General features: G+C 43.9%; 7 protein-coding genes across 8 annotated transcripts; 4 read left to right on the forward strand and 3 right to left on the reverse strand.

Annotated features, from left to right (window-relative positions):
- Positions 1-2,458: 2,458 nt before the first annotated feature.
- sgsm2 (small G protein signaling modulator 2) lies at positions 2,459-75,526 on the reverse strand. The gene is made up of 26 exons (XM_070905458.1): positions 75,420-75,526; positions 63,086-63,161; positions 56,069-56,084; positions 46,647-46,654; positions 33,511-33,679; positions 25,421-25,588; positions 23,876-23,943; positions 22,453-22,601; positions 22,157-22,291; positions 18,946-19,070; positions 18,771-18,838; positions 18,155-18,318; positions 17,164-17,296; positions 16,759-16,896; positions 13,344-13,518; positions 12,911-12,975; positions 11,348-11,493; positions 8,562-8,690; positions 8,277-8,459; positions 7,352-7,735; positions 7,002-7,126; positions 6,425-6,507; positions 5,939-6,048; positions 5,706-5,802; positions 5,072-5,239; positions 2,459-3,937 (listed from the first exon to the last, which is right to left on the reverse strand). The coding sequence occupies exons 1-26, from the start codon at positions 75,477-75,479 to the stop codon at positions 3,849-3,851; spliced, it is 3,231 nt and encodes a 1,076-aa protein (XP_070761559.1). The 5' UTR covers positions 75,480-75,526; the 3' UTR covers positions 2,459-3,848.
- A 2,239-nt stretch (positions 75,527-77,765) lies between these two features.
- On the reverse strand, positions 77,766-84,595 carry tnfaip1 (tumor necrosis factor, alpha-induced protein 1 (endothelial)). The gene is made up of 8 exons (XM_070905814.1): positions 84,464-84,595; positions 83,321-83,381; positions 82,801-83,168; positions 82,404-82,573; positions 79,693-79,776; positions 79,445-79,497; positions 79,082-79,277; positions 77,766-78,515 (listed from the first exon to the last, which is right to left on the reverse strand). Exons 3-8 carry the CDS (start codon positions 83,057-83,059, stop codon positions 78,282-78,284), a joined length of 996 nt encoding a protein of 331 aa, XP_070761915.1. The 5' UTR covers positions 83,060-83,168; positions 83,321-83,381; positions 84,464-84,595; the 3' UTR covers positions 77,766-78,281.
- A 1,087-nt stretch (positions 84,596-85,682) lies between these two features.
- Positions 85,683-88,640, forward strand: ift20 (intraflagellar transport 20 homolog (Chlamydomonas)). Of its 2 annotated transcripts, none has more exons than XM_070905569.1 (4): positions 85,683-85,753; positions 86,619-86,756; positions 86,874-86,959; positions 87,156-87,263. In XM_070905569.1, the coding sequence occupies exons 2-4, from the start codon at positions 86,630-86,632 to the stop codon at positions 87,261-87,263; spliced, it is 321 nt and encodes a 106-aa protein (XP_070761670.1). In that variant the 5' UTR covers positions 85,683-85,753; positions 86,619-86,629. The 2 variants fall into 2 exon arrangements, with proteins under 2 accessions (XP_070761670.1, XP_070761668.1); XM_070905567.1 differs by lacking the exon at positions 85,683-85,753 and adding an exon at positions 87,848-88,640 and having other exon boundaries at positions 87,156-87,259.
- lyrm9 (LYR motif containing 9) lies at positions 88,464-92,206 on the reverse strand. Its single transcript, XM_070905570.1, has 4 exons — positions 92,118-92,206; positions 90,808-90,957; positions 89,535-89,627; positions 88,464-89,445 (listed from the first exon to the last, which is right to left on the reverse strand). Exons 2-4 carry the CDS (start codon positions 90,931-90,933, stop codon positions 89,428-89,430), a joined length of 237 nt encoding a protein of 78 aa, XP_070761671.1. The 5' UTR covers positions 90,934-90,957; positions 92,118-92,206; the 3' UTR covers positions 88,464-89,427.
- A 3,635-nt stretch (positions 92,207-95,841) lies between these two features.
- LOC139285370 (serine/threonine-protein kinase pim-2-like) lies at positions 95,842-98,684 on the forward strand. The gene is made up of 8 exons (XM_070905934.1): positions 95,842-95,896; positions 96,307-96,630; positions 97,104-97,198; positions 97,290-97,337; positions 97,472-97,684; positions 97,968-98,145; positions 98,269-98,457; positions 98,593-98,684. Exons 1-8 carry the CDS (start codon positions 95,842-95,844, stop codon positions 98,682-98,684), a joined length of 1,194 nt encoding a protein of 397 aa, XP_070762035.1.
- A 15,846-nt stretch (positions 98,685-114,530) lies between these two features.
- Positions 114,531-117,368, forward strand: LOC139285372 (serine/threonine-protein kinase pim-2-like). Its single transcript, XM_070905936.1, has 8 exons — positions 114,531-114,585; positions 115,000-115,323; positions 115,788-115,882; positions 115,974-116,021; positions 116,156-116,368; positions 116,652-116,829; positions 116,953-117,141; positions 117,277-117,368. Exons 1-8 carry the CDS (start codon positions 114,531-114,533, stop codon positions 117,366-117,368), a joined length of 1,194 nt encoding a protein of 397 aa, XP_070762037.1.
- A 15,947-nt stretch (positions 117,369-133,315) lies between these two features.
- Positions 133,316-136,159, forward strand: LOC139285375 (serine/threonine-protein kinase pim-2-like). The gene is made up of 8 exons (XM_070905938.1): positions 133,316-133,370; positions 133,782-134,105; positions 134,579-134,673; positions 134,765-134,812; positions 134,947-135,159; positions 135,443-135,620; positions 135,744-135,932; positions 136,068-136,159. The coding sequence occupies exons 1-8, from the start codon at positions 133,316-133,318 to the stop codon at positions 136,157-136,159; spliced, it is 1,194 nt and encodes a 397-aa protein (XP_070762039.1).
- Positions 136,160-144,179: the final 8,020 nt, after the last annotated feature.

The following is a 144,179-nucleotide window of genomic DNA, read 5'->3' on the forward strand; positions in this document are numbered from 1 at the left end:
TGATTTTTTTTTTTCTCCCCTGCCCCTAAATTCATGAAATAGCCTTCATAAAAAACTTTGAAAGCTTTTTGAGCACGGAAATGTTATTTACTTGACACCGAAATCTATTTATCGTTCCAGCAGGGGGCGACTCCACTGGTTCTAAAAATAAGTCAGATTGTATAGAAGTCTATGAGAAAATGACCCTACTTTTCACTTGATTTATTACCTCAGTAAACATTTTCCTGATGAGTTTATGGTATTAATCACTAGTTTCAACTCTTCTTCAATACAGCATGATGTTCATTTTGGAAATGACGGTGCCATTTAGAGTAAAATAGACGGTAAAGCAGGGTATGCTTTAGGGCGTGGCTACCTTGTGGGATAGCGGCGTTTAGTTGTACTAAAAGATACTCCAGGAGTCGGCTGTTCATTTTTTCCAGCTAACTTTGTTAGCAGTTACTTGGCACGGCGTAGCTAGGAGCCAGGTGCAGTCAGGTCTTCAGATTCTCAGATCCCCAGCTCCACCCTTTTGTCCTTATATGGTCACTTCTGGTTCCAAGATAGCAACGGCCAAAACGGCAAACTCAAGGCTTCAAAACAGCAGCGGAACTTCTTCTCTGTTGCATCAAAAGTTAAAAAGGAAAGAGAGCAGCCCCACGAATGAACAACCTCTTATTTAATAATACATTACATTCAAGGCAAATGATACATCCTTACCAATACATGTTCAGCAATGCAATCATTGGCTCTCTAAATAAATAGAAATTTGAAATCTTGAAGTCAGTGCACAACATTGAGAAAGAACACTTAACAGTCAACGTGTAACATAGTCTGCACACATTCTGCATTTCTGCACAGTACACACCTCCAACTAGTGCTGCTAAAACCAACATAAAAAATAGATCTCAAAATAAGTTATATATATGTTCTGACTGTCTTCATAGAAATATTGGGCTTTCGGTTCGTATTTACAGCAATATAGACTTTCTCAAACGACAGAGATTGCACAGTAGTCAAAGAATCCAAGATCACCATTTTCAAAAATATTTTACACACATAGGAAACAGTCAGTCTTCAAGATGCAGTATGAAATTGCACATTGTCGTCATGCCACAGAGGGGGCTGTTTCAAGGCTTTGGTACACAATGTCCTGATTGGAAGAAAAAAGCTCTGCTATGGGCCCTGCCCTGCCCCCCGCCTCCTCCCCCCTTGCCAGCCGTCCTCCGTCACCGTAGCTAGCCAGGTGGGGGAGGCCGTAGCGAGGTGCATCCACACCACCGCCCATTCCTGGGATCAGACTAGCGAATCAGAGAGCCGGGTGACTACAGTACACTTCAGGATTGGGGAAGACTCTTGGCACTTGAATCACAGGTGCAGGTCCGTGCTGGATGACCAATCATATGCAGCCGTGTTGGACTTTATAAAGAGGCGGGGAGGGTGGAAATTAAGGGTCACAATAATTGGGGAGATTGGAGACGGTATCAAAAATGTCCCAGATTCCCCTTCAGATACAAATGTGAATGTACTCTGTGCTGTTACTGTGAAGCCAAAACCAACCAACCGAATACTGAGTCACTGAACACTAGAGAAAGTTTGGCATTAAAAGCAGCTTCTTCTCAGGTATTAAAAAAAAAAAGAAAAGAAGAAGAAAACCTGGGACCACACAGATCTGTTATATAGACCAACCCAGTATGTTTTATTTTCAGAGGCTGGACTTCAGGCAGGAGGAGAATCAGGAGCCACACGGACGATTGCAACCACTTTTCCTGACAATACTGAGAAGTCTTCATGGTGCCTTCAGATCAGCGAGCATGTTTGACTCCACTTCCAAAGGCAAATGTGGATTCATTGATAGGAGAAGACAATACTATAATAATATATCCTATGAAAAGACCAAAACCAACAAAGAATGTATCCTACTAGTATTTATTAAAACACACAAGGTGTATTTTAAGAGGAATTGCTCTATTATGACCACATTATCTTATTAACAAATATGAAAGAGTAATATCAAATTCAAATTTCAAATTCAAATTAAAAAGTCGCAGAAATCCCAGGAAAAGAGTGACATATTCTCAGGAAGGAATCATTTTAAAATCAGGGGAAAACCTTCAACCCTAGGTTTGCTGCTGTAAATACTAAGTACAGCATCAGATGTGTATTAATCCGCCTCTGAAAATAGTCCCCAACAAATCTACTCTTGTTTGCGTTACGTTTGCTACAAAATTCCAGTCCCAGACCCAGTTTTAAAGTTAAATATTACATCTTCAGCAGGAACCAATGTGCTTGTGGCACAGAGAGACAGAGTAGGGAAGTTAGTGTTGGCCTTTTCATATTATACATTGACAACAACATAGAATAATGCCTGCTTTATTCTTAAAAGGAATATCCAGCTTTAGATACTGGTAAATAGAGTCAATGTCTTTCCATTGTTTTCTTAATCATGCTTAATCTTTTATTTTCTTATACCCTCAACATGTCTACTTCTTCTAACCAGCCACAAATCTATAATACTCAACTTATTGGCAAGTTCAGTACTTGTTTCAGCTAGCTCAATGTTAGCTCTTCACAATTTAAAAATGTTGGGAGCGGGAAACAAATTGTATCTACCAATATAATGGTCTAAAAGGTGTTGGATGATATTAAATCCCTTTATTGTATTTTTTTTTTTGGCCTAAAAACAGTCACATTTTAAAACATTAATTCTAAAAAATATCAGAATCAGCCTTAAAAACCTAACGTGTGTAATATGTGTTTAATCATAGCACGTTAACGCCTCCTCAGGTCATTAAACGCCCCTAAATATTCCCAGAGACATGACCGCAGCGTCCCCAGTGGTAGTTTTATATTAAAGTAGGGACAGGGAGGACAGTCCGTGTGCTTTTGTCTTTACTATTGTGCTGCGATGTGTTTTCTGTCTTGGAACAAGGATTAAACATGCTTCAACCACTGACGAACATGCTCAGGAAAGTTGGCTGCAATTGAGTGTCTCAACAGTTTGGCCTCTTGTGGCGCCTCTGGCCCCCCCCCACCGACTCTGATGAGGCCTTCACAGGCACCAGGAAGGAAACCCTAACAAAAAGTGCAACTAAGTACCTTGGGCTGTTTCTGATAAAGGCAACATTTGTGTGATAATGAACTCTTGGACTAAAAGGAAACAAAGGGTGGGGGTGGGGGTAAAAACATACATGCTTGTTGTAGAAAACACTCAGGAAAAGGTAGTTGGCACAGTCCATTTGGTCACTAATGAAAATGTCTTCGTGGCTAAGTCTTCTGCTCCTCTGACAATGTTGTGTGTAAATCCTGCTCTCTAGTGGCCTCTGCTGGCAGTGCGCGGAGGAACACATAAGTCAAACACTGAGAACGCTTCAGCCTTCCTGACAGGCACCCAACATGTTCTGGTTCAGAGTCAGGAAAAGGTTGACACTCTAGAGAGCAGGAGTATTGATATAGCCAATGTTGTTTTGGAGTGTGTGCGTGTGTGTGTGTGTGTGTGTGTATATGTGTGCGTGTTTTCATGCACACACAAGCTCTGTAGGACTGGGGAGACTCAAGAATGCGTTCACAGTGCGATCAAACTCACAAGCATGCAGACAAATCCACATGTCTGAACGGACACCATGGGCATTCCATGTGAAGGTAAATGTAAACAGATTGAGGCTGAGCTCCAGAGCTAGGCCGGCCTCAGCAGCGCTCCTGCCCCACTCCGAGGGCCTTCGTCTGGGCAGGGAGGAGACCTGGACTCCCTGGACCTGGCCTGGAAACCCTCTCTGAGGGATGAGAGGAAGAGCTCAGTGTCCCGTGGGCTCGGACACTCTCTCCCTCTGCATCCTCCTGTTCCTCCTCCTCTTCCTCTTCCTCTATAGTCACTTGTTGTCCATCAGAGACTGGACTTTGTGCACCAGCTCACGTGCTACCTTCAAGATATGTTGGACATCATGACGCTCGGCCATCTCTGTGGATTAGACACTGTTAGAGAGGCAGCTACAGAATTATACACACACACACACACACACACACACACACAAAAAGCATCAAACAGCAATTTTAGCAGCAACATACAAGCTTAATCCTGAATGCATGTCACGTGGGCCCCCCTCTGTAAACGCAGGCTTTGAGTGTGGCTTTTGAGTAGTAGTCTGTCTGAAGCACACAGGTGCCTTTTAGAACGATGGTTATGGAGTCTGCACTCATATCTGTCTGTCAGTCATTCGTAAGTGCTCCTGCTTCTTTTTCCGGGTTATTGTACTTTTTTCGATGCATAATGTTCATTTGGGAACACGTGTGCACGGGAGCGTAAGCAACATCAGTGACTCCCGACCTTCTCTGGTGTGACGTACTGTCACAGCCCTACCAGATAAGCTCAAGTAACCCATATACGCCACCTGTCCATGCTCTTATCGTTCTACTACCACGTTTCAACCGTTTATCCATTAGCGCCGGCTTAATATTTCTTAACATTTACCCATTACTTTTAGCTCATTTTCAACCACTTATCCACTGTTTACCCATTACTTTCAGTTATCCATTTCAACTGCTAATTTTCACACACTTACAATCACAGCAGGTGGTGTTCAGGCGCTAACAGCTGACTCAGGTGGTGGGGGCATCATGTGTATTTTGCTTATCATGCAGGCAGTTCATTGGTTATTGTGACAACTAATATACTCTATCAATTGATCCTTTCAAGGGTTGGACGATGATACATCATGACGGGGTCATGAGAGATTTGTCAGCTGATAGAGATTTTGCTGTTACTGTTTCTATGGCAGGGTGTACCAGTGTATTTAATCGCAGGTATTCAGTTCATTTCACTGGATTAGACAAAACCAGACATTTCCACACCATCATTTTTATATTTACATTCGAGTAAGTTTCTTAATTGAATCTTGCATACATCAACACACTGTGATAGAAGAGTTTGTCCATGTTGCCCATCCCTAACCCTCGACTGACACAGTTTTGTTACATAATCGCGCACGTTTCACAAACTGTAACTGTCCGCTAATGGCAGCCATGAAAGGATAGCGAGAAATAAGCAATCCACAAAATGCACGTACACGCTGTAACGTACGCGACTGTATCTTACCATTGAAGAACTTGATGATGTCAGTGAAGTCCATGTTGTTGTCGATGATGATCTCGCGGTAAACTGTGACGAGGGCCAAGGCCAGAAAGAGGACAAAGTGCTGCGAGGAAATCCTGGGAGCCACCCAGATCACCTCCCACACCGCGAACACGTCCTCGTACAGGAGCTCTGCGCGCACACACACACACACACACACACACACAACATTGTCAGTCACTAAGCAGATGTATCATTGTCATGTTGCCATATGTGACACCTCACTTTTAGCCCTTTAAGCCATCTGCTTTCATTAGAAAGATTAGATACGGTGCAGCTGAGAAACGTCATTAAGAGACAAGCCACGAAGGTGCCGAGTCTGTCACATCACGAGCGCTTGGTGCAGCATGTACTGTTACCATGGGATCACCTCTGTTGACTCAGGGCTATGGAATGGTAGGCCTCATGAGGTTGCATGTCGCCATTTAATCACACCTTTTCTATTTATTCTTCTCCTTTTTGTGAATTTGTGCAGACAGTTTCAAACACTGCTAAACACCCCCCCCCCCCCAGTTGTCAAAGTGACTCAATGCAGCTTTGGAGCGGATAAATCAATGAGTTTCGAGAGGTAAGTGGGAGTAAAGGATGTGTTGTTCACCTCTCTTGAAGTCCAGCAGGAACCAGCGGTAACAGAAGTAGAAGTGAGTGTAATCCCCATTCTGCTGCATCAGTTCAAACAGCTCCGAGTCCAGGATCTGACACCAGAGAGCAGGGAGAACATCAATGGGTTTTAGTAGAAGTGACACACACACACACACACACACACACACACACACACACACACACACACACACACACTCACACACACACACACTAAGAGTTATCCATCACCTGGATCAGTGACCTCATGTTGGCAAAATGTGTGTCCATGGCTCCGCCATTAGGGAAGTTCTGACTCATCCTCTTCATTAGTTGAGTGAAACAGCTGTACGCCAGGCACTCTGACACACACACACACACACAAAAGAAGAACAAAGGGTCATGTCTCTCTCACGACCACCCACCACATTAACAAATTGAGCAACAAATAATACTTCCCTAATTTCAGACACTGATGACTTATGAACAGGCAGTTTAATGACACCTGACTGTCAGTTTTAACTGAGCAGACCTACATACACACAATGTCATGTCTGATTGTCGTACAACTAAACTCTATGTTCGTGCGTAAAACCGCACCATGCGAGTGTGACATTTACTCATTATTTCTACTATCAAATGAGGCATCTTAGCTTCAATTCTGTGACGGCTACCAGGGCTATTGGTGCTATTTACAATATGGAGATATATACAGTATTCTTGATTCTTTCCCCTCACCATCGTCCAGGATGACCATGAGCGGAGCGAGCAGGTCACACATGCCCTGAACGTAGCCCATCTCCAAATGCTCCCACACATAGCTGCAGGCAAGGAGGAAGACACGGGGGCGAGACAAGCGAGAGCTTGAGCAGAGAGCAAACAAATCACTCATACATATATTTAAGCAACTACTGTACCTGAGGAAACATTTCATATATGTGACTTTTATTTGGCCTGTGTCCATTGTCCATTGTTGACATGGTGAAGATATCGGCAAAAAAAGGACTTATTTACACACCACGAAGCTGTGGAGCAACATTAGCATTCATTTGTCTTGTTACTTGTCACCTGGTGAAGTCCAATATTCACTCTCTTTTAGCTTGGTTTTTGCTCTACACACACACACACACACACACACACACACACTGCTGAGAGAAATATGTGTGTCGGGCTGAAAGACGCTGAAAAGCTCCATGGAGCTGAGGGGAACTGCAGAGTTGGGAGATAATTCACATTACACGTAATTTGATCCACTGGTCACGTAAAACTACTGAATATGGCAATGTGGCAGGATCTCGGCGCTTCCTCCACATACCTGCACATGATGTTGCGTAGTTTTTCCAGGTTGGCTGCGGTGAAGTAATAATAGTTGCGGTCGCAGCGCTGCACGTCTTTGTCTATCCTGTGGAGGTTGAGGGCGACCGTGTCCAACAGCTCGATCTGCACCAACGACAAACATTGCTGTCAACATTAGTGAGTGACTTAAGTGTGAATCAAGGTTTTTGGTCTTTCTTTGCCATTTTATGTGTTTCGCTATGAGCAGCCTCAGTCTCTCCTTCTGGCCGTGAATCTTGGTTGAGATGTTTTTCCCCACTTGTTGCAGACCTGCTCAGTCAGATTCAATAAACAGACATGTGAAGAGTCATACCTACATACTGTGCATACCGTATATGAGGAGAGGGAAGGCGATATCCCCTCTGCAGCCACTCCATTGGTCACCAGTTTGTCCAGCTGACTGCACAGCCTGTCCTCCGTCAGAGAGTCCTGACGCCCCCCCAGCGCATCCGTCCTGCCCTCCTCCCCAACCCCCCCTTCCTCCTCCGTACTCTGACCGTCGTCTATGCTGGACAGGATCTGAGAATGAGCAGAGGTCACTGAGTAGTTTCTGGAGGAGGGGAGACCCGAGTCGGGGGAGTCAAACTCCACCAGAGGGCGCTCCTCTGGGGGGAGGGCTGCAGGGGGAACCAAGGTGGTCATGGTGGGGGTGCTGTCTTCTCCACTGGGGGTCTCCTGGCTCCCGGCGTCCGGCTCATCCACCGACATAAACACCTGAAGAAGGATGGAACTTTAGAAGTGACAGAGGAGGGACGGCGAGGGCATCAGAAATCATGTGGTTTATGATTCCTCAATTAGCGTTTCTGTCTTCTGCAACTCGCCTCCATGTTACAGAAAATAAGACAAAAACGCGTTCGACTCACAGCTAGACATCATAGCCTGAGTGAACTCCGTTACATGGCCACTGAGACAGTGAAGAGGCCACGTAGAGGTGGTGCTAGGGACAGGATCCTAGTATTGGATATACTCTCTCATGGGTTAAGTGCAGGATCCTACTCTTCCCATAATGCAACTCCACAAGATTTTTCGTTAGAGACGCACCATGCCTGGGAAATGTCCACATCGCTACACGTCATCAAAGTTATTTTCTCAGACTTAACAAATGACACGCGCACGCATTTAGAAATGCAGCCTTATACAATTAAACATCATGCGCACCCGAACCCGTGCGGTAACAAATACTCAATATTGCTGAGTCTAGACAAGGAGTCAGACGTTCGTCGGATGGACGTCACATTATGTCGAGCTCCTTCACCTCGTTGCTGAGTGTCGAGTCTCTGTGAACGAGTCGCAGGACGTGGCTGTCGATGCTGCTGCCTGAGGAGAGTTTGGCAAAGATGGCCGACTGCATCTCCTTCTCCCTCTGCTTGACGATCACCTCACAGGCCTTCCACTCACGCATCACCTGCTGGTAGCGCTCACTGATCTTTGCGTCAATCTTCACAGGGGGGGGACAAAAAAAAAGGCAATCACATATTGATTTTTCAAATTAAGACAGTGTGTGTGTGTGTGTGTGTGTGTGTGCGTGTGTGTGCTGTACCTGGCTCATGTCCTTTTTGCCCATGCCGAACTTGTAGTGTCCCAGCAGGAAAGGCCAGACCTCCTTCCTGATGTCATGCTGCACCCCTCCATAGTAAACCAGCCTTAGCAGCTCCAGCTCCTTATAGTTCTATACACACACACACACACACACACACACACACACACACACACACACACACACAGAAAGAATAACAGGAATATAAACCAAAAGAAGAAGAAAGATAACAGGAAGGGGAAGCCTGGTGTGAGTGGCGAGAGGAAGAGGAAGTGCATTAATAATGGAAAGAGAGAAAGAGTGATTGCGATCCGTACAGAGGAAGACTTAGACGAGTGCAGAAGATAAAGGACACAGATATGAATAGAGTGTAAATTAGTAATGAAGACTTTGTTGGAGTTGATGAATGATTACAGTGTCTACTTTAATAGCTACCACGGCATCATACTGCACTCTGTAATGAGACTTAATTTCACCGAAACTCATTAAATTTTCATTAGAGCGAAGGAGAGAGCGGAGTGGGGTGGAGACTGAAGGGGCAGTGCGCGATCCCCGACTTAATATTGTCATACAGCTACAGCAAAGGAGGATATGCATTTAACTAAAAAAGTTAACTCGAGCTCAATTAAGAAGTTGTAAAAACTTAGATTGAAGTCAAACGCAATTAGCAGCGTGAATTGGCCTTTAAAGAACTCGGCACTCTCATATTCATTTTCAAAGCAAACAACAGGGAAGAATAAGAGTCGGACGTATAGACGTGAGTTTTCACAGTGCCTCCTCCATCCTCTCCTCCCAGGCAGTTAGCTCCAGCAAAATGAGCTGTCTTGTGGCCTCAGAGACCAAGAGGAGGTCTGGTCTCAAAGAGGACTGGATAACCCAGTCCCGTACCGTGGAAAGCAAACCAACAGCGCAGTTCTTCGGTCTTTTCTGCGGCCGCTCTCCGTCCTTGACAAACACAAGTGTCTTGGCTGTAGCGTGGGCGTATCTGCTGTCGCTGAACCCCTTGCTGATTGTCTCAGCAATGGACTTGAGGACCTATTCATGTCTCCAGCGATAAGTGTCCCTGGCCAGTGCCTAGGAAAAGCTGCTCAGGATGTGTTTGAGGATCCCTTTCTTGGAACACAGGGGGCATGCGGGTGTTTCTACTTTGCCCCAAAGTGAACAGGTTGGATGGACTGGGAAGGACATCGTAGACCACCTGAATCAAGAATTTAATCCTCCGGGGGATCGGAATTTCCGCTCCATAGCCTGTTCCCTCTTCATCCAGACTCCCTGTTGTCGCAAGGCCACTGTCTTGCTTGCTCTTCCTACACTGAAGTGCGCACCTCCTCCTGCACCAGCTTCCACCTGTCCTTCCCGCTGGCGGTGTCGTATCAGGTCGATGTTGAGCTCCAGAGTCCTGCCCTGCCCTGCACCACACTCCCAAGAAGGACCTTGTGCTTCAGCCAAGCTGAAGCCATCCTCCACTTCCTCCACCATCCTCACGGCGATCCCTGCACCAGCCACTTTGGTGTCCCGCCACCCCGTGTACTGCAGGTGTTCTCGTGCCCGCACTACGACGAATACCTCCCCAACAGAGCTGAACAGGAGCCTGAGCTTGTTGCTGTTCCCTCACAGCCCAGCAATGCTGCTCCGGCTCCACGGTAAGAGATAGCTGCTCACCTTGCCCAAGAACTCCACTACGGTTATGGGGACTTCATCGATGAGCAGGGGCCAGAGGACTCTTAGACCCAGGGAGCCCAGACTTGCCTACAGCTCTCAACCAACCATCCAGGTAGCTTCGAGTCTGTGTCCTTCAGGCTGCAATTGAAGACCTTACCTCTTCACTGGTTCCTCTGAGATGGAAGGGATCTGGGGTCTCATTTATGAAACAGTGCATAGGATCCATAGTAGAAGTGTACGTACGCACAAAAGCTGAAAATGGCGTGCACCAAAAAAAAAAAAAGAGAAGGCAGAGTGTGTGTGGAGCCACCGCAGTGTCTCCAGTGCGCTCTGTACTCAAATCGTACTTGGTGACCTTCACCGTTTTAGACAATATTATTAGCGACTGCTGTCGCTCTGTTCTGCAATTCTTTAATGCTATATGATGTAATCTCTGTTTTCTACAACCGATGATGATAACTTCATCAGCTACAGGACAGTTCCCCTGGATGATCCACGAGGCTCCTGGTACTGATGTTGTCGTCACTGAGAGATCGTCCATGAAGGCGTTGATAGGTGGTTGCCTTACTCCCGACTTGCTGAAGGGGGCCTTGGCAGCTCTGTTTCTGCTGACTTGACCAGCATGTTCATTGCCAGCGCGAAGAGGGTCTCTGAGATGGTGCACCAGCGGAGGAAAGTAGAAAAGGCACATATCTGCTACGATAAGTTATGTTTATTTTTTAAAGTTAAGATTTTTTTCTTGTGAATTACTGCCTAATAATCTCACTTCTTCAGTGCGCTGAAAATGATTCAGACAAACAAAGAACAGAACATTCTTTTTTCATATATCTGTTTACTAATTTCTTCATATGTTTTACACTTTTACGTCATATGGTATAATGTTTCCAACATTTACAGCAGGACAGAAGTCTTTGCTCCTCGAGGAACATTCCTCACAAGTCGCGTCAGCTTGTGCACTCACAGAGCACAAAATGATTTATCTACGGGGCAATCCCAATGGTTCAGTCATGACATGACAGTATGCTGCGAGTTCTGGCTTTTAACTTCACTGGGCTGAAGAAGATTAAGACTTTTCTCTTTCAGCCTCGCCGTTCGCTGCTGTACAAACCTCTCCGCTCTGTACCCACCTTGCAGTCTTTCTGGTACTTGCTCCACACCTCTTTGCTGAGGCCCCCGGACGCCTCGCAGGGTCTGTCTGGAGGGACGATGTTGTGGTTGACCAGAGCTGACAGGTGAGTCCGCACAGTGGACAGGTGTCGACAGTAGGCCAGCCCTGATGGACGGGTGAGACAGACAGACAGACAGACACACACACACACACACACACACAGCTGAGGCCAAGCATCAGTAAAGTCAAGGCAAGTCAACCACAGCTCGTACCATCTACTAAGGTCATAAATTACTAATAATAACTGTAATCTAAATAGTTTGAAAAAGTAAAATAAGCATTTGTTGAGAGCTCCTTGTTTTGATGATTCCTGCTTAAAATACAACAATATGTTATACAGCTCACCCGTTCTTGGTTGTAACACTGTTAGCACACTGAGAAGGGGGGGGGATTTGTTCAGCACCCATCTACTCATACCAGGGTTGATTTGTGGTCAATTGGAAGGTGTAACAGACAAACAGATCATTTCAGAATACGTCGACAGGGTCTTCCTCTGTCACACGGGTTGCGTATTGAACAAGGATGGCACTCACCGGAGTGTTTGTGGTCATGTGACATACAGAATGAACAACACGCACTAATATGTCTCCAAAACTCACAAGATTTATGTAAAATTTGAGTAGAAATGAAATGATCTTTAGTCACTATTTATAGCCCCAAGAAATCCTTAGTTATGTGGCACACTAGCCTTAAAAGGTTTAAACCGCACCATGCTGTTGAGCAATTTTAGTTACGTACTAACATAACTGTACTGTATCTGGCTTCTATTTAATATCTCGTTGTATTTTTTTATGTTTTGTATTGTTTTGCTGAAGTCAATGAACTGAGTAACTAACTATTGGTAATAGAATAAGGTCTTCAGACTGATGCTGTAATTAAAAATAACTCTCCTTTGGAAAAACAATATTTGAATAACGCAATAAATCTGTAAATGCATTACGTTACCCAGCAATGTATTCTTTATGAAGTCTTTATTACATGTTTGACGTATTTGGAGGGATGTTTCATCACAGTTTGCAAACTTATTACTTTAACCAACAGCAGCAGCTGCTGCATTGAGTCATACATTATTTTTTATTATTATAATTATTATTATTTTTGTGCTCTCCAACTGGAAGCCAGCAGTGCAATGTTGCCACTGTCTTCTGCAGCCTGCAGGCGGAACATTAACCCCTGTATTACATTCAAATGCATCTGTTTTGCTTGTTACACTCTCTTCTGTTTAATTCCCACATAATTATACACTCAGCATAGAAACTCTCATGCGGACAAATTGAAAGGAAAACATAAGATATTGACTGCAAGGTCAATCCTTTTTAAATCGATGAATAATCCGTTTTTAGCATATTGTTAGGCTAACTTGCATTATATTATACGTGTCCGCATAGAGAAAATAAGAAAATGAACTGTTCCACTTGTGTGTAAGCGAGGGGTTCATGTGTGTCGTATGCCACAATGATAATATTGCGACAGAGAGAAATGAATGGATGAATACTGTGCAGAGGTCACATGATGCACTCACATCCATAAAAGGCTCTGGAGACTATCTGCCTCTTCATGTTCTGGCAGAGCATCTTAAGAGGAACACTGGTGGAAAGAAAAGAAATCAACCATTATTATTCTCATTTGTAAAGGCTTTTTTTTTAAAATTTCTTTTAATACATTTTCTTTTAATGAAGAAACCACCACCACGGCTGAAGCTGAAGCAAAAACTTAAGTGGCCTAATGCGCCTTCTCTAATGGACAGATGGACTAGATGCTGCCTCCGTGAAGTCTCTGACTCCTTAGAATTCCATTTAAGAAGTCCTAATGAGTGTCCACATCTATGGTAATTACACCCTATCAAGATACAAACTGATGCTTTGGGTTGGATCGGATTGATTGACAGGAGTCTCTTGTTTTGATCCTTCATGAAAAGATTCAGCGCATCGGAAGATTTAATTCTCAGGACATACGTGTGAATGTCTGACGGGTCGTGGATGCAGGTACAGCCGGCCGGGTAGTCGAACGACGCGTTGCTACCGGCCGTGGTGCAGGACTGGCACAGCGACTCGTGAGAGGTGACTTCGGCCTGTTGCCACGACGACGGGCTGCCTCCGAAACCCTGCATCTCCATCATCTCCCCGTGGTCTAAACCAGAGAGAATGAAAGTGAGAAGACAGAGAGGAGGCCTCAGTGCTCGGAGACAAAATGGACGCTGCTGTTTTCATGTACTACGCTGTTATTTAAAAGTCTCTTTACATCCACTTCACACTGGCTATGTTCTATGCCTTACATATTATGACGTAGGTCCCTCAGCTCAACCATAAATACATCGTTCCATGTATTGTTATTCAAGAGATGAGTAGATGGATGAAAGTTGTACACTCATGTTACATGTGAGAGCTGGAAAAAAACAAGCGCAGAGAGGAAACCAAAAGTGGAGGGGTTGGGGGGTAGCGGTTTAGGAAGCAGGAACGGTGCTGTGGGAGAGACAGGCAGAGAGGATGCAGGGAAGCCATGCTGGTTCAGTTTCCATTCAGAGGGGAGGCAGAGGAGACAGCAGAGCTCAGGGAGGCTCCGGACCAACAGGAGAGGGGAGGAAGGAGCAGAGGAAGAAGAGAGGAAAAGTGAAGGAGCTAGAGGAGGAGGAGGAGAGGGCAGGGACGAAGGCTGACGCTCAGGCCGTGCAGGATGCATAAAGCCAGAACAAGACAAGAGACACCAAAAGAAATTACCTCATAAACAACAAAAACAAATGGACACCAGGAAAAGGGCACACAAAGGGGAGGAAAAAAAAAAATCATAAGAACTTGAACATTAAATAAATGCTCTTCACCTTAATTCTTCAGGTTGGAGCTGATGACCTGTCATAAATATGAAGCTGCGCTTTGGTTGTTCAATAACCCCAAAAAAACAAATAATATTAAGAACAAAAAAAAAAAAAAAAAGCAAACAGAAAAAATGCTGGAGCGAGACCGACATTTGGCCTCCCCCCTCTTTACTTTAGGACTAGACGTGATCAACAACTGCTTTTTTTTTGGATCAGTAATGCAACCCTGCTCACACAAGGACTCCACGTCTCTACTACTGCGGAACCCCACAGGACCGTAATGAGAGGGGTGGAGGAGGGGGAAGGGGGGGGGGGGGGTGGGGGTGGGGGGGTGACGGGGTTGGTGAAGAATTACAGTGAACAGCATTGCAGCAAACGACTGCACAAACAGAGGAGAAACAACTGAGGTGGTCAGAGAAGAGTGAGAGAGAAATCAAAACGAACAGAGGAGGAGACTGTGAGAGAGGGTTTGCCATCACAAATACGGAGAAACACACAGTCGTTCTGTAAAAAAAACAACGAAACGGGTGCATATTTCCCATGCAAAAATTGTCAAGCATGTTGCAAGTGAGAAATGAAAGGACAAAAAGAGGCAAACAGAAATTAAGTTAAATTAAAGGGAGTGCAAAAAGAAAACTAAGCAAAATTATCAAAGCAATTATTGGCCACGACAGTGTAAACCCAACAGTGCTGAGACATGCTTTCCTCTCGTAACTGTAAGGCAGTCAGCACTGCAAGTCCCAGAATGCAAAGCAGCCAGAGAGGCCTTGACCTAGACGAGGAGACCTGGGGAAGTTTTGAATCTGTGTACTGGTGGTGAAACCAGGTGACAGACGTGTGCAGTCACTGTGTTTGGCAGCAAGCTCTCCATAAAACAAGTGTCCCCTTGGCAGTGTGTGTTTCCAGTGTGTGTGTGTGTGTGTGTGTGTGTGTGTGTTTCACAGGCTTGTGTGAGGTGGATTAGACTGTGTCGCTGAGCGGTGGGAAGAAAAAGCAGGAACAGACAGAGAGAGAGAGAGACTGAGATTAAGCAGGGAGGGTGTAGGGGGAGTGTGTTGGGGGCTGCTGTGACATTAACTGGATGTCTGAAGGCAGGATGCAATTGCGCCAGATTACAACGGCCAGGGACTCCTAACTTCCAGCTGTCATTTGTGTGACAGCAAAAGGGAAACACACCCAGAAAAGTCTTGCTAAAATACGAGCTGAGAGCGTGTTTTATTGTTGAGTAAACGCTACGGAATTGTTAGATTAGGCCACCAGCGGCTGGGACCGTGCTTTATTCGTCCGGCTGCATCACGGTGGCGTGCGATGGCGACCTGCTCGTTCTCTTGGACCACCCGACACTCACGGTTCGCTAGCCTCGAGGCGAGGCCTGTGTTTTAGTTTATGTCACGAGTTCCGGAGAACAGAAAACAATATGAACCTTTGATAACGGGTGCTGTGCAACTGACAGGGCTATGGTGGACGTTGAGTGAAACTGTAAAGAGGCCATATTATGCTTTTTGGGTTTTTTTTCCCCCCTTTTCCTTTAGTGTGTTACAGCTTTTTTGTAAATGTAAAGGGTCTGCCGCAAAGTAACATCGCAAGCAGGAATTCTGCATGTTGTATATATATATATATATACATGTGGCGTTTTTTAAACATCAGCCAACATTAGCAAATGAATTGCCATACATTGGCACAACACTGGATTAGTCTGGCCACTTGGGGCACAGGAGCTAGAGAGCAACATTAGCATTCTTCTCTCCTTCTGGTGAACATAAAGTCGTCTACTTTACTTGACGCTCTGTATTAGGGCCGTTGTCGGTACAAACAAATGTTTGAATAAATTAAACTTTCACCAGCTAATTGCTAACTTTGTCCGTCTGCTATTTGGTGCCGAGCAGGCAGCACACAGTGAGTTTAAGTCGTTTTTTTGATTCCAGCCGACGTGGCTGGAAACAAAAATTATAAAAAAAAAAAAACGATGATGGGGACAATAGATGACATTTATCTCAATTTTCAGGGCTAAAATCGAGACCACATTCCCAATTGAAATCCTATTGCTTCCTGTCCCGTACAAATCCTTCACTTCACTACGGCAGAGGACAAACAACCAGGGTGTAACTTTTTTTTAACTAAATCAAACCTGGTCGTACAAAGTTAGAGGCAGTCAGAGGCTGTCGGTCGTCCAGGCAATTGTTGGAGGCTTGATCGTTGTTAATGGTTGTTTTACTGCTATTGTTAGAATTTCTTCATTTTCAATACGGCAATATGGCTTTTTTTGTCATCCAAAAAAATCTTAAAGCAATTTTACTTTTCGGTTTGGTGTTGATCAACCTGAACTTCCCCTTCGTTAACGCAGCCAACCCCAGCCTACTCCACACTGTTGGGCTCCACCTCAGGCAGCACACACACACGGGCAGACGAAGCTGGGGGAGGTGGGGTCGGGGAGGGGGAAGGGAGGGAGGGCCTGAGAGGGCACGATGGGGTGGGAGGCGGGGAAGGAGACGTCTGAAGCCGGGGTGAGGTCTCAGGAGTCGGGTGGGGTCGGGTGGGTGTGTTAAGGTGATAAAAACCTTTCATGACATTAGGGTCTGTGAGGTTCCGCGAGCAGATCATTGAGATCATAGCATGGAGCCTATCTTCCTCTTCCTCGTCATCGTCCAGCGACGGAGCGCGGCTGCCCGTGGTGTGGTGGTAGTTTATAGTGACTGCTTGCACCAGTGGGACAACAGAGAACACAGTTAGAACAGTGCCACCCGACAGACCACGGGAAGAGCATCGTGGGAAAGACACCACGCTACACCCGTACTTAATCACATCATAGGAACACAATACTCAAGCAGATATACAGTACTTATTTTATCACACAGATGGGTGTTAACCATAGAAGGAAGACTACTGTTTGTTGTGTGCAGGTCTGCTACTGCCTTGGGGATGCTTTGTACCAGCGTGCACGACTATGTAAAAGTGTTACTTACTGGCGTCGTAGCGGTATCCAGGGTAGACGATGCGAAACACGTAGTCAGCGGCTGTCTGCTCCTCACTGTTCCTGTCCTGGTCGATGAGGCGGGCAGCACTGCTCCTCTTCCTCAGTTTAGGGAACACTTTTCCCTGCGGAACACACACACACACACACACACACACACACAAATGTATTCAAGTGTACACAAAAGGCCTTTTCCAATACGGGAACGTGGGTTCTGCCTTGTGCTGCCGCCGCGTTTTGCTTTGGATAGACGTTATTTTTTTTATGGTAGGCGAGTTGTTGGGACAGACAGCGATGGAAGTAGCGGTGCTAGTATTGATTTACCAAATTATATAATGTAATATTAATGGGACCAAACATTAAAGCTGTACTCCACATTTTTTTGGGTGTTGGGGGGGCTCTCAAATAGTGGTCTTCTAGGGTCCAAAAAATGGTTTCCAAACTGAAAAGGACATGTGACTTATGATTCTAGAATACAAGATGGTACCGCCCATTAAAATAAAAAAAAACTAAACGAAGCCTGTGGACTTTTAGGGACTTTCTGTCTCTAAAAATTTAATTGATGGCAAATTGGCATCTTCATTAGGTAATCAGAATCAGAATCAGAATCAGAAATACTTATATAAATAATAAATAATATAAATATTGATCCCCGGGGGGGACCGGTGCTCCCATTCAAGAGTAAAAAGTAGCATAATTTAGAACTAAAGGTATGTACAAAATATAAAAATAAGAAATAGAAAATAAAAAATATACACATTTACAGTATTTAAGTGAACAATAAAGTAAAAAATATATACAATAACAATGTATATGTATGTGTATACATATATATATATGTATGTACTGTATGTATTGCACTGTATGTAATCAACCTCCCCTTTGTAATTCAGTCTAAATAGTGTAATAAGGTCTACAAGTATCCAAGTCATACAGTATATCCGTGCCACCTGGTGCGAATTCAGCTCCTAAATGTGACGCACCTTGCCTTTCTGGGACCAGAGGGGGGGCTCTAGCTGACCCCGCGGTAAAAGGCCCGTCTCCAGACAGGAGAGGAAGGCCAGGAGGTGACCACCAGGGGGGAAGTGGAGGGGCGGCCGCTGGATCCCATCCTGACTGACCAGAACCAGTGTGCCACCACAGTCAGCTGGAATTTGGTGGGGTGGGGGGAAAAAAAAAAAATACATTACACATGGATGAGATGGGAAAATACATCCGTGTAATACATCTTTTGATTCATTTAAGCCATTTTGTTCCAGTTTTAGATTCACAAATTGTCATGAAAGTAAGAGAGTGAGACTACATGCGCACACACAGACACACACACACACACACACACACACACACACACACAAATGTGAGAGATACACGGTCACAAAGATAAATGACAGGCATCGACATGAAAACAGCGATATGGCCCGCATCGCCCATTAAGAGCAAATTGACTCTTTATCGAGGCAAGCAATCAATATATTGCTATGAAACAGCCCCTTCACGACAGAACGCTCTTAATATAAGGTGACGGGTGCAGTGCGATTTGACTGTGAGTGAGGACGACTGGCTGAGGACGTATTGTGGGGGAAGTAGCAATATACTCACGCCGTTGGTGACAGTGGATACAGACTATCTGGCGCAGGGGCACAGTCAGTGCATAGTCCCAGTAGATACTGACAGAGCGGGAAATGTGTTGGTCATTAAATGCACACAGTTAGATCATTTATATATATATATTATTATTGTTATTATAAGTATATCACGGGCGCGTTTTGGCTACCTCTTCTCCAGGTCACAGTCTCCCAGCGTGCCGTTGATGAGCTGGTTGGGCGTCCACTTCAGGGTGAGGTTATCCCCGGCCTGGTGGAGCGACAGGTAGCCCCGCAACACCTCCATGTCCTTCTTCTACCGTGGGAGAAGGAAGAGGGGGAAGGAAGGACACGACGTGAGACGCGAGGTTCGAAGGTGTCAAGTTTGGAGCAGGAAACATTTGTTTTTATCCAAACAGCTGCTGTGGAATTTGTAGTTTAACCATTTAATTTCAGTAGTTCAACATTTTTTGGGAAACTATGCTCATTCGCTTTCTTTCCAAGGACTAGACGAGAAGATCGAAACCACTCTCATGTCTGTGCACACTGATCGAGAAGCGGGAGGTGATTAGCCTAGTTTAGCATACAGATTGGAGGCAGGGGGCTAAGAGCTAGCCTGGCTCATTCCAAAGTTAAAAATAATGTGCCTTCCATTACCTCTAAAGTTTACTAATCAACACACCGTGTCTTGTTTGTTTAATCCACGCACAAACGGAAATGTAAGAATGTCAATCTGTGGTTTTAGGGTGAGTTACATGCTATAGTGAACTGCTTCCGGCCTCTATGCTACGCTAGGCTAATCGCCTCTTGACTCCAGCATCGTTCTTAACCCACAGAAATGAGATTGATTGAAATCTTCTCCTCTAACTCTCAGAACGAAAGCAAGTCCATTTTCTTACTTATTTCTCTATAACGTGAAATATTGGTGGCTAAACAAACAACACTACGTTCGAAAAATATATACTCAGCTATACATTTATGAGAGTTTATCGGGAATATTTGATCACATTCAGATGACAAGCAAATAACCCTGAGATCTGTTTTTTAGAAAATAGGTTTCCAGGGTCTCTCAGTGTAATCTACTATAATCTAATATAGGTTTATGCTATTCAAACAGGCTAAGTTCTGATCGGTTGTTGAATACTGTATGCTACAGAGCAGGACCACATGCAGTGCCATTTAGCATGCATAGCATACAGTGAGTGCTGGATTCATCTGCGTGTGCACTCAGCCTTGTGTGATCTGTCAAAGGCTGAGCATTGTGGGTAGCAAATATGTGCTCATTATACATTCCCAGGGCCAAACATGCTGGAGCTACTTGGCAGCGCAGAGCACATTACAGCTTTCATTTCAAAGATCACACATACACAAAACTGTGTGTGTGTGTGTGTGTGTGTGTGTGTGTGTGTGTGTGTGTGTGTGTGTGTGTGCGCAGCACAATAATAGATGAAAATAACAATCATTTGCAATTTATCTGCACACCAGCTGAGTGGGTGCAAAGTGCCGTCTGTGTGTGCTGCATGTATGTGGGCTTCCAAGTTACTTCCTGCCTTCATCCCAGAGCAACAGCAGCTTCAGGGCCTCCACAGCAGCACACCAAGACCTGCTACATCTGTATAAAGTTTCCAAGAATTTACATGAAGTCAAGATGGAGGGCCAGGAGCTAGAAGCACTGATATTGGGTCTCATTTAGTGCAGTGTTCGCTCCAGATGAACTATATCATTTATTATGCAGTATATAACTATATACATGAAGTCAGGAGTTCTCTCGTGCAACGTTTTCTCTTATGTATCCTCATAAACTACATTGAAAAATGACATTTAAAATGTCAAGATTTCCAGAGACAGCGTCCCTGATACTGTGGATAATCCACAGAACACACTGTTTGTTAAAAACAAATAAGAAAATAGAGAAAAATGTTAAAATGTACATCTGATTCACGAAACGTGAGCAGACTACCGATCTGTTCTTACTCACTTAATTAAAGGTCTCCATATTCTGCTCATTTCAGCTCTATATTTTTATTCTGGGATTCCACTAGAGTAGCTTTGCATGATTCACTGTTCAAAAAAGTCCTTATTTATCTTATTATGGTCCTTTCTGCAGCCCCTCAGTCCCCCCCGCCCCCCCCCCCCCCCCCCCCCCCGTCTGAAACAAGCCGTTTGAGACAAACTGAACAACCTCCAAAAACCTGAAGAGCAGTTCCTGAGCAGAGCGCTCCAATAACTCAGACAGACTGAGCGGGTGGATGAGCGTCCCTGTACTTGGTGGGTGGTGCTGTGCCAGGAGCACATGACCTGCTGGGGGGCGTGGCTGAGTGCGGTGACTGTATAGTTGTGACATCACAACCTTACAGGAGTCTTGACAGCTTGTTTAAAGGCACAGTGTCTGAATACGGGCTGTGTTTTATTTCTCAGTGGACTGAGCGTTTTGATCCTTTCACCTAGAGCTGCTTTATAATCAAACAAGACGTGGAAATCTCACTTTCTACAATATGGGGACTTTAATATAAAGAAATGGAGACAGATATCAGGAATCAAGGTCAGATATTTAGCAACTCAAATAATATTTGGGCTGAAAAGCATATTATTTAAGTGTGCCGAAGGAGTTGACCCACTGCACAACACGCGCCATCATCAAGTAAATCCCAGGACTATTTTTTGTATTAGGCAAGGACGAACTGGCTCTGAAAGATGAAAAGGGTTGCAAATAGTAACTGGAATCCTTTATACTACTTTATATCTGGTATTTATTTTATTAATATAAGTCGTTACAGTGTTTTCTACTTCATGACCTAAAACTCACACCAAACTATAGTACAACTATAGTATAGTTGTTCTCACCTATGAACATAGTGGAAACGAGAAAACATTGATGAATCTGGCAAAAGTTCTTCAATGTTTGTGTGCGAAATTGTGTGAGTTTGAACGTCTCATGAAAGAGTTTCTGGGAAGACACGTTGCCATTTTTTAATGCTGTGAGCACCACAAAAATGAGTGTGGAATACAATGGAGGAATCTCAGGACCTGGGCAAATGAAACCAAATCTAGATATGATATGTTTGTCTGGAACCAATCTGCAGAGTTGGACTTGGGGCCGATCCAGGAAGCATCTGATGGATCAGTGTCGGCTGTATAAAGCCTGATCCTTTGTTTTCTTCAAGGAGACCAACTGTCAAAAACTACGCTCAAGAACTCACATTGGGATCAGGAGCAAAAAGGAGCGTGATTGGGAAAAGCCTGTTTCTGAACCGACCTGTTAACACAAATGGCAGATGCAGCGCAGACGTTCCAGTATGTATGTGTCAGGTGCTGGTTCTGTTTGTTTGGTTCCAGTAGCTAGTCAGACAGAAACAGTAAAGGTGCTGTGCAAAAAGGGTTAGGGTGAATGTGCAGCAGTACCGGTTGCACCAGGACATTGTTTTTGCCGTAGAGAAGGTGTGTTCTGGAGTTTTGGTGAAGGGACTCCACGTACTCCCTCGCTGATGCAGCAAACCGGTCCTCCGACATGCTGCCGCTGGACTGCCTCTTTCGGATCTGGAAAAGAAAAAGATTCCTTAACAGGCAACATATACAATTAATAACAACTCCCATCCCACACATCATCAGCGATCACTCCTACTCACCACCACACACCGACACCTCCTGAGAACCCGAAGCAGCTGATCTAAAAAAAAAAAAACAGCCTCCACACTCACCCCCAGAGCAGGCCGGCGGCCGGCCGAGGTGTCTTGACCCCGGTGGGCCCCGTGGATACGATGACGCTGAACCAGTTCGTTGGCTGAGGGGTCTGTCCAGAAATGATCGGACGTCTTCAGTTTGGTGTACTCCAGAGCACAGGGCCCCACTAAGAACACAGCGCGCACACACACACACACACACACGCAGACCCATGCATGGGATTGAGTCAAAATAAACTACAGTGTGTGTGTGTGTTCATGGTCATGAAGTAACATGGCACAGGGGAAGAAGCTAGATCAGGCTTCGGATACACACACAATACAAAAATACGTAGAATATCGGCAGGCATATCCTTTAAGTTACAGTTGAAAAAACAAAAACTCACCAATAATCATATATGTAATTCAAGAAGAGTTTTTCATAACAACAGATCACTTCAGCAGGGACTGACTCCTCTCATTTCTCTGTTTCATGTGTAAATGTCGCATCATGGTATCATGGTGATCTCTGTGCCCTCTGCGCGCTACAGGACTAACCCTAATCAGGTTTTCCCAATGCGTGTACCCTAGCAGTAGAAAAAAGGACTTCAAGCATATTTTACAGGGAGTATATTTAAAAATGGCAGCACGCAGATACAAATTGCTTGATTTTTGAATGTAGTTTTGACAGACACTGCTGTGTCACGATGCAATCCACAGCAGAAATGGAGATCCTCACGTAGGCAAAAGACTTTAGAAGTGAAGTGAAATTAAAAACCAAAAAAACAGTGTGTATGTAAAAATGATCCAACCTGCTATTTGTGTTATTTGCTATTATTTTCAAATTTGAAATTGGAAGTATCGGGTTCCAAAGTCACAGACTGACTGACATCTGTTGCAGCAGTACAGAAGCGTTTGTGTCCGCCAAAGTAGGCTTTCAGAATCGGTGCACAGTCTGTATTTTATGGTATTGGTAGGGTGTTTCTGCCCCAGCTGTTCCTCTTTGGTCCACCAGGTGTCTGAGTGTGTTGTGCTGCTCTGACACTTGTTGCTAATTCCCTCATCAGCCCTCCTGAGCTGCTATTGGCCTCATCTGCACCTGGTTACCTCTTCAGTCCGTGTGAATGTAGTCGTCTTCTCTAGTTGCTGTTGCGCTTCTGTTTCTCCGCATATCAAACATTGTGTCTGGGTTGTCCGCCTAAGTCTCCTGCTGTCAAACTGCCAGTGGAGGTGGCTCTAATAATCTACAATAATATATGCTCTTATATAGTTATAGTTCTGAGAGTGGTTGGATTTGTGGCAAATTTCGTGATTATAATTCCTGCATTTGTTTACCTAATTGTTGGACTTTACATGAATATGGGAACATTTGTTCTGGGTTCTGTGGTTTTGAACTTTTTCGTTTTTGGCCTCTGGTAAATTTGGAAATGTTGGCAGTTACAGCGCAGTGTAATATACTCACCCAGCAGGGCTGCCAAGATGGGCCCGAAGACTGAGTCATGCATCAGAGCTTCCCTCTCATAGTATTTACTGCAGAGACAGACACACAGACGTAAGTGAATCAAAGGAAAACATTATGACATCTGTTCCTAGTGAGGATTCCTCCTGGGCTATATGTGGTAGGTTAAGGAAAGTGTACATACTTCATTTCCCAAAAGGCCAGAATTTGCTTCTTTCAAGCAAAGACATATACTGTATGAGGGGATATGGACGGGTATAATGGCTGTATTGCACTTGGGACCTGCATCACAAAGCGAGATTGGTAGGTTATCTAGCTATCTTTGGGCTTAACTTGGGTTTACTGGTATTACAAAGCTGGCTAACCTTTAACCGAGCGGGTCGCGCTGGTATCCCATGGTGCGCGGCTGCTCTCCGAGATAAAAATGAGATTTCAAACAAACGGATTGCATTTTTCCACGCCAACAACCTAAACAATGATAATGAAGAATTCCCGACGACTCCGGACAGTGCAGACGAACTTTGTGACTATTTTTTAATTCATAATAGTTTCTTTATCGTGTGACAAAAATGTCACTGTGGAAAAAAAAAAAAAAATGATGTATGAATAATCCATTTCTTTTCCATACTCACTCTAGACTAATAAACATGTTGAAAATGACAACCATATTATAAAAGGCCTATGTAAGAATTCTCACATGTAATTATAGTCTTAAGGCGGAAACATGCCTCTCCAGGCTGCACGTAGGCGGAGGTGGACAGGTCTATGTTTGCGTGGCTGTTTCATTTATACTTGGATGTACAACTTGTATAAAGTTTCCGTGCAAATCCAAACACCACGACCTACGGTTACCCATAACACCCTTGTCTGCGAAGATCTGCAGAGATGTTTACATGCGTCTTTGCAGAAGCATTTTCTTACATTTGGATATTATTCTGACTGTTTCTTAAGTTTCATAATTCTCTCCTTATTCTGTATACACTTCATGATGCTGTTTGTCCAGTATCACTATTGCCAGGCTTAGTTAAACTTGCTTCATAATTCAGGCCGCAGGGCTATCCAGGTTGCCGTTTGTTGAGAAATGAGTATCTGAGGTAGATTTCCTGCAGGACTCGCACAGAAACACAGACGTTTCTCATGGATGCTTCGATCCCATTAGATGAACTACTACTGCAGTTGTCTGCAACATGATTTCAAGTATTCTATATTTATCAACAGGAAAGACAAAGGTGGATTTTTCTCCATTTTAAAAAGTGTGATTCACATTGTCATATGTCTGTGAACCCCATTAGTGCACTTCACGTTTGAGGCTTTGATCAGCGATGTGGCGGTGCATCATTTCACTCTGGCCGGCGCGTGTGGACAGCTTGTCGAAGCAAACCGTTGGTTGTTAGCCAGACCAGAGACAAAAGCCAGCGGAGAGCGACCACAGGAGGAGAACGGAACACTAAACGGGTAATGCAAGGGGGCTGTTCGTCATTCAGCTACAACAAAAGCCTGGAGAGGAGTGCTGTGAATCACGGGCAGAGAAGAGTAGAAACAAATCACCTGGAGTTGTCCACGATGTACTGCACTATCTTGTCCAGTACTTTCTCAAAGAGAGCCGTTCGGACCCAGATGTGTTTGATGGCCTGGGCAGAGAGGGGCTGAGGGGGGCGGCTGGTGGTGGAGGAGCCCTGTCTCCTCAGAGGTTCATGGCCCACGCTCTGGGTCCTCCTGCAGGGCACAAAGCACAGGTCAATACTGGAAACAACCGCTAGCACAGAGAAGAGTTCACGTTCGTACCTAAAACCTTTCAGTCTGATGGGCCGCCCTCAAGACCATGTTAGGCATGGGAGGGTCTGTCAGTGCCTAGAGTCATTCTAGTGAACAAAAGAACTCAATGACAATACAGATAAAAACGTATAGGGCCCCTCCAACAATATGACATGTAAAGGACCATCTACGGGGTCATGGTTAGGAACACTCATGCACAAATAAATGGTGTCTTTGGCCATCGGGAGGCAGCGTTCAACAGCATAATGAGTTGTTACATACTGTAGTTCATTACAACTCATCATTATCTATAACAGCTGATCACTGGTTGGTTTGCCAATCAATCTGTCCCCCGTCAGATGACAGGAGCCAGACTTCTGTTGGAAATCAGCTGGCTTAAGTGTTTCATGAATATGGAGTCAGGAGCACGATGTTCGGCTGGGGAGAGGAGCGCTTTCATCGCAGACCGAGTTTGATCTCTTCTACAGAAATCAGACAAAACCGCTCACACACACACACCCACTTCAACGAGCTAAAGAGTGTGTGCTTGTGTGTCTGTGCTGAGGGGTGCTCGGCTGCCACAGTCACGATGTTAGCAATCCCCCAGCGTGGGTGTGTGTGTGTGTGTGTGTGAAAGGGGGGTTTCGGCTAAGTCACGATTTTTGCAGTCCCCAACCATTTTGAAGAAGTGTGTGTGTGTGTGTGTGTGTGTGTGCGGTGACAGTACTCCAGGGGATGGATGGATGGATGGATGGGGGGGGGGGGGGGGATGATGACAGAATGCAAAGAGACAGGGGCTTCCTCTAAATAAAACCTGCGGTGTGTTGCAGTGTTCTTTTCACATGAAACACGAGCATCTCCCCCTGTTTACTTAATGTATAACTATAGCTATATGTTGCTTTTGGTGTTACCGGTACTGTATTTAAGGGCCAAAGGATGATGCTGTCAGTCGGTTCGTTATCTTACAGACAGGCAGATTGGAACGGCATTTGCTAAACAGCAAATGAACATTCATGCTCCCATAAGAACAAATGCCTTATCTCCAGAAGACGTGTACTTAGACTCCATAAAACCTCATACTTGACAAAACAATCTCGGCTCATAGCTTGATAATACTGTGCCGCTAATGTACCAAATTGTTAAACTGATAAAAAAAAGTTTTTATCATTATCATTATTATTATTATTATTATCATTATTATTGTTGTGAGAACCCAAAGCAGAAATGTGATCTACATTTTTGAATAGATGGTACACACGTCTTTAATTTTCCTCTCAAATGATACTACTGTCAAATTAAACGACACCTCTAGGCGACAAAAGAAAATGTGCCTCTCTATAGACGGCACTGTGCCAGCCTGTGCACACAGCTGATTATCACTTATAAATATACAACGACCTTCCTCAGTGAAGTCTTTCTATAATTGACCAGAACAGAGGACACAACTCAGACAGTTAAGCAAAAAAATGACAATAAAGAGAAAAAAAAAAAAAAAAAGTCTATGGACACAAAGGAGGGTGCAACATCACAAAGCAGACAACACAGGGCTGTATCATATAACACAGACTGCACAGCGACGGCAGCCACACACACACACACACACACATATTACAGCAACAGTGCACCGTTTTTACAAACTGCGTAGCACGCACACACAATGCTACGTTGCTAGGCAACGCAGTGATGGCTGACGCTCTCATCTGAGTTACAACAATAAGTGAGTTTGTTGTTGTACCCACCTGTCTGAACGACGTTCTGTGAGTCTTACTGAAGTCCTCCACAATCTGCTCTACGTTCAGCTTCCCTGCTTTTTCATTCTCACTGCATAATATAACCAGTCCGCTCAGCCTCTCTGTCCCACTATAACCAGTCCGCTCAGCCTCTCTGTCCCACTAGAACCAGTCCACTCAGCCTCTCTGAGCTGCACCACCCTGACACTAGTCAGCTAGTGAACATACACCTTCAACACGTATGTTTTCCAGCGTGTCAGCTGAGTGCATCAACAGTTGGTGAATCAGCTCCATTTGTGACAGCCACAGTTCCTTATCACATCACTAAAACCTGAGCACTGGTCATCCTCACCTTCATCAGTGATGGGGGGGCAAATAGGCAGAATCATGATCACATACAGATCCACACAAGAAGTGATTATGTAAATCACACAAGGGGCCCTGTTCTTCCACGTGGACTTTGCTGTGATTGTAACTGGCTACATGGAGACTTCCTGTTCCCGTTGCTTCCTTTTAGCAGGACTTTGCTTCGGCAGAATGGGCATCCTGGAGAAAAGGGGCACCAGGGATCTCTACCACTACTAGAAAGTATGTGCCATAACAACCTTTAGAACAAATTAGATTATTCCCTTTTTTTATAAAAGTACACCAGTATTTCTCTTTCTAGACTTCATGGTATGTTTGCTGTATTTGTGTATTTACGTCATTGTTCTGGGTGGTTAAAAGGGACACAGTCCTGCCAATGGTCTCACACTATGCCTCTGAATGACGGGTGATGCATAAGCAATGCACCAGCAAAGGCAGGGAAGAAGAAGACAGCTAGCAAGTACATCAACCCAGGCGTTCGGGGCGCAGCGTGGGAATGAAAGAGGCACCATTCTCCCTATTACAGGTAAGTGCACCATCAAACTGATTTGAAGCTGTTATTTTAAGGTAAAACAGTTGCACAATGTTGCTTTAATTAATCTCCAAAATGGAGATAAAAAGGTTGATTTTTCCACAGAGAGATGCAACCTTCATTGTCAGCCTGGATTAATGCTGCTTCTATGGATGAGCACTTTGATGATGGATTGATCTTAACCTTCAAAATGTGAATATAACATTACACCATTGTGCATAGACCGTTCAGAAACCAGCACATTGAACGAAACGTATTGCCTCCAAACATCTGTTCACACAAGTGTGTAATCTCTATGGAGGGTTTGATCAAACGTGTAAATCTCCTCCATGGAAACATCCCTTCCTACAGTGTGCTGTCTCTCCTCCTGTCATTGGTCTTTACAAATTTCAAATGTCAACAAATGTCAACATGTAGCTAACCGAATTGATTACAATGATTACAACCAGATTGCATTTTGAGCTGACAAAATGAACGGGAAAAGGAATATGTCAGGGTGATTTATCTGTCCTCTGGATTTGCACGATGTGAATTTCAGGTCAGTACAAGGCTTGGTGGTGCGTTACGTCCATATGGAGGGACCCACTGACATATTCTATGGGGAGGGAGCACAAAGGTTTCAACAGCTATGATGGTGGATGTACAGTTTGTTAAAGAAAAGGCATTTGAGCAGAACAAAAAATACTGGAGAAATTCGGAATAGATTGTGATGTATGGGACACAGTGTGTGAGGTGTAAAGGGTTCAGGGTGCTTGAAAAGAACTAGTTCATATGAAGTGCAGTCCAAAGTAGCCGTGTTAAGGATGAAAAAAAAGAGAGTGTAGGGGAATAAATTGTGATTTAACAGCTAACAGTTAATATTGTCCTTATGTGGGGATATTATTAGAAAACACTCTATGCGGATGATACCCAGCTATATTTATCGATCAAGCCAGAAGAACCTCATCAGTTAGCCAAGCTCCAAGCATGCCTTAAGGACATAAAGTCCTGGATGACCTGTAATTATCTGATGTTGAACTCAGACAAGACGGAAGTTATTGTTCTTGGCCCTGAACACCTCAGAAACACAGTATCTAAGGATATATTTACTCTAGATGGCATTGCCCTGGCCTCCAGCGCCACCGTGAGGAATCTCGGAGTTATCTTTGATCAGGACATGTCCTTTAACTCCCACGTAAAACAAACTTCACGGACTGCCTTCTTTCACCTCCGTAACATTGCAAAAATCAGGAAGACCCTGTCTCAAACAGATGCAGAAAAATGAGTCCATGCATTTGTCACGTCTAGGCTGGATTATTGCAATTCCTTATTATCAGGCTGTCCCAATAAGTCCCTGAGGACTCTCCAGCTGATCCAGAATGCTGCGGCACGTGTACTGACAGGAACCAGGAAAAGAGATCATATTTCTCCTGTGTTAGCTTCTCTGCACTGGCTCCCTGTAAAATCTATAATCGAGTTTAAAATCCTTCTCCTGACCTACAAAGCTCTTACTGGTCAGGCACCATCATATCTTAAAGAGCTCATAGTACCCTATTACCCCACTAGAGCACTGCGCTCCCAGAATGCAGGGTTGCTTGTGGCTCCTAGAGTCTCCAAAAGCAGAACTCCAGGAGCCAGAGCCTGTGATTTGGCGCTATATGAATAAAATTGAATTGAAAAAAAAAAAAAATTGAATGTCCAAGTGAGTCCTTTCTCTGTGGCTCACGCAATAAAATACATTTACATACTGAACTAAGGTATAGCCTCACGGCCAATGGTTAATGAGTAGTATGTGTGACATCAATTATAGGTAGCAATCTACTTGCTACATAAGCACTGACCTGTTGTGTGATGAGGAAAGATACTGGTAATAACGGTTTATCCAGATTGTCTAAACCACTTTACCAGAGCACAACACGACCTTCCTTGAAACATTTGCAAAACTCTCTAGGGAAAGGTTTTCCTCTGTGATCTGAACGTAACTGCTGCAGAATCTTTCAAGTGAAAAGGACAACGGCTGTGATGACGTTAATCACATTTTTAGAACCGCAGTTAAGAAAGCCTTCATCATAAGTTACTTTCCAATTTCTGTATTACAGCTCTATTATCTCTGAGTGTGATTCTGTCGCCAGCAGAGGACTTCCAACTCTGCCTGGAGAAATATCAGATAACGAAGAGGGAATTTTTTTTAATGTCTAGGCAACTACCTAGCATTTCCATTATCGACTATTATTTTCTCGATTCATCAAATAATTGTTTTGTCGATTAAGGGTCAACTACATTTTTATTGTTATGATTTTCAACAGCACAAGGTGATGTACTCAAATTGTTTATTTTATTTGAAACAGCGATATTCAGTTAACTGCTATGTACATGTCGGGCATTTCTGTTTGAAGAATGACCAAAATAGTTTTAATCAGTAATCAAAGTAGTTGCAGATTAAGTTTTAGTCGATCCACTAACAACAAATGTCACTTTCAGTAATCAATTCCGGCTGAATTCGAACATCTTTATAAACACACAGAACTACACTGTCAGTACCCATGTACTGTGTTGGATGTTAACCACAGCTTGGGTTAGAATTTCACCATTTGCCTTTCTGGCGAACCATTTGATTATCTGGCCATTGATGTTTCTCTGCCCCCAGTGGACTTTGGTTGAAGGACGTGCAGCTCAATACAATGCTATTATAAATAGAGCCGATGGCCGAAACTAGGAAAGTAAAACCCCCCGTTGTAATAAAGTGGAATTATCCTTTAATGTATATGAGAGCTGTTTCCTCAGCAGGTCTGCTGCTAGCACTGCGGGATGGGAAATGAATGCAGGTGATATGCTAGTTTTGCTCTTTGCCCCGTGTGTCAGGGAAGGACGGAGAGGAATGGAGAGAGGAGAGGAGAGAGCGGTGTGTGAGTAATTCATCACTGTGCTCTCTCACTAAGAGACAGATGAAAGAAGGAGTTAAGAGACGGAGGCTTGCAAAAGGAATACAAGGAGCCGTGACAGGGCTGTCCACTGGCAGCCTTTGGCAAACAGAGGCTAAAATACTAAGTCTTCACCGGACCTGCCCCTGGTACACACACACACACACACACACGCACACACACACACACACACACACACACACACACAGATCCAGACAACCCAGTCCTCCTCTGCTGTAATTACCATTCCCTTCACCGCTGTAACTCTGTTGATGTCTGTTCATATTCTCTCTCTCTCTCTCTCTCTCTCTCTCTCTCTCGTCTCCCATCATGCTCTCTGCCTCTTTTGCCGCCAGTGAAGCAAGCCCCGTTGCCGTGGCGACCAGGGTAAATGAGAGATGGAGCCCTGAGGTGAGATGACAGGGAGAAGGGGGGGGGGCTGGAACATGCCGGCGTGAGCGTGCACGAATGCATTCTGGTGGAGGGGGTCTGACTCGTGCAGACCAGATCCTTACACAATAGCAGCCTTCAATGCTGTGTGCGGCCTGTCTGGGGAAATAAAGGCCAATGAGATGTGACAGATGAGCGAGAGACGGCAGCTGATATGAAGACGGAGAGCTGAGCGCCCAGCGTACCCAAACGCGTTTAACTCCGCTGATTTACATCACACAGCGCAGCCATGTTGTCTCGCTGCACATTCTGTCTGTGTTCTACTGTTTGTGCATCGTTTATGCAGACATGGAGGTGTGTTTGTATGCGCTTGTTGCTCAAAGCTTTCCCTCCCTCATTTGGAAACCCCTCTCTGCAGAGAGACATGTGGTAGCCATGTGGCTCAGACTAATGGGCAATTAATGGGCTTGCAAACAGCTCGGCTAGTACCTAAGTGCCTGCAGATAAAGCAGTTTATCATGCTCCGTGTGTACACACATACACGCAGAAATACATACGCAAACATGTACGCGAGTATACACACCAACCCCCACCTCGCGCACACACACACACACACACACACACACACACACACACACACACACACACACACACACACCTAGAAACAGGCCTCTGGCTTATCACAGTGTGTACACAGATTGCTCAGCTTTAGTAAACACTCAACTGCCGGTGATGGAGTGTGTGTGTGTAGCTGTGTGTTTTACATGGAGATAATGACCTGGTGTACAAGGAATGACAGAGGGTTGATCTATGTCGATAAATATTTCAAATTGGCAGAAAACAAATGGAACTGTGGAAGCAGCGTGCAAAGTACGGGCGATTTAAGGCCGGTTTCAGATCCATATATCGACACCCTCTGAAAATCTTTTTGCGGATCCTAAAACTTGAATGAATTCGTTATTTTCTATCTAACCATACTGAAAAGTTTATTGCGTGTTTTGAAAAGGAAAGTTGAGGAATAGCACAGAAAATGTGACTGAACAGGTGGCTAATGAAGATCTTGCAGCAGCTTAAACGTGGACAAAATGACACGGCTGACTTGTAATCATCTGTCCGAATTCAACATTTACGGTTCACACAACGCACTCTGATCTATTGCATGTCCCAAACTAAGCAACCGTTTTCCTCTTTGTTCACCCAAAATGGAGACAACCAGCGACCTGTGCTGAACAGACAGACAGTCATGACACCAAACCACCCAAGAAGTAATGTGTGGACGCATTTTGGAGTCAACACCATAAATAGAAGAAATGTGGATAAAGGTAGGACTGCCTTACACTAATGCTACCACAACAGAACACAATACAACAGCCCTTTGTGGAGGTGTTGATTTAACTCTTAACATTTACATTTTCAAAAACCCAGGTGTTGCTAATGGCATCAATAATGGCTGCACTGCATTTAGTTTCACTAGTTCCGAGGCCCCGGTTACGTGCGTTCTGACTCAGTGGCACACTTCCTGTAAAATGAATGCAGCCATCATTAATGCTAATAACTAGGCCTGTTCTTTACCTGCTATGACAAGTCAAAATGTCTGCTGCGAAAAGGGTCTCTAACTATCACCAAGATAGGCAGACATTACTGGGTTGCAGGTGTTGCTGTTATTGTGTCCACCCCGTATAAAACTGCCTCTGATAGTTCATTTATTGTAGCTGATGTTAATTAGTCGATGTTCCGGTGCATAATTAAAGCTACACTAGGAGTCTTGTTATCCTCCATCACAAAGTGGGCTGTAATAGAGAAGAGCGTCTCTTCCTCTCTAATTAAGACAGCAGATTCACTCAATTTGCCCAAATTAAATTCTGACTGTGGTGTCAGGTATGGTCCCCGGCAGGAAACACTCCGATCAGAAAATGACAAGTTCAGCAGAAAGTGACAAACAAAGGGAAGAACTCCGTGACCGACCTGGTGAGATCAGCCTGCTGCTGGAGCTGCTCTTGCACTTTGCGGCAAACCTCGCCGGCCGTGTCGTAGACTTTGCCGACTTTGGTGAAGAGGGCGGCGATCTTGTCGCTGCGGAGAAAACCAGCTGCCCGCCTCTTCAGCAGGTGGCCCAGGCAGGCCTCGATGGCAGCTGGAGAGAGAGAGAGAGAGGGGGGGGCATGACATGAGAGTGTTAATATGAATGGAGAGACAGAGTGCAGAAGAACAGGGAGTAGTAAAATGTCCAACATGACAACATGGAGGACGTGTAACTTCTAGAAAACATTCTATAACTTACAAATAAGAGGAAGTTAAAGCCCACAAGTGGGTCTTAAAGGCCGCATCACACTCCCCAATACGGAACTGCCAGAGACAACAACACCATACTGATGATTATGCCTTTCTTACGGCTAAGACCTTCATTTGTCTTCAGGGTGGCACAAGAGGAAAGGCCATGGGGTCACTAAAATCAAAAGTAGGCCTGGGCAATGAAACAATAACGACAATTGTCTTCATGTCGTTCTCCTCGATAGAAATATCACAAATGTTTGATAAATGTTCAATATGATTAAACCAGCCGCACACCGAGAGAGGGAGGCGCCGAAGCACCACCCGCCACTGAACAGAGGAAGGAGACGAACAGCCAATCGTGTCGCAAGGAATAGAAGTGTTTGTGACAAGTTGAAATGATAACTACTGTACTCACAGCCTGTTTGATAAGCTTATACGTGTAAAAGCATACAAGTTCATGGTCTGCTACGTTATAATCTGATACGTTCATGAGTGAATCAGCAGTTCACAGGGATTGACTAAAACGTAACATTGCACAATATCACATTTAAAATGGTTAAAATACTAAAACCTGTTGTTTATACGGCATTGTTTACTTCATTCTGATCGTTGAGATAAGTCGCAAAAGTGTTGATCTGCGATCTTCAAGAGGGTCTTGATCTAAGATCCTGAGATCGATTGCTTTGGTCTCCACCCACATACTGTACCTGCAGCGAAGTTCTGGCTGCGGAAACATGGTTATCACTCCTGTAATTATTTCTCCCCATTTATCAGGTATGTTGTCGGGTGTTAAACAACGCTAATATAACTGTGATAACCCGCTATGTCGAGAGTGTTTTTGAGATATTTTGAGTAAGTTAGTGTTTAGTTGTGCCGAGTGCAGCCGTGCAGTTAGTTGTATAGTTATATATTGTTGTATAATAATGTTTCGTGCACTTTAGCAACTCGTGTGAGAGTTTCTTGACCTTAGTGTATTGTAGAAAAGAAAAAAGATAATTTTAATGTCAGCAGGATACAGATTTATAGAAGAATAGAAGGCGATATTAGATTTTTGGTGACTTGCTATTAACGCTCCATATCTATAACAGCTGTTGATATTATCACATCAAACGACGCACGTATTTATAGGTCACCAAGTCGAGTCTACTCAGCTTTTTGCTGCCAAGTCTTCAGCCAAGCAGGCTGAGTCTCAAGTCTACAGCTCTGCCGTATACGAAGAAAAAAAGCACGAATGCACCATCGTACGCCAACGGGACATTGGTGTATTAGCTATAGCAGAAACGCAGAAGTTGCCTCGAGAAATACATTGACTCATATGCAGAAAATGAGGGCGAAACGGAGGTAAACAGTCTCTTTCTAGCTGCGACCCATCCATTAGCCGCCTCTCTCCCTCTGTAATTGCTGCATTAACGCTCGGCCGTAACGAGCTTTTTAGGGCTGATGGTAAAAGCAACAGTGTGACGCGATTATTCAAGCGAACACAAACAGAGAACTTGCCTCGCACTCATTTCCACGTATGCGGCTTGCAGTTTAACACGTTTTAATAATGCGCTGATTTATTGGTAAACAAAAATTAAATAATCGGAAAAAAAAAAATACTGCATTCGTACAAATGGGTCTCTATGTAAACGAACCGCAGAGAATATCCTCATTAATTCTGGAGAAAAACCTCCATCTGCAGCATGAATTCATATCAGCTCGGAGGTCTTGCCGCTGCCGTGTTTTTCCTCTGTGAGGTGAGAAGTGGATATTACGGTGGAACATAATGACCAACAACAACATGATTCTCTGTGATGCTGGGAAAAACTAGTGCTTTATGGGTGCAATAGTCTGCTTTTATTGCTGCTCTCAGAGCCTTCGAGGAAGTGCTGAGAGGGCTTGAGGTTTTTATCCCAAAAAAGCTCTCTGTACAGTATCTTCACAGCAGCTTTATTCTGGCAGATTAACACGTTAACCTATGGAGAAGTATTGTTGGCATCCAATAATACTGAGGGGATAGTGAGGATTAGCTGTTGTAAAGTTTGAGCTGAAGCGGAGGTTTTACGGGGAGCGTGTAATAGTCTTGGAGGGAACATTAATGCGCGGTTGTTTCTGTGGAAACACACACACACACACACACACACACACACAAAAAAAAAAAAAAGAAATGGAGCAGAGGATGCAAGCAGCTCTCCCATGGGAGAGGCCGCACCCCGGCTCCTCTCATTCTGCTGCCTTCCCTCACGACTGGCGAGCTGATTCATGTTTTGGGTGTCTGCGGCTCTGATGAATCATCAAATCCTCTCTATTATGTGCATAATGGCCTTCCTATTGGGATCGAGGAAAGAAATACGCAGAAATAAAATGCTTTGATTTTGATATACCTTCAGAGGGACAGTTCATCATCATCATCATCATCATCACCATCATACAGAATGTAGTCATGTTTGTGAAGCACGCATCCCTACAGTTCCTGCTCCACCTGTCATCCATCCATCTGCTGTCCATATCTTTCCATCTCTGGTCTGAAAGCAAACGGCGACTGACTCTAAACTGAGGACTTGGTCAACCAATTGAGGCAATTACAATATTAATATTTACAATTATCGCTAATTTAGTATTTCTTTTCTGACCAATAGCCGACCCTCATTAACCGACCAGATTAAAATGTCCTATTTAGATTGGATGAATGTCTGTGACCCATTCAAAAATGACCAATAGGTCTATTACGTTTTTTTTTTCCATAAGAAATTCTTTTTATATGCGCAATAGCAGCACAAACAACAACAGAACATGAGGATCAACAGCCTAGATCTCCCCGTGTAGGAGAATATTTTATAACTTATTACATTAAATAGCAAACAGGAGCCAGACTTTTGTAACAGACTAATCACTGATCAAAAGCAGCCAACAGGTCAACAAAACGGACGCTTGTAGTTGCATTTTTCAGACCTCAGAAAGTCCTCAAATAAAGGCCTACCTCAGTCCTTGCTCACGGACAGCTTGTCTACTGGTTTTTATTCAGTAATGGCAACACGGGGACGCGCTGTGGGGTTAGTCTGGTGCGCAGTCTGAGATAGCGCCTCTCAGGAGCAACATGGTGGCTATAGCTATATTTTTTTTAACTGTTGAGCTGTTGTTAAGCCGATCTAAACTGATCTGTTTAACTGAACTAAATCCAAATTCTTATTGTCAGTTAACAGTTAATTATTAGGGTCCCTAATTACAATGTTTACCGTTTCTTGAAAAGTTAAAGCTGCATTCATTGGAGTTTGGCCACTAGGGGGCAGAAGAGCATCAAACACTGATGCACCACATACAGTATCAACAGTAAACATTTTGATGTCGAACATGTTAGCAAACAATTGCCTATTTACACATCCAGCAAACATGGAGCAGCATTAGCATTAGCATTAGCACCTGATGAATCTAAGTCCAATATTTACTCCCCTTTATCTCTGCTTTGTATTCCAACATCTGGCTCTTTAGCTGCTACATGCTCCACTTTGTTCACCAGCTAGCTGGCTAATTCTCTCCGTCTCCGTCTCTCTCTGCTGGGCAGGTGGTGAACAGTGGCTTCATCTCAGCTTTTTTGCTGAACACAGCTGCCTAAGGGGGTTGATGAGATAGAACCATACAGGAAATATGCCATTAAACAAAGACAATTAGCTAAAAGAGGCTAAAAAGATGAATAGAGCTGCGGAGCTAATGAGACGCTCATTTTCTTTGTGATTTCACAAGGATCAGTGATCACAAAGACACCCATACTCTAAAGCCATCTTAGACTATTCTTTAATATTCGAGGTGTCAATGGTGCTGAGAGTCTCTCCCTCTCAAATAATATGATTTTTACAGACTGTTCAATACAAATGATCCTCTTTTTTTTTTTTTATGTTTTTCTATCATTCGAATGATTGTGATTGTGAGCTCATTAGGTGACACTTGTCTCCCTTGTCCTGTCTTCCTGTATCTGTCTGTCATCTATCTCAGATTTCCTGTGTGTCTGCTGCTGTCAGTGTCTCAGACTTGTCTCACCACTCTCAATTGGACAGCTCCCGTCTTATCCCAGCGTCTGCGACAAAGTCTCTGTTTTCTGTCTAATGCATCACCGCAGATGTAGCCCGCTTGTGCGTCGGGCTCTACAACACTCTGCTCTGACCGACGATGTCTCGCAGACAAAAGGTTAGGCCTTTGAAATCCCCAAAGAAATCTCTCCCCAAAGTACCTGTACATGCAGAGGGGAATTCTGACCAGACCAAGACTAGAGAAAGCTACAGGATTCCAGCCATTGTGAATGTGACCTCAATACAAAAGCTGGCCACCAAGACAAAGAGACTTCAAAGACTTTAACCTTAGGAAATGTTCTGTAACGTGCAGGGGCAATGGGGAAAAAAAAAATGGAAAAATGTTTTGTGCTCCATTATGTAAAGAGCTTCAAGAATGTGTTGGAATTATTGCACACAACAAACAAACTTCGATAATTTTATGGCACCAGCCAAATTGCTTCAATACTATCAAGTATCTAAAAATGCTTAAGGAGCAGGGCTGGACTGGGACCAAAAAAAATCAGCCTTGGTATTTTTTTTGCATCCACTGAAGCTTTACAGTATCTTGCTTGTAGGTAAGGCAAACATTACCTTAAGGGAAAACTTAGAAACTAGCGTAGCCCTCATCCACAGACACTTGGACACAATCCAATTCAGAAATTCTGAAGGTAAGAAAGTAGAGTGTATTAAAGTAGCTATCGGAGTTAGCGATAACCTACAGCTAAATCAGAAATATTTTATAAATATATATTTTCGTGACTTGTCGATGTTAAAAGGGAAGTATTTTATATGTATCAGTCCATTGTAGCGAACAGTTATTTGGAATATTCGATCACAGAACATTGATTTTTATGATCCATTCACTCGAAATGGGAATTGTCTCTGCTATCACTGCTCGATTGCCTGGAACAGAAACGTCTACCTGACTTTCTCTCTGCACTGATGGAACATCACTCCGAGACAATGTTTTGATTACTGTAAGTCAGAGTGGGGAGTCGAGTGTGAAAGTAACTAGTTACAACATTGCAGTTAGTGTTGCCTTTACACTCAAACTCACGATCAGCTGGTGCAACGTGCTGCCGGCCATGAAACAGATTACGGTGGCATGGACATGGCACGCTGCTTTCACTGTGTGAGCAGACAGAAAGACAAGAGGCTCGGAAACACCATTTATCAACAAAAGACATTACACATAGTCTCTCTATTCAGTGTTTCCTATCCTGCTATACGCACACACACACACACACACACACACTGAAACATTCCTGGCTGCACCCGAGACACCAAGGCATTTTGAGGACACATCGTTTGAGGTAAGTAACGTTAACCGACGTTACAGCATCCTCTGCAGCTACCCACTAGTCCAAGCACAATTGAGATCACCCACCAAGTTCGAGAGCTTGGTTGGGCCCTGAAAAATAAAGCGAAAAGCTTACATTTTACTACTACAAAGATGAACTGGGAGATGACGATATGCCCTCCTCATCCAGTATATTTTTTGTTTTAACCACTTTTGCCTCATTTCTTTGATGGGTCAAATGTATGCTCCTGACGATCTTTTAGCATTTAACTTTAAAATGTACACATTTTTTTTTCTTGCTGGGGGGGGGTGTAATGGGGTCAAAATCTATCAGGTTACAGTTCATCTTTGACTGGGAGTGCCTCCAAACTCCACAATGTATATATATATATATATATATGTATATGTGGTCCCTCCTCCTTCAGTTCTTCTTCTGTGGTCCCTGGTATAAATTCCTTTTGTCCCTTCACTTCTCCCATTTTCCTACAATTCCCCCGTGGGAGAGGTGGGTGTCATTTCTTTTTGCCCATTTACTATCCTAATCCACCCCATTATTTCCCGTATTGTTTTGTTAATTATTTTTGTTTCCCACGATGTCATAATGTCTGTCCCAGCCCAACAGATTCATTTCAACGAACTGGCACTTGAAAATACTTGTTTTAAGAGTGAATGCTGCTAGCTTAAAGTTTCTATAAGCAAAGCTAAATTCCGTCTGGTGTATCTATTTTATTTGTGTAGGAGCTGGAGCGGGCTGTAAAAAAATTACATGGAGGCTGTATTCCCCTATTTGTATCTCAGAATAAATGGTGGCACAAAGTCCACTGGTTACAGGAGAATGCCCCCAGACCCCTCTGGAGGGCCCGAGGTCCACCCACCATAGTCTCACAGAGTCCTGTGGGAAACACTGCTATTGATCATAACATCTCTGGGTATGCATACACAGCAATATGCAGCCGCATGTACGTGCGAGCTGTGATTGATGACTTTAATAATCCTGGTAACTTCCGGCCCTACAAGTTGACAGACACGCTGTGTGTCTCGACAGCATATGTGACATAATTGTGCATTACTGTTTAAATGCATACCGTGGGTTATCCATGTATGTGTGTGTGTGTGTGTGTGTGGGTGAGGGCGTGGTTTAAGAGGGTGTTTCAGCATGTGTGCACTTTCACACCAAAACATTCGTTACTGTGTTAAATGCAGCAATAACCGGTGGTGGATTGTCTCATGGCGGATTTGCAGCTCTCATGAAGTTGCAGTTCGTATACTCTGGGTCGTAAATCTTCCTTGTTGTGGTGGATAAATGGCCAAATGTAGACAGCGTGAAATCATATCGCACGTCTTTCGAGCATAGATAGGGAGAAATCCATAATCAGAGCCAGCTTTTAATAGACAATAACACAATGTGCTGTACACACCCCTACACACACGGCTGAGTGAAGACCTCCGAGCCACAGAAGCTTTGAAAAGAGGGCAATCTTTTCAAAGCCTTGAAGGAAATACTTCTGGAAGTGATTACTGCACCGCGTCTCCCCACTGAACTGCAAAATCTCTTTGAGTTGTTGTGAAACAGTTTGATTTAGGCTTAGAGCGACTAAAACTGGACAGCTTTCATTTGCAGCGAGAGTGCAGGCGGTCCCTCAGCCCCTACAGCGAGATAACCTTACACCAATACCAACACCAATCACGCCAATATACAATGTATATACACACTATATAAATATATATATATAGTGTATAGTGTGTGTATATACAGTATGTATATATATGTATATATATATATATATATAGTGTATAGTGTGTGTATATATATATATATATATATATATATATATATATATGGCGCTCCAAGAAATAGATTTTAAATAATTTTACTACGCATTATATATATACACATGTATATACATATACATATATATATACATATATACAAATATACATACATATATACATATATATACACATATACATACATACATATATACATATATATACACATATATACATATATAAATATATATACACATATATACATATATACACATATACACATATACATACACATATATATACATATATACATATATATACACACACATATATATATATATACATACATATATACACACATATATATACATATATACACACACATATATATATATACATATATATACACATACACACATATATGTATATATATATATACATATATATATATATATATAATATCTCACAGTCAGTCATGGCAATAAATCTCTGGTTAAGAAATATTCAAATATAGATCCATGACATGTGCTCTTTTCCAGCACAGTGTCGGATATAAATGTACTCTGGACTATTTTTATTCACTTGTGAGGGTCTATACCTGTCTGACTTTATGAGTCATGCTGCTGCTCCTGAGCCCGATGCAGACAGAAAAAGAAAACGAGAGCGAGATGGTGGGGGACACTGGCGGAACAACAAGAGAGTCCTGACACAGATGGAGGAGATTGCGATGGGAAAAAATAGCACGGAGAGATGAAAAGCAGCAGAGGTGATATTGATTCGAGCAGAGAAGATGGGAAAGACTCACTCTTTCCTCCCACTTTCTCCTCAAGCTGCCCGGCTCCCACAAGGAAATCACAAAGTCTGGTGCCAAACAGGTGACACAAACAGTGTTTATGCAGCAATTTCAGGCAGACGTTCCGTTGTACAAAGTGTTCGTGGCAGCAAAACTTGAGTCGGTTGTCGTTCACGGAGACTATGTAACTTTTAAAAAAAAGGGGGCCAATCTTCTTCAACAAAGTTGGATTCATAAGCAATAAAACACACCCTCGTCCAATTCAATACACTCAGGGATTTTGCTGCTACAGCTTTACTTGGTCTGATATGACCAGTAGCTTATGGTGGCTTAACGTTAGCTAATTAATGACATTACTGAGTCGGTTTGTTACACTACATTTTAACAGTAACCGCCTACCCTGTAATTGTCACTCGTGGCCACAGTGGCCGCTATTCAGCAAAAGTTACATAGGTGTGCTTTAAACTTAACGCTGCATTGATTGATTTTTTTTTTGGCCACTTGGGGGCAGCGGTGCAAGTTAACATATTATCCCATTATGACGTTCTTGTGGGCGAACGTGTTGACAAACAATTGCTTCATTGTACATCCGCTAGATACGGAGCAACATTAGCGTTCATTCGAAGTCCTGTTTCTGTCCACTCCATGAAGGTAAATCCAGTATCTATCCTCCTTTTCTGTCTGCCGTTAGGTGCTGGGCAGGTAGTGTACAGTGGGATGCCAAAAACTAATAATAAAAAACAACTGAAAATATTATGTATTGGCATAAAGTAAATAAAGGTGCTGATCTATGACTGCCTGTAAGATTACCACTTTCTAAATTCACATTCCTTAAATACTCTTTAGCTCTGATTACAGAGCCTTTCAATCTCGTATATAAGAGGACAAATGGAACCATGAGTAATATATATATATATATATAATAATATAAACAAATTGACTAGGCCTAAAATTCAAACTGCTTTCGGCAACTTGTTATATCTGTGGCTCCAAACTCCAGTGAGAGAAATGTGAGTTCCGCGAGGTGAAATCAATCAGCCGTAGAGACTCAGGCTCATATTTACCAGCCTGGCAGTGACGCCGCAAACCAAAGCAAAGGAACAATCCAGGCACAGGATCTAACTCTCTGGATAGAGCGCTTGCTCAGTGCCAGATTTTTTTATTCAATTTCTTTCTCTGGGCGCCGATTTCCCGTCAGCGATCACACCTGATGCCATAAATCCATTTAAAAACGGACAATTTCAGCATTTCCATATTGGGGGGCTGGGTTGCTCTTTGCTGTTGCAGCTCCCTCTTAGTGATTTCTTTCATAAATATTCGGAGCAGCTTTAATTAACAACCTTACCTGAGTCATAAAATGTGTCACTGGTTCTTGTTAATAGCGGCTTTAAATGGAGGACAGCTTCCAGTAGCTGGTGGCTGCTATTCATCAACAAGTGCGACAGCTGAAATCCTTCTTGTGGGAAGCTGGTGTGCCATTTATTTCCCCCCTGCATCGACACACAGCGATGCAAGACAGCAAAGGTGGAATGATGTGACATTTTGTGAAGATGAGTGTAAAAGTGTATTTAGTATAGCACCTTTCACAGAGCGAGGTCACAAAGAGCCTCACGATGATACTAAAATTGTAAAACAGTAAATGAGTAAACAGCAAAAAGAAACAAACGATAAAACATAAGCGACAACAGACCTTAAAAACAGACAAAGAGCAAGACAAAGAGATCATCAGGAGTGTTGACAGTGTCGGGCAGGCAGCACTCTCCAGTATCTGCTTTACATAGGAGTGCATGGAGAGAGTGTGTGTGTGTGTGTGTGTGTGTGTGTGTGTGTGTGTGTGTGTGTGTGTGTGTGTTGGCAAAAACCTGTGAGGAGGATCAGGATCCTCTGAATTGGCTCGGGTAGATTTAGTGTAAATTGACTCAGTCTCACAAGGTTTCTGCCTCTCACGCCTTTTTCTGCTCTCTTGCGTGGGATGGGAGGACGTTGGAAGGAAAGAGAGGGGAGGGAGGGGGGGGAGGGAGGGAGCAGAGATGGTCAAGGGGTCAGCCGGGTTGGCATGGCGACCGATCTGCATCTGCTTTCGGTTGCCATTGGAAATGAACTGTTGCGGCAGCAGCTGCGTGCAGAGCCTCTGCCGTGGCCGGACCAATTTAGCCTCGCCTTTCTGCACCTTGCTGAGTTGCAGCCTTGGCCGTTTGGGGAGAGGGAGAGATGCAGCGTCTGCTGTGACGCAGACTGCAGTCCTCGTCCTAGCGGCATGATACAGAGGATATAGGAGGGAGCGGTGGGTTCAGGGCAGGGCTTAGTAAAATGTAATTAGAACTGAGGTGAGTCAGAACGCAGGCAAAGGGGGAAAAAAAAGCAGGATCAGTCGAGCAGGATGTCAAAAAAGGATGTAAAAAGGAAGGGAGACGCGTGCAGAGATACCTGATGCCCGGGATAAAAGCAAGATTCACCAAGTTCAGGGCTGGTGCACTCGCTGGGCTCAATAACACTCATTTACGACAGTCTCTCTTACAGATGCGACCAACCCATTCAGTCTTTCACTCCGTCCATTTTCCTTTCATCCGTCAGACGCTTTCTCAAGCTCACGCGTGCTGCACATACACATATTTATCTGTTTTTAATGGATATCCTCTGTTTCCACATGAGGGATGAACACTCATCTTCAGGCCTTTAATCTCTGTGCGTGTGTGTGTGTGTGTGTGTGTTTCAACATTATCGCCTCGTGATTCACACCTTATTTTTACACCTCTTCCTCCACTCTCTCACGCTTCCTCTGTTCACCTTGTGACTTCCAACACCTCCTCTCTCTGTCCATGGCATTCTCCTTTCTTGTTTTCACACAGCGCTTTTCAATTATTTCTGTTTTGTTTAGTGAAACACAGCCAAAGTCCGGGCTGTTAAGTGATGAACAATGCGAGTGGCGTTTATGTTCTATAAGTGGTTTTGGATGAAGGATAAAGGGACCATACAGCGGGCTTTTATGCCGCACTTGGCAAGAGTTAAGGCTCCTTTTACAAGGGGATTATACATCATGACTAATGGCTTTGGTAATGGTTGATAAGCCATTTACTAATGCTGTTCTAGATCAGTTAATATGAACAACTTTTGGTTTGGTTTGTTTGGCTGTGAAAAAAAGCCCTTTTTCTTCTTAGCCATCATACATACGGAACTCTTTATTTCATCAGGAAGGCCCCAATGGACATTTGCAGACTTGATGGATTAATGTGAGAACACTTTATTAACGACTTATTAGAATTTATAATAGCAGATTACTTACCAACATTTGCTCTTGGCTCATTAGAAAATGAGAATTATGACTTTCATGCACCAGTGTGCTCTGTTTTAATAAGACCTTTTAGTTGTAATATGACTGCGTGTTTCTTTCAGGGATGTAGTCCAGAACGTGTAAAGGATTTTTTTGTTGCTGTAATCATTCCCCCCCCTGCCAAATCCCCTCCAAAGCAATTTCAATGTAAGTTACGGGGTTCAAAAATGTGCAGTCTCCATTTCATGCAGAAATTACTTTTTCCAAGTCAGATGAATTTAATATGAGGCTTTGAAAGTCTGAATAAAGTGGATATCTTCCAAAGCTGTTGGTGTGAAATATACTCCGTGCTTCCACAAACAAGGCAGAGGGATAGTGACACAAAGCAGAAAGTTGGTACAAAAAGACAACAACTTTGGAAGATATCCACTTGATTTGTCAATCTCAGACTGCTAAAGGCTCATATTATTATCCTGTTGTCTTACTGTTACTCACTCACAGCGAGAGTCAAGTGTGATACTACATACTGGACTCGAGTAGTACAGCTCTGGTTTCCATTTGTTAAAAGACAACTCCACTGGTTTAACATGGGATTCTAACTATAACGCTGTTGGACTCACGATGGTCAAGTGAAAAAGATCAAAATCAGCTGAGGCAGCAGAAACAGTGATATCATCTTTTTCCTTTCCATGAATTCTTCTTCTTCCTCGTGAAAGCCTGGCACCTACTTTACCCACAATGCAACTCAACACCTGGAAACACACTTTTCACGTGAGGAAACTGAGGAAATAGTCCTACCAGATACATATATATATATATATAATAGTCTGCATACAGAACTTATTCCATTAGAAGAAGAGAAGAAGAGTTGACCAAGGACAGAGCCCTGTGGAGTTCCCGTTATATTCACTGTTCTCCATCAAGTCTGCATTAAAGACTAATACCAAAAAGAGACATTTTTCACAACCTGGCCACCCAAAAGTTGTTCTTATGAATTGCTTATAACTGTCCTACAAAGCATTAGTAAACAAAGCCACCGACTTACTCGTCGTGCTACCTACTGTGATGATCTATGAATCGATTTCATTAAGAATGACTTAAGAGTAAACGCACAAAATGCCTCCTCTGTGGCATCCGCTGTCAGATTATTCTCCACTTCACATCCACCATGAGTAGCTTCCAGTGGTGCCTCAGCAGCAGCAGCAGCAGCAGCAGCAGCAGCAGACTGGCATTTTTCAGAGCGGTCCTTCTCTTGGCTGGCATCGTGTCACATTACAGAGAATCAATGCTTTCCCTGCCAGAAGACAGATGTGCTCATTATGAGTGGAGTGGAGCACTAATCATGGTGATTGTCAGCGAGAGTTGGGGCTGATTCAGCACTGGAGTTGACGGCAGGCTGCTGTGTGTTTGCATCCGTCTTCACACCGGGGGAGTACAAGTGTAACAAAAACACCCAACAACACGTGAATATAGGATACTTGATATTCAGCCGGAGCTGTTGCCACGCTGCATCCCGAACGGAGTCGAGTTTGCAGAGCATCTGTCAGTCTGTGCCAAGCAGCACTGCCCATGCAGTCTGTCTGTTTGACACGACGCCGTCAGGATTTCTGAAACTGTGACCGAGCCACCTATAAATTCAGACACCAGAAAAAAAAGTCACACGGTGACCGCTAGACCTCTGTCACAGCTCAAAACACTTTAATCTGACTTCACTGTAATTATTCTGCCTTTTTTCATCTTCTTTTTTTTTTTAGCCACTTCAACGTCCTAATCCTTTCTCATGTGGTGTTTCCATTACTGCGTCCACCCACTGTGGACGGTAGAGAGTCCATGTTGTTTGCGTGGGAGTGAGAGAGGTTGCAGCCGGCTGCCAGCAGCGAGGAAGAAAAGAGGAAAGAGGGATGGAGGGATTAAAACCAGCAAGGAAGAGGTGAGAGCGGGTATCGGTTCTCACAACCCCTCCCTCTCTCTAGGCCTTGGGGCCTCCTCCCTGATGCCTGCTGCATCTCATCAGGCGGTCAGGACTCCTGGTGCCAGTCTGCCTAGCACCACGGCTCTGAATAAAGCCTGAGTCTTAGCTGCTGAGAGCGAGACGCACGGGAATAAGAACGAGGAAAGCACATACGATATATATACACATATATATATATATATATATATATATAGTTTATGTACAGACTTTTTTTGGAAAGAAAGAATAGTCACATGCGCTCACGCATGCAGGGAATTGCCTTTCACCCACGGAATGAGGTGTTCTGCCTAGAATATGTCATCTGAGCTCTGTTCCAGGAAATGCCGTCTGTGCTCAACTGGTGCTTTGCTGGGCAGAGAGCGTGACCGAGCGCTGGCGAGATGAGAGAGGAGACAGAGTGAAACAGACTATTTACAGAGGACACTGAACTGAACACCTTGTCACTCCATTAAATGACATCTGACATCTGGTGTTAGTCATCGTCCCGCTAGTCTCACAGAGGCAGACCACCCTTCAGAGAGACGAGAAAGGTCTGGCTCAACCCATCGTCATTCTGGGATAGTGGGTAAAAAAACAAATTACACCAGAGTGTAATTAGTTTGTATTTGTAGTAAACCATTGGTATTGTCCTTTTAATGTTCTGTTTGTCGCCGCAAAACTAGTACGCCTCCTCGTGTATTCCACAAACTGACAATTTGGTATCATCGCAGGCTTTAGTGTGTGTGCGCGTGTGTGTGTGTGTGTTTGTTTATGCGTCTAACCCTCTGTGACAGTGAGATAAAGTTCTCCCATACACGATCCGCAGTACTCAGCCATTGATTTCCATTGGCACAGGTTGTTTCAGCCCCTGAAGTCCCATCAGCGAAAAGGAGATAAACCTCAGCATTGTTTTGTTTTGTCCCCCCCCTTAGTACTCCTCTTCTTATGTATTTGATGAGCAGTTGAAGAGGTGATGGGTGGACTGACTGAATCAATATTTAATCAACCTGTGTGTGGTGTTGACCTGAGACAAGGAGGATGAAAAACACTATTGTTTGTCTGGAATTAGCAAAGGAGTTCTTTCTGTGGGTGTGAAACTGGAAAAACTCGTGGGGAATTAGGAAAATATCTTGTTCCTGAGTCTGTCTGCCTCTAATTTGTGATTTTCAACCTCAGAGACACAAACCTAATCCTCTGGGCTCTGCAAACCCTCCGCAACCTGAGAGCGAAATCAAGGAAAAACACCCGTGACTGCTGCTTCAGTCTCTGAAACACGTGTGATTGTTTCCCGGAACAAAGGAACAGAGCCCTTAAACCATTATTACACTACAACACATAAACCTGATTAAATCTGCTTTAAAGCCCACAGATCAATAAAACGCAGGCACGCACTGGTATCGTGAGAAGTGTTCTTCATTAAGACCGTAATAAATACGAGCCTTACAAGTCACCCGTGGCACAAAGCTAATAACAAACCAGGTAAAATATAAAAGGCGTAAATGCTAATGTACTATTTCCCATTGTTAATTCAAGTCTTTTTTTTTTCAATATATCTTGAGTGGTGGGCACTGTAATCTTTTATATCACAAGTGGAGGCCAAATTCAAAAGACTATGGGAAAATCTCTGACAATAGGAAAAAATCATAAAGATAAGATTCATCATTCATCAAAATATAAAATTAAAATTCAAGGAAACGAGAAAAAAAAAAAGAAAGGAAAAAAGGGGGCCCCGCTAGCCCATCCCTGGCTGCACTGAACTCCCGCGAAACCCGAGCTATACATAGCAGCATGATTAACCGCTGTCACGGCGATTCATTGCCTCCATTGATCGATCTGCGATGAACATGGATGAACATGAATCTTAATGTTCAGGCATCAAGTCGAAGTGAAGTCACGAGTCATTGGTGTTAAAAGTCCAAGCTGAGTTGCAAGTCCAAGTCGAGTCTAAAGTCTGTCAGCCACGTGACTCGAGTCCCCACCTCTGAACCCAACTATTCTGCCATTCTTCTTATTATTATTAGTTTTTATTAATTGTATTTAGAACTTTTAAACCACAAACTCTTTAATGCTGGAATCCTAGAAGCGCTATCAGAAGCTGCCATCTCAGAGTCAAGTCTGTAGGAGCTGGCGGGGGCAGACAAGCGAATTAGAAGAAGAAGAAGAAGGAAACCAGGCGTTTTTTTTTGGCGTATACGCTGGTTAAGTAACTTTCATTTGAATGACTGGCCGCCATCTTGGAACACTGCATCCAGTTCTCATAACACATTCAAGGTTGGAACTCACCCATGCACCCACTCAAACCTAATTCAATAGTTAATATCAGTTTGTTGCTGTGAAACCAGACCGTCAGGAGAGACACGGGAACGATCGCTTGGTGTCACATCTATCGGACAAGTTTGACCTTACCGTTAAATACCGGGACATGATTCAAAATTGTTCAAATTCTACCTCAAAAAAGGACAGAGACCGAGTACACCAACTGTATTCTCACTGGCGGGAAGAAAGCATCTGTCATTTTCACACAGCGGGAACGCTGTGTGTTTGTTCTGCTTATTCACGGCTCTAAATATCAAGTTTGTTACTGCTGCCAGTAAATGGAACCGTGATTCATGACGCTTTTCTTTGCAAACGAGGGAGTTAAGTTAGAACAGATTTATCTTAAAAAAATAAAAATAAAAACAAAAAAGCAGCACCAATGTTTGGACTTCAGATCACAACGCCTCCGATTTGTGATTAAAAACAATTACAGCCCAGACATTTTACAGTTGGCCTTTACGCCCCCCCCCCCCTGCTTGATAATCTCTGTGGTATGGCTGTGTCTGACAAATACCGTGGTGTTTAGTTTCAGTGAGAACATGTAAAAAAAGGATGCACTGTGTGCAACAAAAGCAGCAGCAAGTCTCTGTGACCTTTTCCTCATGGACTCTTGACAGCAGCAGGAGAGTATGATTGACAAGCAGGTCGGTCCAACCTGCAGCGGAACACGTGGCAGCAGCTCCTGACTGCACGTGGCAAAAACATGGCTGATAATGGTGATGAGAAAATAGTAATACTGGTATCGTCCCTTAAGGCTATAAAAATCCAACGTTTACAGCTAATGTTCTGGAGTGCAGGGTGAGTTACATCACGGCCCCGTCCGCCCCGTGAGACGTCTCCCCCCCGGTGAACATCAAAAAGCCCGCAAGCAAGAGACGAGCCTCGAGCCGCGCATACGCAACTGTGAATTTGCCCATATTTCTGAAGAGTTGTATATTTTCTGTCACAAGGTACAAACATTTATCCGAGGGTGGCAGAGTTGCCATGGAGACCGGCTCTAATCAGTGGAAAACCTGACGCTTCACTACAGGTCTCTCGTGACTTCCGATTCCTGTAATTCTCAATTAACTCGGAAGACGAGAGAGACGCGCGGAGAGAAAGAGCCGAACAGATGGAAATGGTAAATGGAAAATCGTCCTCCATTTCGGCTGCCTGAAAGCTTCCATTCAGGCCTCGCAGGTTGGGGTTATTGGTGCGAGTCATTTCAGCGTCTAATCTGCATTCTTGCGGAATCATTTATTTGGACTATGTGACAGACTGGTCCTCGTGCCACAGCTGCCGTTGCATATGTGAAATACGGAAACATGAATTCTCTTGAGGACATTTCCTACTAAACATTTGCGTCACCGTTTCCTCGGGCAGGTGGTCTGAAATCCAGACCGTCTCGGGGCTGCAACGTTGGCTGCTGCCCAGTGTGACAGGACAGTTTGATCCAAGTATGCTGATTGGTATTCAGCAGTGGTTAGCACTGTGGCACGGGAGGTAGAGCGGGTTGGGGGCTCGATCCCCGGCTACCCCCCCCCCCCCCTCATGTCGAAGTGTCCTTGAGCACACCTGAAAAGTGTTGTCTTAATGACCGACTAGACCCAATGAGGAATGAGAAGCCAGAGCTGGAAAAGCCTCATATGTCTGTAGCTGCCGTACCTCACACGGGGATAAGGTTTATTTCTAGCTGTACACGTAATGTCCCAAGTACAGAATAGCTTTGTTTTCTGTCCGTTTTTTTACCCTGCGATACACGTTGTTGAAACTGTTTTGATACAACAGCGACGCCCCAAGCCTGCCGGCTCAGCATTGCGGTTCGCCACTCCATTAGTGGAACCAAACCGAGCAGGACTGGCGCGACTGACACTTCACAGGGCTGTCATTATCTCTGATGTCCATTGCAAGTAAAACATCTATAAATCCACTGGGAAATCACAGAAAAAGACGCTCCTCATGACTCCAGAACTTGCCTGAGTCTCCATCAGTCTTCTTCAGCATCAGTGTAATCCTGCGATAGCTGTCTTTACGTCCAGTGGGTACACTGCAGACAGCCAAGTCGGCATGCATTAATGATGCCAATTAGCGAGATTGTAAACAAACACTGAAAAGCTCAGGTCGTAGTTGTCCCGGTTCTGTCACGTCACCCACAGTTCCAGACTTTGAAAACCTCTTATTTAGATCTATTGTTTGGGAGGATACTGCTGTCCAAGTAAAATACTGTAACATTGGACAACGAGTGGCAGACCTGATGGAAACTGCCAGACCACTTGCCACGGTATCACCTGATAGATGTTTGTGTGGTTTACATGGCCTTTGCATCGCATTGGAATCTGCGGTATTGCGCGGTACGGTGTTTAAAATATTGCTCGCAGCGGTTCTGACCACTGGAAGCGGTAGAGGCAGGTGGTCTAATACGCCAATCCACGTGCCTGCGGGTGAGCTCAACAGGGTCACGCGCGAGGGTTGAGACGGAAGGGGTGCATTTAGTTTGGAACGCAGTGGGCAGACGGGTGGACAGCAGAGAATTGGATTACGCTGCAGGAGTGCTTTGAGAAGTTCTCATGGATGTCTTGATGCATTTGTTCTACTGTGAAAACCGAGCCTCTGCTCTCGGTGGGTAGTAGAAACCTTAACTGTAAAAACTGTTTAACAGCCACTTTTCAAGTCTACAGGGGGGGGGGGAGCGATGGATATTGGGGTGAAGTAATGCTGTGGGACTAATGCGTCTTAAGCTGGGTAATCTTCTCAGGCCACGGCTTCTGCATTTCTTTTCCCGTTTCTGTTCCCACATACGTTACGTCCGTTAATATGTTGTTCTTGTGCGAACACAAACACAAGCACACCACGTTTATAGATTTATATCCATTGGGTTTTCATTTAGATTATTCCCCACTATTAGTATTTCTTATGACGCAAACTGTGCGCTCATGATCCATTTCATTTCCTCACAGAGGAGTTTCAACGTATGTCATATCCTGTGTGCTGCTTTGGATCTGTCCATTTGTCTATTGTCATCGTCGATAACGTAAGTGCAGCCATAGCCTGGTTGGAAAATCCTGGTTCGACAGAGCAACTGTCGTGAGACCAGTCTACAGTTTTTGTGTGTGTGTGTGCGTGTGTGTGCGCGTGTGTGTGTGTACGCTGGCGAGTGCGGCTGCAGCAGTTGCATTGTGGTGTGAGTCAAGCGAAAAAAAAGGCACTGCGCAGAGTGGAGTTTCTCCAGTCACGACTCTGCTGTGGCTCTGATGTGCTGTCTGGACAGCCCTTGTGGCCTTTTGGCGCCGTGCTCTGCATCAGGCACCGGCGCTCGATGGTTCTCGCCCACCTAAAATGTTTGTTTTTCCATCGGCCATGTGTCAGCCGCTGCGCTTTTCTGTCCACACAAGTGATGGTCTGTTATTCCCTCTGTCTCAAAATCCCATCAATGAATCCTACGGGTTATTTTCGTGATTAAGCAATTAGTTGTTTGGTCTGCGACACATCAGGCAATAGTGAAAAAGATCCAATTTTACAAAATGTAAGTTCCAATTCCTCGTTTGATCTGACTGACAGTCCAAAACGAACGTCACCTTCACGGGTATATTAGATGAGAGAATATTATAGCCTGCAGTGGCTGATGTTACACTGTCAGGTGTGACAGAAGAAGGCGTTTCCTAACAGCCACTGAACTGTAGTAGTTGCTGTGCCCATAAAAAGAATCATAAACTCTTAAAACCTCCTGGTAAATTGGCAAAGCCATGACGATGGCGAACAGACTATTCATTTTGCAAGTTTATTTTAGTTACATATTTCATTTGAGTTCATCGCTGTATCACATTTAAAGATTGAGCCATTTAGGCTTTCTTAAAGAGTCCCCCCCCTGTGAAGACTCTACATGACTGGTGCGACAGGTCTGAGCTACTCCCGAATGCCTGAGAGAGAAAAGTTGGCAGAAGCACAAGAAAACCGGCAAATTCTATTCTATCACTCGTCCGTGGCACCTGAATCTGTTCACACAAGTGGTTCTTGCATGAGGCCCATTACATGATGTATTAAACCATCAGCAAACAGTCATTATCTGACAGTTTAACCATCCCAACAACGGATCACAGTTTTTATATTATCGTTTCTCAAGCCGTGTGTTGCAGTGCATATCATGCAGGCTCATTGGCGATACCATTTAGAAGACACAAACAAACTAAATGAAAAGGAGGAGAGTGTAATGGGTAAAGAAGCTAAAAGGAATTCAATGTGAACTAAAAAGGTGCACCGGCTCCATGTGGACGTCCGCTTATCTTTTAGAAAGCGGTGGGCCAATTCTAATACATATAGTGCTTTCCCGGTTGATCAACGGTTGTATGTCTGACAGGGTTTATTCTCCACTGGAGTTCAAGTGGAGTTGTTATAATAATAATAATAATAATAATAATAATCATATCCCTGATGCAACATTTTACAATCTGAAACAGCCACTATGAAGACAGCGTTTGCTGCTGTGACTGTGTCTACAACCGACTGGTCTCAAAAAGAATACGCTTGTAAAATCGGCTACTGAAATAACAGAAGAGACATTAATGAGAGGAGGACAATCACATTTGAATAAAACTGATTAGACAAGTTATTTAGGCTTAAAAGGTCCCATATGATGCTCATTTCAGCTCTACATTTTTATTCTGGGATTTCACTAGAGTAGCTTTGCATGATTCACCGTTCAAAAAAGTCCTTTTGTGTCTCCTCCCAGCCCTTTCTGCAACAATATGGGACCTTTAAGATGTAATACCCATGACTTCTGTTATTCCAAGCCAATTACTGTAATCCGATTATCATTCTGATCAACAGTATATCTTTCTCCATGTATACTTTGACATTTTTCTTTATCTTAATACATATTCAATTAAAAATATATCTGAAAACTAAAAAAGGGATCAAGCGGACACCCTAGTTCTATGCACCTTCATTATTTCCATTGGTTAAATATATCCCTCTTCTTTCTTCTTCATTGCCGCCGTCCGCCATCTCTTTCCTATATTTCCTTGTCTATTTCTGTCTGTTCTATCTGTTCGTAGCGAGTGGAGTCCCAGATGTCCATTCGGTGGCAGGTCATTACATGACCACGAGTTTCCTAATGAGCCTATTAGCTGCTTCAGGCCATCCCTTCCTCTCTTGCTCACCGATCTTTCCTTTTCGTCTGCTCTACTCCTCCGTACTTTCCCAGTTAATCAAATCATGTCCTTCTCCTAACCCCCCAATCGCTGAGATCAATTATCACCTCTTACCCCCCCCCCCCCCCATCTCCGTTTATGTCTCTCATTCCTGCTATGTAGAAATGCAGGGTTTTTAAACATACAGCTGCAGTGACTTTCATCAGTCGTGCGCGCTTTTACATTCAAAATTGTCTGCCTCCATTATCTGACACAGAGGTCGCCCGTCTCTGCAACACTCACAGAAAAATCATTCAGCGCCAAGAGAGCAAGGCCACAAGGTAAGGCCGTACTAATGCCGGTAAATCTGAAAGCATCCCTCATGTGTTGAGAGTTTTCCCATCCACTTAAGATTAGTCATATCTCTCCTAAAAAATTAGCTGTGAAGCCTCAAATCTCTTCACTTCTCTCTTCAACCCTCCACTGAGAGTCTACAAGGAGTTTGGTAAATAATTCAACTTTGCGTTATGTCGTCGTGGTTAGACTGTGTTTGAATTGGTTACACTGCCAGATGTTTCAGTACAGGCAAATACATAACACGGTGTGCTGTTGTCAGATGACTGTACAGGCAGAAAAATATAGGATTTTAAATCTAATTACCACGAGGGTCACCATTAGGTCCCTCTAATTGGCAGACATGCGCCGTCAGCATCAGCCACAGAGCATTTACGTGAACAAAAAGGAAAATGGAGAAATGGCAATGACGCGTTGCGCAATCGACTACGTGCATCGCCCGCATCTGTTAAAACTCCTGGACGAGAACCCTGACATGCAGATATCATTCTTATCGAAGCAGCGTTGTGGTCGGGGAGAAGGCGAAGCATTCAGACAGAAACTGCAGGGTCGTTTTCTGCAACATTTTCAGATTCTTAAGATGGAGGCAGGTAGAGGGTCTGATTTTATAACGCCAGCCTACTCGTATGCGATGACCTAATGAGAAATTAATAGGCTTTGGCGTCATCTATAATTACCCATTAGTCTTTTAATTACAGGCAGCACGGTTAATTGAAGACCACGTATATCTTAAGGGCAGAGTTTCTTTTCAGTGCGGGTATGAGTGGGAATGACATATTGAACAGATGGATGACTTCTCTGTTTCTACCTGAATATTTCAGTGTTTCCGTTTTCAGCTTCAGTTCGATGTGTAGGGGGGAAAAAATGGAGCCAGCGATGGTGAAGGCAGCTCTTTAATGGCAGTATTTTTGGGTGCTCTATTAATAACACGTGCGCGGTGTTCGTGGCTGCGCATCTTCTGGGATGCAGTTTTAGGCACACAGATTTTCTGCCTACTTTTCTTGAAATCACACACACACACACACACACACACAAGCGACATAATGTGCATGACACCGTAACATCTAATGCCTTACACAAAGGAGAAATCACACATTACACAACTTGACTCCCCCATCCGTGAGGCTAATGAGGGCGAGTTATGTGATCAGTTTAAATGCTGTGGAGAAGTTTTGGACTCCTACACATAGACACAGTTACACAACAGTTAACTCCAACCACGCAGAGAGACTGGCCAACAAACATCCTGTGGGCTCCTATCTATAACTGGACTAAATGCCAGGGGGGGGGGGGGGGGCACCAGTTCCCACTTAAATTCCCTTGGCCACCCTAGCTAACTGGCTCATTATTATTAATGGTGGGACGGGAAGAGTAGGTAGCCTGAAGAGAAGAGCCCTTTTGTTAAGTTTACGTGTTGCTATTATATAATCAACAGCGCGGGTCTTATGGAGGGGCAGCGGGAGCAACCAACACAAGAACCACAAGAGACCCCGTAAGGTTTTTGAACTGACTTGTGGTGCACTCTGTGACACTTGCTCTAGAAAAGGTGCTATATAAGTAAACTTGGCCATATCTAACTTTACCGTACCGACTTCAAGCTCTTTACCGTATACAATATTTCATTGCTTTTGTCACATATCCCATTTGCACATAGCTGCTTCATCTACATCTTGAGCAGATCCACTGGCTATCCAAACCCCCCCCCCCCAAAAAAATGTAAAGGCAACAAAGAAGAGAGATGGAGATTAGAGATGGGTGGAAATCCAATCGCTGAAACCAATTCAGCATTGCTGCCAGATGTTGAAAAGGTGTAAATGCATCTGTCTCTCCAAGACGCACTCTTTACTCCTCTCATGTGTAACTGCGTCAGTAAAGCGATCTAGGGAAGTAACCCCTGCAGAGTCTCTATCTGTGATAACAGCAGCTGAACGGACTAAATTACACGTGTTCCTCCTGCAACATTTACAGCCACAGGGAGAAAGTGGCTTTCAACACATGTGGTCACACAGAAGACGTGACATGCTGTAGCAGAGGTTCCCTGAGAGAGCAGTGATCTGGTCCATGCATGTGTTTGTTAGCTGTTGTTGCAGTAACGCAGCTGCGTGTTGATCTTTTTGATCACGTTGTACCAAACAGGTGCGTCGCAACTACCCTCCGGACTGGAGCAGGGCGACCCTGATTTGCATGTAGCCTGGGAAAACCAGGACACATGCGATCAGACTGCTAATCTGGCTAATGGACACGCTAATATGTAGCTAATGCTGTGTTCAGACAAAGCAACAGGCTACAAGTTATTTTCAATGGAAGCCGCTGACATGGAGCTACAAACGGATGCCCGACACCTGTCGCGCGTGGCACGCTACAAATCAAAGTAGAGCAGGCCTCAGCTTTTTGTGAGCACCCGCAATTCCTCTTCTGTAAAAAATGGAAGAAAAACGTATTCTTTGGGCGGCATGGTGGCGCAGTGGTTAGCACTGTCGCACGGGAGCTGGTTAGCGCCGGTTGGGGGCTCGATCCCCCGTCATGTCGAAGTGTCCTTGGGCAAGACACTGAACCCTAAGCTGCCCCCGACGGAGACCAGCACCTTGGCATGGCGGCCATCGGCGTGTGAATGCGCGAGTGAATGGGTGAATGAGAGTTAGCTGTGGAGCGCTTTGGGAACCGTGAAGGTTGAAAACCCTAACCCAGAAAGAAAGGGGTAGGACATGCAACAAAGGAATCGAATCGGTAACATTGTGGTTACGTGGTATGTGTATTAAACACAAGACTACGGGGATTTTACTGTGCACAAACAAAGACAGTTCTTCTGAACGTGGGAAAGTGAAATTGGTAAAGATGCATGGAACGAGCGTCTGCATCAAACCTCTCTTTTTCTCACTGCACACACAGCCAGATTCAATTCATTAATTTAATAAATCAATTTGCTTAATCCATCCTTAAGACAAAATGAGACACCACACGCCGGTGTTTTCCGCTGGCTCTTCACTAATGAAACGCTGGAATTCATTTGGCCTTCATTAGCAAGCGTAGCCCAACGAACAGGTATTAGGTGGGACACTCAGGAAGAGTGGGCCAGCAGTGACTCATCCCTGCGCTGACATCACTGGTTATCATTAGCATCTGACCTTTTACCTCGCACCTTCTCCGAGAGTCGCCGAGTTCAAGGGGCCGATGATTAGCAGTGGCGTCCTGGTGGGGTTAGCCTGCAGGCTCGGATGAGATGCGCTCTGATCACATGTAGTCAACTTGTGAAAATAGTTTGGCTCAAATGTCAAGGAAGCAAATCAAACGAACAGCACGTGTTAATGGCAGTGTTAGTAGCAAAAACCCAACTGACTATATATATATATATACATAGGGTGTTCAATTAACACCTAGACTGCTTCTGCCAGTACCAAAAACAAAGCTACACAGTAACCTTAACATCAGAAAATCAAGTACCAGTCATGGGCTTACATCTCAGCCCACTGACATTACTAAATGTGTCTTTAAGTAATCCTAACGCATTACTTAGAATGCCTTAAAGAAACAAACGCAAAACCTTCCTACAGAAAAAAAACAAAAACCCTCCGCTTGGTTTGGCCCAATGATGTCAGCCATTACATCACCAACAGCGCCGTAAAAATCAGAAAATGCCGGGCTCACCCACTTTGTCACACAACTACATACTGTATGTGGCATTTACAAGGCTACCTTGATCGAAATCCACAACACGATAAGATTAGATGGCAATGTGAGTTATGAGCTAAGAGATTAACTGATGATTGTAACACATTCACATGAAATAGCCTGACACTAGAATAAAACATGACCACAGCAGACCACACACGGCTGTATCATATAACAATACAGACTGCACAGCGACTGCAGCCACACACACACACACACACACACATATTACAGCAAAGGAAAGACTGCACAGTTTTTACAAACGGCGTAGCGCGCACACAATGCTACGTTGCTCGGCAACGCGGTGGGGGCTGACGCTCTCCCCTGGAAAGTGAGTTACAACAATAAGTGAGTTTGTTGTTGTACCCACCTGTCTGAACGACGTTCTGCGAGTCTTACTGAAGTCCTCCACAATCTGCTCTACGTTCAGCTTCTCTGCTCTTTCATTCTCACTGCATAATATAACCAGTCCGCTCAGCCTCTCTGTCCCACTATAACCAGTCCGCTCAGCCTCTCTGTCCCACTATAACCAGTCCACTCAGCCTCTCTGTCCCACCATAACCAGTCCACTCAGCCTCTCTGTCCCACTATAACCAGTTCCAATACTTCTTAAAAAGGATTTAAGTAAAATTTCAGATTTTTAAAAATACCCAAAAACCTAAAAAATAAGTACACAAAAAGAATCTGTGTTACGTTGACGAGAGTAAATGTAATTGGTTACCTCCAGCCCTGTCACTCGCAGCTGCTCATAAGATGTGTGCGTCCTCTTGGTTGATTAAAATCCTTTAGCTTTCTGAAAGAAGTAGAGTGTTCCATCCCCAGCCTCGATCTTAATGGTTGTGGTGTACGATTTACGTCTCATCTGATATCAGAAGCTTGATTTAAATCTTCCACAACCAACACCAGGTGTGTGCACATCATACTGGTTGGTTAATAAAGGCGGGATTTCACACAGTTTACAGCTTTATACACTGACAGTATTGGCGTAGAAGCACAGTCAATGACATCCTAGTTGCCTAGTTGCCAACTATTTTGATAATCGAGAAAACATTTCAGTCATTTTTCAAGCAAAAATGTAAATTGTTTGCTGGTTCCAGCCAATATTGGCAGATATATTATCAGTGGGGCTGCAACTAAAGATTCTTTTCATAATCGATTAATCTGCAGATTCTTGTCTGTCTGTCTGTCTGTCTGCCTGCCTGTCTCTCTCTATTCGCACATGTGCGCAAAGCACACAATAAGGGTTCAAGAGGGCCGCGTTGTAATTTCCTTCAGGGGGTCACGCGGGCATCCAGCAGGATTTGTGTGATGACTCACAGCTATTTGTCTCATGAAAGTAACCCAATACAAACATCAGAGAGGAAACTGAAACGTCCACTTCAATTGCTATAATTACAAAACAGCCTCAGAGTCTGGGAAGGTGGGTCCTGGCGGAGTCACTTGACAGATTTGTGATATTGATGTATTGATTTCTGATATGAAACGAAAATCTTTTTTTATCTTTAAAACTCTCCTGAACTCCCGGCCCATGGAACAACTACGAGACTAGCACCCCAGCCCCAGAGGGACCACAGGTAACGCCCATTAGAAAATATGGAATGAAATTGATCAAAACATTCGACACATGGGTGCCGTACAATACAATACAATATTTAAAATCACGTTGATCTGTACCAGGTTCACCCAGGGGCAGCTCATTCTCAGATATCATCAAACCATCCAATATCTGATTTTAAGCAATAGTGTTCTTAGTGGATTTAGAGTGAAATCCCCCCCCCGTGCCTTCTGGCTATCATTAAGGAAGCGCGAGAGAGCTTCAGAACACATCTGTGAGTCTGCAGGCTGGAAACCATTTTCCATCTACTTTTGTAGATGGAAGATTTTGGGCAATATGACTGGCTTTTCCCTCACTCGGCACTTTTCCCTGCATGCAGCACATCATACATACATGCACGTTAACAGGCTTTAACAGGTCTTTATAGGCTACAAGAGGATGAAGAGATGAACACGAGCACTAAAAATACCATAACTGGTGCGAGATTAATACGGAGCGCCTACACTCGTCCAAAGGAATGATGTCATTTTTTATGGAATATAATATTAGGTGCATTCATCTTCAGGGAAAATGAGCAGCGATGCTGCGTCGCGCAGAAAAGTCCGCGTATTACAGGTAACTAATGACGAGATGAGAGGCCTCAGGACCTGTCGGACTCAGCTGAGCAGGCGGTTGACCAATCACACGCGACATGGCCGTCAAAATCTTTCCAACTAACTAACCCTCTCTCTTTCTGTCCTCCTGTTCCTCGAGGGTGTGTGTCGGTGTGTGTGTCGGTGTGTGTGTCGCTGTGTGCGGCCTGCCCATCTCCTGCTAGCTCCGCTACGTTCCCCAATCACACACCTGCTTCCACAGGGATCAATCAAGTTTTATTTTCAGTCCTACGTGTTAACAAAACAACAAACAGTGTGGAACTGACGTCCTTCACACGAGGTTATAATGCCTCGGCTCTACAGCGGCATTGCGAGGGGGTGAGACGGCTTGCCTCGGGATGTCATATTCAACAGCTATAATGAAAACATAGACTGACAGTTTAATTTCCACGCCGCCCCGTTCCCAGGTCAGCCATTAGGATGGCACGTCTCCACTACTCGGATGGGCGCGGGCAGGACGTGGCTCTAGCTGTTCTGGAGGGGGATGTTTGATCAAGTGATGATGACAGATAATGAACTCTGCTCTCACAGCAGTCACTCTTTTATTGCATCGAACCACAGTGGCCCACAGGGGTCAATTCAATTTGCACGGTCCTGTCCGTACATAAGATGGGGAAGGACTGGCTATTATAAGCTTTGGATTTCAGCATATCTTAGGAAAATGAACTAGTTCCAGTAGTTCTCACATTTTTCCACCTGTACAGCGTGTGGTGGGATGCCTCGACCTTGAAGTGGAAGCCAGGGATCAGCCAGGATTAGTATTGTGTGGGGGCATCATGTAATGAGCTAATGACTGATTTGCCCTCCAAACTCTTCAGACTGTGAAATACTTTCAAAAAGGAAATTGAATCTGACTGATGGCCATCACACTATATAAAAAGGTCACAAATTTAGGAAAGTGAAAATTCATTCACGGCCCACAGATTCAGCTGCTTCTACGGCGGTCTTCGGACACAACCAGCCTCTATGTTTGACACAAACTTGCTTCCCATTACCCAACACTCTGATAAACAAGGCTTATCACTTAACTTGTGTGCACGAATTAATCAAAACTTGGGAACACATTTTTTTTTTTTTTTGGCCACTCTGGGGCTCCGTAGTTTTTGGCTAATCCAGTGAATTCAAAGCAAGGTGCTTCATCAACCAATCCTGTAAGTCCAGACTCTCTGACAGCTGACTCATTTATAGTGTCTCATAGTTTGTATCAGCATGTCACCCGACCCTTCCAAGGCTCTCTTCAAAACCCACTGGTCCTCCCCAGTCAACAGTAATCCTGTGCCAACAGCATTTAATGTGGACTAATAATAAGAAGAAACCAATAGTGCCAAGGTGACTGAAGGCTCAGCGACAGATATGATGCAGACACCTACGATATGTAAGCCTGGTTACAGTGACATCATACAAGGAGGAGTCCTCATTTGTTTCAGTATAGAAATGATGATACAAAAACAGAACGCTGGAGTGAACGGTGAAGCTATGAATTCTGGACGACTGCCAGGTGTATTATTTAGGTATTAACGTGGCAGCAGACTGAGCTGTGAGGGGAGTGGGGGTGTCGGTGGATTCGGGGTAATGGGGTGGGGTCTGTGTTTGGGTGTGAATGCTTTTTTTTCGAACGCATGTTCATGCAAAAAAATGGGAAGTTGTTCTTTAATTTCGCTTTTTGAATTTACGCAAAAAGGCATGCATAAGACAAAGAGTCGGTCACGCAGTACGTCTCATCTCAGTTTTTGGAATAAAACCACTGGGCTGCATGTCTTCTACAGAAATGCCATGGTTAAAATACCACAATAAAAATATCACAGAGCTATTTTTGACTCAATACTGCGCCATATTTTTGAATGCCACATAGGATGCCGCATATTTGCATACTGCAATTAGTATGTGTGAAAGCCGTTTCCTGTTCGTTATGAATACATGGATGATGCTGGCACAGTCCTGGCTTGGCCACACCTCGTAAAAAAAATAAATAAAAAAAAATAAATAAAAAACACCTCAAAATATGATCCACGTCGTTTGGAAAATGTAAAGTTGTCGCGCACGTGTGTTCAGCCCGTGTAACAGACAAGAAGGTAGGACTGTGTCATCAGTCATCGGGCTGATCCGAGGCTACAGGCAGAGTCAGCTCTCTGTCCAGCGCGGAAAGCTGTGACTCACAAACCACTGCAAGCTCAACCATCCGGTCAGGAGGGGCATCCCCTCTATCTTTGGCCAACACACACACACACACACACACACACACACACACACACACACACTAGACGTGTCCAGGGCTTAGAAAGCCTGGGTTTTGTACAGCCTGTCTCTGAAATTGGTTTCCATTAGCTCCACAGCGATTATTAACTTTCCATTGATACCGCAGCATAGTCAGAGGCACAGTGACGTCAAGCAGTGTCCTTGACGGAGAAGCAGCACCCAGTCACCTGCTGAGGAGTTCAACAAGTGTGTGTGTGTGTGTGTGTGTGTGTGTGTGTGTGCAGAGAAAAAGAGAAGAGCATACTTACTGCACAAAGCTATGATGTGGCTGCTGTCTTCGTGGACAAATTTCTTAGTCACCGCTTCCTCCATGATCTGCTTTACCTGCAAACAAACGCACCAGAGAGCCAAAGTTTGTGACTGTGCCTGGAATCATTGTCGTCGTCTTTACTTAGCTGCCATTACAGCTTCTCTGTACAGGGAAAGCAGTTGTCATCACCATTATCACAGTCAGTTGCACATCAGCCACGAGAAGATGGAAGATATCATCCGTAAAAACACAACTCACGATCACTACAGTAATAACATGCATTGTTTTCATACAAATAAATGTCCTTTTTGCTCCTCTCTTGCACCACTATGTAGAAACTCAAGACCGCACTGACAGAAAATCCAAGGAGACATCACAGTGTTGCCCACACAAAGCGATTTCTGGGAAGTGCAGCGCAGAAACACCACAACAATTAGCAGTTTGCACCAAAGACCGAGATAAAATGTTGTAAAACAAGCAATGCCGAGCCCACAACAAATGCCTTCAGCCCCTCTACTGGCCCATAGACGCTGCAGTGTGTTCACGGTGTTGGACAACATGAACATACTGATGATTTTGCCATTTGGAGAGACAGATAGGAATGAAAAAGGGTTTCGGCTTGGGAAACAGTCACGATGTCCTCAAACTCAGAGGGGTTCAAGTAAGCATGAATGCGCTCGGCAAAGTTCAAAATTTTATAAAAAAGGTGGCCAAAACATTAGGTGTCATCCTCCAGTTGTGTGCTGGACATTTATTAACATTAGGGCTATCCTATCCACTCCACGCTCCTGCCCCCCCCCCCCCCCCCCCCGCGCTCTGATATGCAATCAACAAGCTGCAGAGTTTACATTCACAGATTTTGCACTTTGTTTCAATCACACTTCGGCTACACACCTCGACTCCAAGCCGCCATCTTAGCATTAAAAAAAGGTAATTGGAAGAATTGCTGAAGCTGAAAAGCTGATTCACTTATTTCCTGTAATAATGGCTTTTCAAGGTTAGACTATAGTATATACGTAATGTAGTATAAGACACTCACAGTATGAGTGGCATGAGATAACTTGTGTTGGAAACAGTATCCCACAGCATAACGTTGTCAGACTCCAAATGGACAAACAAGTATATAAAAAATTGATGCGTCAGAACCAGAGATACATACATACAAATGCCGACGCCTACATTGCCCACAATGCCACTCGGCTGCCAGAAATGTGGATATATTCAATTCAGAATGCCTTTGTTATTACTGTTTGCACTTGGTTATCAGTATGGGAACCTTTTTGCCGTAGTGTGGCAAGTACCTGACAGCATATATATATATATACACATATAAAATAATTATTCAGTCTCCTGTTAACATTGTGACAGCTACTAATAACAGCTCCGACAGTCTTGCCCAAACATCCGCACCACTGACTTCCAATTAATATCGTGGCATCCCGGAAACATTCAAATGAGTCCTTCTGCTGCTATCTATCGCGCGTCTGGGGAGGAGAGCCTGAGTGAGTTCAACAACACTGAGTCATTCTGGTGTTCGCTTGTCTAAGTTCGCTCTCTCTGTAGAATTAATTGTCGTCAGTAATTAATCCGGGACCCGTCTGACACCTCTGCCTTGTTTGGGTCTAATTGATAAACAGGACAAATTTAATTGCTTGGTTGTGTGATAATAAAGCTGTAACTACAGCATCACTCGGTTCAAACTTTCCCCCCCCCCCCGTATCACAGAGGTGTGGGAGGATGTAGAGCTGTCACGCCTGCGACAGAGGGATGGAGCTTCATCATCCTCATCACCAAGATGAGGTTCTGCCTTGATCAAGTTTGCCAATTAAGAGTTTTTTTTTGTGAGGGGTGGGCTAAATCACCACTTTTGTACAGCCAGCGAAAGCACAGGCAAAGCCGATGAGAAATACCAACAACCAGTTTGCCAGGAAATGAACTACATAACTTTTTTTTTTCTTTTTTTTTTTTTACGTCAATTAACATTACAAAAAATGTCGCTACGCCCCAACCACAGCCTTCCCTCGCCCTTGACCTGGGAGGCGCCATGGGTCGCATGTCATTCATCCAGAGAGCGTATCCAGATACAGATCACACGTTAATTCCAGGTGGAAACGGGGCAAAAGGTTCCTGGAAAAGTTCTCGCACTGGGAAACAGGCTTTATAACTACATGGTAATGATCATTGGCATGCTGTTATTGTCGAAGGAAACTAATGCCGACTGCCACAGGAATACACAGGCTGCTAATGTTTAGTATGTTACTGACTGACTGAATTGTTGATTTCTATTCAAAAAGATGCATACTGTACAGCAGCTTTGACAACAGAAGCTCTGCCGAAGTGTCCTTGAGCAGGACTCGGAATCCCCACCACCTCAATGGGTACTGTATATCTCATCCTGACCTCTGACCTGCTTGCGGAGGAGGGAAATTCACCTCAATAGAGTGGGTTATTATGAAGGTAATTGAATTCAAGTGGCTTTCGATTTACTATTGCCTCCCTTTTTTGTGCCTGTCGGATTATTCATGTGACAACTTACACAACTGGCGACAACAGTTCTGCAGCGTGCAAGCTGAATTCCATATCAGAAATACGACAGAAACGTCACAGAAATGTGATTAAAACAACAACCCCACACTTTAAAATACACCAGCTAGAGAATGCACGATGGAAGCGGTGCTGAGGGCATTCAAATGGTCCTCTGGGGTCAGTCTGTAATTGAGAACTGGATGGAGTAGAATAACAGAACTCAATGAACCATTTCAAGTGTGTTTATGAGGTTGAATGGTCACTCTCTCTCTCTCTCAGCTGTGAATCTTTATTATTTCTCTCAATGCATATTTATATGCACAACATGACAGTATTCATGTTCACAGACCCAGGACAATGAAAAGCACAACATCAACATCTACCTACTTCATAAAACTTGTTGAACTTATTGTCCTGTTGGACGAGCGCCATTAGCCCAGAGATCTGGTCAAACTGGCTTTTCACCATTCCTGTCTTCACATACCAGATACCCACACACACACACACACACACACACCAAGAACTACCTTTGCACGGTTAAAAAACAAACATACAAGGAAATGGCAGGGCAAATTAAGAGTTAGAGCGCCTATCAAACAAATATTCTACAAAATACAGTTCTGCGATTATATATAATACACAACACAAACTGTACCCTTAGCAAACTGTCAAACTACCACACACCAACCAGTGTTAAATGCTTCACTCTTAATTGCTCCAGTATTTTCTGGCTGGACTTAAGATCAATAGCCCCCCCCCCCCCCCCTCCCCCCCCCCCCATCTACTAACCCCCAAACTACCACAAAGTTTTAACATTTGAAGCATCTGCTGGATAGGCAGACTCTCTGGGGAACCGCCGCTTTTCATTCCGTCTGTTAATGCTCTCGCACAGAGCCTCTGACTGACCACATCCTCCGCAGAAATGTGCAAATAGATCCATATATTTACCTACAGCTATAGCTCTACGCAATGAATCAGAGCAAAGTGATACACAGCGGTCGGTCAGAGGGGTCGATACCGTCACCTGGGTGCGGATGGCTGCGAGACTGAATTGATTATGTTTGGGTATGAACCAGTTTAATTAGTGCTGGCTGTCAGCGCTTACGTTGGGTGTAAAGTTTGGTACGCTCCTTAATGCATGGTTTAAACATATTCCTACTTCACTCGGATTTATGCTGTATTCATCTGAATGTGTTGTTACAAGGCATAATTAAGCAGTTTTAACGATTTAAACATTTTTAGGGAGGTAGATTCTGGAGGTGAAAATCAGCACTTGGTTAAAGTTAAAGAAATTTCATGATCTTGGTTAATTTCTAAAAAAAAAAAAAAAAAAAACGTCAAGGGTGATAAGAGACAAGGTGTCTTTTTCAATATTTAACCGAAACCACAATAATCTTTCTGGGGCTGTACCGGACTCCTACTACGAATATTCCACTATTCGTCCCTGTGTTTTTTTTCCACATAGACCGTCAAGCAGCGCTTCCATTGAACTGCCAGATTTTTGAACGGGGTTCGGCGGGACGTTCAGGGTGACAGCGACGTTCAGTATTATAGCAAACAAGCCAAGTTAGCCCTCGGAGCTAATGCGTCCTAACTACGCTAAAAAACGGATCAGAAACGTGCAACATTTCCTCAACCTCAAGTTTGTGGCCTAAAGCTAACCACATGTGGGACTCAAACCCACCATCCACCACCAAAGGCCTTCCAAATTCCACACAGCAATTCTCTTTCCTCAAAACGTATTAGGAAAAAACATTTAGTGGCATGTCAACGTCATTTTCAGGATACAAGGTTGGAGAGAGAAGATAGCCGATATAAAAAAAGACTGGCACTCTTGTTGATAAAACTTTCAATCTACGGTCTTATCTACGTTAGCTAGTTAGCCAAGATGACTTTACGTCTTCGGATCAGAATCAGAAAGACTTTATTGATCCCCGGGGGGGATATTAATGAATTAATAAAAATATGAACTCATAGTCATTTTATTTTTTTAACATATATTTTGACTAGAATTTCTTAATTGCCTCTTTGGGTGCTGCCACTGAGGTTCAAGCCAAATGGTGGGATTATTTGAGCATACGGAGGATCGCTAAAACTCCTATATGAATGAGTGCAAGCTTGTGTTAACGTGTACATTTATGGGTGCGTAGCCTACCACCTTCAGTTTATGAGCTGTGGACAAAATCGGTCATTTTTCACAGGTAATTAGTTGGATTTAGTTCTTCACACAATGAGACGATAATTCAGGCAGGGGAAAACAACATGGCGGCAGTCACACCCATACACACACACACACACTTTCATTTATTTACTTTTACTAAAAGAGGACTTTCATTAAAACATGTATCCTGCAGCAAGCCAAGTGTCTAGTTCCAGGGATGACACTAAAATAACAAGATATAGTTGGCATGTCAAACGGCTGAGTGGAGCTGGGCTAACTTCGAAACACTTCTGAGAATCCTGAAGCTAATGGTTTCTGGGAGGAAGAGCTCATTAGCCAAGTGTCAGTTACATAAGGAAACATTTACTTTTCCCTTCATCTCATGTTCGTGACTGGGGCAAACAACAGAACATCAACAGTGTGTGCCTTGTGGCCAGAAAGGAGGGCCATTTTCCTGACGCTAACAAGGCGTACGATCTCCCTGGGAAAGTAAAACACCGCAAATACAGGAAATAGAGGATAAAATGTGTCAGACCGTTTGTCGTTTTGTCCCACAATTTGGGATTATGGAAGATTTACAATCAGGGCAGAACATTGGTCTCACCCACTTCCCCGAGGTGAGCGATTTAATCTGAGCAAGCTCCAAGGGAAGAGCGTGGTTGGTTGGTTTTAATAGAGATAGAGAGCCTGCATTTTGAACTAATAAAGAACTGGTACAACATTAAAGCCTCTGACATCATGCCTGATGACGCATTGCTTGGATTCCATGTTTATTCTGTAGTTCCCCCTTTCAAGTGCTCAAAAACATACTTAACTAACAAAATCATTACCCGCCTATTTTTGCCACGTTGAAAGATGACAGCTTGTAAACGAGCAGCGTGATTTTCTACATGTCCTGGCATTTTTCTAATTCCAGCTGCACTCTTGTCTTGTTTTCTAAGTTTGTCATGACAGGCCCCGCACGGCCACATAGACTGTTTTCAGTGGGCAGTGATGTAATGGGGACTGCGTGACGTCATCAGACTCCATGTACCAGTAAGAACGCTTGCAGACCTTTTTCACAGCAGACATTTTGACTGGTCATAGTAGGAAACGCACAGGAGTTACTGATAACATTAAGGATGGCTTTAATGGAACCTGAGACTTAAGCAGCTAAATGGAATTCAGCAATAATTATCTTTTATCAATAAATGTTTTTATTCACCTCCAGTGAAATATATATATATATATATATATATATATATACATATATATACACACACACACACACACACACACACACACACACATTACATTGTTATTGTATTTATTTTTTATTTAAATATTGTAAATGTGTATATTTTTTAATGTTTATCTTTTACATCTTATATTTGTACATACTTCTCATTTCTAAATGTATGGTACTTTCCACTCGTGAATGGGAGCACCTGTAACTAGTAAGTAATTAGTACGGTAGTATATTTCTGATGCCGATTCTGATTCTGATCTCAAAATGTCTTCTGTGAAAAAGGCCGATGACAAAGACAACTTTGTTGCACTTTGTTTACTACCATTCCGGGCAACCATTGGTTTCCACTTATTTCTGTGTAGTAAGAAAACCAATTACCAAATTCATGAAACTTGAAACTGAGTTATGTAATACATCACAGTTAACATCAAGTCTGCGTTTACTGCAGTAACAATATTTATGCAGACTTGACGTTCAGTGTGGTCGATTACACAACTCCAGCCAGTTCCAACAACAGTGATTTATTGTCATATTACAAGGAAATTAATGGAAACCAATGGCTTCCTGTAAAAGGTAGAAAACGTAAATTGAAATGGTTTAATCAGCAGCAGCTTGGTTTGCAAAATGATTACCCGTGATGTTAAGCAGATGTGATCGATAGTAGGGCTACAACTAAATGCTGATTGTAAATGGGCTCAAACACACAAAACCACTGGTATGGTCCCAGTTAAAGGTGGACATATTAAATTGTCTATATATTAAAATGTCACAACACTGCTCTTTGTGTATTTTCTTTAGGATATTGTGTTCCTGTGCTGTGGTGCCTTCACTTCCCCTTAGTCTGGAGGAGCTGCATGGTTCCATCCTAATCAGCCATTGTTAGGCCACAGCAGACACACAGTCATTAATGAGGTCATTATTCATGGCCTAGTAGGGTTTGTGGATGAGGAGGAGGGCTGCGATGGTGCTGTGGCGACAGCAGATTCGGATGGTTGAATTAGTGGAATCAATCCGTCTTTACTCGTCCTGTACGCACTTGTTGACCTGCTGCCGCTTTCACACACACACACACACACACACACACACACAAAATACATTTTATTCCTAACATTTACAGATACTGCGAACCTGCAATCCTTTCCTCTCCTTAAAAGTGCCAGATCCTGTGTAGAATCAATTTCTCCACTTTTCCCGTCAAGAAAATAAGAGCGCAAATTAACATTTAACCTCAGTACAAAATATCAGGTTTAGAGAGCTGGCTCTCGGAGCGGCAGTCATAAAATAAGATTTGTGGCAGAAAGGAATGATTCTGTCCTGGAGCGGGTGCCAGTCGGAGGGAGAAGTTAACCAACACTATGCTTCATGATGATAGAATATTTCTTCAGGGAAGAGGCAGCTTAATGCTGTTTAGCTGCGAGTTGCAATATGGCAACCAAGACAGCTCACTGTAGTAAACAAAGGAAATGGCATTAGAAAAATGGAAGCCCATGGTGGCAGCTTCCAACACCCTGGTCAGACTATTGACGTTGACTGGACCAGAATAGATTTACTGATCTTCAAGTCTACTTCCTATTTCTCAGACCAGCTGTAAAATGGGAGAAAAAGATGTGCGGACATAAATTAATCTCAACTCAAAACTGCCCTAAATACAAAGTAAGGCTACACATTTTTTTGATAAAAACTCACAGCCAAAGAATATACATTGAGCAGATTAAATATGCATTATTAACACAACATACAAAAAAAAAAGAATAATAACAACAAACACCCACCAGTATGCTTCAAACCATGTGACGATAATGCACACTTTATACAGCGACTGGCCAGCAGAGCAACACCATGGAGGCCTCTGCAGAGACCACGGACAGACATGTAAAAAGCCACCCCTCCTACATAGAGGCGATTCCCCCCCCAGATTGAAAGAGACACAAAACGACTACAAACGTTTGGAGCCATTTTGCGTCTCCTTGTAGCTGCTCTCTGTCTCTTTGACGTCGCTTGACGAACTTCCCCATAAGAAAACAGCAACAGCTCGAGCCTGAGTATTACCTTGATCAATTTAAACCAACCAAAGATTATAATTTAAGACTGCTCAATTATTTACTAGTTACTAACAAAAGGCAGAGAGAACCTTTTCTTTCCAAGCTCATGGTATGGCATGATCTGGAGAAACGAAACCCTTTAATGGGCCAGGATTTCCTACAGAACACGTTTTGTGATCCTCAAGTCTTTTTTTTTTTAGCTATGCTGGTAACTTGGCTTTAGGGATGACAATATTAGTCAGTCGACTGGTCCACCACTTTGGTTCTACACTCATTCAGAATCCTCAGAGGACGACTCTTAATGAGTTTGGTGATTCCTTGATGTTTCATCTAGCACCATCATCGGGCCTTAGCCGCACTTTGTGTCCATTGGCAAATGCGAACAGGCTAAACTAAACTGGTGAACACAGCAAACATTTACCTGTTAAACATCAGCATGTATACCATTATCATTGTGAACATGTTAGCATGACAACCACAATCAATTTTTTCCTTTGCTTCACCACGACTGTTGAGGTTAAAAAAAAACAAGTTTTCTTTACAGTGAGCATTGTAGCCACTGATGGACGGATTCTTTTATCAAACGGCAGAAAACGCAACTTTCACTACGTCTTCACATCACGCTCTTCATCTTCACCGTGACTCGTTTGCTTCCACCTCCGTCTCTCTGCCGCTATTCCAAATAAATGGGACAGTGATTTTCAGGTACTATGAGGCACTATCCCTGTATCCTGTTATTTCAGTTCCATCTCGTCAGTTTCGCAAACTGTAGCTCTGACACCGGGATCACAGCGGTCCCTGCACTCTCTCTCAATCATCTGTCATTATCACCTCTGTCGCACGGCTTTGGGCACATGACACCTCATACTCCTCACGAAAGTGCACGGTACTTCTGCCGTCTTTTTTTACGCCCTCTTGCGTATGACTGACAACTCGATTGTAGTGCATTAAAAAGTCAAAATGACTGAGGCACTGGGACTTTGCTATAAAGAAAAGATAAAAGAGGCACGAGTAAAACAGAACATGCTAAAACGCGCAAAGGCCTGAGACTTACTTTCATACGTTTAAAAAAAAAATGCAGTAAGTTCTAACTCTTCCACTGGATAGAGAATGTGCTCTCTAATTTTAGAGAGAGAGAAATTTTGATGTCACTGCCTGTTGGAGAAACTCTGTGACCGGCTACCATGCTATTCTTTGGGGAAATAAATTGTTTCTGAGGATCCGCAAGACGTTGGAATGGGATGCTGTTGCAAGTTGCTCCAATAACACCTACAGTTTCAGTGTTTCTTGAGGACAGATCTTGGCATGGATCGCTGCTTCAGCCATCTCCTAAAAAAACAGCACTTCTGTACATATCACAAAAATGAAAAAGGATCCCGATGGCAGCAGGTGAACGCAGAAAGGCACGTTTGGTTTCAGTACAAGAGACCACCTGACAGGGCCGCCTCACTGCTGTGATATTAATCGCCGGCTGATGAAATTTAACTTCTCAGGGAGCTGCTAAAGCTTTCAGTTGCCAAGCAATACCGAGATAGCCGAGTGTCGCTTAAAGTGACAGGGAGCTTTAAAACCAGGAGCTAGTGAGCTTTGTTCAGACCAGTCTCTCTCTGCTATGCTCTAAAATGTCAAAAGGCATTGACTAGCATCTCATGGATGACCTGCGGCCAGTTACACCATTGATTTTTACATGGATACACACAGAGAATACAATAACTATCTGAACAAAGTGGGCAGAATGTTGCATTTGTTTGTTTTTTTGGACAACATCCTAAAAAACAACAGATCCAACAGATCAATATGGTTATGAAGAAGTTCTAAAACCCAATTAGCTACATTGGCTCTGGGCTTATCTGATGTCCAGAATATACTGATATTTCAGTGTATGCAAAAACCTCAATCTGAGCTTTTCTGAATGGAATATGGCAAGGTATCACGACATCCACTTGGATAAACACTGGCGTAACTGCTAAGTTACAAGTACACACTGTATTCTACAGGACACCGAGTAGGCTGTTCAATAGCGTGATCACGTACCTAAAGTTTTTGGAACAAGCGAAGTGGAGAAAGCGCGAAGCGAATGGGAAAATTGTATCACACATGTCAGCCAATTGTCATGCAGCTTCAGTCATTCAAAAGTCAAATACAAAGCGGTGGAGACCTTACTAAACATCCTGCCGACAGGAACAAGTGGTTCACTTCAAATGTTAACAACCCAGGAAACATTAAGAATTTATGCTACCAAGTCACGATGACCGGACGCGTCTTTGAGAGCTCGGAGCCTCAAACACACGAACGCCGAATGGCCCAGTGACCCACGAATGCAATGTTCCTCCTTATTTCCCTGATGGTCTGTGTCTAGGAAACACAGATCCCCGCCGCCTGCAGACATCCTGATAACGGCAGCTATTTTCAGCCTTGCAGATGTTGTGATGATTCAATTATTTAAAGACCCAAACCCATGGGTGACTGTGGGACGGCTGGAGGACAGAAAAAGGTATTTAGCCTAGATATTCAAAGTGAATCCTCACAGTGAAGTACGGCGCAGTTTTTGTAGATTAATATAGCTCTGGCTCCAAACACGACAGACATGAATGAAAATTCGACTTCCCGCGGACAGTCAGGTGCCTAAAAGTCTCTGTCTCAAAGCACTTTTTGATATTATGCAGACTTGTCTCCGTCTCGTGGGTGTTTCGACTCAGCCTTTTCTCTGCCTTGTTGATGTCTTGACTTGGACTTGTCTCAGTCGCATGGAGGTTTTGACTCATACAACATTTAGGCAGCTTTTGCTGCTTCCTGTGGCTTTCACGTTTCATTTAAAAATTCTAAAAAGGACAGCACTGAGTTGACTCTCACTATGAAGAACCAACAGCACGAACAATATTGAATAGGCACTGATCAGTGTTTAGGACTCGACGCTCGACTCGGTGTTGACTGCAACTTTGTCTGATAAACAATCAAAATGAAATTGCTGCCAATGAGCAGCATTTGTCAGCTATACAGGAGGAGGAAGACTCCAAAGCTCAAACTGTAGGTGCATCCGTGGCAAAACAGAAGACGCACAAGAGTCGAACAAGAGGTGTCGCTGAGGTTATGCTTTCAAAAACTCGCCTTTGTAGCAGCGATGACAGTAGCAATGCTGTCACCTTAAAGTGCACTTTTAAAAGAACAGGTGAGCCAATCAGCTGCAGCGGTAATCAAGCTATGCTACATGCATCTGATACAATTTGCCACCAAACATGAAATCCTGATGACATGAACTCCATTCTGCGGTTAAATGCTGTGAAGCAGTGACTGAGAACTAATGAGGTATCAGTTGGTAAAAGTGATGCTGTGTACCCCCCCCCACCCCCACCCCCCCCCACCTGCTTGACTGTCAGATTTTTGGCTTGATATTTATAGCTTGACCTTTCCTCTCTCCGCTATGATGACGGAAGCCACATGCTCACATCTACACTCCCTGGGACTGGAGGTACGGGCAGTGAAGCCACACCTTGCCACGTTCCGTCTCACAATCAGCTGCCTTTTGATTCATTTCAGAACCTAGTTGTGACTCTCGACTGAAGGCGGCATGAGGATTGCAATGGGGTGGGGTGGGGGGGGGGGGGGGGGGGGGGTTGAGAGGTTAAGGGATGTAATGATTTATTCCTCACTGGAGAGACACCAGGCATTCATCACCAGGAACAGAAGAGGCTGTGGCACTGGTCCCGAGCTGCTGGTAGAGACGGACAGCGATACAACCTGAGCTGCAAAGATGCCTTTGCCATAACATTCTCTCTAGCTTATTAATGGCTGCTTATGGATATAGTGTACTTTCATCATAAATGTGATTGGACAAGATGAAAGCATACATAGGAGATGATACGTTTGAGGTAAGATATGGTCAATATACACTTTTTGTATTGTGCTGTAGGAATACTATTTAAAAAAAAAAAAAAAAAAAAAGGCATTATAGCAACCCCATAGCAGATTAAAATACCTTCCACTGTATGTGTATGTACACTCACTACAGAGGCTTGAATCATACAATGATGGAGGAACACTGCTGTGGCTGTTGTCCCCCCCTCCTCTCCTCTCCTGAATCAGATTTTCAACATTTCAAGTATGGACAAAGGAAACGGACGTTGTTAAAAAAAAAAAACTGACAGCAGGTGCAGTTCGGCTCGCTCCATCCATCCATCCATTCATCCATCCATTCAGCACCAGTTTGTCTAAAACTTGCGCCGTCAAACCGAACGGGATTCGGTCCAAGGCAACGCACGGCCACGCATAGACTGCAACGCAACATGTTTACGCGACGCTTCCCAGCCTCCTGAAGTGCACACCGGCAGGAAGACAACGCGGCGGAGGATGCCAGCGTCAAACCAGCGGCGCCTACCTCTCGTTTGACGGTCCATAACAATTTCTCCTTGTGGTCTTCCTCGGCGGAGCCCTCCATGTCTGCCTGCCCGTCAAGTCCGTCCGCGGTGTGCACACGACGCGGTCGCTGTCCGTGCCGAGCCCTCTCTCTCTCTCTCTCTCTCTCTACCCCCCTTTTTATTCCTCGTTTCCTTCTTCCTTCGCTCAGCTGGACTCTGACGCAGCCGCGCGGCTCGGCGGTGACGTCAGAGGACCCGCCCCCCCCCCCTCCCAACCCAACCCAGCCCCACTCCACTCCACTGATCAATGGAGGAGAAAAGAGAAGAAACACCCAGCATCCAGCCCCGCCCCACCCTGCAGCCCGCAGCCTCCCAGCATCCAACACAGCAACCTGTGGAGCCCTCCCAAGTTATTTTTAGCATCCTCTCCTGGGCAGCAAAGGGTTACAGCAAAGGGGGGGGGGGGGGTTTGGGTTTGCCATTCAACTTCTGAATGCTACTGTACCCCCCCCCCCCCCCCTCCCCTTCCTCTCTCAACCCAAACCGGTGGAGGCAGATGAGCCTGGTTCCATCTCTTACAGACCGCGGCCTAGACCTGTGAAAAGTGGCCCGAGGTAACTTGTGTTGTATGCATTCACTCAGGTTCACATCTCAGCTCTTCAGACGCATAGATTTGGGACTTCAGTGGAGGAAACATGTCGTGCATTTAATGAGCTCATTAAAAAAAAAAATGCTGCTTATTTAATGACTTCATTCACAAGCTCGGCACAATAGCACCAACACACACACACAGAGAGAGAGATTGCAAGCTGACTGAAAAGGGTTCTGAAGCACAAGTTGACCGTTCTCAGAGCTGGTGCTGGGCTGGCCTGCTGCAAAATACATGACGTCACGGCAACGTGATGGAGAAGCAACCTCCTCCGTCGCGCTCCCTGCCGTTAAGCCTCCTGCTCGTGCCTCCATGTGGGCGGAGGGTGCACATGCAGCCGTCAGAAGCCTATTACAGGATTTGAGATTGGGTTTAGTGTTGGAAAGTGGTGGACTGAGCTTAGACTAAAGACCAAAGTCGTGGCTGCCAACCGACAAGCGAGTTCACCTCAGTCAGACTCTCTTTAAGTTCCTCACGTGATAATGGGCCGGTTAACCGTGAGCGATGATCCGTCACTTTTAGCTCATTGAGACTAAAAAGATCTCGTATTCGACACGGTGTCCCGATATACGGCCCTGAGCTGGGTTTTATCTGGACGATCCACCCTGGTTTAAGTGGATATGAGAGATCCCAGAGACAGCTGGCTGACCCCTAATCCGGCCCAGGTTATTGGTTACTGGTTAAACCGAGTCATTTCTGTTTCAGTCCGACTTTGGATAGAATTCTTTTTATTCCACAGTCGCCTGCAGTGTTCGCTGCGTGTCTGGCACTGATGGCTCTAGTCAGCCCGTACGAACGGCCTCTGTTCGGGATGTTGAACTGGTGCTGGAGGGCAGTTGGAGTTCGCTCATTTTATTCCCTTCTTCTCCCACGAGCAGAGGACTTCAGGCTGACAGCTCCAGAGCAAAGTAGAGCAAGAGACGTCGACCTCCGTGACGTTTCTTTCTTATTAAATCAAGCTTATAAAGTTCTGCTCATATTCTCAATTTGTATTCAGAGTACAAGACGTACCCATTTCAAATTCGATTCACAGTGGTGTAGAAAACGCTTGGGTAGTTTGTTTTATTTGCCTCTCAGCGTTTGTTACAAATACAGACTGCCGATTAGCTGCGTATCACGCAGGCCCAGAATGTACCTGCGTGCCGTCAGCTGGCTCTCAGCGTTGGTATTTGCTGAGTGTTAAAAGCTATAATCCTGAAGATTTTTTATGAAATCCAAAAATAGCAATGGTAACGCATGTCCAAAACAAGACGAAGGTCATTCTTCTGGTCATTTTTCGTCAGTGGATCACTTTAGTGACCCCTCAGCAAGGTAACCTCTCGCTGCCACGTGCAGAGTGAAAAGAGTGGAAAAACAACACGGATCAGTTTGGCTCCGCCGTAAAACAGATACACCGGTTGCTCTTCTGTTGTATTTCTGACAAAGTGGCTTGCTCAATGAGTGCTTACAGGGCCTCCGGAATTCTGGGACGTGTTAAATTAAACCGCGGTTGCCAGTGGTAACGGCAAGCCAACCAACCAAGACTGAAACGTTGAGGATTACAACTGCAACTTTCAGCGGAAGTGAGCCGACAATAACCAGAATATGTAACTGTATGTCAGAGCATTACTTTCTGAGTTCAAAATGTAGATTATAGAATTATGCCTTCCTACTAAAAAACATAACAAAGACAATATATAGTAGAATAACAAGAACTTTTATCTTCACAACTGGAAAAAAAAAAAAAAGGCATTATGGTAAACTGCATGAAAACATGTTAGAGGCGTACTAATTCCGGAAAAACTCTTTGGCAAACAACAGGCTGTTGTAAATGTGTATATGAAAAATACAATTTATAAATATGAAACATGCTCTCCTGCTGATTCAGAGTGTAAGTGCTATGATTGTAGTGCATATTAGTGATTTGTCCTCCACTACTAATCTACATTTAATTTAAAAAACAAAACAAAAAAACCCTACAGTTCTCTAGATATTTGAAGTAGTTACTCAGACTCCTCTGATAATAATTCATAAATTATGATGGACAGAGCAGACAACACCACAGCTATCTAGAGTAAAAAGTCAGATGCAATTACATCATCAAAGGCCACAATTTGGACTTCTTAGATAGTGGTAAAGAAAGTAAAATAATAAAACAATTCAAAAAAACACGAGCAGTCAAGAGACTTCACGTTTGAGTGTTCGTCATCGGCGCGAAAAGCTGAAATCTGTCCAGCGGTCTGTGGTTTCAGTCTCAGTGTCCCAGTGGCCGGTCGTCGTACGTGCTGTACCTCTTGACGTGGATTCGCCGGACGCGCTCGCGAGGCTCAGCTCCCCCGGGCCCCCCCTCCTCCTCCTCGCTGTGAGAGCCGCAGTTGGAGTAGCTCCGGCGCGTGGCCTCCAGCAGGGAGTTGTCGGGCAGCGGCATCGTCTCGTAAAGCAAGGTGTTCAGAGTCTCCTCGTAGATGCGAGCTTCGGGGAACTCCACCTGAGGGAGGAAGACACAGAAATCGACCGTTTCTATACTGCGAATATGTACATTGAATATACAGGACCGTTTACAGGTCAAAATTGCATGTTCCAGGCTTCGCTCATGCAGGCCGAGATAAATAACTGGCAGCACAGAGAAACAATTACTAGAGGACATAAATACACAATTGTCTGTCAGTATTGATTCAGTACAAATCTCTGCACAGCTTACAAAAGGCACCTTCAGGCCCTTTTGAGTTGAGTCATTTGTGGGCCTATACTGTGCAATTACTTTGTAAGCATCAGGTGTGAGGTTACTGAAACGTCTGAAAGACACGATTTTACAACTCTGGGAAGTTGTTGCTGCGGCAACTATTTTATCTTTCGTTGGCACGATCACGAGGTAAGACCGTAGAAATACAGCGCTCACGTAACAAAAGTAATCTACCGGGAACGTGCAGCTCCAGCCGGATGACCCTGCATTGTTTTTTACCGGAGCCCTCAGCGGCTGAGGGCTGACTGGCTCAAATGAATGAGAGGTCTGAACCCCCCCCCAGGTCTGAACACGGCCTAACTCGTCCTCACCTTGGTCTGCTTCTTCTCTGTGGCGTAGACGATGGAGGTGCAGCAGACCTCGGCCAGCTTGCGACCTTGACCGTAGAAGGACCAGCAGCAGATCTCGTCCCCGATCACGTCCTTGATGAAGAGGACGCGGCCGTTGAAGCTGAGGGACAGCCTGTCGAACAGCTCGATGTTCTTCAACAGGTTGTCGTCTGAGTTGCTGTCGGGACAAGGGCAAAGTGGATGTGGAGAAGAGGCGCTTTCATCGCGTGCTCATCACTTTATTGGCTCGAAAAAACCCGTGCTTCCCTCACAGGGTACTTTGAAGAGGAAGTAAATGAATTATCTTTGTAATGACGGCAGAGCTCTGGAGGAAGGCTTTCTTACCTGGTGTAGGAGTACTTGTTATTGCTTCTGTTGTACACCAGCTTCACCACAGGCTGACAGAGGGGGGAAATTAATTTCATTGCTTTAATATCGAAATGTACCAACTATAAACTCACTTCAAGTAGGCAGATATTCACATAGCACTGGGGCTGGATCGAACTTGAGGAGATACTGTTAAAAAAAAACAAAAAAAACAATGGCTCCAGATTCCTAATAACGATCAAATTACAGCCGTGGTCTGGGTTTACCTTGGTGGAAGACTGGATGAGCCTCTCCTCTTCCTTACTGGAGGTGACCACAGGTATAACACACAGGGGTTGCTCTTCATTTCCCTGTCAATCCCAAACCAACAAACACCGGGAGTTAGAGGTATTGTGGGTAGTTAGGGTATAACGTTTCTAATTGAGACTATACACAGATCTTATTCTTGTTTGGAACATGCGCAAATGTTGCTAACAAAATGCAAAGAGAAACGAGGTGGAGGAGGCAATTTTTTTGTCCCAGTCCAGCCCTGCGTCTACCCACGTTAGGTTGACAGGTATGTCACTGAGTTAAGAGCTTGGACACGACAGCAAATACCTATTGATCCTGGTCCCATTTTATAGTGTTTATTGCAACAGAAAATCCAGTAACCCTGTCCACTTCATTCCCAGAAATATCTGTGAAAAATCTATGGTGTGCCCCGGGGACACAAGGATATAAGAAACGCCCTTACACCCTTGCTCTGCATGCTGCCTCGTGGACCTCGGAGGAGGCAGGTTGCGTGCTGTCCATTCATAAACTACTGGACACGGTGATGAATGAATGGCAGCCAGTGACTTTCTGCCCTGCAATCTGTCCCCCTGGAAACCAAAGGATGTGTAAACCTTGGCAGCCCGGCAGACATTCCTGTGAACATCTGTCACTATGATGCATACCCACTGACGCTCGTCTCGTATAGATGGTGCAGCAAACTGTATTGCTGCCATAGCCTAGAGGTATAAATATACACTGTGGTCCGCAGCAAATCAAACTCACTGCTGCAGCAAACACGCAGGCAGGCAAAGTACTGAGAGTCAGGAACTGTAGACTGAAGGAATTCTTAGACATTGCCAAAGGAGCAAGTAAGGGATATGGATATGGTATTTTATTTTACATCCTTGTGATAAGGTGTGGTCACCATCTTACTTTCAGCACGTTAGGATGCTAACATTTCTAATTAGCACTGCAAAGTACAACTGAGGCTGATGGAAATGTCAAGTTATTCGGCTATCTGTGCCAAAAAATGGGTGCCAACCAATCAAAATGTGCTAGAGGAAAAGTCAGGGGACCACCAAGGTCTAGAGGATTCATCCTCTGGAAACAATGACCATGTACCAAACTGTATGTACTGTTATTAGCTATGCCGCTATCATGGCTAATAACCAGCTGGGAATGTCTTTTTTGGCTAATCCAGTGAATTAAAATACAAAAACCCTGTAATGTAAATCCAATGTTGCCTGAAGGCAGCCCTACTCACTGATTTTGTGATACTGCCACCGAAGGCTTCAAAGAACCAGAGGCATGGACAGCTCTGTAGAAACAGAACATAACTGCTGGTTGACAAATCTCTAACTTCTCACAGTACAATATTTCATCACATGCCACAAACCAATTTAGGAACGCCGGAACCTGAAATTCACTGCATAGTTCCTACCCAACCCAAAAGTCCCTGCTTCAAAGCTAATGTTTGATGGGATTTTGGGTGATGTCGATGTTTAAACACAAAGTTAAGTAACCAACGTCTTAACCAGCCTAAAACAGAGCAAAACAAAGAGGGACAAGAAAGTCTCCAGTCACTGTTCACATAAGTCACTCAAGCTTCTTCTTGTGCTGGGAGAGCACTGAAGCAGGAGCTTAAAAAGTCCCTCAAAACGGCGTTCCGAGAACTACGATGGTTCCCAGTTCTTGCCGTGCCGACATAATAAAAAGGGGCGGGGTCCTCCAACTGAAAAAGTTCCTCCACTCTGAAAACGCCTAATGTAATTTGGAAAAATGACCAGAGAACACTCAGCGGATCAGTGTCTCCTTTCCAACACCCTTTCAAATGTCAAACAGCTGCACAGCAGTAAAATACTAAAACTCAATGACTGTTTTGTGGTCTTATCAAGGGCAAAAAAAAGTACCTGAAACAACGGTTTGTTTGGATTGTCTCAGATGCAGTGGAAACAGTAAGAGAAAAGCGCAATAGTGACTTTTAATTATTCATGTAGGTCCTTAGTTACTTCCTGGGACTCCTTACTTTCTTGGACTATATATATATATATATATATATTTGAAAAGGGCCATGAAACATAGCGGCTGAACCTGTAGTGAAGTTTTGCTTTGTCCTTACTTCCCAATTACTTTTGAAACGCTGCCCCAATGCCCACTCTGGTTTTGGAGTATTCTTGGTCACTGACCTTTATGGACTTTAGAACAAGGCTTTTTGGGGATTCATTGCAAAGATTTCTTGCAAAACAGGTTTCATTCATGCCAATTAGTATTGCTAGCAAATGCATTTTCATGGTAGCGTTTTCTTTTGAACTTATTTTGAAGAATGTTACTAATAAATGAATACACTACTACAGTAACTTATAGCCTGAATTCCTGAATTTTATCTTTTATTAGGGTGATTCAACTAAATGTAGCTTTTCCTATCTAGTGTACAATCTGTTGCTACTTTACCCCGGCAATGATTATATAGGCCTCATAACGCAGATGTAGTGAGTTGGTGATGGTGCGCAACACCAGATGTTAAACAAGACAAGAAAAATGTTAGCATTTTTAACATTTGGAGAATGTTGCTGACAAGGGCTGGATACATTTTGTATTATGTGGAGTTAAAAGTGAACTAACCACCAGAACTCTTCTTCTGACACACAAACTGTCCAGAGAAGGCTTCATAATACATCCTCTTTTCTCCACATTTCAAATATCAGCCAGTGTGGGTCTGACTGACCTGCAGGGTGTTGTGACAAAGCTCCACTAGGCCCTGGACGAGGTAATACTTTGCCTCAGCCAGCAGTTCCTGGATAGCCTGACGACCTTTCGGCAAGGCAACTGTGCCTTCACGCAGGTAGCACAGGATGCTGCCAAAGTGTTTCCCATTGCGGTCGATCAGGATCCAACCTGAAGGGAAACAACGGACCATGCTGAGAGCACGTACATCTAAGCCACTGGTGCACGACACTGCGGCACGTACAGAGTTTGCAGACTTTCACTCTGTGATCTAATTTCGCTAAATATGCCATAAGTATGTCAGCGAAGTCATGCATTTTGTAAAAGTGTACAGATAATCAGTCACTGTTAAAGGTTGTCACGGGTTTATGGAGAACAGTCAGCTTGAGGTGGCTTACCTTCCTTATCAGTGAACACTTCCTTCTTTCCGCTGAACATGGCTTTCAGCATGGAGCTCTGCCTTGTCAGCACTTGCAGCGTGGTGTAAAACAGGGTCCCGCCGACGTTGAGCCGCACATACTTGTTGCCGAGGCCCGCCGCTCCTCGATAACTGCAGGTCTTGGCGTTGGTCTTGGTCTTGGGACAGGCCAGAGGAGGGGCTAGGGAGGTGGAGTCGGACTGGGTGTGATGCTGGGGCAGGCAGCTGTCCCCGGACATGTCCCTTTGGAGGTAAATGACCACCCTGCAGACGGAGGTCCGAAGGTCCCCCGCCGTGGTGACAGCTACTGATGAGGCCGCCACAACCTCTCACTGCTCCAGATCATTCCTGGAAAAAGACAGAGCCCTGAACCGGAGCTCACAAATTCTCTATGGAGCTACACAGGAAAGGTCAATGTTGATAAAAGACTGTTTAACTGGTAAAGCAGGACGCCCAGTGGCTGAAGACGTGTATCACAATACAGAGTGGAGGCCACCTACCCCACTGTTATCTTTTCCTCAGTTCCCCTTCCCATTAAATGGAATGTGGCTGGGCAGGAAACTAGAGGGCGAGGGAGGGGGCACATATCAATGAGTAAAAGGACAGATTATGACCAAATCTACAACGGCAGGCAGACTACTCATCTTGAATTTAACTCAAATTTGCAGCTGATCTACCAGATTTTGTTAGTGGTCCCCCTTAAAGCGGAGCGAGCTCAGTTTAACGGAATACTGTTGAGTGTGACAGCATTATGTACCACATTAAGTGCTTAATTAGTTTTATTACATGAGGTATAACGGTGCTAGCAAATAAACATTCGGGTTTAAACGTCATATAGTTGCCTGCTAGCTGGTTAAAGTTATTTGGCTAGCTTGTATTAGACTCCAAACTACACGCCGAATCTCGACGAAGTATCCACAGAAAGAGACTTGTCATGGCAAGGGAAACAGTAGCAAATCTAACATGAGAAATGAGCAAGTCAGCTTGCTGTTTCTTGGCAAATGAACAGCTATCTTGGTCAAGCTATTACTGAGTCAACAGCAAGTTCAGGCTTAGCGCGGATGTCCTGTTCGGTTGTATACAGAAATGTTAAGAGACTGAACTCGCTTTAAAAATGAGCCCGTTTCAATGTTTTCTTGTTTGTCGGCAAAGGTCCCGACACTGTATAAACGTTATCTTAGAGAGGGAAACATAATTATGGTCCTCTGGTCAATTCGTCTTGTCAATACGCCACCATTAAATGATTTATTGCAACAAAACATTACTGTAATGCAATATTAGCTTTGCGTCACTCTGTTACCGCTACTTCCTAAGTGGGTGTGTTTTGCTAATGTTAGCTTACTAATGTTAAACAGGGTGGCCAAGTTTTCAGTGTGACTGCGGGACAACCAGACAAACTAGCCTATACTAAAGGTTGAAAGAATGTTGAAATCTGGGTTAATTGAACATACATCGAATAAGTTACAACGAAAAATCACATTCGGATAATGTTTTCCAGATGTGTATGTTTTACTAAACAAAAGTCACATTAAATTGCCAGATTTTTCAATGGAGTGCGTAACGTTATCCTCCCTAGCTAACTACATCCAGCAATGAACAACACGTAACGGGGCATCAGTTTACGAACTTTGACGTTTACTTACCGACCTCTCCGTGCTGCCCTCCCGTGCTGTCAGATAACCGCACACCGTTTGGCTAATTCAACTTGTCTTTATCGCCGTGAGACAGAAATCTACAACAGGATCAAGATTTGAGTTGTAAAAAAGTATGTAAAGTTAAACTCTCTCCTCCTCCTTCTTCTTCGAATGAGTTTACAGCAGGCTGTGCGTTGCGAAGCGTAATGCTGCCCTCCACAGTCAACAACTCGCATTGCATTTACTGGAGGTATGGCGCATTCATGTGGGTTACATTCCTATTTGATTTTGGTTTATTTTATAAACGAAATGCATTTAATAAAGCACATGGGATGGTTGTTTTCAAAAATGTTCTTTAAGTATAACACAAGTGAATTTTAACCATTTTATCATTTTGCATCTTGATACAGTACAGTTGATATTTGGCCTTGTAATACTAATAATCTCATTTAGATGGGAAAATAATACTTACAGTAAATCTAAATTAGGTAATAACAAGTCAACATTTTTAATCTCATAGTTTAGATTTAGAAAGTCAAACATTTACCTAGCATCTCATAATTTTGACTACACTAAGTCATCATTTAAGTAATATTTTTTTGTCTTCCTCTCCAATACGTTTGATTCAGTATCTCATAATCCAACTCTTTCCCTGGCTAAAACTTGCTTTACCAGGCCCTGGGACACAGATGCTGACAACAAATACCTCAAGATGAAGTTATTGGTACACTTTATAAATCATATCAATTAACAAGTACAGCAGTAAAAAAAAAAAAATCACAGGGCAACACAGGCGTACACGCTTGCGAGGATTTACACAACATTATTGCATGAATTAATTTACTGGGCAAAGAGGTTATCTTTTATGGAGTCCACACTACAGACTGAACGTCATCTCTGCAGCTCTAATATTGGACAACTTTTTGATCAATGTTATACAGTCGTTATACTGCCGATATTACGGTAATGAATCTTATATCCGTTTTACTGTCAAAGTAAAAGCCTCTCAACTTAAACAGAGAGAGGACTTTTAATAGCTAACATTATAACACATTTGTAGCACATTTGCTTCAGCTCTGGGTATCGGAAATGCTCAAGGAGCATCAGACTTAGTGACTGATCACAGAGTTCAATTCTGTAAAGTCAAAAATCAAAGACCACCCGTACGCACACACATGCAGCAGCATTTGGTTTCCCTGGCAGCGGGAGGAGGAGGAGCTTTGGCCGGTGATCTACTTGCTGTGCCACATATCCACAACACAGAGCCATCTGCGTTAACGGTGATAGCTTGTTAAACAGGTAAAATATATAGTTTTCTTGCTCAAATGTAATCTAGCGTTAGCTATCCAAGGAATTTAATCAGCCTTAACGAGGACAGTGTGTGTTTTTAAGTCAATTAGCTTTTGTGAGCAGGCTAGCGAAATGTAGCTAACTAGCTTAGCTAGTTAAGTTAATTTAACTCATTTTACGTTAGGCTAGCACATAGGTAGGCATTTCCTCTATAGGGAAAAACACTCATTTTTATTATTGAGTATTTGAACGGTTTAGCTAGCTACGTGATACACGATGCCCACCTTTTTGGACTGACGTCAACCGTAACATTAACTTTGTGAAGTTAACGTTAAGTCATTAACTTAATTCACTCACGATGCACGGTAAGCTAACGTTAATGTCAACCAGAGAACTGCCGTTGCATTTGAGGCAACCCGACGTGAGCGGTTACAGTTACAGCTGTGCGTCCGACCAACGCTTACATTTTTACATAAATCTGTAGCGTTAGTACATACAGTCGAAACGCTGGCTCTCGTTGCCATATGGTCGCCTCTCACGGGAAGGTCATTAGATAAACAAAGTGCTTATTTCGCATCAACAAGCAGCGTAACGTTATGCTACTGGCAGCCAGCCGGCTGGAGATACAGGCGTGCCTTGAGCGGAATAGATACTGTGTGATAGCCGGATAGCAAACCGCTTGTCAGCATTAAGTTATCAACCTATAACGCCTGTTGATTTCAGTGTAAAGTTATCTAACGTACATTTCTAACCGTGTCTGCGAAGCATGTCGTGTGAAAGAGGCGAAGATGACAAGTCATTGTGTTAATTCATCACATGTGTTAATTGTGTTTGCTTTCTCTGCTGTCCTGTTCTTTGTCCCCCTTCGTGACAGGCCCTGTGGCCATGGCTAAAGACCCATTAGCTGAGGCAGGCTTTTATTTTGATGAACTCAACAAGCTAAGGGTACTGGAGCCTGATGTCAGCCAGAAGACATCAGAGCTCAAGGAAGAGTGCAAAGAATTTGTGGACAGTAAGCACTGAATATTTTGTTGTCTTTGTCAAGTCCATCAAGCTGTGCCTGCTCCCCCCCCCCCCTCCAACATCAACAGGTCCCACAGGATGTACAAATATGTGTTCTCCTTTGCAGAAATTGGCCAGTTTCAGAAGATAGTGGGAGGTCTAATTGAGCTGGTGGATGAATTGGCAAAAGAAGCAGAGACAGAAAAGATGAAGGTAAGCTCAGCATTTGACGCTGCTTTCCATCCTGTTGTTTGTCCTCATATGTCAAAGCTTGGAAACACCTGTATGTGGCTGAACTCTCCTCAATCCCACCTTAGTTGTCTCGGGTCATACGATACAGTAGGTGCAGTACGTTTGATCATGAGATTAACACCTTGTTAATAATCTTCCCTGTGTTCTCCTCCTTTAGGCAATTGGAGCCAGAAACCTGCTGAAGTCGGTGGCAAAGCAAAGAGAAGCCCAACAGCAGCAGCTTCAGGCTCTCATAGCCGAGAAGAAGATGCAACTCGAGAGGTAAACCGTGCAGCCCAGGTTCCAGTTGTGTCTGTGTCCACTAATCACGCGGTTGGTGTTTCGATCCTCAGCTCCTCCTGTCCACATGTGTCCGTGGGCAAGACACTGAACCCCAAATGTGCCAGGTCAGGGCAGCAAATTGTAAAGCACATTCATATATAATTTCAGCCGTTAACCATTTGTGGGGTGTGGATATGAGACAGCACTATGAGGGTTTTAACACATTTTAGCACCTGCCGTACAGTGGAGAGGTGTACATTTCTCAGGTAGCCTGTTCCATGTTTATCACAGTTGTAGGAAGCCCCTGTCCCTGTGCACGAGCTGTGCACGAGAGTTAGCATAAGATACTGCAGCCAGTGGATATAGGATAGTTCTAGAAAGTGTAACAATACATTTAAATGGGAAAGATATTATTACATTTATCAGCTGGACATGGCATGAAGAAGCCCATAGTTGACCAAACTGCTTCACGTAACGGTTTCTGGTGTATGAAATCAGTCTGGAAATTAGTACAAATTCTATGGACTGTTATTTTGCTTTATTTGCATTCATTCAGTTCCAGCTTTCTGTTGCGTTCCCTTGTTTCAGATATCGTATCGAGTATGAAGCCTTGTCCAAGGTGGAGTCCGAGCAGAACGAGTTCATTGACCAGTTCATTCTGCAGAAGTGAGGATGCGACTGAGGCAGCAGAAAATGTCCGCCTTCTGCGACCACGTTTCCAGAGTGCCTGTCCTGTTTTCTCTGGGCCATGCCCCCCCCTTCAGAGAATTACTCTGCTGCTGCTCTTTTTTTCTGAAGCAATCCCAAAGCTCCAACATGATCCTAGAACATCTACACCTCCTCTTTACACCGCATTTCTGACATGCTTGTGTGTGTGTGTGTGTGTGTGCGTGTATTTGAAGCAACAGCCAGCTGCCCACTGTGGTTGTTCCCACCATGGTACGCAGGTGTGCAGATTTACAGTGTGTATTTGGAACATTTGAAGTTCTGTTCACACCAAATGTCTCAACATCTCAGACCAACATTAAAGGAGATGGAGCTATTTATACAAAGGAATATTATTTATACTGAAGAATTGCTGTATATCTACTTTTACTACTTTTTTGTATCAATTGAAATAATGCATGTGCATGCATCTGTAAATACATCTTGGTTGTAGAAGATAGAGAAGAAAAAAAAGTTGACACCCTGATTTGATCATCTCTGTTATATCTTTGCTTTTATTCCATTATATTGATACAACCAGTCTGTGGGCACAGCACATGAGGAACACATTCTCTTCTTGTTCAAATACATTTTTTGGTTTATTTATGCGCGTCGTTGTCCGTCATGTATTAATTTAGATGACAAATGGTTATACTTGAATAAATACTGTATTATATTGCACAATAAATCGTGTCGTCATTTTTGCATGGAGGGGAGAGGTGGGTCAGCAAATTGTGCTATCGTGTATTATTTCAATAAAGGTTACTTAATATGCATATATTTTGACAAATGCCACACCGGTGCCCGTCCGGACTTCTTATTTGAAAGCCCAGACCAAAGTATTTTCTTCCTAAGCTTGCTTATTAAAATAAAACAAATAGCCTCTAGAGGTAACAAAAGAGAAGCTCTGTATGTAAGGCTGACATCTCATAGGCGTGTCATGTGATTCCAGTTACAGCTCGACAAAACAATCAGATATATCAATATACCTCTTAACAAAAAAGCTAGTGAGTGAAACGGGATTTCACTTGGGATTGTTTTGTCAAATCCTTAACTGTAACGATTCCAGCTCAGGACTTTACTCTCCTCCCTCCTACAGCTCCTGAGTGGTGTATTGACCTTTGACCTGCTGACTTCAGAACCTCAATCAATCACTGTTCCTTTGTAATAGACAGATAATTGGTCTTTAAGAGATCTGGTAGTAGACAAGTACCAGTTCATGTCTAAAATTTCACTGCAAGTTAAGCATACACTGTGAATGAGACAAGTTTTAATTTATTGAAAAAGGAAAACAGTATATGGTCAACTCAAATAGTCCCTGACGCGTCAGGTCTTCCTCTCATCAGGCGTTGCTTCATCACGGCTGTTCATATCCCCACAACCATGAGAACTAATAACATGGAAAGAGTACATCCACCGCTACAGCTACTCATGTCAGGTGCAGCACCCGAGGTTTGTGAAGCTCACTTCTTCTTGGTATACTGAAAATCAAAAAGAGAGTTAAACATTGCACATTGTGTATTTATTTGTATGTCAGTCATCATGAAATGACAAAGGCCTTCATCCTTACTTTGTCAAGAATCCAGTCAGCATCTGCAATAGCTCTGTGGATCATCATTTGTATCCTCTCTGGGTCGTCTTCATCCGAGTGACTTTTGTAACCCTGGAAACCAAAAGCAAGGGATCAGGGTTATATAGTGTTTATGTCTTTAATGCTCACGATGGGGAAGCACTTGGTTGAAAGTGCTTAATCTTTCCAGGAAACACACACACTTAACATGTTTAATGATGGTGCCTAAACTGGTGTCTGATTTATTGTTCTTGCTTGTCGTGAAGTTGATAAATATGTGAGCAAAAAAACACAACACAGTGAGAGTTTGGTATGGTGATGGAAGAAAGGTCAAAGGTCGATGCCAGTATGTCTGCTGAAACATTTCCATCATCTACCAGTCATCTCTTTGGCACTTCTGTTGTCACAGAGGAATAAACAAGTGGTACCCACCAAACTGACAAAACAGGTGCTAACATAACGATTCAATCAGGGTGCACAACTCAAAGTACAGTTTTTGGTCTAGTTTTGTCGGAAATTAGTGAAGCAAGAATGTGCATAAGGCCCAACTTCAACTGCCAGTTCCTATTTGCACACGCTTTAAATTACACTTTACAGGTTCATTATTTACAGAGTTGAATTCTCGAGGAGGCAGACCATTAAATAAAAAAAATAAAAATCCCACCAACAGACGATGGCCGATATATCATGGACTGTGAGGAGAGCACCTAGCCTAGTCCATTAATAGGCCTCTGCTTATGGACCTCCCATATCAAAAGGGCCATAGAAGTCTTCTACAAGAAGCCCAGAAGACTAAAATGCTCATTTGCAGTACTATTTTCCTTTCAAAACGGTCCTGAAAACTGAATTTAATACAGATTTTCTACACCAAACACCTACACCAGAAGACTTGGAGGTAGGCCATGAATACAGGAAACATGCAAACCTGGCACAGAAAGGCCTTGTCAGATTCAAACCAACACTCTTTTTGCTCCGAGGCGATCTCATTAACCACTCAGCCATATTGGCACTGACTGTAGGATTGACTTCACTCAGATCAGACTGCTCTACAGCTGACGATATGTGTAGCATCCCTTGGTGTTCTCATTGTCCACAAATGTGTCCTTTTTTTATGGGCAACTCAGAAGCAGTCACTTGAAAGTTTACATATGTATGATCAGCTCGGTCTCTTGTCTGAAGGTTTAGAAATGAGCCACATTCTACATAATATAATGTCCAAGATCATTTGAAAAACACTTTGCTTGTCAATAGTCGCTACGCACGGTGACCTCACCTGTCTTATGGCATGTCGATAATGCTGCTGCATTGCTGTGGTTGGTAACTGCCTGCAACATCTGAAAAGATAGCGATAGAGCTGCACTGGCGTCTGGATCAGCTCAGCTCCAGCTAAAGGCGGCATTCCTTGGTCCTTTTGGTTAAACTGCTGTTGGTGAAAAAAAAAAAACACAAATTAAGTGCACATTCAGGTTAGTGACTATACTTCATAAAGAAGTGATAGTTTTGTATTTACATCCCCATACGAAGCATATGAACTAGCAAAGACATCGCTTCATGTGTGTCACGGGCATAGCTCACAGTGCCCAGTTCAGCCAGTTTTAATAAACAAATAAGGAGGATAATGATATGAATGATATAACTGACGATGGAACAATTACAATATGGACAGGAAGCCGATAAGATCATCCATAAATGCCTACATAACCAGGCTTCCCAGGTGCTCAGCGACCTTGTGGTTCCACTCAGAGCTGATCCTGAAGGGGTCATTTTAAACTCAAACTGAAAGGGAGAGGTCATGTCGTCATGAATTACCTGGCCCCTCTTTGTTTTATGGTGCTTTATTGTATTAGCTTGAGTTTTGTGTTGTTAATGTATGTACCTATGGTTGAGTTTGTGTACTTGTTGTGGAGTTTTATGTATTTTAAAAAGGCCCATGTACGCTTAGGCTAGAAATGCTGTGGTATGTGGCATTGGTTTATGCTCCATACTCATCCCTATACAAATAAACATTAAATAAATAAATAAATAAATATACTAACATCCAGATAAACAGACAAATCAACTACAGATGACACAAATGTGAAGAACATAAATGAAAATATTAAAAAGAAAAACAAGGAGTAGTAAAAGTTCCATGATGTTGGAACACCAGCAAGCGCTCAAACACCAATCTACATACTGACTCACATTAAAATGGAGGTCTATGCAACAGCACACATCCTGTAGATTAAAGTGTGTGAGGACACGCCTCTGTGGCACATTTTACCCACGACACAATATAAAAAATGTTTTTTAACGCTCGGCTGACCGTGTAATGTCAGTCGCCAAACCACCGACACGACACGATATTATCTTAATATGCTTCCGACGCTGCGTTTCCCGTCTTTAGCCTTAGATGACCCGAGCCGCTAGCTAACTTACAAACGCGTTCACTTGCTAGCTAGACACAACCGGTTTGGAGGTAAACATTGCGTAGATAAAAACGTAGCAGGTCGCTAAGATAGCCAGTTGACAGGGAGCTGTAGCTTCCACAACACAAGTGGCTACATTATCAGCACCACGGCAAGCTATAAGGTTGAAGCTTACTGTAGCCGTGAGCTGTGGTGAAGGCTGTCAGCAGGTGCCCAGCATCTTAAAAACCTCCTTGGAGTCACATTATGAAACTAGTCCCTGTGCGCGGATGTGTACGAGACTGTAGTCTTCTTCTTGTGTTTTTCTTTTTTTCTGCCGTTAGTGTCCATGTTACATTGAAGCACTGTCGCCCCCTGTTGCCTGTACTGAAAACCTACAGGTGAACACATTAGACCTTTCACCAGAGGTGGAATGAAGCCAAGTACAATTACTTTTCTTGACCGCTTCAGTTTTATACTACTTTTTAACATCTCCTCCACTACATGTTTTACTTACTTATTGTCCCCCTAAACCCAGGTCATCTACGTCACTGCCATCATAGAGTCCATCCTCACCTCCTCCATCACCGTCTGGTACGCTGCTGCCTCCACCAAGGACAGACGCAGGCTGCAGCGTATCATCCGCTCTGCAGAGAGGGTGATCGGCTGCAACCTCCCATCTCTTCAGGACCTGTACTCCTCCAGGACCCTGAGGAGAGCAGGGAAGATAGCTGCCGCCCCGGACACCATCTGTTCGACCCCCTCCCCTCTGGCAGGAGGCTGCGGTCCACCAGGACCAAAACCTCCCGCCACAAACAACAGTTTCTTCCCCTCTGCAGTCAACCTGACAAACTTACATTGACCCCCCCCCCCAGAACACAAACACAAGTTATACGTTATATTAACGTACATCACCCCTGTCCCCCCTGCGTTACATTAACGCACCCACCCCCTACTGGACACTTTATCTGGACACTTTACCTTATTCTGGTCACTGCACTGTTTGTTATTTATCTTACTTATATTATTTTTATTTTTATTTTTATTTTACCTTTTATATTCTACTTATTTGTTGTCAAAACAATAGCACCTTCAGACCACAGCAAATCCCTTGTAATGTATGTTACTTGGCAATAAACAGTTTCTGTCATGAAACAGAGGAAAAATTCTCAGCAGATCTCTCATCAAAGATGGCGAGAGTGAACCGTACACTTTGGGGAGGGAGCACCTACTTATTACCGTTTCAAGGTGAGGGAGTTAACAGATAGCCCCATAGTAAAAACTAAATCAGCGAGTGTGTCCTCGCTCATGTGTGGGATATGATACATGATGTTTCAAGGTTAAAAGATTCACAAGTACTTAAAGATTCAGGGGCAAATCAATTAGTGGGGTCGTCCACATGAATGCTAAAATCTCCAACCAATAAGATTTTGTCACAGCTAAGAACGACAGAAGAAATGAAATCAGCGAAATCAGCTCAGAAGCTACCGTCGGGGTATCACAGTTCACTTTGAACATCAGCACCTCAAAGCTAGAAGGTTTCTCCACTAAGATGAGACTAGAGCTGAAATGTATATGTGTATATATGTATGTCCACATTAAGGCCACCTCCACCACCAGTAAGTCTGGGTCTCTCACAGGATTCCCTGCGTGTTGGATTGGGACCAGAACAAATGCATAGGCTCTCAGTCACACATCGCACACAACATCACTGCAGATGGCTTAGTTTTTCCCCAGCACAATAGCAGTAGATTCAACTTTAACCATTTACAAGTGTACTGCTTGCTTATAAAGTGAAGTATTTGGGGGGTTTTATGATAACCATGTGTGATAATCAATCAATATTTCAATCTCCAACTGATTGAGTGCCTGCTCAAAGAATTGCATCCAACTGGGTGTTCCAGTTTTGCCTTAATCTGTAGGCCGACCCATGAATCATTACATCTGTTTCGTAGGTGGGGCACATAGTAATTTGATCCGTTGTTCATATAAAACACATTGATTAGCGCAGCTTTAAATATGGCGGGTGTAGCTTTAAAAATGGGGCTGATCTGAACAAAAGCATCCCATCCCACTGAGGACTTCTCCCACTGGAAGTGGTAAATCCAAACTGACAGCATTCACAAGAGAAAGCTAGCTTAGAAACATCTAAAGGATGGCATGTAAATGATGTAAGTTGTTAATACACTAAAGCATATCATAGACTGAAATAATAGGGCCCATGCCCACCTTTTTTACAACCTAATCTGGCCCCATCTTAAAATCTAGTTTTAAGGGATAAAGCTGGCGATTTTGGATGTTCTCCTTCATGTCAACAAATCCCGTGATATGACCAAAACCAACAACATGTCAGTCCATCTCTTTACTTTCCGACGTCCATCCTCTGTCTCTTTGTTTCTCATGAAAATGTCAATCTTCACAAACTGGGTAACAAATAGATGGCTTCATTTTTCTCAGAGCCCTGCTTCTCATGGGCAAAGCAGGAAGAATAAAATACACTTCCTGAGTTCTTCTGTGCTATAATAAAGCACTCCTCATTTTATTCATCGTCATCTGAACAGGAACAGATCTGAGTTTGGTCTCTCTAGTTTCTCCACAACGTTTCAGTGAGAAAAGCTGGGATGTTACACAATGCGGCCCCCTTTCCACTACTTTGGTTGGTTATTACACTACAGCATCGCAATTCACTTTAATGAAACAGCAAACGGACAGCCGTTTCCTCAATTTCAACTTTATGGAACAACAGTAAACGTTTAATGAACTAAATCATAGAGGTAGCCATGTGACTCATACGTTCATGATTGTGTCTAACCCCTTTCTCTCCCCTTTGTCTCGGTTCTCACTCACTCAGTAAGGCACTGCAGGAGGTGGTGAAACCTGTCGAAAGCATCGCTGGCGTCCAGCTCCCCTCCACCGTGACACCAAACTCAAGCGCTGTCTGCAGAGGGCATGCTCCATCATCACAGACACTTCCCACACCAGCCATTGACCCTACTGGGATACTTCCAGGCTTCTTTTTGTCCTCCTTGGTTTGTCAAAATGCCCTGAAAGATGAATGTGTTGTGTTGTTCTGTTAATACAGTCAAGCAAAAATGAAGCCTCACCCTCAATTCATTTTACCCCCCCTGCCCCTTAGTGAGTGTGTGCAGGAAAATCACATCTACATAATCTTGGCTTATGATATATTTTGGATCAAAGAGTTTAAATTGTGATTATTCAAAAGGGATCTTTGTGATTCTCAGGACAATTTCTTTCATTTTAGAGGCAAAAAGTCTTTCTGGGTTCCAGATCATCACATGACCTGCAGTTTGAACGGTGGCCATTATGTCAAAATCACGCCACCACCCACACTGCTCCTGGAGGATGGGTCTTTCAAGTCTCGCCCCTAATAATGTGGACATGGAATTGGGACAGTATTTGGGCTGTGCCATTTCACAGGTCATTAAACACATCATTGTTTGCTAACATGTTGGCCACATAAGCTTGTGTGTTTTAAGGTTGTTCACCTGCCACCAAGTGGCCAATAAATAAATAAATCCATTAATGTAGCTTCACCATGTTCCTTCTTTAATAAACACCTCATTGAAGTGTACACATTGTACTACTGTTATTATTATTATTTCAAGTGTGTGTGTAATGGAGGATCTACAGTGTATGGCTGTAGTACATGTTGTGTGTTATAACCAATGGTTTTAAGGAGGTTTTGGTCACTATGGTTATTTCAGCCCGCTCTCTAACTGTGATGTCACAGAATGGAACTCCGGTGATCAGAATCGACACGTAAAGCGTCAGAACCTCAGAACACACAGAGAGACAAGAAATCCACTCACACTGAACATTTCAGCAGAGCCAAACACAACTTCTGGAGATTCACAGTAACTTTTCTCAACCGTTGGTATAGAGAACATTTACTGAGCAACATGAACGTGAATTCCTCAGAGATTCTTCGTTCTCTGGACTTCGAGAACAATTCAAGTGAGTGTGAACTCCTGGCAAACACCTGCAGCTGCTTTTCATGCACCGCAAAAAGTTTTCAGTGTTAATATGTACAATTGTAATCTGCAACAAGTAACTACAGCTGTCCAGAGGGGGTTGAGGTCAGGATGGTGGATGGGCACGTAGAGCGTCTGACTTTCATGCAGGAGATCAGAGTTTGTGTCCCGTCAGACCTTTTTTTAAAGGGACACTTTTTTTAACCGTTACTGCGATCTCTCCCCGACCTTAACCATACCATAGTTGCCATGTGCAGATATTGTAGGAAAAAATGTATATAATTTCAAAATGTTGGCACTGAATGTTACAAAGCAAAGTTGTTGAACGTAATAGTTTGGCAGAACCATCCAATATGAACAAGTTGATGTTCACTGGGTTTATCTCACTTGTAGAGATCAGTGGCAGCACCACCGAACCCAACAACGGCATGGGGGAGGACTGCCGGGTGACCAGGAGCAAGAGGAAGGCCAGCATTAAGCCAGAGTCACCCAGAAAAAGGCAGAGGTGTGCCAGCGGCCCCACTGAGGTGGCAGTGGAGGCTGTGACGGCCAAGGGGACCAAGAGAAAGGCCAGCACCGCAAGAGAGTCCCCCAGTAAGAAGCAGAGGGGTGGAAGCAACGACACCAACGGCTGTGACCTCCCCCCGAGCTCCTGTGGCCCTTCAACCTCCAACCAGAACAGCGGGAGCTCGTCCGTCTCAGCCAGAAGCAGCCGAGGTAAGCTGATAGTGTGAAAGAACACGAGAGAGAGCTGCTGTTCTTACGTGAGCACATCCAGCACTCCTGGCTACTGCCTGGCCAACAGATAGTCCCACACTTAACCCCCCATGTTGGTTTTTACACTTTGGTTTTTATTAATCAGACAAGATACAACATGTTAATTAGCCAGCTTTAGAGGGGCTGGCAGGCAGACTTTGTTACCTCTGGACAGCACCAGCTGTTTGCCCCCACCCCCAGCCTTCAGCTAAGCTAACCTGCTGCTGGCAGGTTCAAGGTCTTTGTGATTTGAAGCAAACTGTAATTAAAATTTATACATGAGGAAGTTTCTCAGCTATAATGCAGAACAGTAGGAGAAGATTTGACTAGCCCCCAGGTTAACAACCACTGACTTCAACCACAGAGGGGTTAGGGTGGGATGTTCCTCACGAATGCAGTGAAACGTGAATCTGTGTTTGTGTTTGTGTGTGTAGCCAACTTTGAGGCCAAGTACCTGCAGCTTGACAAGCTCGGAGAAGGAGGCTTCGGATCAGTTTATGCCGGCTACAGGAAAACGGATTATTTACCAGTAAGTATTACGAAGGTATTCTCACATCACACATGCACACACAGCCATCACTCCCTGCACTAACCAAAGCACTGCTGACTCTGTCCTGTAGGTGGCGATCAAACATATCCTGAAAGCAGATGTGGCAAGTCGACCAATGGCGAGTGACCTGATCTGAGATCATTGCATATCTTTGTTCACCTCCTTGTTACTTTGTTGTTGATGAAGAAAGCACACACATACACGACCACGTCTATCAAAACACTCACATTGTCGTTATACTGTTTCCTTCAGGTCCTGAATGGAGAGACGTGCATGGTCCCCCTGGAGGTGCTCCTCATGGTGAGCGTGGCACATGGACCAGAGGAATCTGCAGCCGTGTCATTGTTAGACTGGTATGACCTGGACAAGGAGGTTCTCCTGGTCATGGAGAGACCAGTCTCCTCTGTGGACCTGCTGAACTTCCTGAATGACAACGGTGGTCCCGTGGAGGAAGACCAGGCTAAGGTACTGAAGCTAGGTGGAGCAAGTTTCTGTGCCAGTGTATGGATGCAAATTTGCATCCACTCGTGTCTTTGCATTGACTTCGTATGCAGTCGTGGCTTCGCATTCAGTGTGAACACACCTTTATATCCGTGGTTTAAATAGCTGTCACCTGGCCAAATGAACTGAACTGAACTTTGAGGAACATCTTTGTGTGAAAGCTGCAACTTTGTCACATAATGGCAAAGTAGCACCCCACAGTCCCTTCTTCACCTCACTCTAACTCACCTGTTTGTCTCTGTCTCAGAACATCGTGAAGCAGCTGGTGAAAGCAGCCATTCAAATGCACTCCAAGGGCGTCTTCCACCGTGACATCAAAGCAGAGAACGTCCTTATTGAAACCTGCTCCGATGTCCCTCGAGTCCGGGTCATAGACTTTGGGTGTGGCTGCTTCGAGAAGAAGAGATCTCACCGCGACTTCTCTGGTACGACGTCTGGCTTCTGCTGCTGCTCTTCATCCATCTGTTGATCTCTGGAGTGATGACTTTCATTGAAACCTTCTACTCATCCTTTGTTTCTTTCTGTCTCCATCTGTCTGTGTTTTGTAGGAACCCCTGCGTACGCCCCTCCAGAGTTTTTCATACGGGGGAAATACAAGGCAGGCCCCACCACAGTCTGGCAGCTGGGTGCGCTGCTCTTTGAACTGCTGGAGGGACACAAGCAGTTTACCACCACCAAGTTCCTGCAAAGGAAAATGCAGTACAGCCGCGAGATGCGGATGCTGAAAGTGTCCAGAGGTAAGACAACACTGGTGTCAATGCAGTACCTGAGTTTTGGTTCTCATAGTGTGCAAAGCTTTTTCCCTCCATGTTCCCACAGACGGCTGCAGCTTCCACCCTAAGCTTTGCTTCGTTCTCTGTCTCTCTTCTCAGACTGCCTGGAGTTCTTACAGATGTGTTTGGTTTTGAACCCAAAGGAGCGCATCACTCTGAAGCAGATGCGGCGGCACCCCTGGCTCAACTAGTGCTGCACAACCCACCCCCCAAACACCTCCGACCACCCCTTGTGCCAGGAACTGATATGGGCCTGTAAATATACAGCCGTGGCCAACAGTTTTGAGAATGACACAAATATTCACTTTCACAAAGTCTGAGTCTGAGTTAGAATAACAGACTGGAAGCTTTAAAAGGAGGGGGGTGATTGAAATCATGGTTCTTCCTCTGTTAACCATGGTTACCTGCAAGGAAACACGAACAGTCATCATTGCTTTGCACAAAAAGTGTTTCACAGGCAAGGATATTGCTGCTAGTAAGAGAACTTCAAGGAGAGAGGTTCAATTGTTGTGAAGAAGGCTTCAGGGCGCCCAAGAAAGTCCAGCAAGCGCCAGGACCGTCTCCTCAAGTTGATTCAGCTGCGGGATCGGGGCACCACCAGTGCAGAGCTTGCTCAGGAATGGCAGCAGGCAGGTGTGAGTGCATCTGCACGCACAGTGAGGCGAAGACTTTTGGAGGATGGCTGGGTGTCAAGAAGGGCAGCAAAGAAGCCACTTCTCTCCAGGAAAAACACCAGGGACAGACTGATATTCTGCAAAAGCTCCAGGGATTGGACTGCTGAGGACTGGGGTAACGCAGCCATAAGTGAAGAATGGTACCAAGACATCCTCCGAGAGCAACTTCTCCCAACCATCCAAGAACAGCTTTGGGTCCATGGCCAGGAAACTCCCCAGACCTTAATCCCATTGAGAATTTGTGGTCAATCCTCAAGAGGCGGGTGGACAAACAAAAACCCACAAATTCTGACAAACTCCAAGCATTGATTATGCAAGAATGGGCTGCCATCAGTCAGGATGTGGCCCAGAAGTTGATTGACAGCATGCCAGGGCGAATTGCAGAGGTCTTGGTGAACACTGCAAATATACTTCAGTATACCATAGTAACATCTGACAAAAAGATCTAAAAACACTGAAGCAGCAACCTTTGTGAAAAACAATACTTGTGTCGTTCTCAGAACGTTTGGCCACGGCTGTATGTGTTATATGAATAAATATGCCATCCTCTGACTTGTAATGTCCTCCAGCATTTTGTGTTGATTAATACTGGAAAATGTGAATAATTGAAATTCTTTTTTATTTTCATCCTGAAACATAAACATGAAGTATTTTCTTGGTGATTTAGTAAAGGGTTGGCCAGCCATCTACCTACTCATCATCATGCTGATGCTAACCACTGAAGAAAAATTCATTATTGACCTTCACTTCCAGTGTTGGCATTTGTGTTTCATTATGTGTTTATAACAATATGTCATCACAGAAGTTGTCCGAGTGGTCGTTCAAAACGTGTGTTCATACAATATTTCTCCATCCAAACACACAGTCCCAGCAGAGACTCACTCTGAGCCAAAGATCGTCTTTTTAACCTGATGTCTGTGGTGAAGTCAGGTCACATGACCGCCTCAAAAATATAAATATAATATAAAAAATATATTGAATAAGATTCAAGGATATAGCCTGACTACGCACCCGGAGACTTCCACCCAGGGAAACAGTCGCAATTTCACAATATTAGACATACACTAACCCAATCAACACACAGGTTCAGTCACTAATGAAAGCCAAAGACGTGTTTTTTCCAAAATCAAAACGACACCATTTTATTGAATGTTCACAGGTAAGAAGCAGAAATAAACCAAACGGTGTCAGGTAGGTCTGGTTCCTCCAGCATCTGGTACTCCAGAAACTCAGCTGAAATCCGGTCCTGGGCCCTTGCGTCCTCAAAAGGAAGAAGGTGTTTGTATCTGGGAAAAGACAACTTTGGACAGAGCACATCATCCACATGCAAGTCTTGTCTCTGCCTGAGGTCCACAAACTCCAGGGCGTCATTCAGCGGGAGCTTCTTCAGAGCATTTCCTGTAGACCTCAGCAGGAAGTCTGCTGAATTTGGTGACATCACTCGAGGGAAGTCTCACCAGCTTCATGCAGCCTCGTCAGCGTGGCCTTTGTGGTCAGTCCAATACCAAGTTGGAGGTCTGAAGGGCTATTTCTCACCCTTGCACCATCTTGCCCCCACTATATACCTGTAGATTATTGCAGTTTTCCTACAATGGTCAAATAATATCTTACAGTCAATTCAAAGTCTGCATATAGCCAAGCACAGTCCAAACGCAGAGGTGCTCTTGCTCCGGCCATTTTATCGAGAATGCATCGGCAGGTGACTTGTGTGGACAAATATCTTGGAATGCATTTCACAGCCACCAGCAGGAATGGCGGAGGAGAGAGCTCGCAACTGTAAGCTAAAATTTTCCCAAATATTACTGTTGTTGTGTTGTTGTATTTTTTGAGGGGAGAACTTAGTTGTTTAAACTTAAAATCTGTGGTCAGTTTATTAAAATCGAGCCTACGTGAAAATCTGCTCCGACGTTTTCGGAGATTTGAGTCCCGCTAGCGTGCCTCGCCAGCCAGCCATCGCTCGTGGTACCAGCAGCCCTTTTGGAAATTGCCGCTGGCTCTGATGTCTATGTAGCGGTTAAACATGACATATAATTCATTTTGGGTATATCTAACGGGAAGTTAAATCTATCATTCCTTCCCGGGCAAATCGGTTTGGCCGAGGAGAAAGTTAAGGTTCATACTTATATACATCTTTTAACTTGAGCTGGACTTTATTCCCTATTGTACAAACGTGTTATAACATTTAAAAATACTAATGGCTATTGTGCATTAAAACTAACATTTAATTATCCGGCAAGGAACTATATATGGTAACTTCCGCGTTCAAGTTGTTTGCCAGGGCTTCTGAGGATGGCTTCATTCATGATATGGACTACCAAGACTACGCTGGAGGCCCACGGTGTCCCCCTGATGCCTGAACAACATGGGTGCCACCAGCCAGATAGTCTCCGTCCTGTTCAGCACCATTTCCTCCTCCTCCACCACCACAGCCGTCTTTGCGGATAACTTCTTCACCAGCCTGGAGTTGGTGCGGTACCTCAAGGACCAGAACTGCAGGTACACAGGGACAGCCAGGGACAACAGAGTAGGCCAGCCTCCGCTCAAGTCCATCAAGGAGATGGGGAAGAATGATGGGATCCTGGCCCTCAGGTGGAAGGACAACAAGGTTGTCACTGGGGGTGGAGCCCATGTCCTCAGTCCACCGGTACTGCAGGAAGGAACAAGTGAGCTGCCCTGCTGTCATCAAAGGCTACAATGCAAACATGGGGGGCATTGACAAGAGCGACATGCTGGTCCCCCTCTACCGTACCCCCTTGAAGTCCAAGAGGTGGTACGTGCGGTTGTTTGCTTATGCGATTGATGTCAGCCTCACGAATGCCTGGGTCATCTACAGGCGGGACTGCAAGGCTCTCGATGTGGCTGGCCTGTCACTAAAGAACTTTAGGCTCCAGGTGTTCAAGGACGCCAGCAGCCAGAAGCCAGTCACGTCTCGCCCCCGAAGGAGCTCAACAGACCTCAGCACCTCTGTTGATGTCCCCAAGCCTGTCCGGGGACACCGCAGCCACACCCCAGCTGATTCTGTGCGGTTTGAGTTTGACCTGTCCCAATTCCATGCCCCTGTCTACACCAACCGCCAGACCTGCAAGTACTGCAGCAAGACGGGGAACATCAAAAGGTCAGATGTGGTCTGCAGGGTGTGCAAGGTCCACCTGTGCCTCAATGCAGAGTGTAACTGCTTTCTTGACTACCACCAGTCAGCCGCATAAATGACTGGACTGGACATTGATGTTATTGACTGTTATATTTGTTAATACGTTATATATATAATATATATATATATATATATATATATATATATGTGTTATTTAAGTTCTACAAAACATGTTAAAAATAAATGTCCCTTTAAGTTTATGTGTTTTTCTCATATTTTTTATATATTCACCTTTTAGAAAATGTTTTACCCCAGACGGGCGAGGAACCATATATGGTAACTTCATTTGAATTTCCAAGTATTTCAATGAGTGCCTGATTAAGTGTTAAGCAATATTCTATCTAGGGACAAATGAGGAAATCCGGGCCCTCATTGAGTGGCGGGCGACCAACAATGGCCTGTTCACCGGCAGGAGAAAATCTGCAAAAAGTGGATGGGATGAGTGTTGATTTTCAGTGCTTTTATCATTGCCTGTATATCTGGGGAAGGGTTGGGGCCAGATTTAGGCAGTCTCCATCCATAATGATTAATATCTTGTTGAAGTGGCAGTGTCTCACTCTTTTTTATGTTTTTGTTTTGCCCCAGCACTTTTGTTACCAGAGAGAGAGGCAGTGGCCAGAGATATTTGTTATTGTTTGAGAACATTTTTGTTCAGTTCGAAATTCAACCCAGGCAATTCATTCTTGAAAGCAACGGTGTATTGTGTATATTTACAACAAAACCCCCCAAAAGTCCTATATTTTACAGTTATAAACAGTTATTTACAGTCAGGCAGTTGAATTTAAATGAACCAGAATAAGAAAAAGGACATTGCAACAAATGAACTTCTACAACTTATATACACACATATCTCTTTCCATGTATCCATGTATGTATGTATCTGTCCTTTGCCATCTAAACTATGTTTTAAATGCTGTCCAACTTCTAGTGAGCGTGACTACATCTGGACAAGTTTACTGCCGAGATGTAGTCATGTTCACCCAGACATGCAGGCAGTTCATCCGGAGCAGGAAGCTGTGCAGCAAGCCTTCCTCGGACACCGTTCCCCGACAGGTCCCTCACATCGACCTCTGCGTTGCCCACGTCATCCTCGCTGTCATCTGGGCCCGGACCTTCCTCCTCCTCCTCCTCTTCCTCCTCCTCCAGGATATCACCTGCTGCCATACAAATGTTGTGGAGGACGCAGCAGGCACCAATCACCTTCAATCATGTTCCTTCCTCTTGCGTGGTGCCTGTTGTACCGGACTTCAACGTGGCCTGTTAATCAAAATTCAAAATATGGTGTATTTCAAAGTCACCAAAATAATTCAACACTGAATATGCTGTGTGTGTTTAATATTCTTTCTGGCTACAGGCGATATGAGGTCATGATAGCAACAGGACGCTGCAGGCACGGATATCCTCCGTCCCCTAACAGAAAGCACCCAGCTGGTGGATACAGCGCCTGTTGTACATGGGAGATCTGTCAAGCACAAGCGCATCATGTGCAGATCCTGGATTGCGAATGTACACATCAAGAAATGAGGAGTGCCTCACGGCCAGCGAGGCGAACAAAGCCGGCCCCCACCTCCTCCATAATCCTCTGGTTTGGGGAAATGAATAGCTCTGTGGAAGATGGTCATCATTTCCTCCACAACGTTGTGGACGGTTGTGTCTGCAGTTACCCTGCAAGAGGCTCCACAGGCCAGCCAGCAGACTGTGACCAGCACCTCAACTTCATGGCTCTATCCATGGGCTTTTTGCCGGGGCAGCATCTGCACCAGCATGTTTATGTTGTTCCTGGATAGCCTGAAGGCTGGTTTCAAGTCAGCTCCAGAAAAGAATGTGAGGAGGATAGGCACATGATCATTCATTTCTGCACACATTTGTGAAGTACTTTGGTCCCGTAGGGAAAAAAAAGCAGAAAAAGAATCTCTTTTTTTTTAGATTGTTTAAATATTGTTTACTTCCTATTTCTTTCATTGCTTGACAGGCAGTGTAAGGGCACATCTGTCTTCCCAGGTTCTGAGTCAAAGAGTGACTGTAGCCTTCATGATTACTCTATCATAGACATCGTGTGTCCTTTCTGTGTTGAAGTCTGTCCTGGTTAATGACTAATGATACAGATGAGGTACAGGCACTTCTTGCATTAATATATAGTGATGTTTGTGCACCTAGCTGTACACGGCCTGTCAGACTGAGTATCAACCTCTTGGTGTTCGAGTACCAAGATGACAAACCGTGGGTGTGTATGTGGAATGTAGGCTAATCCATTTCAATACTATTAAACTGCAATAAAAGTTTTTTTTTTTTTAATGTAATCTGTTTGAGAGAGGTGTTTGTCCATCCTATATGAATGACGATAGACTAAATATTAGAAACACCTCTCAGTATAACCCAGTACAGTTCAACAGCACCACAAGTACAGCTGACACAGAAAAAAATGACACCTCAATAAATACTTCATATAATATTAACCTGCATTGCTTTGTATCTAGGTGTTCCGACGAAACTGGCAACCTGTCTGCCCTTTCACATGTAGACTTGGCGAAGGAGCATAATGGTAACAAGAACGTACAAAGCCAGACAGACATGCTAATATGGCCCGTCTCCCCTCCATCCTCCGCCGCATCCTGGCTCTTCTCTTGCCTCCTCTTCAGCTACTTTATAAAGCATACCGACAGCAACGGCTGATCACCTCCTGATGCTCAAATGCTGAAGTACCTCCATGTACTTAGTGTCACAAAACATGCAGGACTCTGAGCAGAATAAAATATGTATTTTAGAGTGGCCCTATATGTGTTATGTGAGGATAACTTGCCATCAAGCATGTTCTTCCTCTTAGTGCTGGATTTAAACCAGCAGGAAAGATCGACACAGGAATCTTCAACATCAAAGCCTGACAACGGGGGGCAAAAACATTTGTTAGTGCAGAAGGCAGTTGTGACCGTCAAGCCATTACCCCGAAGTACACCGAGCCACCAGCGTGTGCAGCCAAGAATGTAGATGGATGGATTTTGGTCCAGGACCCGGCTCTTCATGGAAGTCCTGATTCCCAGATCGACACTAGCATTGTCAACTGCAAGGGCCACAGAGTTGGCCCCTGGGATATTGTGCCCTTCCAGCACCTCATTCATTTGACTGAATATGGCCTCTGCAGTGCCGCGGCTGGTCCCTGATGTCACGTTGGCGTGGAGAAATTGTTTACTCCGCAGTTTAACGGTCACTGGATTCATCTTCTCTCTCCCTGTGACGACACAAATGTTTCCAACACTTGAATGTTCCCAACGTGTGACCTCGTGATTTATTGCTCATAGGCTATATTCATGGTCAACATGAACAAAGACACAACAGTATTGTTGGACCCATCAGTGGCCAAAGAGAAGGCCCGATCACAAAGATTTTTCACACTACCTCATCCATCAAGTAAAGGGCTACACACTTATTCATGATGGCTGAATACTTTTGGGCTGTGTTGGAATCAGGGAAACATTGCTTGAACAGCCAACGGGATGTTGTGCTGCATCATTGTCATGGCCACCTTCACTTCGGCTCTTCTGGTCTGTGGACGTGTAATGATGAAAGTACCCCCACTAAATAACCATAACACCACTGCACTTAACCAACTTGTATACTTATATATAACTTTTATCATGTGTGTCTCCAGTTGAGACATCTTAGTGCTTTGTGTAGCACTGCTGTTACACAGATAAGCTAGGACCAGGTTCTAGGTTCAGAGGAAAAGGTTTAGTAACTAATAATTAAAAATAATAGACCACAGACTAAAGAATAAGTTGAACATGCCGGCTGATTTATACAAGAATGAAATAGGAATACACAAATTACAGCACAAAACAAAACACAATCTCTTCACACACTCTAGTTCAAGTAGCCCTTTACATCAGAAGAAAAAAAACAAAGTTTCAGGGAGTTTGGATAATTTGGATCTTAGATGAAAACTAATACTCACCTTAAGTTACTTTAAGTTGTTTAGTTCTCTGGTTTTCTGTTTTTTTTAGTTGACTCAGTTCTAGATTGTCCTTTGATCTTAATTAGGCCTATTTAGTAATTCAGTTTGACCCTCATTTAGTTCACTTATTCGGTACACTATTTTAGTATACAAAACCCATTTTGCATTACCACTTTGGCATGAACAAAAAAAAAACAGAAGTACATCTCACTGATGGACCCATATACAAACTCAAAATGACTACTATAAATCTTACATTAACACAGTCTTCACAATTCACTATGTATGCACCATACAATTTATTCCTACCGCGATGCAGGTGTGGATCAGTGTTCTTATCCTGGAGTTTCTCTTCCAAAAGCAAACACCTGTCCAGTTCTGCCTCTCCTAGGGGCGGCTCGCCATCTTTGTTTTTTCCTCCAGCTCCGTGCGTTCACCACCAAGCGTTCCTCTGTAAGACCTGGCCTGTTGTAGATTACAACAGAGCAATATACGTACCGACACTTAATACTATGTATTTCTAATCAAACCATGAATATAAAAAGAACACGTTCTTAATTGCAAGTCAACGTAACCTGAACCGCACCCCAAAATGGCGGCGGCGTTCACACCGTTTTACGGTGAGGTTCCACTTGACCAAACCTGTTGCATGTAACCTCTTAGCTCACTTTAACCAAGAAAAAAACCCCACACAGTATACAACATAAAATATATTCACACTGCCTTAGCTTAGCTACGGGCCATTTTAGCTGTACATTTAGCTCAAAACACATGACAATTAGCATGGTAATTTACACGACAAGAAAATACTCACCAAATCCTTGTTCAAACAACAAAAACAGAATCCAGCAGTGTGTGCAGGAAGAACACAAAGCCTCCCAAAAATATGGGGGGAAAAAAAAAAGTTTACACTCCTCAAAACTTTTGTTTTTACTCCGCCAAACAACGTTATTTTCCTTCTCTCTCTATTGTTCCTCTCTCCCTCCAGTAGGCGGCGCTACAGTGACACCGACTGGCTGTTACTGCTGCACGCGTTAAAGGAACAGTACACACGATAAACTAGCAAAATGAACAGTGTAATAGTGACTCACATTGCATTCATCACTTGTTTAATAAACTCTTTGTGTGTTTATTGTTATTCTAACCTAGGTTACACCTGCATTGTGAAATTATCCATTTTAGATGAGTTGTCAACCATTTTTTGTGTTATTAAGTGCTCTGCCCTGGTGTCTGCATTCTCACTCATGCCGGCAGTGAAAAAGTGAAAAGGTGTAGTCCCGGGCGTGACGGACGGCCAGTCCTTGGTCCACTGTGAATTCAATTTGGAGCCATATGAGGCTGCCCCTGCATTCTTCCTTTTCTTTGATGGAAAAACCCCCAGCTTAAACCAGCTTAAGATGGTTGCTGCTTTTAGCTGGTTTGAAGCTGGTTATGCTGGTTAACTGAGTTGGTCAAGCTGGTGACAGGCTGGTGCAGCTGGTTGGCCATCCTCAGCTGTCAAGCAGAAATAGAAGGTTGGCCAGCTGAGAAAAGCTGGGTCAAGCTGGTGTAACTGGTAGGCCAACTCGGTCAAGCTGGTGTCAGGCAGGTGAAGCAGGATCAGCGCTCAAAATTAAAACTTCAATATTAAACTGACGTATCTCTGTACAGAGAGCTGCATAACTCAACCTGACATTTTGAGTGAAATGTATTTACAAGACATGTATACCGAGATTTGATTCTTCATTTACTATGTATTATTATATAATACAATAATTATAAGATAACATGCTAATATTCCCACTTTCTCCTCTGATTTTAATGACACCGGACAAAAGGTCACATCTGACGACCACATAAGCATTTAATATACAACCCCAGGTCTCCCAGACCTGTGGAAGAGGGAATGAGCTTGAATGCAAAAAAATAAAAAATAAAAATGGTGGCTGAGTACTTACATACTGTAATTTGTAGCAAAACTGTTCTGCATTGTTTTAGCCATGTTAAATGCATAATAAATAAATATAAGTTTGTTGTGACAATACAATACTAGCCCTGTAACAATGCACACCAACACTACAAACTGTTAAGAAGACAAAAAAAAAACATTTCAATGTAAATGTTCTGATACATTAGTGTCTGATGAGGATATTGAAAAATTGTTATTAAAAATTAAATACTACAAAAAGGCTTTCTGAATACTGCGAACAGGCAAACCTAAAACTGTTAACGTTTAATTCTGCAAGCCTTCATTGACATCACTCGATGTCATCACAGACAAAATTTGATAACTTTCCAAAAAGGTTTATATAAAAAATAAGGGAGAATAACACAAAACTATGTATTTGAAATTTTACAATCAAATGTCATTTCATATTGAAATACTCAAATGGGTAGAAATTAACAAGAGTTGATCCACACCAAGTTAACTACACGGTAAGTGTTTTTTATTGATTATTTGTCACTTTTCACGTTTGTTTACTTCATTACCGAGTGGATCATTTGAACGCTCCCAGTTGCTTTCTTCTGGTGACTCTGAATCTTCTTCTGAAGTTTGTGGTTTTAAAAAACTAAAGCTTACTTAAGTACCGTGTGTTCATCCAAAGCCTGATATATGTTATTCCTCTGTGCTGTAGACCTTCGTTGTTTTCCAAAAGCTATTAAAAACATGATAATGAGACACACTGCTGCACTGGGTGACATGTTCCTTCATCCAGAAGGCGACGACTAGTTTTGTTATAGAAACGGCTTCAAAGGCAAATAACGGTGGCAAAATGTCAACCCGCTGGAGAGCATTTCCTCGTACATCAGACGCCACTGTGCACGAGCAGGAACAAGGTTCCGTTTAGAGCTAAGACTTCATGCTGCACTGTAAATTGTAATTAACTTCAGTACAAAGTGGAGAGGCTGTCATATGTAGCACAAAAAGTTATGTCAACAGAACCGCGGTCCTGAAAAAAAAAAACGTGCAGCAATGTCGCTCACGGTTGGTTTTGCTCGGCACATAAGATTTGTTGACAATAACAAAAATGTAGAAAATATCCTTTTAAAGGATCTAAAATCTGTAAATACAGGAGGTGCACCAGCTCAGTAGAAAAAAACAGAAATGATGATGAAATTCAGCTCAACCTAAATTTGTATATTTGCTCACAAATACATTTGAACTTGAACAAGCTACCATTTTGTAACATACTTCATTTCACAGCAGCAACTAACAGCATTGTAGGAGTCTTAGTTGATGTACAGATGGGTGACGCTTTGAAGGAGCCTGTGTACGTGAACTGTGTTAATAGGGTGCTGTTCCTCCGTGAGCCTCCAGAACAGACTCACTGCTGAAAACTGAATCAGGAGCTCTGTAGCAAACTCTTCGGTAGTGTGACTTAAGTTCCTATTATACTGGCAGATAGCTGCAGAGTGAAAATACTGGAACTGTGAAACTAAAGAATCATAACCTTGGTGACCTTCCAGGTGGCATTAATCTTTTTCACGTCACTGTCATTTCAGAGTGGATTCATTATCATCAAGAGATTTCATTCTCAAAATGTTCCTCATTTGCAAGATGCCGTCTCTCGTGTCCAGGTGCATCCGTCACATGTTGTGAGTAATCTGAGTGGGCCTCGTCCTTGTGAAGGAGATGACATGTACGTTAAAAAGGACATGAAGTGAACAGAATGTACCTCAATCACTTTCATGTGCAGTGTGATCCCCCACTTGTGAAACTTCTCCATCTGAGGAGACCTGGTGTTCCTTCGTCATATCAGATGGATCAGCTTGCTGTCATAAGGTATAATCCGTGAAGAGGTGGAGGTAATGTAGGCAAGGACTCAGGGCTGCAACGACCATTTTCATTATCAATGGATCTATCAACTATTTACTCCATTAATCGATTAGTTGTTTGGCTCAGAAAACATGAAAAATGTTGATCACCGTTTCCCAAAGCCCAAAACGACGTCCTTAAATGTCTTATTGTCTCTTGACTAAGAGGCCTCAACACAAAGGTATTTAGTAAGATGGGAAGGTACATATCTCTTCCACAAGTTCTTCAGCCGTTTGTTTTTGACTGCTCACTCCGATATTGGTGTCCAAATCCGTAGTGTGCATGTGAGCACTCATGTGTTAGTCCTTGGGCACGGCATGTTTGACCACAATGGGACAGAAATACTCCAAAAGATTAGCAACATTATTTTTTATATGATCTTGGCTTGTGGCTAACTTGTTAGCAATACACACCTAGCAGACACAGCACTGTGTTATCATTTGTCAGGAGTTCCCTTTCTGTTCAGCTGACAAATGTAAGTCCATTATTAGCTGTACTGAAGTCAACTCACCTGTCAACCTTTTGAAAACAAGAAATTAGACATAAAGCCCTCAATGCATAAACACATTTCTTCATTTCACGCTTTGGTTGCTGATTAACTAGCTGTGTTCACAGGTATTTTAGCGGAGATTAATCACTCAGAAATAATGTGTAAAAATATTCCTTTTTTCAGATCCACATTGGAAAAGACATCCGGCTGCGAGGGGGAGGTGTGGAGAAATATCCAAATCACAAAGGACTCACTCCTTGTAAAAGAGTTGGCTGGACCCATATGGGGTACAGTAGAGCTGAGGGGGAGAAGCGTGTCTGTGAAGGAAAACATGAATACAGAAGCAAAGCCTCCCTTAACACCATGCAAGCTTCAGACCCTCAAAGGTATGCTGCACCCCCCCCCCGGACACTGAATGTCATTTTAAACTAACAACCTCAAAACTGCAATTTTTTGCACACCTGTGATTTTGCATGTGTTTGATCCAGTCACAGTGCATGTTCAGAACACAATGTCATATGTTTCACTTTTTCCACAGTGCACAAATGAAAATAACCATAAAAAGGCTAATTAATCAGTTTTTTCCTCTTTCTCAGGAGTGCTTCAGCGGATGGTTGAAGGCACACAACATGGAGAAGACAGAGGGAGAAGCCGGTGGGATACATTTCACAAACAAAACTCAAGACCTGGTGGAAAAAGGGCAAAAAAAGTGTAAGGAAACCATTTGACAAAAATGTAGTTAGGGACAGTTGTTAGAAATGGTGTTTTGGGAAAAAATGTTTGTAATAAATTATTTTTCCACTTCAAATCACTTGTGTGTGTAGTATTTTTTTTTTTTTTTACAGACAATAAATTGTATACATTGTGGTACCTGTTTGGTAAGGTATGTGCTCTGAACCAAACTGATACACATGTTTTTACCTTATTAGTGTATAGACTCTACTTACAGACTTTGGGTGTGTGTGTGTGTGTATCATCATCTATGATCAGCTTCGCCATAAAGCTGTCTCAGCTAAAGTATACTCAAGACCTTACCAGTCTGACCAGCCCATAGAGGATGGTGACCAGCTTGACCACTGGGACCACCCGTTTCCAGCTACGACCAGCAATCCTGCCCAGCTACAGTCCCCAAAACCCCCTCTAAACCAACAAACCAGCCCAGCCTAAGACTGACCAGCCTGCTCGGTCTAAGCTGTTTTTTTCTTGTTAGCAGGGACTCTGAGATTTAATAAGCTCATTGAAAAATGTAGACACTGACTTAACCGATTACAAATTGTAACAAATCACTAGCATAATGGAATGAAAAAAGTGGAAGTGTGGTAAACAGCAAGCTACAGTTGGTAGGTGTTTGCTAGCAAATGTTGCAATAACAGCTGGCTACTTTACTCACCTCTGGTGGAGGGTATTGTGAGCTAGCCATGGTCTCATTTCTGAAGATTGCACTTGCCTCATCTCCATTTTTCACATCATCCTCTCCTCCGTCCCTCCTCCTCGTTGCATTCCTGCTGCGTCTGTCCCCGTCTCCTTAAAATATCTCAATAAACTAATTTGGATTAACAAAGTTGATCAAATCTTTTTTTGAAAACATTCATAGTAGCTAGCCAACTGGTTGCATATATGGCGTGGCAGGGGGCAGAATAAGGAGAGAGGACCGACAACGCCACCTGGGGAATTGCACCCCAGGAAATATTATCAAAAGCCTTCAAATATTGCTTGAAAAGTTATAGTAAGAACGTTATAAAAAGAACACATATTATGAATTTAGCCATAAAGGCCTTAATACAAAATCTAAAACCCTAAGTACTCTCTAAAACTGCCAGTCCAACATAAACTAAGCAAAACTGGGGAAAGTGAGCGGAGGCCACTTGTGGAGAGGCAGACTACACTGAGGAGGAGGAGGGCCCAGGGGTGCTACCACCAATTCACCTCAGGTGCAACACAGCAATCCTCACAGCAAAAAATGGTGAAATATGCACATGTGTTTCAGTACTTGTACTCACATGCATAAAGCGTAGGGACCTCACCATGAGTGCCTAGCCTCCCACAATATGGCGCTCTGCTTCACTGATGGAAAGAAGTCAGTACCAGAAGATTCAAAACAGCCCAGTTGGTTCTGACAGCAGATTCAGAAAGAAGTCACTCAAAACAAAGGCAAAACTAAACAAAGCAAAAGCAAGACGAGGCTTACACAGAGGACGTCAGTTGAGTAGGCAGCCATTCATTGTGGCCCACGACACATTCGCATACACACGACTAACACAATGTGGCCATACGCTGCCCAGACCACGTCCGAGTGTGGTCTGAGCGATCGGATCCCAATGCGTCCTCAGTGTGTCTTAGATGCCTTCACACTTCCACTTGTGATCAACTCACCCAGGACGACGTCCATTAAATCCCTGATCTGTTCCTGTCTGCCGGCTTGTCTGCGTTTGGGTCCAATCCCTGTTGCCTCGCACTCTACCCCCTGACAATACGCCAAAACGTTTAAAAACCTCACAAAGTAAAAATGATAGGCAACAGACCAGAAACACATTTTACCGTAGTGCCACTTACTGTAGCTGAAGTCTAACAAACATCATTGTCTTCTAAAATAATGTTGCGTGCATCATTTCACTGGGACAGGATTTGGAATATATCCAGAATATTAAGGTAGTTGGACTGTATATTTGTGCTTTGGGACTCAGTTGCCTAGTGTACGCCTCAGTTTGAATGAGGTTGTTCTCAATTGGCAGAATTATATAAATCAAAGGGAAAATGCTTCCAGCATCAAGAAAACAGAAAACAGTAACTATGTTTGGTGTGAACACTCCCTCTGATGATGATGATGATGATGATGGAAGAAATCATTCATCCTAAATCAGTGGCCAGTTACGACTCTCAATGTGCATTCACACTGCAGGCAACACATATGAAAAGTCACCAGAGGTTCATTCATTTATCCTTGATATGAAGTTATTATTACTAAGGTTCAGGAACAAGACCACGCCTCTCACGCTCACTAATCCAATCACCTGTGCCTCTCTAATTCATATGATGAATCCTAATAATGTGGACATGAATTGGGACAGTATTTGGGCTGTGACATTTCACAGGTCATTAAACAGGTCATTGTTTGCTTATGTGACAAGTTGAAATATAATAAATACAGCACTGTTTAGCCTGTGTTATAGGTCCAAAGCACATTAAGTTCATGGTCTTTAATGTTAAAATCTGTAATGTTAGAAACAAGACCATACACTTATGATGGAAGATTGGGTAAAATGTAAAATGTTTAAAAATGTAAAAATGTTAGAGAAGTTGTTTGTATTGCATTGTTCACTTTGTTTCAATGAGCTGTCAAACTGTTGATCTGTGATCGGCTAGATCGCCTCAATCTGAGATCCTAGGATCGATTGGTTTGGTCTCCACCCACATACCTGGGGAAGTCGCGGTCTTTTCCTCATGACGGCGAAGTTATCGCTGAGGCAAAGATCGTCACTGCTTGTATTTATCTCCCCATTTTATTTAGGGGCGTAACACTAACATGTTGGCCACATAAGCTTGTGTGTTTTAAGGTTGTTCAGCTGCCACCAAGTGGCCAATAAATAAATAAATCCATTAATGTAGCTTCACAATGTTCCTTCTTTAATAAACACCTCATTGAAGTATACACATTGTACTACTGTTATTATTATTATTTCAAGTGTGTGTGTAATGGAGGATCTACAGTGTATGGCTGTAGTACATGTTGTGTGTTATAACCAATGGTTTTAAGGAGGTTTTGGTCACTATGGTTATTTCAGCCCGCTCTCTAACTGTGATGTCACAGAATGGAACTCCGGTGATCAGAATCGACACGTAAAGCGTCAGAACCTCAGAACACACAGAGAGACAAGAAATCCACTCGCACTGAACATTTCAGCAGAGCCAAACACAACTTCTGGAGATTCACAGTAACTTTTCTCAACCGTTGGTATAGAGAACATTTACTGAGCAACATGAACGTGAATTCCTCAGAGATTCTCCGTTCTCTGGACTTCGAGAACAATTCAAGTGAGTGTGAACTCCTGGCAAAGACCTGCAGCTGCTTTTCATGCACCGCAAAAAGTTTTCAGTGTTAATATGTACAATTGTAATCTGCAACAAGTAACCACAGCTGTCCAGAGGGGGTTGAGGTCAGGATGGTGGATGGGCACGTAGAGCGTCTGACTTTCATGCAGGAGATCAGAGTTTGTGTCCCGTCAGACCTTTTTTTAAAGGGACACTTTTTTTAACCGTTACTGCGATCTTCCCACGACCTTAACCATACCATAGTTACCATGTGCAGATATTGTAGGAAAAAATGAAAATAATTTCAAAATGTTGGCACTGAACGTTACAAAGCAAAGTTGTTGAACGTAACAGAGAGTTTTGCAGAACCATCCAATATGAACAAGTTGATGTTCACTGGGTTTATCTCACTTGTAGAGATCAGTGGCAGCACCACCGAACCCAACAACGGCATGGGGGAGGACTGCCGGGTGACCAGGAGCAAGAGGAAGGCCAGCATTAAGCCAGAGTCACCCAGAAAAAGGCAGAGGTGTGCCAGCGGCCCCACTGAGGTGGCAGTGGAGGCTGTGACGGCCAAGGGGACCAAGAGAAAGGCCAGCACCACAAGAGAGTCCCCCAGTAAGAAGCAGAGGGGTGGAAGCAACAACGCCAACGGCTGCGACCTCCCCCCAAGCTCCTGTGGCCCTTCAACCTCCAACCAGAACAACGGGAGCTCGTCCGTCTCAGCCAGAAGCAGCCGAGGTAAGCTGATAGTGTGAAAGAACACGAGAGAGAGCTGCTGTTTGTACGTGAGCACATCCAGCACTCCTGGCTACCGCCTGGCCAACAGATAGTCCCACACTTAACCCCCCATGTTGGTTTTTACACTTTGGTTTTTATTAATCAGACAAGATGCAACATGTTAATTAGCCAGCTTTAGAGGGGCTGGCAGGCAGACTTTGTTACCTCTGGACAGCACCAGCTGTTTGCCCCCACCCCCAGCCTTAAGCTAAGCTAACTTGCTGCTGGCAGGTTCAAGGTCTTTGTGATTTGAAGCAAACTGTAATTAAAATTTACACATGAGGAAGTTTGTCAGCTATAATGCAGAACAGATTTGACTAACCCCCAGGTTAACAACCACTGATTTCAACCACAGAGGGGTTAGGGTGGGATGTTCCTCACGAATGTAGTAAAACGTGAATCTGTGTTTGTGTTTGTGTGTGTAGCCAGGTTTGAGGCCAAGTACCTGCAGCTCGACAAGCTCGGAGAAGGAGGCTTCGGATCAGTTTATGCCGGCTACAGGAAAACGGATTATTTACCAGTAAGTATTACGAAGGTATTCTCACATCACACATGCACACACAGCCATCACTCCCTGCACTAACCAAAGCACTGCTGACTCTGTCCTGTAGGTGGCGATCAAACATATCCCGAAAGCAGATGTGGCGAGTCGACCAATGGCGAGTGACCTGATCTGAGATCATTGCATATCTTTGTTCACCTCCTTGTTACTTTGTTGTTGATGAAGAAAGCACACACATACACGACCACGTCTATCAAAACACTCACATTGTCGTTATACTGTATCCTTCAGGTCCTGAATGGAGAGACGTGCATGGTCCCCCTGGAGGTGCTCCTCATGGTGAGCGTGGCACATGGACCAGAGGAATCTGCAGCTGTGTCATTGTTAGACTGGTATGACCTGGACAAGGAGGTTCTCCTGGTCATGGAGAGACCAGTCTCCTCTGTGGACCTGCTGAACTTCCTGAATGACAACGGTGGTCCCGTGGAGGAAGACCAGGCTAAGGTACTGAAGCTAGGTGGAGCAAGTTTCTGTGCCAGTGTATGGATGCAAATTTGCATCCACTCGTGTCTTTGCATTGACTTCGTATGCTGTCGTGGCTTCGCATTCAGTGTGAACACGCCTTTATATCCGTGGTTTAAATAACTGTCACCTGGCCAAATGAACTGAACTGAACTTTGAGGAACATCTTTGTGTGAAAGCTGCAACTTTGTCACATAATGGCAAAGTACCACCCCACAGTCCCTTCTTCACCTCACTCTAACTCACCTGTTTGTCTCTGTCTCAGAACATCGTGAAGCAGCTGGTGAAAGCAGCCATTCAAATGCACTCCGAGGGCGTCTTCCACCGTGACGTCAAAGCAGAGAACGTCCTTATTGAAACCTGCTCCGATGTCCCTCGAGTCCGGGTCATAGACTTTGGGTGTGGCTGCTTCGAGAAGAAGGGATCTCACCGCGACTTCTCTGGTACGACGTCTGGCTTCTGCTGCTGCTCTTCATCCATCTGTTGATCTCTGGAGTGATGACTTTCATTGAAACCTTCTACTCATCCTTTGTTGCTTTCTGTCTCCATCTGTCTGTGTTTTGTAGGAACCCCTGCGTACGCCCCTCCCGAGTTTTTCATACGGGGGAAATACAAGGCAGGCCCCACCACAGTCTGGCAGCTGGGTGCGCTGCTCTTTGAACTACTGGAGGGACACAAGCAGTTTACCACCACCAAGTTCCTGCAAAGGAAAATGCAGTACAGCCGCGAGATGCGGATGCTGAAAGTGTCCAGAGGTAAGACAACACTGGTGTCAATGCAGTACCTGAGTTTTGGTTCTAATTGTGTGCAAAGCTTTTTCCCTCCATGTTCCCACAGACGGCTGCAGCTTCCACCCTAAGCTTTGCTTCGTTCTCTGTCTCTCTTCTCAGACTGCCTGGAGTTCTTACAGATGTGTTTGGTTTTGAACCCAAAGGATCGCATCACTCTGAAGCAGATGCAGCGGCACCCCTGGCTCAACTAGTGCTGCACAACCCACCCCCCAAACACCTCCGACCACCCCTTGTGCCAGGAACTGATATGGGCCTGTAAATATACAGCCGTGGCCAACAGTTTTGAGAATGACACAAATATTCATTTTCACAAAGTCTGAGTCTGAGTTAGAATAACAGACTGGAAGCTTTAAAAGGAGGGGGGTGATTGAAATCATGGTTCTTCCTCTGTTAACCATGGTTACCTGCAAGGAAACACGTGCAGTCATCATTGCTTTGCACAAAAAGGGCTTCACAGGCAAGGATATTGCTGCTAGTAAGAGAACTTCAAGGAGAGAGGTTCAATTGTTGTGAAGAAGGCTTCAGGGCGCCCAACAAAGTCCAGCAAGCGCCAGGACAGTCTCCTCAAGTTGATTCAGCTGCGGGATCGGGGCACCACCAGTGCAGAGCTTGCTCAGGAATGGCAGCAGGCAGGTGTGCATCTGCACGCACAGTGAGTCGAAGACTTTTGGAGGATGGCCGGGTGTCAAGAAGGGCAGCAAAGAAGCCACTTCTCTCCAGGAAAAACATCAGGGACAGACTGATATTCTGCAAAAGCTCCAGGGATTGGACTGCTGAGGACTGGGGTAACGCAGCCATAAATGAAGAATGGAACCAAGACATCCTCCGAGAGCAACTTCTCCCAACCATCCAAGAACAGCTTGGTGACGATCAATGCCTTTTCCAGCATGATGGAGCACCTTGCCATGAGGCAAAAGTGCTAACGAAGTGGTTCGGGGGAACAAAACATCAAACTTTTGGGTCCATGGCCAGGAAACTCCCCAGACCTTAATCCCATTGAGAACTTGTGGTCAATCCTCAAGAGGTGGAACTCCAAGCATTGATTATGCAAGAATGCATGCCATCAGTCAGGATGTGGCCCAGAAGTTGATTGACAGCATGCCAGGGCGAATTGCAGAGGTCTTGAAAAAAAAGGGGGGAACACTGCAAATATACTTCAGTATACCATAGTAACATCTGACAAAAAGATCTCAAAACACTGAAGCAGCAACCTTTGTGAAAAACAATACTTGTGTCGTTCTCAGAACGTTTGGCCACGGCTGTATGTGTTATATGAATAAATATGCCATCCTCTGACTTGTAATGTCCTCCAGCATTTTGTGTTGATTAATACTGGAAAATGTGAATAACTGAAATTCTTTTTTATTTTCATCCTGAAACATGAACATGAAGTATTTTCTTGGTGATTTAGTAAAGGGTTGGCCAGCCATCTAAATACTCATCATCATGCTGATGCTAACCACTGAAGAAAAATTCATTATTGACCTTCACTTCCAGTGTTGGCATTTGTGTTTCATTATGTGTTTATAACAATATGTCATCACAGAAGTTGTCCGAGTGGTCGTTCAAAACGTGTGTTCATATAATATTTCTCCGTCCAAACACACAGTCCCAGCAGAGACTCACTCTGAGCCAAAGATCGTCTTTTTAACCTGATGTCTGTGGTGAAGTCAGGTCACATGACCGCCTCAAAAATATAAATATAATATAAAAAATATATTGAATAAGATTCAAGGATATAGCCTGACTACGCACCCGGAGACTTCCACCCAGGGAAACAGTCGCAATTTCACAATATTAGACATATACTAACCCAATCAACACACAGGTTCATTCACTTATGAAAGCCAAAGACGTGTTTTTTCCAAAATCAAAACGACACCATTTTATTGAATGTTCACAGGTAAGAAGCAGAAATAAACCAAACGGTGTCAGGTAGGTCTGGTTCCTCCAGCATCTGGTACTCCAGAAACTCAGCTGAAATCCGGTCCTGGTCCCTTGCGTCCTCAAAAGGAAGAAGGTGTTTGTATCTGGGAATAGACAACTTTGGACAAAGTAAAGCACATCATCCACATGCAAGTCTTGTCTCTGCCTGAGGTCCACAAACTCCGGGGCGTCATTCAGCGGGAGCTTCTTCAGAGCATTTCCTGTAGACCTCAGCAGGAAGTCTGTTGAATTTGGTGACATCACTCGAGGGAGTCTCACCTGCTTCATGCAGCCTCGTCAGCGTGGCCTTTGTGGTCAGTCCAATACCAAGTTGGAGGTCTGAAGGGCTATTTCTCACCCTTGCACCATCTTGCCCCCACTGTATACCTGTAGATTATTGCAGTTTTCCTACAATGGTCAAATAATATATTACAGTCAATTCAAAGTCTGCATATAGCCAAGCACAGTCAAAACTCCGGTGCTCTTGCTCCGGCCATTTTATCAAGAATGCATCGGCAGGTGACTTGTGTGGACAAATATCTTGGAATGCATTTCACAGCCACCAGCAGGAATGGCGGAGGAGAGAGCTCGCAACTGTAAGCTAAAATTTTCCCAAATATTACTGTTGTTGTGTTGTTGTATTTTTTGAGGGGAGAACTTCGTTGTTTAAACTTAAAATCTGTGGTCAGTTTATTAAAATCGAGCCTACGTGAAAATCTGCTCCGACGTTTTCGGAGATTTGAGTCCCGCTAGCGTGCCTCGGCAGCCAGCCATCGCTCGTGGTACCAGCAGCCCTTTTGAAAATTGCCGCTGGCTCTGATGTCTATGTAGCGGTTAAACATGACATATAATTCATTTTGGGTATATCTAACGGGAAGTTAAATCTATTATTCCTTCCCAGGCAAATCGGTTTGGCCGAGGAGAAAGTTAAGGTTCATACTTATATACATCTTTTAACTTGAGCTGAGTTCATGATATGGACTACTAAGACTACGCTGGAGGCCCACGGTGTCCCCCTGATGCCTGAACAACATGGGTGCCACCAGCCAGATAGTCTCCGTCCTGTTCAGCACCATTTCCTCCTCCTCCACCACCACAGCCGTCTTTGCGGATAACTTCTTCACCAGCCTGGAGTTGGTGCGGTACCTCAAGGACCAGAACTGCAGGTACACAGGGACAGCCAGGGACAACAGAGTAGGCCAGCCTCCGCTCAAGTCCATCAAGGAGATGGGGAAGAATGATGGGATCCTGGCCCTCAGGTGGAAGGACAACAAGGTTGTCACTGGGGGTGGAGCCCATGTCCTCAGTCCACCGGTACTGCAGGAAGGAGCAAGTGAGCTGCCCTGCTGTCATCAAAGGCTACAATGCAAACATGGGGGGCATTGACAAGAGCGACATGCTGGTCCCCCTCTACCGTACCCCCTTGAAGTCCAAGAGGTGGTACGTGCGGTTGTTTGCTTATGCGATTGATGTCAGCCTCACGAATGCCTGGGTCACCTACAGGCGGGACTGCAAGGCTCTCGATGTGGCTGGCCTGTCACTAAAGAACTTTAGGCTCCAGGTGTTCAAGGACGCCAGCAGCCAGAAGCCAGTCACGTCTCGCCCCCGAAGGAGCTCAACAGACCTCAGCACCTCTGTTGATGTCCCCAAGTCTGTCCGGGGACACCGCAGCCACACCCCAGCTGATTCTGTGCGGTTTGAGTTTGACCTGTCCCAATTCCATGCCCCTGTCTACACCAACCGCCAGACCTGCAAGTACTGCAGCAAGACGGGGAACATCAAAAGGTCAGATGTGGTCTGCAGGGTGTGCAAGGTCCACCTGTGCCTCAATGCAGAGTGTAACTGCTTTCTTGACTACCACCAGTCAGCCGCATAAATGACTGGACTGGACATTGATGTTATTGATTGTTATATTTGTTAATACGTTATATATATAATATATATATATATATATGTGTTATTTATGTTCTATAAAACATGTTAAAAATAAATGTCCCTTTAAGTTTATGTGTTTTTCTCATATTTTTTATATATTCACCTTTTAGAAAATGTTTTACCCCAGACGGGCGAGGAACCATATATGGTAACTTCACTGATCTTGATTTTCAACCTAAAAATTGAATTTTTTTAAAAAAAATTGAATTTCCAAGTATTTCAATGAGTGCCTGATAAAGTGTTAAGCAATATTCTATCTAGGGACAAATGAGGAAATCCGGGCCCTCATTGAGTGGCGGGCGACCAGCAATGGCCTGTTCACCGGCAGGAGAAAATCTGCAAAAAGTGGATGGGATGAGTGTTGATTTTCAGTGCTTTTATCATTGCCTGTACATCTGGGGAAGGGTTGGGGCCAGATTTAGGCAATCTCCATCCATAATGATTAATATCTTGTTGAAGTGGCAGTGTCTCACTCTTTTTTATGTTTTTGTTTTGCCCCAGCACTTTTGTTACCAGAGAGAGAGGCAGTGGCCAGAGATATTTGTTATTGTTTGAGAACATTTTTGTTCAGTTCGAAATTCAACCCAGGCAAATTCATTCTTGAAAGCAACGGTGTATTGTGTATATTTACAACAAAACCCCCCAAAAGTCCTATATTTTACAGTTATAAACAGTTATTTACAGTCAGGCAGTTGAATTTAAATGAACCAGAATAAGAAAAAGGACATTGCAACAAATGAACTTATACAACTTATATACACACATATCTCTTTCCATGTATCCATGTATCTATGTATCTGTCCTTTGCCATCTAAACTATGTTTTAAATGCTGTCCAACTTCTAGTGAGCGTGACTACATCTGGACAAGTTTACTGCCTAGATGTAGTCATGTTCACCCAGACATGCAGGCAGTTCATCCGGAGCAGAAAGCTGTGCAGCAAGCCTTCCTCGGACACCGTTCCCCGACAGGTCCCTCACATCGACCTCTGCGTTGCCCACGTCATCCTCGCTGTCATCTGGGCCCGGGCCTTCTGCCTCCTCCTCCTCCTCCTCCAGGATATCACCTGCTGCCATACAAATGTTGTGGAGGACGCAGCAGGCACCAATCACCTTCAATCATGTTCCTTCCTCTTGCGTTGTGCCTGTTGTACTGGACTTCAACGTGGCCTGTTAATCAAAATTCAAGTACAAAATGTATGGTGTATTTCAAAGTCACCAAAATAATTCAACACTGAATATGCTGTGTGTGTTTAATATTCTTTCTGGCTACAGGCGATATGAGGTCATGATAGCAACAGGACGCTGCAGGCACGGATATCCTCCGTCCCCTAACAGAAAGCACCCAGCTGGTGGATACAGCGCCAGTTGTACATGGGAGATCTGTCAAGCACAAGCGCATCATGTGCAGATCCTGGATTGCGAATGTACACATCAAGAAATGAGGAGTGCCTCACGGCCAGCGAGGCGAACAAAGCCGGCCCCCACCTCCTCCATAATCCTCTGGTTTGGGGAAATGAATAGCTCTGTGGAAGATGGTCATCATTTCCTCCACAACGTTGTGGACGCTTGTGTCTGCAGTTACCCTGCAAGAGGCTCCACATGCCGGCCAGCAGACTGTGACCAGCACCTCAACTTCATGGCTCTATCCATGGGCTTTTTGCCGGGGCAGCATCTGCACCAGCATGTTTATGTTGTTCCTGGATAGCCTGAAGGCTGGTTTCAAGTCAGCTCCAGAAAAGAATGTGAGGAGGATAGGCACATGATCATTCATTTCTGCACACATTTGTGAAGTACTTTGGTCCCGTAGGAAAAAAAAGCAGAAAAAGAATCTCTTTTTTTTTTAGATTGTTCAAACATTGTTTACTTCCTATTTCTTTCATTGCTTGACAGGCAGTGTAAGGGCACATCTGTCTTCCCAGGTTCTGAGTCAAAGAGTGACTGTAGCCTTCATGATTACTCTATCATAGACATCATGTGTCCTTTCTGTGTTGAAGTCTGTCCTGGTTAATGACTAATGATGTACGTGATACAGATGAGGTACAGGCACTTCTTGCATTAATATATAGTGATGTTTGTGCACCTAGCTGTACACGGCCTGTCAGACTGAGTATCAACCTCTTGGTGTTCGAGTACCAAGATGACAAACCGTGGGTGTGTATGTGGAATGTAGGCTAATCCATTTCAATACTATTAAACTATTAAACTGCAATAAAAGTTTTTTTTTTTAATGTAATCTGTTTGAGAGAGGTGTTTGTCCATCCTATATGAATGACGATAGACTAAATATTAGAAACACCTCTCAGTATAACCCAGTACAGTTCAACAGCACCACAAGTACAGCTGACACAGAAAAAAATGACACCTCAATAAATACTTCATATAATATTAACCTGCATTGGTTTGTATCTAGGTGTTCCGACGAAACTGGCAACCTGTCTGCCCTTTCACATGTAGACTTGGCGAAGGAGCATAATGGTAACAAGAACGTACAAAGCCCGACAGACATGCTAATATGGCCCGTCTCCCCTCCATCCTCCGCCGCATCCTGGCTCTTATCTCGCTTCCTCTTCAGCTACTTTATAAAGCATACCGACAGCAACGGCTGATCACCACCTGATGCTCAAATGCTGAAGTACCTCCATGTACTTAGTGTCACAAAACATGCAGGACTCTGAGCAGAATAAAATATGTATTTTAGAGTGGCCCTAAATGTGTTATGTGAGGATAACTTGCCATCAAGCATGTTCTTCCTCTTAGTGCTGGATTTAAACCAGCAGGAAAGATCGACACAGGAATCTTCAACATCAAAGCCTGACAATGGGGGGCAAAAACATTTGTTAGCAGTTGTGACCGTCAAGCCATTACCCTGAAGTACACCGAGCCACCAGCGTGTGCAGCCAAGAATGTAGATGGATGGATTTTGGTCCAGGACCCGGCTCTTCATGGAAGTCCTGATTCCCAGATCGACACTAGCATTGTCAACTGCAAGGGCCACAGAGTTGGTCCCTGGGATATTGTGCCCTTCCAGCACCTCATTCATTTGACTGAATATGGCCTCTGCAGTGCCGCGGCTGGTCCCTGATGTCACGTTGGCGTGGAGAAATTGTTTACTCTGCAGTTTAACGGTCACTGGATTCATCTTCTCTCTCCCTGTGACGACACAAATGTTTCCAACACTTGAATGTTCCCAACGTGTGACCTCGTGATTTATTGCTCATAGGCTATATTCATGGTCAACATGAACAAAGACACAACAGTATTGTTGGACCCGTCAGTGGCCAAAGAGAAGGCCCGATCACAAAGATTTTTCACACTAGCTCATCCATCAAGTAAAGGGCTACACACTTATTCATGATAGCTGAATACTTTTGGGCTGTGTTGGAATCAGGGAAACACTGCTTGAACAGCCAACGGGATGTTGTGCTGCACCATTGTCATGGCCACCTTCACTTCGGCTCTTCTGGTCTGTGGACGTGTAATGATGAAAGTACCCCCACTAAATAACCATAACACCACTGCACTTAACCAACTTGTATACTTATATATAACTTTTATCATGTGTGTCTCCAGTTGAGCCATCTTAGTGCTTTGTGTAGCACTGCTGTTACACAGATAAGCTAGGACCAGGTTCTAGGTTCAGAGGAAAAGGTTTAGTAACTAATAATTAAAAATAATAGACCACAGACTAAAGAATAAGTTGAACATGCCGGCTTATTTATACAAGAATGAAATAGGAATACACAAATTACAGCACAAAACAAAACACAACCTCTTCACACACTCTAGTTCAAGTAGCCCTTTACATCAGAAGAAAAAAAACAAAGTTTCAGGGAGTTTGGATAATTTGGATTTTAGATCAAAACTAATACTCACCTTAGGTTACTTTAAGTTGTTTAGTTCTCTGGTTTTCTGTTTTTTTTAGTTGACTCAGTTCTAGATTTTCCTTTGATCTTAATTAGGCCTATTTAGTAATTCAGTTTGACCCTCATTTAGTTCACTTATTCGGTACACTATTTTAGTATACAAAACCCATTTTGCATTACCACTTTGGCATGAACAAAAAAAAACAGAAGAACATCTCACTGATGGACCCATATACAAACTCAAAATGACTACTATAAATCAAAATCAAAATAATTCACTATGTATGCACCATACAATTTATTCCTACCGCGATGCAGGTGTGGATCAGTGTTCTTATCCTGGAGTTTCTCTTCCAAAAGCAAACACCTGTCCAGTTCTGCCTCTCCTAGGGGCGGCTCGCCATCTTTGTTTTTTCCTCCAGCTCCGTGCGTTCACCACCAAGCGTTCCTCTGTAAGACCTGGCCTGTTGTAGATTACAACAGAGCAATATACGTACCAACACTTAATACTATTTATTTCTAATCAAACCATGAATATAAAAAGAACACGTTCTTAATTGCAAGTCAATGTAACCTGAACCGCACCCCAAAATGGCGACGGCGTTCACACCGTTTTACGGTGAGGTTCCACTTGACCAAACCTGTTGCATGTAACTTCTTAGCTCACTTTAACCAAGAAAAAACCCCCACACAGTATACAACATAAAATATATTCACACTGCCTCAGCTTAGCTACGGGCCATTTTAGCTGTACATTTAGCTCAAAACACATGACAATTAGCATGGCAATTTACACGACAAGAAAATACTCACCAAATCCTTGTTCAAACAACAAAAACAGAATCCAGCAGCGTGTGCAGGAAGAACACAAAGCCTCCCAAAAATATGGGGGGAAAAAAAAAAAGTTTACACTCCTCAAAACTTGTGTTTTTACTCCGCCAAACAACGTTATTTCCCTTCTCTCTCTATTGTTCCTCTCTCTCTCTCCAGTAGGCGGCGCTACAGTGACACCGACTGGCTGTTACTGCTGCACGCGTTAAAGGAACAGTACACACGATAAACTAGCAAAATGAACAGTGTAATAGTGACTCACATTGCATTCATCACTTGTTTAATAAACTCTTTGTGTGTTTATTGATATTCTAACCTAGGTTACACCTGCATTGTGAAATTATCCATTTTAGATGAGTTGTCAACCATTTTTTGTGTTATTAAGTGCTCTGCCCTGGTGTCTGCATTCTCACTCATGCCGGCAGTGAAAAAGTGAAAAGGTGTAGTCCCGGGCGTGACGGACGGCCAGTCCTTGGTCCACTGTGAATTCAATTTGGAGCCATATGAGGCTGCCCCTGCATTCTTCCTTTTCTTTGATGGAAAAAACCCCAGCTTAAACCAGCTTAAGATGGTTGCTGGTTTTAGCTGGTTTGAAGCTGGTTATGCTGGTTAACTGGGTTGATCAAGCTGGTGACAGGCTGGTGCAGCTGGTTGGCCATCCTCAGCGGGGCCAGAGGTCAGGCTGGTCAGCCAGCTTGGAAAAGTCGGTGTCAAGCAGAAATAGAAGGTTGGCCAGCTGAGAAAAGCTGGGTCAAGCTGGTGTAACTGGTAGGCCAACTCGGTCAAGCTGGTGTCAGGCAGGTGAAGCAGGATCAGCGCTCAAAATTAAAACTTCAATATTAAACTGACGTATCTCTGTACAGAGAGCTGCATAACTCAACCTGACATTTTGAATGAAATGTATTCTTCATTTACTATGTATTATTATATAATACAATAATTACAAGATAACATGCTAATATTCCCACTTTCTCCTCTGATTTTAATGACACCGGACAAAAGGTCACATCTGATGACCACATAAGCATTTAATATACAACCCCAGGTCTCCCAGACCTGTGGAAGAGGGAATGAGCTTGAATGCAAAAAAATAAAAAATAAAAATGGTGGCTGAGTACTTACATACTGTAATTTGTAGAAAAACTGTTCTGCATTGTTTTACCCATGTTAAATGCATAATAAATAAATATAAGTTTGTTGTGACAATACAATACTAGCCCTGTAACAATGCACAGCAACACTACAAACTGTTAAGAGGACAAAAAAAAAACATTTCAATGTAAATGTTCTGACATGTATACATTAGTGTCCGATGAGGATATTGAAAAATTGTTATTAAAAATGAAATACTAAAAAAAGGCTGTCTGAATACTGCGAACAGGCAAACCTAAAACTGTTAACGTTTAATTCTGCAAGCCTTCATTGACATCACTCGATGTCATCACAGACAAAATTTGATAACTTTCCAAAAAGGTTTAAATAAAAAATAAGGGAGAATAACACAAAACTATGTATTTGAAATTTTACAATCAAATGTCATTTCATATTGAAATACTCAAATGGGTAGAAATTAACAAGAGTTGATCCACACCAAGTTAACTACACGGTAAGTGTTTTTTATTGATTATTTGTCACTTTTCACGTTTGTTTACTTCATTACCGAGTGGATCATTTGAACGCTCCCAGTTGCTTTCTTCTGGTGACTCTGAATCTTCTTCTGAAGTTTGTGGTTTTAAAAAATAAAGCTTACTTAAGTACCGTGTGTTCATCCAAAGCCTGATATATGTTATTCCTCTGTGCTGTAGACCTTCGTTGTTTTCCAAAAGCTATTAAAAACATGATAATGAGACACACTGCTGCACTGGGTGACATGTTCCTTCATCCAGAAGGCGACGACTAGTTTTGTTATAGAAACGGCTTCAAAGGCAAATAACGGTGGCAAAATGTCAACCCGCTGGAGAGCATTTCCTCGTACATCAGACGCCACTGTGCACGAGCAGGAACAAGGTTCCGTTTAGAGCTAAGACTTCATGCTGCACTGTAAATTGTAATTAACTTCAGTACAAAGTGGAGAGGCTGTCATATGTAGCACAAAAAGTTATGTCAACAGAACCGCGGTCCTGAAAAAGAACGTGCAGCAATGTCGCTCACGGTCGGTTTTGCTCGGCACATAAGATTTGTTGACAATAACAAAAATGTAGAAAATATCCTTTTAAAGGATCTAAACTGTGTAAATACAGTAGGTGCACCAGCTCAGTAGAAAAAAACAGAAATGATGATGAAATTCAGCTCAAGCTAAATTTGTATATTTGCTCACAAATACATTTGAACTTGAACAAGCTACCATTTTGTAACATACTTCATTTCACAGCAGCAACTAACAGCATTGTAGGAGTCTTAGTTGATGTACAGATGGGTGACGCTTTGAAGGAGCCTGTGTACGTGAACTGTGTTAATAGGGTGCTGTTCCTCCGTGAGCCTCCAGAACAGACTCACTGCTGAAAACTGAATCAGGAGCTCTGTAGCAAACTCTTCGGTAGTGTGACTTAAGTTCCTATTATACTGGCAGATAGCTGCAGAGTGAAAATACTGGAACTGTGAAACTAAAGAATCATAACCTTGGTGACCTTCCAGGTGGCATTAATCTTTTTCACGTCACAGTCATTTCAGAGTGGATTCATTATCATCAAGAGATTTCATTCTCAAAATGTTCCTCATTTGCAAGATGCCGTCTCTCGTGTCCAGGTGCATCCGTCACATGTTGTGAGTAATCTGAGTGGGCCTCGTCCTTGTGAAGGAGATGACATGTACGTTAAAAAGGACATGAAGTGAACAGAATGTACCTCAATCACTTTCATGTGCAGTGTGATCCCCCACTTGTGAAACTTCTCCATCTGAGGAGACCTGGTGTTCCTTCGTCATATCAGATGGATCAGCTTGCTGTCATAAGGTATAATCCGTGAAGAGGTGGAGGTAATGTAGGCAAGGACTCAGGGCTGCAACGACCATTTTCATTATCAATGAATCTATCAACTATTTACTCCATTAATTGATTAGTTGTTTGGCTCAGAAAATATGAAAAATGTTGATCACCGTTTCCCAAAGCCCAAAACGACGTCCTTAAATGTCTTATTGTCTCTTGACTAAGAGGCCTCAACACAAAGGTATTTAGTAAGATGGGAAGGTACATATTTCTTCCACAAGTTCTTCAGCCGTTTGTTTTTGACTGCTCACTCCGAAATTGGTGTCCAAATCCGTAGTGTGCATGTGAGCACTCATGTGTTAGTCCTTGGGCACGGCATGTTTGACCACAATGGGACAGAAATACTCCAAAAGAATAGCAACATTATTTTTTATATGATCTTGGCTTGTGGCTAACTTGTTAGCAATACACACCTAGCAGACACAGCACTGTGTTATCATTTGTCAGGAGTTCCCTTTCTGTTCAGCTGACAAATGTAAGTCCATTATTAGCTGTACTGAAGTCAACTCACCTGTCAACCTTTTGAAAACAAGAAATTAGACATAAAGCCCTCAATGCATAAACACATTTCTTCATTTCACGCTTTGGTTGCTGATTAACTAGCTGTGTTCACAGGTATTTTAGCGGAGATTAATCACTCAGAAATAATGTGTAAAAATATTCCTTTTTTCAGATCCACATTGGAAAAGACATCCGGCTGCGAGGGGGAGGTGTGGAGAAATATCCAAATCACAAAGGACTCACTCCTTGTAAAAGAGTTGGCTGGACCCATACGGGGTGCAGTAGAGCTGAGGGGGAGAAGCGTGTCTGTGAAGGAAAACATGAATACAGAAGCAAAGCCTCCCTTAACACCATGCAAGCTTCAGACCCTCAAAGGTATGCTGCACACCCCCCCCCCCCGACACTGAATGTCATTTTAAACATTGCATGTGTTTGATCCAGTCACAGTGCATGTTCAGAACACAATGTCATATGTTTCACTTTTTCCACAGTGCACAAATGAAAATAACCATAAAAAGGCTGATTAATCAGTTTTTTCCTCTTTCTCAGGAGTGCTTCAGCGGATGGTTGAAGGCACACAACATGGAGAAGACAGAGGGAGAAGCCGGTGGGATACATTTCACAAACAAAACTCAAGACCTGGTGGAAAAAGGGCAAAAAAAGTGTAAGGAAACCATTTGACAAAAATGTAGTTAGGGACAGTTGTTAGAAATGGTGTTTTGGGAAAAAAATGTTTGTAATAAATTATTTTTCCACTTCAAATCACTTGTGTGTGTAGTATTTCTTTTTTTTTTTTTTACAGACAATAAATTGTATACATTGTGGTACCTGTTTGGTAAGGTATGTGCTCTGAACCAAACTGATACACATGTTTTTACCTTATTAGTGTATAAACTCTGCTTACAGACCACTAATGTTACTCATTAGCCCTGCCCTTTTATTGTTCTCTGAAAGTTTCTCTGGACTTGTTTTCCAGGTAAGGGAAGAGGCCTGATTTTTGTAGTCAAAACTATTTGTTCAAAACAGTGTATTACAGAAAACAGGGGCTTTATGCACAAACTGAGCTGGTTTTGAAGAGTTTTGGGTGTGTGTGTGTGTGTATCATCATCTATGATCAGCTTCGCCATAAAGCTGTCTCAGCTAAAGTATACTCAAGACCTTACCAGTCTGACCAGCGCATAGAGGATGGTGACCAGCTTGACCACTGGGACCACCCGTTTCCAGCTACGACCAGCAATCCTGCCCAGCTACAGTCCCCAAAACCCCCTCTAAACCAACAAACCAGCCCAGCCTAAGACTGACCAGCCTGGTCGGTCTAAGCTGTTTTGTTTTTTAGCAGGGACTCTGAGATTTAATGAGCTCATTGAAAAATGTAGACACTGACTTAACCCATTGCAAATTGTAACACTAACATAATGGAATCAAAAAGGGGAAGTGTGGTAAACAGCAAGCTACAGTTGGTAGGTGTTTGCTAGCAAATGTTGCAATAACAGCTGGCTACTTTACTCACCTCTGGTGGAGGGTATTGTGAGCTAGCCATGGTCTCATTTCTGAAGATTGCACTTGCCTCATCTCCATTTTTCACATCATCCTCTCCTCCGTCCCTCCTCCTCGTTGCATTCCTGCTGCGTCTGTCCCCGTCTCCTTAAAATATCTCAATAAACTCATTTGGATTAACAAAGTTGATCAAATCTTTTTTTGAAAACATTCATAGTAGCTAGCTAACTGGTTGCATATATGGCGTGGCAGGGGGCAGAATAAGGAGAGAGGACCGACAACGCCACCTGGGGAATTGCACCCCAGGAAATATTATCAAAAGCCTTCAAATATTGCTTGAAAAGTTATAGTAAGAACGTTATAAAAAGAACACATATTATGAATTTAGCCATAAAGGCCTTAATACAAAATCTAAAACCCTAAGTACTCTCTAAAACTGCCAGTCCAACATAAACTAAGCAAAACTGGGGAAAGTGAGCGGAGGCCACTTGTGGAGAGGCAGACTACACTGAGGAGGAGGAGGGCCAAGGGGTGCTGCCACCAATTCACCTCAGGTGCAACACAGCAATCCTCACAGCAAAAAATGGTGAAATATGCACATGTGTTTCAGTACTTGTACTCACATGCATAAAGCGTAGGGACCTCACCATGAGTGCCTAGCATCCCACAATATGGCGCTCTGCTTCACTGATGGAAAGAAGTCAGTACCAGAAGATTCAAAACAGCCCAGTTGGTTCTGACAGCAGATTCAGAAAGAAGTCACTCAAAACAAAGGCAAAACTAAACAAAGCAAAAGCAAGACGAGGCTTACACAGAGGACGTCAGTTGAGTAGGCAGCCATTCATCGTGGCCCACGACACATTCGCATACACACGACTAAAACAATGTGGCCATACGCTGCCCAGACCACGTCCGAGTGTGGTCTGAGCGATCGGATCCCAATGCGTCCTCAGTGTGTCTTAGATGCCTTCACACTTCCACTTGTGATCGACTCACCCAGCACGACGTCCATTAAATCCCTGATCTGTTCCTGTCTGCCGGCTTGTCTGCGTTTGGGTCCAATCCCTGTTGCCTCGCACTCTACCCCCTGACAATACGCCAAAACGTTTAAAAACCTCACTAAGTAAAAATGATAGGCAACAGACCAGAAACACATTTTACCGTAGTGCCACTTACTGTAGCTGAAGTCTAACAAACATCATTGTCTTCTAAAATAATGTTGCGTGCATCATTTCACTGGGACAGGATTTGGAATATATCCAGAATATTAAGGTAGTTGGACTGTATATTTGTGCTTTGGGACTCAGTTGCCTAGTGTACGCCTCAGTTTGAATGAGGTTGTTCTCAATTGGCATAATTATATAAATCAAAGGGAAAATGCTTCCAGCATCAAGAAAACAGAAAACAGTAACTATGTTTGGTGTGAACACTCCCTCTGATGATGATGATGATGATGATGGAAGAAATCATTCATCCTAAATCAGTGGCCAGTTACGACTCTCAATGTGCATTCACACTGCAGGCAACACATATGAAAAGTCACCAGAGGTTCATTCATTTATCCTTGATATGAAGTTATTATTACTAAGGTTCAGGAACAAGACCACGCCTCTCACGCTCACTAATCCAATCACCTGTGCCTCTCTAATTCATATGATGAATCCTAATAATGTGGACATTGAATTGGGACAGTATTTGGGCTGTGACATTTCACAGGTCATTAAACAGGTCATTGTTTGCTCATGTGACAAGTTGAAATATAATAAATACAGCACTGTTTAGCCTGTGTTATAGGTCCAAAGCACATTAAGTTCATGGTCTTTAATGTTAAAATCTGTAATGTTAGAAACAAGACCATACACTTATGATAGAAGATTGGGTAAAATGTAAAATGTTTAAAAATGTAAAAATGTTAGAGAAGTTGTTTGTATTGCATTGTTCACTTTGTTTCAATGAGCTGTCAAACTGTTGATCTGTGATCGGCTAGATCGCCTCAATCTGAGATCCTAGGATCGCTTGGTTTGGTCTCCACCCACATACCTGGGGAAGTCGCGGTCTTTTCCTCATTACGGCGAAGTTATCGCTGAGGCAAAGATCGTCACTGCTTGTATTTATCTCCCCATTTTATTTAGGGGCGTAACACTAACATGTTGGCCACATAAGCTTGTGTGTTTTAAGGTTGTTCAGCTGCCACCAAGTGGCCAATAAATAAATAAATCCATTAATGTAGCTTCACAATGTTCCTTCTTTAATAAACACCTCATTGAAGTATACACATTGTACTACTGTTATTATTATTATTTCAAGTGTGTGTGTAATGGAGGATCTACAGTGTATGGCTGTAGTACATGTTGTGTGTTATAACCAATGGTTTTAAGGAGGTTTTGGTCACTATGGTTATTTCAGCCCGCTCTCTAACTGTGATGTCACAGAATGGAACTCCGGTGATCAGAATCGACACGTAAAGCGTCAGAACCTCAGAACACACAGAGAGACAAGAAATCCACTCGCACTGAACATTTCAGCAGAGCCAAACACAACTTCTGGAGATTCACAGTAACTTTTCTCAACCGTTGGTATAGAGAACATTTACTGAGCAACATGAACGTGAATTCCTCAGAGATTCTCCGTTCTCTGGACTTCGAGAACAATTCAAGTGAGTGTGAACTCCTGGCAAACACCTGCAGCTGCTTTTCATGCACCGCAAAAAGTTTTCAGTGTTAATATGTACAATTGTAATCTACAACAAGTAACCACAGCTGTCCAGAGGGGGTTGAGGTCAGGATGGTGGATGGGCACGTAGAGCGTCTGACTTTCATGCAGGAGATCAGAGTTTGTGTCCCGTCAGACCGTTTTTTTAAAGGGACACTTTTTTTAACCGTTACTGCGATCTTCCCACGACCTTAACCATACCATAGTTACCATGTGCAGATATTGTAGGAAAAAATGAAAATAATTTCAAAATGTTGGCACTGAACGTTACAAAGCAAAGTTGTTGAACGTAATAGTTTGGCAGAACCATCCAATATGAACAAGTTGATGTTCACTGGGTTTATCTCACTTGTAGAGATCAGTGGCAGCACCACCGAACCCAACAACGGCATGGGGGAGGACTGCCGGGTGACCAGGAGCAAGAGGAAGGCCAGCATTAAGCCAGAGTCACCCAGAAAAAGGCAGAGGTGTGCCAGCGGCCCCACTGAGGTGGCAGTGGAGGCTGTGACGGCCAAGGGGACCAAGAGAAAGGCCAGCACCACAAGAGAGTCCCCCAGTAAGAAGCAGAGGGGTGGAAGCAACGACACCAACGGCTGTGACCTCCCCCCGAGCTCCTGTGGCCCTTCAACCTCCAACCAGAACAGCGGGAGCTCGTCCGTCTCAGCCAGAAGCAGCCGAGGTAAGCTGATAGTGTGAAAGAACACGAGAGAGAGCTGCTGTTCGTACGTGAGCACATCCAGCACTCCTGGCTACCGCCTGGCCAACAGATAGTCCCACACTTAACCCCCCATGTTGGTTTTTACACTTTGGTTTTTATTAATCAGACAAGATGCAACATGTTAATTAGCCAGCTTTAGAGGGGCTGGCAGGCAGACTTTGTTACCTCTGGACAGCACCAGCTGTTTGCCCCCACCCCCAGCCTTCAGCTAAGCTAACCTGCTGCTGGCAGGTTCAAGGTCTTTGTGATTTGAAGCAAACTGTAATTAAAATTTACACATGAGGAAGTTTCTCAGCTATAATGCAGAACAGCAGGAGAAGATTTGACTAGCCCCCAGGTTAACAACCACTGATTTCAACCACAGAGGGGTTAGGGTGGGATGTTCCTCACGAATGCAGTGAAACGTGAATCTGTGTTTGTGTTTGTGTGTGTAGCCAGGTTTGAGGCCAAGTACCTGCAGCTTGACAAGCTCGGAGAAGGAGGCTTCGGATCAGTTTATGCCGGCTACAGGAAAACGGATTATTTACCAGTAAGTATTACAAAGGTATTCTCACATCACACATGCACACACAGCCATCACTCCCTGCACTAACCAAAGCACTGCTGACTCTGTCCTGTAGGTGGCGATCAAACATATCCTGAAAGCAGATGTGGCGAGTCGACCAATGGCGAGTGACCTGATCTGAGATCATTGCATATCTTTGTTCTCCTCCTTGTTACTTTGTTGTTGATGAAGAAAGCACACACATACACGACCACGTCTATCAAAACACTCACATTGGCGTTATACTGTTTCCTTCAGGTCCTGAATGGAGAGACGTGCATGGTCCCCCTGGAGGTGCTCCTCATGGTGAGCGTGGCACATGGACCAGAGGAATCTGCAGCCGTGTCATTGTTAGACTGGTATGACCTGGACAAGGAGGTTCTCCTGGTCATGGAGAGACCAGTCTCCTCTGTGGACCTGCTGAACTTCCTGAATGACAACGGTGGTCCCGTGGAGGAAGACCAGGCTAAGGTACTGAAGCTAGGTGGAGCAAGTTTCTGTGTCAGTGTATGGATGCAAATTTGCATCCACTCGTGTCTTTGCATTGACTTCGTATGCAGTTGTGGCTTCGCATTCAGTGTGAACACACCTTTATATCTGTGGTTTAAATAGCTGTCACCTGGCCAAATGAACTGAACTGAACTTTGAGGAACATCTTTGTGTGAAAGCTGCAACTTTGTCACATAATGGCAAAGTACCACCCCACAGTCCCTTCTTCACCTCACTCTAACTCACCTGTTTGTCTCTGTCTCAGAACATCATGAAGCAGCTGGTGAAAGCAGCCATTCAAATGCAGTCCGAGGGCGTCTTCCACCGTGACATCAAAGCAGAGAACGTCCTTATTGAAACCTGCTCCGATGTCCCTCGAGTCCGGGTCATAGACTTTGGGTGTGGCTGCTTCGAGAAGAAGGGATCTCACCGCGACTTCTCTGGTACGACGTCTGGCTTCTGCTGCTGCTCTTCATCCATCTGTTGATCTCTGGAGTGATGACTTTCATTGAAACCTTCTACTCATCCTTTGTTTCTTTCTGTCTCCATCTGTCTGTGTTTTGTAGGAACCCCTGCGTACGCCCCTCCAGAGTTTTTCATACGGGGGAAATACAAGGCAGGCCCCACCACAGTCTGGCAGCTGGGTGCGCTGCTCTTTGAACTGCTGGAGGGACACAAGCAGTTTACCACCACCAAGTTCCTGCAAAGGAAAATGCAGTACAGCCGCGAGATGCGGATGCTGAAAGTGTCCAGAGGTAAGACAACACTGGTGTCAATGCAGTACCTGAGTTTTGGTTCTCATAGTGTGCAAAGCTTTTTCCCTCCATGTTCCCACAGACGGCTGCAGCTTCCACCCTAAGCTTTGCTTTGTTCTCTGTCTCTCGTCTCAGAATGCCTGGAGTTCTTACAGATGTGTTTGGTTTTGAACCCAAAGGAGCGCATCACTCTGAAGCAGATGCGGCGGCACCCCTGGCTCAACTAGTGCTGCACAACCCACCCCCCAAACACCTCCGACCACCCCTTGTGCCAGGAACTGATATGGGCCTGTAAATATACAGCCGTGGCCAACAGTTTTGAGAATGACACAAATATTCATTTTCACAAAGTCTGAGTCTGAGTTAGAATAACAGACTGGAAGCTTTAAAAGGAGGGGGGTGATTGAAATCATGGTTCTTCCTCTGTTAACCATGGTTACCTGCAAGGAAACACGAGCAGTCATCATTGTTTTGCACAAAAAGGGCTTCACAGGCAAGGATATTGCTGCTAGTAAGAGAACTTCAAGGAGAGAGGTTCAATTGTTGTGAAGAAGGCTTCAGGGCGCCCAAGAAAGTCCAGCAAGCGCCAGGACCGTCTCCTCAAGTTGATTCAGCTGCGGGATCGGGGCACCACCAGTGCAGAGCTTGCTCAGGAATGGCAACAGGCAGGTGTGAGTGCATCTGCACGAACAGTGAGGCGAGGATGGCCGGGTGTCAAGAAGGGCAGCAAAGAAGCCACTTCTCTCCAGGAAAAACATCAGGGACAGACTGATATTCTGCAAAAGCTCCAGGGATTGGACTGCTGAGGACTGGGGTAACGCAGCCATAAGTAAAGAATGGTACCAAGACATCCTCCGAGAGCAACTTCTCCCAACCATCCAAGAACAGCTTTGGGTCCATGGCCAGGAAACTCCCCAGACCTTAATCCCATTGAGAATTTGTGGTCAATCCTCAAGAAGCGGGTGGACAAACAAAAACCCACAAATTCTGACAAAGTCCAAGCATTGATTATGCAAGAATGGGCTGCCATCAGTCAGGATGTGGCCCAGAAGTTGATTGACAGCATGCCAGGGCGAATTGCAGAGGTCTTGAAAAAGAAGGGTGAACACTGCAAATATACTTCAGTATACCATAGTAACATCTGACAAAAAGATCTAAAAACACTGAAGCAGCAACCTTTGTAAAAAACAATACTTGTGTCGTTCTCAGAACGTTTGGCCACGGCTGTATGTGTTATATGAATAAATATGCCATCCTCTGACTTGTAATGTCCTCCAGCATTTTGTGTTGATTAATACTGGAAAATGTGAATAACTGAAATTCTTTTTTATTTTCATCCTGAAACATGAACATGAAGTGTTTTCTTGGTGATTTAGTAAAGGGGTGGCCAGCCATCTAAATACTCATCACCATGCCGATGCTAACCACTGAAGAAAAATTCATTATTGACCTTCACTTCCAGTGTTGGCATTTGTGTTTCATTACGTGTTTATAACAATATGTCATCACAGAAGTTGTCCGAGTGGTCGTTCAAAACGTGTGTTCATATAATATTTCTCCGTCCAAACACACAGTCCCAGCAGAGACTCACTCTGCGCCAAAGATCGTCTTTTTAACCTGATGTCTGTGGTGAATGTGGTGAAGTCAGGTCACATGACCGCCTCAAAAATATGGTCATGCGTTCCCAACTTTGAGAAATGTGAAGCAGGCTGTGTAGCAAAAAGAAAACGCTAGTTCACTTCCATTATCATTTCTAATATTATGAAAGCAACTTGAAACATATTTGATTGGGTTTGCAGCTTTACAGAGAGCTTAGCATAGTTTACATTATTGTTCAGTATGTTGTCAATATGACAACTAACCTTTCGCACGCTGACAGGCTCTGTCACAGCCTATGACGCTGGCCTGTGATTCTTAGCCTATCAACAGCCTTGACAACCACGCTTTGATTGATTGACAATTCTGACGTGCGTTACTTTATGTCTTCAGGTAATAGCGAGTGGGACTGAACATGATTAACATCTATGTAAGTGCTGGAAACATGTATAATGCTGTAATAATTATTTTAGTTGTGGTGAAAAGCGGGACAATTTCAGGGTTGCCAACTTTGGGTACCGGGATGGAGTGAGATTTTGATGCCATGGGCTTAATGACGCACACTCCACATGCGCATATGTGGACCATGAATTCACCATCAGGGTTTTAAAAAGTATGCAGCTTACACATGTGGCAGGAACTTCTATTCTAAGATTCAAGGATATAGCCTGACTACGCACCCGGAGACTTCCACCCAGGGAAACAGTCGCAATTTCCCAATATTAGACATACACTAACCCAATCAACACACAGGTTCATTCACTAATGAAAGCCAAAGACGTGTTTTTTCCAAAATCAAAACGACACCATTTTATTGAATGTTCACAGGTAAGAAGCAGAAATAAACCAAACGGTGTCAGGTAGGTCTGGTTCCTCCAGCATCTGGTACTCCAGAAACTCAGCTGAAATCCGGTCCTGGTCCCTTGCGTCCTCAAAAGGAAGAAGGTGTTTGTATCTGGGAAAAGACAATTGCAACAGCATTCGTAAAATATTCAGAAGTTAATATCTCTCCATTAGATTATTGAATTCTGTGAATAAAACATTCATAAAACTGTAACTAATTATCAATCCAAAAACCGATTTGCCCGAGGAGAAAGTTAAGGTTCATACTTATATACATCTTTTAACTTGAGCTGGACTTTATTCCCTTTTGTACAAACGTGTTATAACTATTAAAAATACTAATGGCTATTGTGCATTAAAACTAACATTTAATTATCCGGCAAGGAACTATATATGGTAACTTCCGCGCTCAAGTTGTTTGCCAGGGCTTCTGAGGATGGCTTCATTCATGATATGGACTACCAAGACTACGCTGGAGGCCCACGGTGTCCCCCTGATGCCTGAACAACATGGGTGCCACCAGCCAGATAGTCTCCGTCCTGTTCAGCACCATTTCCTCCTCCTCCACCACCACAGCCGTCTTTGCGGATAACTTCTTCACCAGCCTGGAGTTGGTGCGGTACCTCAAGGACCAGAACTGCAGGTACACAGGGACAGCCAGGGACAACAGAGTAGGCCAGCCTCCGCTCAAGTCCATCAAGGAGATGGGGAAGAATGATGGGATCCTGGCCCTCAGGTGGAAGGACAACAAGGTTGTCACTGGGGGTGGAGCCCATGTCCTCAGTCCACCGGTACTGCAGGAAGGAGCAAGTGAGCTGCCCTGCTGTCATCAAAGGCTACAATGCAAACATGGGGGGCATTGACAAGAGCGACATGCTGGTCCCCCTCTACCGTACCCCCTTGAAGTCCAAGAGGTGGTACGTGCGGTTGTTTGCTTATGCGATTGATGTCAGCCTCACGAATGCCTGGGTCATCTACAGGCGGGACTGCAAGGCTCTCGATGTGGCTGGCCTGTCACTAAAGAACTTTAGGCTCCAGGTGTTCAAGGACGCCAGCAGCCAGAAGCCAGTCACGTCTCGCCCCCGAAGGAGCTCAACAGACCTCAGCACCTCTGTTGATGTCCCCAAGCCTGTCCGGGGACACCGCAGCCACACCCCAGCTGATTCTGTGCGGTTTGAGTTTGACCTGTCCCAATTCCATCCCCCTGTCTACACCAACCGCCAGACCTGCAAGTACTGCAGCAAGACGGGGAACATCAAAAGGTCAGATGTGGTCTGCAGGGTGTGCAAGGTCCACCTGTGCCTCAATGCAGAGTGTAACTGCTTTCTTGACTACCACCAGTCAGCCGCATAAATGACTGGACTGGACATTGATGTTATTGACTGTTATATTTGTTAATACGTTATATATATAATATATATATATATATATATATATATATATATGTGTTATTTCAGTTCTATAAAACATGTTAAAAATAAATGTCCCTTTAAGTTTATGTTTTTCTCATATTTTTTATATATTCACCTTTTAGAAAATGTTTTACCCCAGATGGGCGAGGAACCATATATGGTAACTTCATTTGAATTTCCAAGTATTTCAATGAGTGCCTGATTAAGTGTTTAGCAATATTCTATCTAGGGACAAATGAGGAAATCCGGGCCCTCATTGAGTGGCGGGCGACCAACAATGGCCTGTTCACCGGCAGGAGAAAATCTGCAAAATGTGGATGGGATGAGTGTTGATTTTCAGTGCTTTTATCATTGCCTGTACATCTGGGGAAGGGTTAGGGCCAGATTTAGGCAGTCTCCATCCATAATGATTAATATCTTGTTGAAGTGGCAGTGTCTCACTCTTTTTTATGTTTTTGTTTTGCCCCGGCACTTTTGTTACCACTTCTGGCCCGGCCATAACGGCCAAACAGGCCAGAAAGAAGTGGAACAACTTAAAAGACAAGTACAAGGAAATCTGCCTGTTTCTCTGCTGTGTATTAGATACAGAGAAAAACAGACAACACAGCTTCAGTGGCCCTTATAATTAAGTGTACTTTGGGACTGATACAGTCCGCCCCTGGTCGTTGCAGCAAAACCTGACTGCCACTACAGCTGGCGTGGTCAGCACAGCGGCCTCTGCCCCTCCTGCCGAAGACGCCAGGGCCAGTCAGCTACAGAGGAAGAGAGCCAGGGCCAGTGACCTGCTTGACCTTCTCAAGGAGCAGAGAGAGAGAGGCAGTGGCCAGAGATATTTGTTATTGTTTGAGAACATTTTTGTTCAGTTCGAAATTCAACCCAGGCAAATTCATTCTTGAAAGCAACGGTGTATTGTGTATATTTACAACAAAACCCCCCAAAAGTCCTATATTTTACAGTTATAAACAGTAATTTACAGTCAGGCAGTTGAATTTAAATGAACCAGAATAAGAAAAAGGACATTGCAACAAATGAACTTATACAACTCATATACACACATATCTCTTTCCGTGTATCCATGTATCTATGCATCTGTCCTTTGCCATCTAAACTGTTTTAAATGCTGTCCAACTTCTAGTGAGCGTGACTACATCTGGACAAGTTTACTGCCTAGATGTAGTCATGTTCACCCAGACATGCAGGCAGTTCATCCGGAGCAGAAAGCTGTGCAGCAAGCCTTCCTCGGACACCGTTCCCCGACAGGTCCCTCACATCGACCTCTGCGTTGCCCACGTCATCCTCGCTGTCATCTGGTCCCAGGCCTTCTGCCTCCTCCTCCTCCTCCTCCTCCTCCTCCTCCTCCAGGATATCACCTGCTGCCATACAAATGTTGTGGAGGACGCAGCAGGCACTAATCACCTTCAATCATGTTCCTTCCTCTTGCGTGGTGCCTGTTGTACCGGACTTCAACGTGGCCTGTTAATCAAAATTCAAGTACAAAATGTATGGTGTATTTCAAAGTCACCAAAATAATTCAACACTGAATATGCTGTGTGTGTTTAATATTCTTTCTGGCTACAGGCGATATGAGGTCATGATAGCAACAGGACGCTGCAGGCACGAATATCCTCCGTCTCCTAACAGAAAGCACCCAGCTGGTGGATACAGCGCCTGTTGTACATGGGAGATCTGTCAAGCACAAGCGCATCATGTGCAGATCCTGGATTGCGAATGTACACATCAAGAAATGAGGAGTGCCTCACGGCCAGCGAGGCGAACAAAGCCGGCCCCCACCTCCTCCATAATTCTCTGGTTTGGGGAAATGAATAGCTCTGTGGAAGATGGTCATCATTTCCTCCACAACGTTGTGGACGGTTGTGTCTGCAGTTACCCTGCAAGAGGCTCCACAGGCCAGCCAGCAGACTGTGACCAGCACCTCAACTTCATGGCTCTATCCATGGGCTTTTTGCCGGGGCAGCATCTGCACCAGCATGTTTATGTTGTTCCTGGATAGCCTGAAGGCTGGTTTCAAGTCAGCTCCAGAAAAGAATGTGAGGAGGATAGGCACATGGTCATTCATTTCTGCACACATTTGTGAAGTACTTTGGTCCCATAGGGAAAAAAAAGCAGAAAAAGAATCTCTTTTTTTTAGATTGTTTAAACATTGTTTACTTCCTATTTCTTTCATTGCTTGACAGGCAGTGTAAGGGCACATCTGTCTTCCCAGGTTCTGAGTCAAAGAGTGACTGTAGCCTTCATGATTACTCTATCATAGACATCATGTGTCCTTTCTGTGTTGAAGTCTGTCCTGGTTAATGACTAATGATGTACGTGATACAGATGAGGTACAGGCACTTCTTGCATTAATATATAGTGATGTTTGTGCACCTAGCTGTACACGGCCTGTCAGACTGAGTATCAACCTCTTGGTGTTCGAGTACCAAGATGACAAACCGTGGGTGTGTATGTGGAATGTAGGCTAATCCATTTCAATACTATTAAACTATTAAACTGCAATAAAAGTTTTTTTTTTTAATGTAATCTGTTTGAGAGAGGTGTTTGTCCATCCTATATGAATGACGATAGACTAAATATTAGAAACACCTCTCAGTATAACCCAGTACAGTTCAACAGCACCACAAGTACAGCTGACACAGAAAAAAATGACACCTCAATAAATACTTCATATAATATTAACCTGCATTGGTTTGTATCTAGGTGTTCCGACGAAACTGGCAACCTGTCTGCCCTTTCACATGTAGACTTGGCGAAGGAGCATAATGGTAACAAGAACGTACAAAGCCAGAAAGACATGCTAATATGGCCCGTCTCCCCTCCATCCTCCGCCGCATCCTGGCTCTTATCTCGCTTCCTCTTCAGCTACTTTATAAAGCATACCGACAGCAACGGCTGATCACCACCTGATGCTCAAATGCTGAAGTACCTCCATGTACTTAGTGTCACAAAACATGCAGGACTCTGAGCAGAATAAAATATGTATTTTAGAGTGGCCCTAAATGTGTTATGTGAGGATAACTTGCCATCAAGCAGGTGCTGGATTTAAACCAGCAGGAAAGATCGACACAGGAATCTTCAACATCAAAGCCTGACAACGGGGGGCAAAAACATTTGTTAGTGCAGAAGGCAGTTGTGACCGTCAAGCCATTACCCCGAAGTACACCGAGCCACCAGCGTGTGCAGCCAAGAATGTAGATGGATGGATTTTGGTCCAGGACCCGGCTCTTCATGGAAGTCCTGATTCCCAGATCGACACTAGCATTGTCAACTGCAAGGGCCACAGAGTTGGCCCCTGGGATATTGTGCCCTTCCAGCACCTCATTCATTTGACTGAATATGGCCTCTGCAGTGCCGCGGCTGGTCCCTGATGTCACGTTGGCGTGGAGAAATTGTTTACTCCGCAGTTTAACGGTCACTGGATTCATCTTCTCTCTCCCTGTGACGACACAAATGTTTCCAACCCTTGAATGTTCCCAACGTGTGTGTGACCTCGTGATTCATTGCTCATAGGCTATATTCATGGTCAACATGAACAAAGACACAACAGTATTGTTGGACCCGTCAGTGGCCAAAGAGAAGGCCCGATCACAAAGATTTTTCACACTAGCTCATCCATCAAGTAAAGGGCTACACACTTATTCATGATGGCTGAATACTTTTGGGCCGTGTTGGAATCAGGGAAACACTGCTTGAACAGCCAACGGGATGTTGTGCTGCACCATTGTCATGGCCACCTTCACTTCGGCTCTTCTGGTCTGTGGACGTGTAATGATGAAAGTACCCCCACTAAATAACCATAACACCACTGCACTTAACCAACTTGTATACTTATATATAACTTTTATCATGTGTGTCTCCAGTTGAGCCATCTTAGTGCTTTGTGTAGCACTGCTGTTACACAGATAAGCTAGGACCAGGTTCTAGGTTCAGAGGAAAAGGTTTAGTAACTAATAATTAAAAATAATAGACCACAGACTAAAGAATAAGTTGAACATGCCGGCTTATTTATACAAGAATGAAATAGGAATACACAAATTACAGTACAAAACAAAACACAACCTCTTCACACACTCTAGTTCAAGTAGCCCTTTACATCAGAAGAAAAAAAACAAAGTTTCAGGGAGTTTGGATAATTTGGATTTTAGATCAAAACTAATACTCACCTTAGGTTACTTTAAGTCGTTTAGTTCTCTGGTTTTCTGTTTTTTTTAGTTGACTCAGTTCTAGATTTTCCTTTGATCTTAATTAGGCCTATTTAGCAATTCAGTTTGACCCTCATTTAGTTCACTTATTCGGTACACTATTTTAGTATACAAAACCCATTTTGCATTACCACTTTGGCATGAACAAAAAAAAATGAAGTACATCTCACTGATGGACC

Source organism: Enoplosus armatus, chromosome 5 (genome assembly GCF_043641665.1).
Source record: "Enoplosus armatus isolate fEnoArm2 chromosome 5, fEnoArm2.hap1, whole genome shotgun sequence".
Lineage (NCBI taxonomy): Eukaryota > Metazoa > Chordata > Actinopteri > Centrarchiformes > Enoplosidae > Enoplosus > Enoplosus armatus.

Bases quoted from the DNA above. Each gene is read 5' to 3' on its own strand.
- sgsm2 (XM_070905458.1), bottom strand. From the start codon at position 75,479: ATGGAGGGCTCCGCCGAGGAAGACCACAAGGAGAAATTGTTATGGACC. The intron at 19,071-22,156 runs GTACTGCTGCAC...CTCCCACGGTAG, and splicing joins ACAATGTCCTGGTGCAACCG to AAGAAGGACATGGAGGTGTT. The intron at 18,319-18,770 runs GTGAGTATATTG...ACCAAATTCCAG, and splicing joins TATCCACTGTCACCAACGGC to CTGACTGTGGTGGCACACTG.
- tnfaip1 (XM_070905814.1), bottom strand. From the start codon at position 83,059: ATGTCCGGGGACAGCTGCCTGCCCCAGCATCACACCCAGTCCGACTCC. The intron at 79,498-79,692 runs GTAAACCCAGAC...CCCCTCTGTCAG, and splicing joins TCATCCAGTCTTCCACCAAG to CCTGTGGTGAAGCTGGTGTA. The intron at 79,278-79,444 runs GTAAGAAAGCCT...TTGTCCCGACAG, and splicing joins AACAAGTACTCCTACACCAG to CAACTCAGACGACAACCTGT.
- ift20 (XM_070905567.1), top strand. From the start codon at position 86,630: ATGGCTAAAGACCCATTAGCTGAGGCAGGCTTTTATTTTGATGAACTC. The intron at 86,757-86,873 runs GTAAGCACTGAA...TCTCCTTTGCAG, and splicing joins GTGCAAAGAATTTGTGGACA to AAATTGGCCAGTTTCAGAAG. The intron at 86,960-87,155 runs GTAAGCTCAGCA...CTCCTCCTTTAG, and splicing joins CAGAGACAGAAAAGATGAAG to GCAATTGGAGCCAGAAACCT.
- lyrm9 (XM_070905570.1), bottom strand. From the start codon at position 90,933: ATGCCGCCTTTAGCTGGAGCTGAGCTGATCCAGACGCCAGTGCAGCTC. The intron at 89,628-90,807 runs GTGAGGTCACCG...TTTGGTTTCCAG, and splicing joins ATCGACATGCCATAAGACAG to GGTTACAAAAGTCACTCGGA.
- LOC139285370 (XM_070905934.1), top strand. From the start codon at position 95,842: ATGAACGTGAATTCCTCAGAGATTCTTCGTTCTCTGGACTTCGAGAAC. The intron at 96,631-97,103 runs GTAAGCTGATAG...TTGTGTGTGTAG, and splicing joins CTCAGCCAGAAGCAGCCGAG to CCAACTTTGAGGCCAAGTAC. The intron at 97,338-97,471 runs GCGAGTGACCTG...TGTTTCCTTCAG, and splicing joins ATGTGGCAAGTCGACCAATG to GTCCTGAATGGAGAGACGTG.
- LOC139285372 (XM_070905936.1), top strand. From the start codon at position 114,531: ATGAACGTGAATTCCTCAGAGATTCTCCGTTCTCTGGACTTCGAGAAC. The intron at 115,324-115,787 runs GTAAGCTGATAG...TTGTGTGTGTAG, and splicing joins CTCAGCCAGAAGCAGCCGAG to CCAGGTTTGAGGCCAAGTAC. The intron at 117,142-117,276 runs GTAAGACAACAC...CTCTCTTCTCAG, and splicing joins GATGCTGAAAGTGTCCAGAG to ACTGCCTGGAGTTCTTACAG.
- LOC139285375 (XM_070905938.1), top strand. From the start codon at position 133,316: ATGAACGTGAATTCCTCAGAGATTCTCCGTTCTCTGGACTTCGAGAAC. The intron at 133,371-133,781 runs GTGAGTGTGAAC...TCTCACTTGTAG, and splicing joins GGACTTCGAGAACAATTCAA to AGATCAGTGGCAGCACCACC. The intron at 134,106-134,578 runs GTAAGCTGATAG...TTGTGTGTGTAG, and splicing joins CTCAGCCAGAAGCAGCCGAG to CCAGGTTTGAGGCCAAGTAC.